Source organism: Diplotaxodon limnothrissa, linkage group LG15 (assembly GCF_057381915.1).
Source record: "Diplotaxodon limnothrissa isolate DT_005_m linkage group LG15, D_limnothrissa_male_GT1.1, whole genome shotgun sequence".
Classification (NCBI taxonomy): domain Eukaryota; kingdom Metazoa; phylum Chordata; class Actinopteri; order Cichliformes; family Cichlidae; genus Diplotaxodon; species Diplotaxodon limnothrissa.
In genome coordinates, this window is record NC_140610.1 from 35,901,340 (window position 1) to 36,035,718 (window position 134,379).

A 134,379-nucleotide genomic window follows, 5' to 3' on the forward strand; every position below is an offset into this window, starting at 1 on the left:
TGGGCGCCATCTGCTGGTCACATTTAACAGCACTTCATACAACAGCAGTGTTTTTGTTCATGAGCTCATTGCAGTGACCTCTTGCACTCCCTCCTGAGTTAAATCAGTACTTTGGCAGGCAGCCCCTCAAACTCAAGAGCCCTTCTCCGTCCTTACTTTAATGCCTCATTAAAATGGATGCAGAGGCAAAGAGACATTATGGCAGTGGGGATAATTGTGGCTGGATTTTCTGTGAAGGTATTAATCCCATTTAGATGCATTACGGTGCAGTCACAAAAACAGTAACTGTAGGTTTAAGTGTTACTCACATACTTTAACTCCAGCCCTCGTGGCACTGTAGCTTAAATAGCTCAAAGGTTTGCTGTCATAGTCATAGTCTCGTGTTTTTGTAATGAAACAGATGAAAAGAAAGAAAGAAAAACCCTTTCCACAAAACCCCAGAAACTAATAGTGTTGCATAAAGACTTTGTGGTTCCACTGTTTGATTGACAAGCAATCTGTGATGATTGCAGTGCAGAACCAGCACAGCACTGAACACTTTACATTTGAATGGAGAATCAAAAGTTTTGCTTAATTTGAACTGTTTAACTACTGGGTAAAGCTCCTAATAATGTTTGAGATTCTTCATGTGATTTGCAGTTCCCTTTTCTTGATCTGTTTTTTAATGTGTGGACTGTAAATCTAGAAAGACGTGTACTGATCAGTGATAAATATGGCAACGATCCCTGACTGCCTGAATGCGAACCTGTCATTTAGATGTTTAATAGATTGGGGCCGAGTATTAACTTAAGCACGACTAAAGCACATGCAGCATGTATTTACAGGATGCTCGTTATCGAGGGGAACATTTAGGCACAAGCAGTACAGTTCAGTTTTGTTTTGGGCAGCGGAGGGTTGGGTCACTGGCTGTCTGGGGGTCAGAGATGAAACTCGAGCTGATCTCTGTTTTTCCATCACCCCTCAGCCCCAGTGGGAAACGCTACTCAGTCAAGATACCAGTAAAAGTTTAAGTGACATTTCCAGGATTCTCGTTATCTTTTATCTCAAGCAGGCTCTGCTTTTAGACACAGTGTCGCCCCCACCCCCACCCACCCCCACTACCCCACTACAGCAACCATCATAGTGAAAATCTACCCAGACTGTGGCCTCTTGACACTGCACAGCTCTGGCATGTGTCTACACAGTCAGAGCTGTAATCACTGTCTAATATTTCTGTACTGATGAGTTGAGGAAGGAAGCCGACGTAAAACGGTTCACTCCTCTGTGAAGTGTGTGCAGGACGCAGCTAGTTCACCCGAGGTACGAGCTAACAACGTTATAATTCAGGCCTGGCCATATTTAGGCAGAGCTCAGTGCTATGTAAACAGAGCTTACTGCCGAGGGGAGGGCACACTCCTGCACTCGTGTCCACGTCCGTCAACAGGGCTTTTAGGTGGCTCCGTAGAGAAAAGCCATGAAGCCGTAGCGCAAAAGTGGCTGTGAAGCACTTAGAGCCAACTACGAGCGGCTCCGAATCTGAGCTGCATCATCACAAGACGCGCTTGAGAGCCGTTTACCTAATTCACTTGATAAATGCTGCTGTGCTGAGATGGATGACTTGGACTCCCTGTCAGGGGTTAGAAGGTCGCACCAGAGAGCAGCGTAAGAGGAACATTTTGTTAAACTCCTACACGACAGCATGAGTGAAGCCCTATTGGAAAGCTCAGGGGAGGCTGGCTCCTTCCCACTCAGCAGTCCTCAACCCATCAAGCTGAAGCCGCAGTCACCATCCGGCTCGCCTTATGAATCTCCCAGGATGTCCCCCGGTGACTCTCCTCAGAACTCCCCCCGTCACTCGCCGTTGCTGTTCCGCAAGCTCCTCATGAACCGTAACATTGCCCTGCAACGCCGCTTCACCTTGGCGTACACACCCAGGTAGAGTCAATGACATGGATCTAATTACTGTCGTTAGCTTATGTGGAAAGCTGTGTGTAAGGGGTGGCTCAGGAGGTAGAGTAGGTTGTCTACTAATCGATCGCCGCTTCAATCTGATACTGAAGCCCGGGTTGCTCCTGATGTGTTCATCGAAGTGTGGCTGTTAGGTAGAAAGCACTAAGACATAGTGGGGTGAATGGGTGAAGGAGTTCTTTATAGGTACAACTTTCAGCTGTACGTTGATAAGATAATCAGAAGGTTAGGATTCAGAGGTCATCTTCTCTGAACTCTGCTGAACTCTAATAAACTATAGGCCCAGTGTTTGTTCAGCAGCTCTGAGGTAACATTGCAGAGGCTGCTTTTTCACGTCATCACGGTATGTGTCATGGGTTGGCAGTAGCAAAAAAGCCTCATTGTCTGATAAGAAGGTAACTGTGGGAAATCACAGTTTTGTTGACGTCGGGACCGGTGTCATCTCAAAGGACCTTATTGTTAAGGCAATGAAAGAGAGGGTTTTGTTTTGTGCCCAAGGTGTTCAGCAATCCTGGCGGAGCCAGAGATGAGAAAGGTTTCCTATACCACCAGGGTTTCTGTGTAGCAGAGACAAAGCTAAAGTCTGGAGGGATTCGGGGTGGCTCACCACAGTAAACACAAAGATGACGCTTAATGCTGCATCGTCACTTTGTCAGTCCTTGTGACTGAAAACAGGCAACCTGTGTCCTGCTTTTTGTTTTTACGTCAGAAAAGATGGAGCTGAGTAAATCTTGTTCAGGCTATGACAGAGCCTAAATGTTCAAAGTTTGATGGATGAAGCTGTTTAAATAACAGAGTGATCTATGAAGGCATTTGCTGATTTTTTTTTTCCAAAGAGAACCTCACTATGGTAGTTTAAGAAAAAAATAGCAGCAGTGCCGGGTAGTGACGTATTTAGATTTTCCACGGACGTAATCGTGACCAGTAGGTCAATTGAGGAAACTCTGAGAAAGCTGTGAAAATTACCCTGGAGTCTAAAGCCCTCATTTTTCTCTGATGTATGTAAACACTCCAGGAAAAAACTATTTTCGGGTCACGGAGATGCAAGTTTACAAGCGTAGAAGTGTTTTTTAGCATTAAAATCAGTTATATGTAGTAAATAACTGATGTTTTTATCTCTTTTGTAGAGCAGTCACAGTGTTGGAAAATGAGCAGAGTTTTAACAGGGGAAGATCATTTTTATACGACTTTCTTAACAAGGTTGTCTCTGCTGTCACCACCCTCATGTGGCTGCAGGCTGTTTGCAGCAATATTGGTGGTTTCTTCTTGTGGTTTTCATTTTCACCCTTGTTATTGTCAATTTTGCACACAAACGGCATCAGAGCTGCCTGTACATGACCACAGATTCCATACACACCTTTCTTAATTAATTCAATGGTGATAAATGCTGTCTTATGCTTGAGTTTAAAACATAGCATCAAAAAAAGCTGCAATTCACACACAAATATTTAAATTTGTAAAACATGCCATTGTTAAAGATAAATTTGCCAAAGATAATATGTTGCGTAATGATCCCACGTTAGCGTTAAGATGCCAGATTATATAAAGCAACTAACCTTTGAGTTGTCATGGTACTAAAAATTATAATCGTGCTCTCAATAAATACACATTTTACCAATCAGTTTAATTATAGAGGCTGCAAACTGATGTCATACTGAAGAGAAAGCCCCCACACGCAGTCACGAACCATTTAGTCGAAAGTTAAACTGTCTTTATCAGATAAACATGAAACCTGGGTGCTTTTGCCCCCCCCCCCCCGCGGCAGCCCTTCCCGCTCTCCAAACCCCCTGACTGTTTGCCTCCCTGGCAGCCTGCCTGTGACTATGTAGAGGAAGCGGCCTGTAAACACGTGTACCTACGTCATCAGTCGTGACATTTTACTGATGTCATTTGATGCCTGCCCGTGTAATGTTTAAACATCCTATTGTTTTATACTGTGAGCCTCCCCGCCACCCCACCCTGTCAGGTGTGCGAGTCTCAGTGCCAGCATAAATAAAATATGAACCACACCGAGCAGAAACTAAAACCCAAACAAGACTGCAAAAGAAGGATGAGGACAAAAGTGCAGCTTTAAGCCATTTAAAATTCAGAGTATTTCAATCAATTCCTTCTAGTTAAAATGCTTTGGAGGAAGTGGTGAGTTTAATTATTTGTCTAACCTTTTCCTTATCATTTTTTTTTTTTTGACAGATTAAAGGAAGGGTAGTTACAAGAAATAAGGATAACAAGAGTCACAGCAGGGTGGTTGTAATGACAAAAATAAGCCCACAGGCAATCAGGAAGACGACCTTTATTGCTTATTTAAATGTTTAACAGCATTGAAAAATAGCATTAAGGACAGATATTCATTAGTATTATAAAGCCCATGCACTGTCAGGTACCTTTCAGTAGGATTTAAATGAGCCAGACCATTTTTACTGTTTCTTTGTCTTCATTACATCCTGTTTGGTTTATTTGATCTGTTTTAACTTATGAGCCTCTTTACATACATGGGCTAACAACAAGATAAATGATCTATCAGCACAATGCCCTATTTTAGTTTGCAGTTCATGTAGTGCTTAGGGAAGTGGTTGTGGTGTGTTTGGTTGTTGCCGTGCAACAAGTGTCCGTCAGTCTGAAAGTGAATTTGATAAGTTAGTCAGAAAACACACAACTGATGCTCAAAATTTTAGCCTGTTTCACAATGACTGCCAATGATGAAAAGGATCCTGCAGTCTGCATGCAAGATGTGCAACAAATTCCCCTGATCAATAACTTGAATTTTTTTATGTGACTCCATCAGTCTCTCAGATCATTGTGGAGGAACTGTGGTCTGCTCTTTTTTATACCTTTGCCTCAGGTATCTTTAAGGTCCTGCCACAGCATTTCAGTCAGCTTGCGTTCTGGACTTTGACCGGGCCATCGCATTACCTTCTTTTCTTTTTCAGCCATTCTGTTGTAAATTTGATGCTTTGCTTGGGATCATTGTCCATTACATGATGCAGGTTCGCCCAGCTTTAGCTGACAGATGGCCTCGTATTTGACTCTAGAAGACTTTTACTATACAGGAGAGTTCATCGTCAAGTCAATGACTGCAACATGTTCAGGTCCTGTGGCTACAAAAGCAGCCTAAATTGTCACCCCTCCACCACCATGCTTGACAGCTTTCTCCAAAGACTGCTCCAGAAGTCTTGTGGTTTGTTCAGAGGCAATTGTGAAAACCGAAACTGTGCTGCCTTGTTCTTTCTCCTGGCAACCTTTCCAAATAAGCCATACTTCATTTAGTCCACTTTTTTTCTAATGGTGCTAATATGCTACCTGAGACCTATAGAGTCTGAGATTGTACTAATCTTCTGTCTGATTGCATTGTGCAGTCTGACCTTGGGGTGAATTTAATGGGACATCCACTCCTGCAAAAACGTTTGCATTTATGACGTCTTGACCCAGCGGTTTCCACAGCACTGCAAAGACTGGATTTCTCTATTTTTTTCATTCCATAAATCAAACAACTGATTGATTGAGCAAAAGCAATAACCTACAGACTAATCTGTTAGGTGCGGCCCTTCTTTGATTGTCTTTGAATCTGAAACTTGCCGGTGATAAAAACTGCACAAGTTGAAACTCAGGGCTTTCTCCCTATGGTTAGTTTATCCACGTTTTTTTGCCGTAAATCCTAACATGTGTTTTGTCAGGCCCACCCAGCCCCCGTTGCCACCCTGCCCAGCACCAACTCTAACAATAACCTCTATAATTATGTAGCTGCAGGGCAACAAAAGGAGGGTATTGGGTCAGGCAGCATGTTGATCTCACGTGTCAACGAAGGCTGCGTCAAGCTAGCTCTGCCAGACACAAAAACACCCGCCAGCCACACAGTCGAGTCAGATCTCCCTTTAACAAGTTGGGACACACCGAAATGTTGTGCAGCCCTGTAACTCTCTAAATGTGGGAGCATTTTCTCTCTTTGAGGTTTTTCTTTGGAAAGCTGCAAGTGTGGCTCGAAACGCGACCAGTTTGTAACTTGAACATCTTGACATTGGATATCCTGTACTAGACAGATTGGAGCTCGTGGTGGTCTGTCCTCAGCTCCCACAGCGACCTCGGGGGATTCCTCCAGTGTTTGCACTGCCAAAGGAAGAGGTCAAACCCTCACTGACGCTACCCTGCAGTGTCACTGCTCTCAGAAGTGGCTCAACCCTTCCCCTTTCCTGCGAACAGTGAGTGAGTGCCTGACAGAGAAGTAGAGAAACACTACTTTCAAAATTTTCAGACTTCTCTACAGGTCGCCTGTTTTCTCTCTGTTTTGGAGTTGTACTACTGAAAACCCCTTCAGGAATGCTGTCAGTGTCATGTCTGGGATTAGTTTGGGTATTTACAACAACAAATCAATGAGAATGGACAGACAACTGTGGAAAATCCTTCAATTCAGTTGAGTCTACAGTTACAACAGCTGCATGTGTGCTTCTTGCTTGTGGAGACTAATTGAATATCACACTCCTGTCTGCCTTGTTGGGGCTTGCCTGAAACCTCGGCGCAGAAACTCTGCAGCATTCCACGATTTCTCTTCCCGCATCCCGAGGAACAGAAGATTGGGCAGATCTGCTCTCTATCTGATCCTTTCCATTTTCTTTTTGCCTCTCACCTGGAATCTTCATGTTTTTTGGTTTATCGGCGCGCAAAACTTCATGGAGCCGATCCAGATACCCCCGGAGGTTTACGGGAGAAAAATAACTAAACTGTGAAGAACTGTTGTAAGAGGCTCAGATCAGATGTGCAGTTTATTTTCATTACAGCCCAAAGTGTCTCATATGAGTCAGGCGCTCGAGGGACAATGAACAAAGACCTCCGATTGACAAGGAAAGGAGGGCTGACTGGTTTTGGACACGGTCGGAGACACTCGTGCTTGGGGTATGTTCCTAAACTCTGCATCCTGCATCTCCTTGGCACTCGTATTCATGAGAGGGAGTGTTCAGATAGGCTGCTCAGCGAGATTGGCTCAGAGATCTGCACTTGTAGTGTCACTGCGACAGTAAGAAACATGGAAAATAGACTGTAGATAATAATTTTTTAAACAAACACACATCCCAGAGAAGGCTGTTGCAGATAAAGTAGGCACTCTGGCATGAGATCTCACTTTTTTTTTTTTAAAAAAAACAGCAGCAGAGAGCTGGCGTGTAGCAGCTGATAAATATTCAAATGATTATAAAATTTTGGTAATTGGAACTTAGATTTCATAGTACCAACTTCTTTGACAATGCCAATGCATTGTTTTTAAAGTTGTGATTTGGTGTTTTTTAAAATGCAATTATTTTGTATTTGCTTGCATTAAAACCAGCAGCTTTCAAGAGGAAGCAAGTTACATTTGTGGTAAGTTCCAGCCAACAGACTTCCTGTTTCTGCTGCAAGTCACGCACATTTTATTGCACGATGAAGTTGCTCAAATAGTCGACTGATTGTGTGCCCTCCGCTTCATGAATAACAAACTTTTCTCACTGATGTTTCCGAGCAGGAGGCAGATGTTTTGGACAGATGTGACGTTAGTTATTCCTGACGTCACAATGAGGAGCTGACTCTAATGATAATCCCTCACTGGCTTCTGTGCGTCTGCACGTCTCTTAAGTTATAAGCAAGTTTTCTGCACAAGTTCTCACTGCACACACGCCTTCTGTAGATCTTATTGTGCTGTGTTTGTGTGTATTCAAACTCGACTGCTCATGCCTGTTTTTGCCCTCCCTGCTGGTAAACTGAGGTGAAATCTGAGGGCCAAAGGTTTCTTCTTTTCTGCCAGTTCAGCAGTTCACTCAGTTATGCACGCCACATCTCAGCAAAACCACACCTTTACCTCCGTGACCATGATCTGCGAACTAGGAGTATTAATCCAGTTAAATCCTCCTAAACGTCTTTATATTTAATATTACTCTTAGAATTACTTTTAGTGGATTTGTTGGGGCTCCTTATTTTTGAATTACGACTGTTGTCACATAACTCAGTTTTCTTAATTACAAAATAAGAGAAAATCTCTTTTTGGGAAATAGTTTCAGCTTCAAAGCTCTAAGTTGTGTGAAATGCTTTAATTTTTGTGTTTTAAGATGAGGGATATTGGAATATTTAGTACTTTGTGATTTGGCAGGTTGACAGAGAATATCAGTAACCAGTTACCCATTAGACCCAGTTTGTAACAAGTAAACTAATATTAGGACTGACTTTTGACCTAGTGCCGCCACAGTTGAGTCTAAGCAGGGCAGGGGAGATGTGGGGTGGGGGGTTGATACCACAATAACACACCAGACCCCCAAAATAAACCCCCCGAGCCTAAATTTGTTCCCCCAGCCCCACCAGAGGCTGGCAGCAAATAACACGTGAATGTGACACGTGTTTGTCGTTCCTTGCGTGCACACAGCCATAGCCGCCAGTCACAAAATCCATACTGATTGTTCCACCAAAGAGTGTGTGAGGTCATCTTGGGCTACAGGGTGTGCGTTAAATCAGTTCTTGAAGTAGAGATGTGATATTTTTTTATTGCTGGGTTATTACTGATGATAGGCTCTTGAGTTTTGTTTTGTTTTTTAATAATTCACTTTTCACATCACGTACTGTTGATGTTTACCTCGCTATCCATCAGTACAAGGAGACTGTGATGCTGACTCTTTAAAATTATTGCAATTTCTACTCTCATTTGTGCTAATGAGTGCAGAGATCTGTTGCATTGTTTATATATGTGTGTGTGTGTGTGCATGTGTGTGTGTGTCTGGCTTTCCTCCATTTAGTTTACTGGCAAACAGCAACCTCTGCTGGGCTGTCAGCTCAGCTTAGTCACAACTGTGGCTTTACAAAACTCCTGTTTGCACAATGTCCACATTTCATATTCATTCATCATCTTATTAACTTGCGTTGGACAAGTAAACATAAATGTTAAAAAACTAATGATAAGAGTTGGTATAGATAAGACTGTTGTGTGTGTTATAGGAGATACAGGACCTGAGTCCATCAAGAGGAGTGTGTGAACTCCTGAATAACCAAAGATGGTAGTAATAGGTCTAAAAGTATGTTAAGAATTCATTATAAATGATGTGGTATGAATGCATTTGGAAAATACTGAATTAGAAAATAGTATTTTAAAGTTTGTGCGTGCACTTCACTGTGTCACCACAGATTTCTGCACAAGGTGGCGCAAGAATATCTGTGCTGCTGTCTTACTGTTCGCGTCTTTAACTGTAGAATAGACTCTCCCTGCTTTCCGATGCAGAGCGCACTAAAAGATCCTTAAAGGAGGAGTTAAACAAAACTTCATTGTACTGAAAAGTTCCTCAAACACTTTCTCACACTTTCAGACACACACGCTCATGACACTCTGCCCTCACAGCTCATTCTCATTAGCAGAGGTAATGTCATAGGAGCCTGCAGCCAGCTGGGCCGTGGAAGTCATTTGGCCAGTTGGATTTGGTTACACAGCGGCCTCACAAACACCTCATTCTCAGCAAATCTCCACGCTGGCATCTGTTTAGAGGTCCAACACAGGAACATTTCACAAGGACAGATGCCAGCATTGGAGGGGAGAAACAACAGGAGTTTTCATTTAGTTTAACTACAAATATTTAAATATGATACCAGAAATCACAGCATGCGGAACAAAATAAGTTTATTCTGTCTTTCCAGATATTACAAATGGCCTTTAAGACAGCGCTGGAAAAATGCAGGAGTAGGGAGGAATGAATTGTACCTCTGTGCTTTAGTTTTTCACCTTTTTGAAAATATTCTGCATTCTAGTAATGCCACTTTAGCTCTGTGAGGCCTTCCTTTTCAATTTAATCAACTCAACAAAACTATAAACTGGGAATCTGCATTCCGAGATAAACTGGAATGTGGGAAAATGAACAAGAAGCAATTGTGAAAATAAGACTTCCCAGAAAACACCAGGCACTCGCTGACGTTGTGTCCCTGACCGAAAATGGTCTGATGCCAAAAAGTGTAACCAGACACCCAGAGGAGCTGCTGCTGTTCCAGGTAGACCGTCCTTTACAAACCAGGAAATATTTATCATATTATTGGTGCGGACTAAGCAGATGGATTAGTCTTTATTTTGCCAAACCCAACATCTGAACATCTGAATTTGTGTGTGTGTGTGTGTGTGTGTGTGTGTGTGTGTGTGTGTGTGTGTGTGTGTGTGTGTGTGTGTGTGTGTGTGTGTGTGTGTGTGTGTGTGTAGCGATCAGGCATAACATCATGACCATTGACAAGTGAACTGAAAAACACTGATTATCTCTTCAGCGTGGCACCTGTTATTGGGTGGGACATTTTAGGGAGCAGTGAGCAGTGAGTTGATCTGTTAGTAACAGGAAACATTGGCAGATGTAAGGCTAAACTGTCACGGTTAGACGACTGGATCAGAGCATCTCCAAAAACTGCAGCTCTTGTGGGGTGTTCCAAATCTGGAGTGGTCAGTATCTGTCAAAAATGGTCCAAGGAAGGAACAGCGATGAACCAGCAACAGGATCGTTGGAGGCCAAAGCCCAGTGTTTCATCTGGGGAGCGAAGGCTGGCCTTTGTGGCCCAATCCAACAGACGAGCTACTTTAGTTCAAATTGCAGAAAAATTTAATGCTGGTTCTGATAGAACGGTGTCAACAAGCACATTTCCTGTATCTCAATCCAGTCGAGCGTCTGTGAGATGTGCTGGACAAACAAGTCCGATCCATGGCCTCGCCTTGCAACGTACCGGATTTAAAGGATCTGCTGCTAATTTCTTGGTGCCAGATACCACGCCTGTAAGGCTCCGTGCTTTGATGGCTCAGTGCTGTTTTGGCAGCAAAATATTTGGCAGGTGGTCATATTGTTAAGCCTGATTGATGCATGGTTCTTGGGCTTCTTGGAAAACCTTATGCCAGATGGCTGGAAGGGAATTCAGTCTTAATGTGTTTTATGGGTTTGCAGGAGGTTTGCTTGTAGGGATGTTTTATGTCTTTATTGACAGTGACAGTTTAGAGTGCCCTACTCTGTCTGCATTTACAGGAGCAAACCAAATGTGCTCTTGATTGTTTGATTCCAATAAAACTGTTGCCAGTGATTCTGTTTGCAATTATAATTTCCACGATGAGTGACGGCTGACCAGTTTGATTTATTTATTTTTATTATGCTTTATTCACATGAATGGAGTCCCTGACTTAGGTGCAGGGAAAGTTTGCATCTGGCTATAACTGTGAGACAAATAAAGAGTGAAACTGTCAATTCCCCTTGCAGGAAAGTCACCAGAAGATGTGTAGGGTTCCCCATGGTCTTTTTTTATGAATGAGGGTAATGCAACAGATTAGTTTAACACTATTTTTATAAGTGTGTTGACGTCATTATTAGGCTGCTCTGGTTTAGAGGGACCAGCGTCTGACCCAGTTCTTTTGGGAGGCTAGAAGGAGGTCAGTTATGATTACAGTCACACAGGATACAGCATAACGGTATAATAAGCTGGTAAAAAGTGTGGTTCTTATGTGTCCACAGACATGTTCCTGATCACCTTGAATTATTATGTTTTTCATAGATTTGAGCAGCCCATCCAGCAGCAATGTCCCAGAGAGAGAGAGGTGGTGTTTGGAGGGTTTCTTAGACCCGTTACTTACACTGGAGTAGCACAGAAACTGCGAGCTTACCTGCCATGAATAATGAGCTTTCTTTTTGTTTTAATCTTCACTGATTAAAAAAAATTGTTGCTGAAGTTAAAGATGATTGCTATGCTATTAAAGTGTGGCTTTGTGGGAACACCAGCCATTGAGAAATAGCTCCGCACAGAAAGACTTCGTCACAACTAGCCACTTAAAAGTTCAGAGATTAGGGTGAAACATCTGCGTCCCCCCTTTGTGACTACGTCACAACATCTGGCTGCATCGTTAGCCAACCATTTTTTTAAAAAACGGGTTGACATTTAAATCCCCCTCTGCTCCACCTCCTCTCCCGTGTGCCTGCCAACACGTCTGACCCAGGCTCCGGCCCACTGTCTCAAAAGACAAATATTTGCCTGCAGTGTCGACAGCAGCGGGCCAGCCAGTTGGTGAGATCACCGAGTCCAGCAAGTCCACCGCTCTGTGTCGTGAGACTGACTGGTGCTGGTGTGCTAGAGCTGCTGCAGGCTGAAGTATTTCACAAAAAGGGGGAATATCTAATTAAACCTGCTAACACACTGCTGTTTGAATGTTGCTCCTCAGATGCACTAAGCGACTTTGCTCGCTTTTCTTTTGAAAATACTTTAAAAGTACTTGATACTTTCCCACACAAGTCTGGCCATCATGTCGTCAGAGTGTCAATGGTTCCTGTTGCACATAGATGTAGTTTTCTAAATTTGTCTCACATGATCACTTGGACTCGAGGAACTGACTAGATCCTCCTTAAAGGTCAAAGGTTATTGTGACCTCACAATGGCAATAATTGGAAAATTCATACAGTAAATAGGGTGAATTTTTTCATATTCATATGTAATGAATGAAGTGATGACATTTTTGAGGTGTGAGGCAGGAATGCTTCATGACTCATGTGTGTTTGTTGATTCTGCAAATAAGTAAGATGGGAGACACACCTCTTCTTTTACGCACACATACACTGCTTATACAATACACATACGTCTTTGTGCCAGCATTCATTTACATAATACTTTCCCTCCCTACTTAACAATCAAACTAAGCTCGCAATCCTGCCCTAAACCAAAACTGAATTCTTTAAAGGGATCTTAAAAGGCGAAGGCTGCCTCACAGTTCTCATTGAAACTCAAACTGGTCCTCGCTGAGATATATGGCAGAAGTATATCCACATGCACACAATGAAGCTACTCCAACTGAAAGCAAATACACCCATATCAGTCCCCTCTCTAACCCACACATACTGTACATGCACATGTACATAGTTCATGTCTTTTTTAAAGCCTCAGTAGTCCATGTGCCTGGAAGGAGGAGACAGAGTGAGACAGAGGGAGGGAGAAAGGAGCGTGTCTCCAGAGGGAGGGAGAGTTCAGCTCTGAACTCCTCAACGTGGATTAGAAAGAAGCCTCCTCACGCTCTGCTCTTGTTTAGCTTTTCTGTGTTCCACCGCATGAAACAGCAGCATGACGCTGAGGAAATGACTCTTTAAAACCCACACTGCTTTGATCCCTTTTCCTTTCTTCGCCCTCTCCAAACGCCGGACTGGAGTCATGTTGCCAAAACACACCGAGGAGGGCTTTCCTCCATCTGCCCGCGTGTCAGTGGAAACCCGGTGTGCCGTGAAGGGAGAGAAGAGAGCGCGTGGGAGCAGAGGAGCAGAGGAGCGCCCGGAGGAGGAGGAAAAGGATAATTAGTGGAGAACAAAAGCAGCTGAGAGACAAACTGTAGACATGAGTTTACCAACTAACTGTGTGTATCTGACGCCCTCGGTCCAGGATCGCTACTTCAAAATGCGGAACGGGAATATCTGCGGGTCGCCGTGCGCCGTCAACCGTCCCATCGACATCGTTCAAAAGCGCAGGCGGTAGGCCAGATGTGGTTTCAATCCAGATGTTGTTGTTGCACAACCCTGAGCGCACTGGTGTCTGAACTTTTTTGTTTTTCTTAAGAAAGCTTTTCAGTTCTTTCACACAAAGTAAAGTTCTTTTATATTAACTTAAAATAACTAAAGTTATGGGTTTAACTGTAACTTGGCCCCCGCAACATAATGAAGAACTAGAGCATTTTTTAACCTAAAATAGCATTAATGCATCATATTATTTTATGTGTATTTATGTCTATTTAGGTTAGAGAAATTAGAATGAAATTCAAAGCGGTGTATCCTCCAGTATGTGGCATTTACATCGTGTTTTCTTTTAGTGTTCATATCATCAAGCTGCACTCTCAGTACGTGTGTTAGTTTCCCTTTAAAGCAACATACAATGAATACTTTGATATTGTTATTTAACAAGCACAGTATCTTTACATCCAAACAAGCCCCTGATGTTCACACTGTGCAAAAATGTTCTTCATCTCCTGGATCCAAATCATTTTATTCCAGGACATTAACGGAATAGAGAGTGACATGTGCATATGAGTGGAAAATATGCAATCACACAGTGGCTTTTAGCTCACAATGACAAAGTCATCAGAGTTTGTCTGTGCGGTTTGCAATTCTAATGGTGAGTCAGATGGACTGATGAGATCTTTGGAATTTATGAATCAGTTTCTTGTAAATCTGTGTGTGTGCGTCTTATATAGTCGTCATTTATACATGAATTTCAGCTTAACCCGCTGCTTGACCACCTCAGCTCGTTTCCTCTGATACTTTAAATACTGACTGTTTAGAGTATGACCATTGTCCATATTTGTAGTGATTTTACAAAACAGAGAAGTTTTTTTTAAGATGATTGAAGAAGGAACAGCTGACGCCTGAATGTGCAGAATCTGGATGGATGGATGTAGAAGTTGTAGATACAGAAATATGTAACGACATCTCTATATGACATAAAAAACAACTCTGTATAGTTGACACATCCTCATGTGTTACAACACGTATGAGTATACCTGAAAGTGTCCGCTGCTTTAAGAGCACAGAAGGAAATATGACTAATTCTGCAGCTGACCTTCCAGAAAAGTAATGACGACATAAGCCGTGTTTGACAGGGAGGGGGATCAAAGTGATTTTATAATGTCAACCCACCAATAAAAACAAAAAACCTTCAAAGGCAGATACCTAATGAATGCTGAGCTGGACGTATTTATAGGCCTGATGGATGAACCGCATAAAGGAGAGCTCAACGTGGAGTGTAATCTGCCAAATCTGTTTAACAGGGAAACCTACTACTTTTAGTAGTACTTTTACAGAGAGTCTTCAGAGAGTGCAAATATTTAGCTTTTGCCTTTAGGGTTATGATTAAGGGGGAGTTTGCTGAGAGTGGAAAAGCGTCAGTGACGATGTATCACTCACCTCCCTTCTAATTATGTCCTGATTTTTTTTTTTTTCCCCACTGACACTGACGCTGCACGACGACTCATAGCACCGCGTTACGTCTTGTCTTTTCTTGTTCTGACCTGTACTGTACACATACTATTAGTACTGTATATAGTACTTGACTGTAAGTATTGTGGGAAATACTTGGACCCGGAACAACATTTTAGTTATTGATTAATATTTAATAAAATATTTGTCTGATTAATTGTTTAGTTTAAAAATTTTGTTTCTATAGACTAATGATGCGATAATTTTTCAGTTAAAAAATAGTCCACATGCAAGCGACTTTTTTATTATTATTATTTGTCGCCTCTTTTCAGTTTCTCCAGTGTAAAGATTTGCTGTTTTTGGCAGCCTGAATATCTTTTTGTTCTGGGCTTGAATATTTTCTCAGTGTCTGCTTCTGTTCTTCAACCATAGCATGTTCGCAAGGTTGTCTTTAAGAACTGAGCAGGCATAGTACAATTTTTTAAGTGTATCTTGTGGCAGTGGAAATTTTATTTATATAGCACATTTCATTACATGCAAACTAAATGAGGACCAGTAAAAACACATTTACAGTTCCTAAAAGGAAACAAAATATAATGAACAAAAGAAAAAGCTCCTATTTACTGTAGGACTGCGTAGATAAAAATAGATTTATTTAATGCTTTTGATGCACAATTTAATTGATCAGCTGGGAGCTTGTTCCAAAGAACAGCACCACAGTGACTAAAAGCACCTTCAGCTCACTTAGATCTGATTCTGGGAACAGTTCAAAGATCTGCAGCTGATGAACTGAGGGGGATGACCGGACTGTGAACAGTAAGCAAACAGGAGGTGTACTGAGGGGCCAAACCACTGAGAGCCTTAGGAACTGATAAAAGTATTTTAGTGGTAATTCTGCATTGTGACTTCAATACTAGAGTTCAATACCAAGCCCCCGTTTGTCACTGACAATTTAAATTCCAATAAAGTTTTTTTGTTTGTTTGTTTTTTAATGAAGGAGACTGTAAGGCCTGTGGTGGCAAAAAGTAAAATAGACATCATGACTTCTTTCTTACTTTTAGGTTGCAGCCTTGTCAAAGTAAGCATTTTGACCAATATGGTCATTTTCAGTCATTTATTTAAATTAAATAAAAAAAAAAAAGCTACATCTTACATTATGTTGTAGCTGTAATCAGAATATAATTAAAATAAAAAATCAAAATCTTGGAAATCTTGCTAGATGTTATATTGTCCTGATTTAATCATAAATGTATATTTTAACCCTTTAAAGCCAAGAATATCATATTTGGTACATGTGCTCTTGTGAGTTTTTGAGACTTGTACCTCATCAGCATTTTTACCCTTAAAAAATGATATGAATTGCATGACACATTTTTAATGACTAAATTGTGAAATTATGGCTAATGTTGCAAATGTTTGCACAAATTAAAACTGCACATTAAGCAGATTAAGATTTTTATATATATATATATATATATATATATATATATATATATATATATATATATAGATTTTTTACATGTAAACAGATGGAATTGTTTTTTTAGTTTTTCAGTGAATTTCAGTGCGATCTCTGTTGAAGGTGAGAGCAGACAGGTTTCAGTGGATGGGCTCGGAAGTGTTTGGTGTTTGCATGAAGATGACAGTGAAATGGTCTTTGCTGCTTGTAAAGCGACATACTTTATAGTGCTGCCTCACAAAGTCAGATCCATACTACAATGCCGACTGTTGCATTGCCCTGCAGACGGGTTCCCTTGTTGTTGTAAAATGCCAGACCACAGTGTTACCTGTAATGTTTCTAAATATGAGCATCTACTATCAGATTCACGTGTAGATGTTCCAGAAAATCAAATGCCAAACCACTGACCTCACAGGCAGTCATTTGTAAGTAGTAAAACTGAGCTGATATCTTTTTATTGTGTCCTAGCTGCAGGTGGTAAGAGTTGAAAAACGCAAGACGTCTCCAAAAGTACTCTTATTAGATTCACACGTAAAACATATTTATCGACTTAAACATGATGACCAGTTAGCTCATTTAAAAGAAACATTTTATCAACATCCGTCGTGTGATTTATTTATTTTTTTATTCACAAAGAAAAAAAATAATAATCAAAATCAGACGTGGAATCAAACAGCAGCATCGTCTCAGAAAAGGTGTCGTGTGACTTTTCGTGCTTTCTGCCTGTCCCCTCCCAGTAGTTCAGCAATGAGAGCTGGCCGGTTGCAGCAGCTTGGCCGGTGCCATGGGCCCCAGGCCATGTCAACACACGGAAAAGCGATGCACAGCTCGCTCCCCGTATGGTCACAGGTCACCGTGAGCTGCCAGTATGTATTCCCACATAATGTAAATAGAGAGTAATGTTAGCTGTTGCAGTTGTGGAGTTGTGCTCACAGTGAGAATGAGTCAGCAGTGAGTATCAGCTGACAGTATCAGTGCTCTCATTATGCCCCTGCAGCTGCTTAGGCTTTACTCACCTGCACCAGCTCCATCTGTATAACTCATGCTTGTCACAGGCATATCTCAGCCCGTGTTTGCCATATCACACTGATATGTATATCTGCTCTGTTGGCTCTATTTTTGCAGGGTTTCTTTAAACTGTATGGGTTTGGTGGGTTTTACAAATCTCAACAATAGTAACTACTCTTCCAAAAAGCGTAAAATGGCATATATTGTTCTGGTTAAGTATTTCCCCGAGGACCTGGATGTGCTACAAAGCAGAGAGGGTATTTCAGCCAGCTTTCCACTTAGACGGAGGTGGCAAGAAAATTGAATAATTTATTTTATTTTATTTTTAAAGTTACTTACTTTTCAAAGAGTTTTTACCTGAGCTTTCAGGCCTTTTTGAAGCTCTCTAGTTTATTGTAATTATGTAACTAAGTTAGATATTGTACTGGAACTTTGGTCTTGTGATAATAGTTGGTTGGCAAACATAGCCTATCTATATGTAAGGCTTTCAGTGGACCCTATAAATGTTTATCGGCACTGACATTTGACCCCCTCCCAGTTGGTGCTTTAGTCTTCTGATCTTGTGTCTGAATTCACTCAATCTGTCATCCAGATGTAGCTTTTCGTATGTGACACAACGATGATGCCATACATCTTTACAAGTTCTCCTCTCCAGTTGGTTCTTGTCTTACATAGAGGTTTATTTAGCACCTTCAAGACAAATATAACAGGCTCCATCATTAATCTCCCGTTTTGTGACAAAGGATGTGCCCTGATGTGAGGACAGGAAATATTGATGGCTGCTCCCTGGACATGATCCCAAATCATTTCCAGTTCACAGATGATGGCTCAGCTCGCTGAACCGCGGGACGCCTCGACTCAGAGTCCCCAGAGTCGCTCCTCTACGTTCCTACAACAAACACGTGTCGACAGAAATCCCACCGCGTCTGCAAGCTCGGGCCAGCTGGTTTCTCTTTAGCGTGTTTCATAGCATCCTTTGTGTTTGGTGGAAAACAAAGCTGCAGTGAGAGGAGCGTTGGGCTGGGAATAATTGCAGGCCTGCATGCTGGTCGATCGGCATTGCAGCGACAGCTATGAAACCACAACTGACGTCAGCAGTCAAGTGTGTGTGTGTGTGTGTGTGTGTGTGTGTGTGTGTGTGTGTGTGTGTGTGTGTGTGTGTGTGTGTGTGTGTGTGTGTGTACTCATGTTGAATATCACTACTAGAATAGTGGACTGAGTGTTATCCTGACATCTGTGTGATTCCAGGAATGATGATCAACTCAGAGCCAGGCAAACACTCAACAAAGCGGCGCTGTCCAATTGTTTTCTCGCAGTAGACAATAGTTTGGTTGACCGGACTTTTAACGAATGAGGAATTAAGGTGTCCACATGCAGCCTGCTTCTGCTCAGTTTGTCACAGGTGAACTCCATCACCTACATAGACTTGAGGGCTCCGCCTACACAGCGGGAGGCCAGGTAGGGAAAGCCCGGAGATCGCACTTCAGTTGGCTTGACAGGTAAAATTAAATAATAATCGAGCTATATGAAAAAAGATGATGCAACCTTTTTTGGGAAGTGGAGTTGCAAGACAACTGGAACAATAAGGTAAAGAAAGAAATACTAACATAGAGGAAAAGTGACTCAGAGTCTGCTTGTCTCTTGTTTTTTGCTTTGTGGAAGTTTAACAAAGACGTTGAATATGTAGGGGAACGGATATCATCTAGGACTGTATTTGTGCCAAAGATATGCATGCAAAATATAAGTAAAATATGGGAATATAAGACCTTCTGTCTAACAACACCAGTGCCTGAACTTAGGGTCCCTGTTAAGCCTAAGAAATAAACTAATCCATGTGTTTGAATGCACTGGGATCATTTAATGAAAAACTACAACAGGCCTGGATTGTGAGTCTGTAGCCCTCAGTGGTGGCAACAGACATGGCGTTAACATGAACAGGTAATGTTGTGACTGGCACCTCATACACTTGGAAAGGTCAGTATCTTGCCTGTTCCAATTGAGTATATTGCATGAGTGCATGTCTCATCAATAAATACATAGTAAGTAGATTTTGCTCTCTTTTTATTTGTCCTTTTAATGCATTACTACAGTATGTAGTATTCATAGCTGTTAAATTTACTAAGTGTGATTCTCCACCCTCACGGGAAACAAAGGGTTAGAAAAAACACTCTCTCTGTGCTGTCTCCATCTTGTTGTGTCCTGCTGATCAGAGATGTGATTGGCTGCTCCCGGGCTGCCCTTGGCTAATTAGAGGAGGAAGTTGCATGCTCCTGCCTCACCACTGGACTCAATCACTGTATACTGAAAGGCGCCAATTACTGGCGTATGAACTTGATTAAAGGGGCACCCAGCACGGCTTGTTGCTGGGCAAAGACGGATGCGTGTCTGTTCGTGCCCCAAACCAGCCTGTCCGGTTGCGCACCAGTGTGATTTAAGGCTGTTCGATTTTCAGGTCGATGCTGGAGCCAAATCTGGATCTCTACCGCTGGGGCTGTAATCACACACTGCCTTTGTGTGTGTGTGTGTGTGTGTGTGTGTGTGTGTGTGTGTGTGTGTGTGTGTGTGTGTGTGTGTGTGTAGCTCTGGGTCATTCTGGCCTAGTGTGTTACCCACCTAACCAGTTTCTAATGATGTTAATGCTGATCAGCCACTGTATGGATTTCAGCCTGGCTGGATGGACAGAGATAATCACTGCACATAGACCTCCATGATCAATACCCGTCCGGAGGAGCGAATCAACCTTTGAGGCACCCTGAACTCCAAAATTTTAACCTCTTCAGCTCCACACCAGTAAAAAGTCTGTAAAAAAAAAAAAAGCCAAATTTCTTACTGTTACGTTAGACGGCACACACTTTTACAAAATTATCTTTTATTAAAATGAGGTTCAAGCGTTCAGAGTTTCAGCTTTTCAAATGTGGATGAAAGGGTGTGATCCTAGGACAAAAAATGCTATTAGTTCTTATTCTGATGGTCTGATTGGAGTGTTTTATGTCAGTATGTGTGCATTAGGTTTATGTTATAAGATGATTCATGTGTGTGAGATGTGTTGCAGTAGTGGTTAATAGCTGCACCATTGTACTGGCTGCAAACAGATTTCACAAAACACTGTGTCACACTTTTTTCTTTTTTTTAAATTTATGCACACAGCCCCAGACACCAATTTTTCTCTCGCTTTCTTCCTTCCTTTGTTTCTCGTGACAGCAATTAAAACAGAGCTCTGCTGTTTTCAGAGACAAGAGTCCTTCCTCTGCCTGTAGGTCAGAGGTGACAGAAAAATAATAAATACAGCAGCTGGTTTGACTCTCAGCAACCTTCTCCTCCCCTTGGCTATATTTAGAGAGACACGAGCTGCTCTGAGATCAGATGTTGATGTTGGACGCAGAGTGCGTGCTCTGTTTGGACAGCGATCCGCAGTGGCTGGCTGGTCAGGTGAATGGAAAGAGCAACTGGCTCTTAAGGAAGGTGCGGCTCCAGTGCAGTTTTATAAAAGAGAGGAGCTGATAGATTTGTTAGGGTTGTTAGGGTTTCCACTGATGGTACAATATGCTTGCCGTAAAGTGTAAAGTGATATTTTACTGTACAGCGTGTGACCAGTATAAGTAGAGAAGAAATTCCACTCATTAAAATCACCTTTTCTGCTCTCTGGAAACTGTGAGCGGGCAGTGCTGTAACTGATTGCAGTTTGGGGTTTCAGTTTAGCTCCAGGATGCTTAATTGGAACGCCACATTTATTTATTCAGTGCATTTACTGTTAGAAACAACAGAAATTTGGGAGTTTGGAAAGCTTAATTTGATTTATACACCATTATTGATTTTAATACATTCTGTTTATGTCCTGTATGTAAGTTGTAAACACTGTGCATGCTGAGGCAAATCATATAGAGATCTAAGAGTGAAAAGTGTCCATTCAGCGACCACTCTAAACCTGCTGCTAGCTCCACACACTGATTAACTCTTTTGGACTGTTCCCCTGTGGGAGATGAGCCTGAAGCTGTTGTTTCTATTTCATTTGTTATTGTCAGAATAAATGGAGATCACTTCCAAGATCACCTTGTGCGATCCTGTGACTCTCACAGGATTGCTACGCCCTCGCAAGATAATGGAGGGCTAAGAAAAGCACCGGTGATATCACGAACAACTGGAAGATATCTAGCGTGTTTTGCTTGTTGCCCATGTGTGGGTAATGTATTTTTCTTTCAGGAAAAAAAAGCACATTTTTATCAGCACAGAAAATGATGTTCTGCTCCCTAATGTAGCGCAGCATGTTTATCATTAACTCACTAGAATTCACAGTTTGTGCGCGAGAAGAGTTTGAACACAGGGCCTCCTTTCTTTTTGCAATGCTCAAATCTGGGTTTGCACAAATACTTTCGCTGCTTGTTCTTCCCGTGCCCTGCCTTGCTGTCGTGATGACGTTCGCACACGCACAGAGCGTGCAAACTGCACAGAGTGACAGTGAGAGGAAAGATCTGTTTGGCAGGCTGCTGGACGAAGGGAAGCAGGCTGTTTTTCTGCTGTGTTCAGATCAAATATACAATAGGCTTGAGGTGTAAAGCAAACAAACCCTCTTTACTCCCTGGACTGTCACACAGACACGCTTCTCTGTCTTTCCTTTCTTAGTGACATAATGCAACGAGAAGACACACTGTACTCTAATGCTAACCTGAGCCTTGGAGAAAACTCACTATTTGCTAAGACTGAGCCTCAGTGGTATAAATTATTCCCTGGTCTGTTTTCCTCCTCTCCCCCTCACCTCTTGTCTCCTTCCTGGTGTGATGTTTGAGGCCCCTTGGCCAATTCCCACGCTACAAGGGAAGAAAACAGGAGGGAGGGTGTGTGTGCAAGTATGTGTTTTTACCTCCAACCCCCGGCTCTGTGTCATTCAGCCATCAAATAACATCTGGACTCTGGTCACTCTCACACACACAACAGAATGTTTTCTGAAATCCCTCAGCCTGGTTTCCCATGAGCACATCACAAGCAACAACAACAACAAACGAACAATAACTGGAATCAGTTCTGCATCTCATTTCATGGCATACGGACAGGTTTTAAACTTTTTGCTCAAGGTCCACTTATACAGGGTATATCTGTACTTAGACTCAAAAGTTGCTCCAAGATTAAGGACACAAATGCACTAAATTATTTTTTAAACAATTTAAAACCAAAATATTTAATTTAGAATTACAAAACTCAGCAAATCCTCACAATTGGGAAACATGAATCTGAAAATGCCTGACATAGCTTCACTTTTCTAGCAAAAGAATAACTGATCATAAAACCAGAAAAGCAGTTCTTTTTAATTTAGTTTACAGACAAAATATTTTTTCCCCCTTCTTTGATATAGTGATAAGGGGAAAAACTAAACATCCTGGGAACAAAAGCAGAGCTTAGGATGTGGGTGTCAAGGGATGTGTTTGTGTGTGAGAGAAAAGGGACCCATAATGTACGTCAGAGAAAGGAAGAACAATGCTCGAGTCGGGGGACAGACCAAGGTCAGCGTGTTATGTACGCTGTAACTGAACAAGACGCCAGTGTGCCTGGCTGAATGTTTGCCTGTCATTCTGTTTAAAGGGTGGATGCCCATTCACTTGTTAACAGTAGCTGTGGTGCAGTGAAAAAAGGGACGCTTTCTACATTTTCTGCATTTTTACAAATACGTCATTTATGTAATATTAACAAATTCTACTATTCACCTTAAAAAACTTAAAAAGCACTTCCAGGACTGAGCTGTTTAACTTAACTCTAACATCCATCCGTCCGCTTCCTCGGGAGTGCTGGTGACTATCACAACTGTCATAGGGTAAAGGTCACAAGTCTAACACAGCTCAGCGTAACAGCACATGTAAGTGCATTTAAGGTGTATCATGGTCAAATCTGGTGAATACCACTCTGCTTTACTGGTGATGGAAGGAAGTATAACCACACTGTATTAAAACTGTGTTACAGAAGACACAGAAACTGCCAGATTACTGGGAGTTGGGTCCATCTATCCATTTTCTTTCCTGCTTTTCCAATTCAGAGAAGCAAGAGATAGCTGGAGCCTGTTCCAGCTGTCATAGGGAGAGCAGTTCTGAACAGGTCGCCAGTCTCTTGCGTGGAGAGTGTTTTACAAAATTCAGATAGATCCAGATGCATTGTACCTGGATCAGGATGCAAGAGATGAGATATGAGTTGAGTATTAGGATTCTTTTATTTTAAACCATAACTTGTCTGCTGTGCATACCACAAAAACAATGGCCATTGCAGTACTTCTTGTTCCTCAGTAGGGGGAGTTGTCTCACTATCAGAAGCCTTCTGAAGTGAGCTGCTGCTGCTGAAAAACTTTGTATAGATTTTTTTGTATTTTGTTTTTATTTTATGCCACATCAAAATTCTCTTTCACACTTGATTTGTCATATTTTAGGTCTTGCTGTGCAGTTATCTTCATATAAATTCATCAAGTCCACTTTAAGGAGTGTTTGTTAAAAAAACATCTGTATCTAGCCTTTGTCATTTACCCCTAAACATTATGGAAAATTTGATGTGAACACAAATAAACTTGTCATTTTCTTGTACATTTCAACAAAAATATTGTATTGCATGAAATTCTAAATGTGGGATCCTCTGGTCTGGTTTAGAAAAGACTCTTGCTCATAATGAAATTTAGCAACAGTTTAAACGTATGCTACGAATTGCCGTGTCACCTGCACGATGTCCTTGAGAAATGTGCTTGAATGCCATCGTACTTGCTCACGCCGATATCTAAAAAGAAAACACAGACTGTACGATTGGAATGAAAAGAGCTGTATGGCTACTAGGATTCACCTAGTAGAATTTAAAATATCATCCTTCATAAATATATTCATGCGGACGGGTGAAATCATCTGCACCCTGCATTGGGATGGGGGGTGGGGGGGTGGGGGTGCATCTACGTAAGCACCATCACAAGTCTCCCAGTTCCCCTATTTCCTGTCAGCCAGGTCTATTTTTAGCTTCTGACGTCACCGGTCTCCTCTGATGGAGCCTCGTCACGGCCGATTACACCGAGCCGGGGGTGGAGGAGGTGTGTAGAGTGGGGCTGAACGAGGTGTAGTGGTGGGGTGGCATCATTGAGGTAAGCCCTGCTGCTGCATATCACCCCCACCAACCCACCCTCCGGGAAATTGCACCAATCAGATGCAAGGTGCTGAGCACATCACTGTGCTGGATACAGCCCTCCTCATCACCACCCCCACCTCCCCCAACCCCTCCTGATCTCGCTGTATCTCACTGTTTCTATGAACTGGGCCCATTTCATTCAGCATCGATTGCTTAATGGCCATCTTTCATTTATCACGCAATATTATTGCTGGAGCGCTGGAGGCAGGCTGCACTAAAAATAGACACAGGAGCAAGCTTCCATTGCTCGACTGGTGCTCTGTTTTCAGCTGTTATGAAAGGGGGAGTTTGCATGAATGAGAATGTATCTAATTGATAAAGACGGTCTGTTAATCATACCCATGCAGCGGCCGCATAATGGAGCTCCGAGGTCTCAGTCAGGTGAATTCCTTAGAAGGAAAGAGGTTTAGCCGAGAGGACGCTGGCTCACGGTGAGCTTCAAATAGTGCAGAGATCAGCAGAAAAAGATGAATTTCCGAGCTGATAAGCTTTGACCCCCCCAGACAACACTCAAAGTCGAGTTCTCCTCCACTTCCTCTCTGCCCACAATGGTTGCAGCGCCGTGCTGGCTCTTGCTTGGACAGCGTGTTACAAAAAAGTGTGGTTTGGTTCAAAGGCATTAGGAGGGAAAGCGAATTCACTGTCATAGTGAAACCTGCAATTGAGAAGAATTCAATCTGATCATTTGCAGCTGTGCTGCTGTTTGCTGACAGAGGCTTTTCTGGAATTGACATAATCCCACTTTTATCATACCAATAAAAAAATCAAAATTTTGCAAATATGGAAAAAAAAATACTGTGTGGTTATTTTCAGCAACTCTTTGTTGAACACTTGGGGGCATATTTCGATGTCGCTGCTATGACGGGCAAGAGCGCGAGCGGCGGGGTGGGTTATTGGCTGTCGTTGCACCGAGGCAACGTGCCAGTGTTGACGTCAAACAGAGATGGTGAAGGGGAAAGATGTGCGTGAGTGTGTGCTAGATTGTGAAAGCAGTAATCACAAGGTCACCTGTTTAAACTCAGAGGAGACACTCTATCTGAATACATTTTTTTTCCCATTGTGCTGCCAATAAAAGTGGCATCCTGTGCATTGTATTACTATAATTTTCAGGTAGTCCGCATGAACCCCGTTCTTGTGTCACTTTATAATTGTAGCTCCTTTGTGTCTGCTGTCAGAGATTCCATTATGATGATTTGGGGGCACTTTGGGAAATTGATTTGGATTTGCAGCCCTCTGCACTGTACTTTCAACTTTAGCTGTTCCATAGAGGTGCAATTGTACCCTGTCTCACCACGGTCTTATCCTTTCTGTCTCTACATGCAGATCAGCAGCTGCTGCAGAAACTGTTAGTGCTGTGCATCACAATATTTGTGTTTGTCTGAGATTTATATGTGAAATCTTTGCTGCCTGTCTCATGTTTTCATATATTTCTTGTGCTTTTTTCCTACAGTAGGAACTATGCATTTCTTTGTTATTCTGGCTAGGTTTTATGCTCAATATTATATTATAGTAAGTAGCCAACAATTATAGCAGTTAATAGCAGCTAATACTAATAGAGGTATTAACCTGACCTCTGAGTCACTGCATGCAATTTTAATCACGCCAAAAATGTAAATAAAATAAATGAAAGCAACAGAATTATTTCATTAAAAATCAGGCTGTGATGCTAGCTTGTGGGTAGGAACAACAGAATACTTATTAATTTTTTCTCTCTTCTCTTTCTTTTCTCTGTAGTTTTGATGTGGAGAATGGCCTGTCGGTGGGTCGCAGTCCACTGGACTCTCAGACTAGCCCGGGTTCTGGTCTGGTACTTCAGGCCAACTTTCCCCACAGTCAGCGCCGCGAGTCCTTCCTCTATCGCTCTGACTCAGACTTCGACCTTTCGCCCAAAACTATGTCCCGCAACTCGTCCACTGCCAGCGACCTGTAAGTATTCTCGGACGCTTTCTGTATTGTTTCAGCAACAATAAGCCGAGAGATTTTTGTTTTCTGTTCTTTTGTTGGTGGGGTTGCAGAGCTGGATTTGGAGGAATATATATAGTGTGCTTAAGAGCACAAAAACTTATCTCATCATTCCAGAGAAATCAAAATGTTTCAGAAAGAGGCTGAAGATATGAAGGCGGCGAATACCTACAGATCATCTAATCTCTGAGAAACTGCAGAGTAAAACAAACTATTTTCTGAATGAAAATGAAAACTTTAAAGTTAGTTTTAAATATGATTCCAGCAATATGTTTTAAAACTGTTAGTTAGCCATGTTATCCACTTTGTTAGGTACACCAGTTATCTAGTCAGCCAATCACATGGAAGCATGCAGACATGGTCAAGACAAGCTATTGAAGTTCAAACTGAGCATCACAGGAAGAATGGTGACTTATGTGACTCTTGACATCATGTGAGGCTGGTCTGAGTGTTTGAAAACTGCTGATCTGCTGCGATTTTCCTGCACAAACATCTCTAAGGTTTACAGAGAACGATCTGAAAACAGCAAAATCCAGGGAGCTGCTATTCTCGTTGATGCCATGTCTGGGGGAGAGCGTCCCAGTTTGCAGAAGAGCATCTCTGAACGCACATCAAACAGATGCTCTACAAGAGCAAAAGAGCACAGTGGACCCTACAAACAGCGAAAGTTTGGACAAGCTTAACAAAATAGAAATTTGGGGGAGAAAAAAAAGGTTTGAAAGGGAGAATTGTGTCTCTGGAACAGGAGATCCACATCATGGATCTACAGCTTACAAATATAGAGCTTCTGATGTGACGCTATCATGTCAAAAATGGATCAAAGTCTCGGAGGAATGATTCAAGCACACTGTGGAATCAAGGCATGAAGAATTAAAGAGACCTGAAGGCAAACAAGGGTCCAACCCTGTACCATAAAGGTGTACCTAATAAAGTGGCTAGTTGTGTATTTCGTTCAACATTTTTTAGCACAACAAAATAAATTTTTCATTTAAGTCAAGGTTTGAAATGATTTGCATTTCACGAGATCACATTGATTGTGTCAGTGTCATAAATACAATAAATTATAATAAATACATTTAAAACTATTTCTAGTAAGCTCACCTAAGGTCCTATTTACACTCGAAGAACTACATGCATTTGGCAGCAGGCTTTAAAGACACTTCAGGCAGCACAGCTAGAGTTTAAAAATGTAAACACGAGAGCAACCAGTTGTAGGTGTAAATGCAGTGAAGTCGCCAGCTAGCGGGAAACATGCTGGTAACGCTACGCTAGTTCAGCAACTAGTTTCTGTCTGTTTATACAGCTGAAGATTTCTCTTGTGCAGCTAGCAGTCTGTTTGAAGCCAGAGTGTTAATGGGGCCTCGACCACCAATAGCTGTCGCTCCTTTGTTTTGAAGGGAGGAGGGATTGAAGCATTGGGAAGTCAATTGGCTACCTCGGTGAGACAAAGTGTGAAGATTGCTGTGATTTTTCTGTCTATCTCTTTGGCCTGTGCCACACTCTCATGAGTCACATCTCCCACGCTTTTCCCAAACACGATCCGAACAACTTTACCTTGGATGCTCGGCTCCAAAAGCATCTCAAGCTCAAAAGTTTGAGAAACAGTCCCAGCAACCATTTGACAGATGCTGATGTGCTGCCACCCGTGTTTCAGTCACAAACCTGACGACTACAAAGGATTTTGATATTTTACTAAACAAGGTGGCGCTCACAGTCATGCATCAAACTGTTTGCTGGACAGTGAAGGCCAACTTAGTGTTTTTCATAGTTAGCATGATTTCACCCTGAGGTCTGGAGGTCTGTGTGCATGTTGTCACCCTAAAGCTTCCAGAAAGCTTTAGCTGATCTAAAACTGGTTTCCCAAGCATCCAAAGCATGAGCTCTGTTCCTCACCTGCATGTTGTTCTAGTTATACAAATAAGTCTTAGAGGCATTTTTTGTCCCTCATAGATAAACTTAATATCCCATCATTTCTAACCTTTAGTGGGATTGGTCTTTTTTAACATTTCCCTTGAGATACAGCTTACTCGTAGCTGGGTTTATTTGTGAGACGCAATCTTGTTGTTTAAATTTAAATTTAGAAGTCAATCAAAGTGAATACTAAAACATCACTAAATGCAAGTTTAACTAATTAACTTTAGTCCTTAGATACAATACGAATAGGGGTTTTTTGCCTAGCAACTAGTGCTAGCCTTTCTAACATTCATCCTGCTCCTCTATTCCTTATTGCCAACTCTTAATTACCACGTAGTCACAAAAACAATATATCTATGAGGTTTAGCACCTTTGCCTCTAAGAAGGATTTTGTGTAACTAATACAACGTGTTGTTCTCCTTTCTTTGTTCAGCGTGATATTCAGACCAGTCACGGTCTCATCCAACTGCGACGTTCCTGCTCAGTCAAATATCCCAGTAACAGCAACCTGACTGTTGTCATGATTTGTGTGTTTGTGGTGTGGAATCACACAATACATCATGAACTGCTCTTTCCCCTCTCACGTGGCCTTTTTTTTTAATTTGCAGGCATGGAGAAGACATGATAGTGACTCCATTTGCACAGGTTAGTTGCATATGCTTGTTGCTGGTCCTTTAAGAGCTTCCGTTGTTTGCTGTCATTGAATCAAAGCCAAACTCAGGATCGAGGGTGCCAGCACTGATATTATGACAGGCGGAAGCCGGCAACCTGTACGGCAACAGGCCAAACACAGCACAGGCTTTACAGTTTAACAGACATGGCATCAAAATGAATGTTTATACACGTATTACTTGAAACAGTTGTTTGAACTGTGTGAAGATCTGCTGATCAATGCATTAAGCCAGCAAGCAGCAAGTTACATGTAAGCAGTTCATAAAGAAACAGCCCACAGTGAAAGCATGGTGTAAACAGCTAAGCACTACACTATTCTCTGAACTCCTGAAAGCCCTGTTTTCACAGTGAATTTCATTAAAGCTACTATAGAGCCACTGATGATGTATTTAAAAAAATATTTGTTTACCGAAGTGTTTGTTATTTATGACAGACCGTCTGTCCCGTGAAGTGAGATGTGAAATATAATTGTTTCCATTCAAAGTAAATCCATCTAATTTGGGGCGTTGCGCTGTCCAGATGCTCTGCGTGGCTCCTTGCTCTTTGCTTACTCATCAGTTTGAGAAATAAGACATGGTTCATTTTTCACAGACAACACCCACACACATTCTCTTTGTGCTGAACAGCTTGTTCTTATGTGTGTGTGTGTGTGTGTGTGTGTGTGTGTGTGTGTGTGTGTGTGTGTGTGTGTGTGTGTGTGTGTGATCATCATCAGCGACCTACTAACATGATCTGTGTACATGTGATAATTCCAAACTAAAGTCCAATATTTACCCTATAAAAGTTTATCATCAGTAAACGTTAGATATGAGAGAGAGCAGTGCTTCAGCATGCTTCCTCTCTTACATCAGGCTTTTGGAAGTTAGCTGAGCTCAGATAGTACTATCAGCGACATGAAACCCTTGCATGCTGTGCCTGTAAAGTGTGATGTTTTTAAACCACTTAGCTTTTCTCTTCTTACTCAAAGTCCATTTTGCATTTTTATTTAAATGCTAAAAGTTCCTGATAGGGTCTTTAAAAAGGGTTAAAAGTTCCAAAACAAAAAAGTCACTATATTCACGGTAACAGGTAAAAAAGGTTCAACCATCTAAAAGAATGGTTCTTTATTTTGAACGAAAATTGGTTCACGTATTTTGTTTATTCATTTTTTTTAGGTTCTTGCCAGTCTACGAACGGTGAGAAGTAACTTTGCTGTTCTGACACATCTGCAAGATCGTGTGGGAAACAAGTAAGAGCACAAACACGATGTGGAGCGGATGACTAATTTGCTCTTTTGTTATTCTACCGACACATCATCTGTTTTGTGTTTCAGGCGGCCGTCAAGCAGCAACCAGCCGCCCATGTGTAATCCATGTCTCACAGGTCAGTGTTAATACCCCTGGGTGATGGGACACTGAGAGGTTCTAGTTCCTCTGTGACTAATGGTGCCTTTCTCATAGAAAATGAAAATGTTGTTGTCTTTTTAAATACATAGAAAAAGAATTAAGTGATTGTTGATTCAGGTAAATCTGAAAGATGCGCTTCTTACAGTTAAACGGATGCAAATATAACAGTGCTGGTAAATGAATGGTGAAGACATTAACAGTCAGGACAGGTGCAGCATGACAGGATCAAGTTTTCTCTTACCAAGATCAACAGCAGACCCATGCAACATGTTAAAGATGTGGATGTTTCCACAGCAGTCCCAGGTGTAAACTGCAACGTGTCTTTGTTTGACCTCTGACCTTTCAGAGGAGCCTTACCAGAAGCTGGCGATGGAGACCCTGGAGGAGCTGGACTGGTGTCTGGACCAGCTGGAGACCCTGCAGACGAGACACTCGGTCAGCGAGATGGCATCCAACAAGGTGAGGTGATTCAACTCAGCTGTGTCCATACCGATCATTAATGCTGTGAAGAAGTGCAGGTGGAAAACAAAAGCCTCTGATCTATGCCCATTTGTTTATGTATTTATGTATTTATTCAACTGAGTATCCAATCTGTGCTGTTTGACTGTCTGTTGGCAGTCTAGCATCCAGTTTTCAAGATATCATTTTTAAATTTTGTGTGATGGTAGATACCGATAACAGCTCCAGCTGAGATGATTTGGTGCAAATTGGGTCACACAAAAATATAAAAATCAATAAAAAACTAAATATTACTCGTTTTTTTCTGAAATACTAAGATAAGATAAGATAAGATAAGATAAGATAAGATAACCTTTATTAGTCCCACACGTGGGAAATTTGTTTTGTCACAGCAGGAAGTGGACAGTGCAAAAGTTATGACGCAAAAATTAGAATACAATAAGAATAAATACAGTACACAGCTGTACAGAATAGAATAAAATAATATACTATATACAGTAGAATAAAATAGAATAAAAATATACAATAAGATAAAAATAGAATACGAATGCTATATACAACTGAGTAAAAATACAACGATGCCAGAAAAGATTATTGCACTTAGTGTTATTGCACATGTGTGGATGTGTGTGTTTGTTCAGTTAAAGTCTTTGTTGTGGAGTCTGACAGCAGTGGGGAGGAAAGACCTGCGAAATCTCTCCGTCCCACACCGTGGGTGCCGCAGTCTCCCACTGAAGGAGCTGCTCAGTGCTGTCACAGTCTGCTGCATGGGGTGGGAGACGTTGTCCAACAGGGATGACAGCTTAGCCGCCATTCTCCTGTCACTCACCACCTCCACTGGGTCCAGAGGGCATCCTAGAACAGAGCTGGCCCTACATTGACTAAAATCTTTTAACTTTTTCTTTGTACTTTAGTTTGTAGAGAGAGTACACAGACTGGCTGTGACTGGGCTGTAATAAGGTAGATGGAGGGGGAAAAGTCAGTGTGTCCTAGGAGCTTTGCAATCTACTCTCATGCATCAACTACACACGAGATTTTCAGCTTTTTCATTGTAGTGCAAACTTGCTTTCACTGTTCACAAATTACCTTTGTACAGGAAGAAAATTAGATTTGAGGCGTGCGTAAATAACACTACTGTTCATGAATGGTGCCTCTCTCCACTCAGCGCACGTCCTTGCTGGCTCTTCCTGCTGTCTGGCTGCAAACCTCCTCCTTCCCTCACTCAGCCAATCATATCTCTTTCCTCCACTCAGCCCCTTAAGCTAGACTAACGTGATTGGTCGAAGAAGGGGGACCAGCATGCGGGGCAGGGGGGGCAGGGGATTCTCGCAGACTCTCCCTCACTCTAGCTCCTGCTCTCCCTCTTTATGTTTATCATTGACAGCGTGTGACAGTAGTTGAATGAGAGGCTGCAGTCACACCCTGATGGCAGAGCTCTTCTCCTGCCTCCTCTACCTCAGCTATACCCCACCCTATCCCTCCAGCACCACCCCCCCCCCTTCATCTTCAGGATTGCAGCTAGGAACTGTGGGAACTTTAATTTTTTAAATGGACTTTTTTTTCATGTCCAGACCATCTCTGCTGAGCATGGAGCAGAACTGAGTGGGGAAATTGCAGCCTATTACTAAGCAAGCAAACTTGGATTTTAGCCTCTACTAACATCAACATGCGTGAGCTGACATGCCTGCGTCGGCTCTCTGGGTTTATCTGTACTGGAGACTCAGACAGGTGAGCGATGGGGAGCCCTGCTGGCTTTCCTTGTTGACAATGGGATCTAGTGATCAGCAGTGCAGGCTTTGCAGTGGGATGAATGCTGAGTGAGCCCACCTGTCGGATCTGACTCAGGACAAGATCCACAAAGGGGCTGAACGTGAGTGTGTGTGTGTGTGTGTGTGTGTGTGTGTGTGTGTGTGTGGCACAGAAATGACAACAAAAAGGGCCAAAATAGCCATGCGTGTTAGAGGAAGCAGTTGTCATGATTGTCAAAAAACAAAACACGAAATCTTAAGAGGAATGATTCATAGGTGTAGAAATGGCTCGCATGTAAACAAGTGTGTGTGTGTGTGTGTGTGTGTGTGTGTGTGTGTGCGCACGCGTGCAGGAAGTACTGAAGCACAAAGGGGGAAGCCGTGATGAGAAGCTCCAGGAGAAATCAAACAGATGATAAACAGTTATGTAGGCTGATGCATGTGTTTGCGTTGGCCTGTATGTGTGCCACAAAATAGCCGTGCAGCCACTGCAGCATCACACTCTCACCCAGATCCCCTCCTTCCTCCCTCAGCCTCCACCTGCCGAGACTGTTACATAATCAGTGTGGAAACTACCGCCCATTACTGCCATTAAATTCAACAGCGAAACACTGAACTCTTTTAATTTATTAAAACTTCATGAAAATTTCACTTGTGTTTTTGTTTTCCTACAAACAGTGCACGTGTTTTTGTTTTTTGTTTTTTGTGCTTAGAGATATTATAGAGATATTGTAGCTTGTTTTGATTTTTGTATATATATATATATGTATATATATATGCATATACGGAGGTATATCAAAGGGTATTCATGGACTGTAGGCTGGGAGCATAATCCTATGAGTGCTGTACTGCTGGGGTTTCCCCACATTTTGTTTCACTCTTAATCGAAGGAAAAACAATGAAACATTTGATTTGGCTGTGAAGTTTTTGGGGCTTTAACAGTGAAAATGAATAAGGAAAATACAGATGTGGGTCGTGCCCATTAAGAACTTGCTAACTTTTCTCTACCAATGCAAACAGCTTACTGGACTGAATTATGGAAGTCTGAAAAAACGATGCGTACTGACAGTTTAACAAATGGAGGCCTCAGTAGCATGTGCGATCGTGGCTCAAGAGTTGGGAGTTCGCCTTGTAATCGGAAGGTTGCCGGTTCGAGCCCCGACTTGGACAGTCTCGGTCGTTGTGTCCTTGGGCAAGACACTTCACCCGTTGCCTACTGGTGGTGGTCAGAGGGCCCGGTGGCGCCAGTGTCCGGCAGCCTCGCCTCTGTCAGTGTGCCCCAGGGCGGCTGTGGCCACAATGTAGCTGCCATCACCAGTGTGTGAATGTGAATGTGTGAATGGGTGGATGACTGGATATGTAAAGCGCTTTGGGGTCCTTAGGGACTAGTAAAGCGCTATATAAATACAGGCCATTTACCATTTACCATGTGGAAGAACACTGCCACAACAGCCTGGCACTTCCTCCTCATGCTGGTCATCACCTTGGTCACACACTGCTGTTGGATGGCATCCCATTCTTCAACCAGCATTTCTCGCAAATGTGGTTGTGTTGGTCGCACAACCTGCATCTCTCTGCATTGAGATAACAAGCCTTATTTTTCAGTGAGGGAGATGCCGCCCCGCCCCATCACACTACCTCCACCAGAAGGTCCACCAGTCAGCACAGTGTTGTCCATGTCCTCTTAAAGCTTTGATCCTACAATCCAATAGTTGTAGGCAGAATCTGGACTCTTCACTGAACATAATGTACCTCCAAGTGTTCAGGTCCCAGTGCACATGTTGCCAATGCCAGCGTAATGGTGTAGTGTAATCTTCTTGGGACACCCACTTCATGGCCTGTCTCTGACATCCCAGACACCAGCTTGAAGTTGCCTTATGGCACGGGCCCTTTCCAGGTCAGTCAAACGTGGCACTTTTAGAGCAGACAGACACCACCTGACTACTGTAGCAGGGACCTTGCTCACAACTGCTGCTAATCAGGCACCCAATTGTTAGCATCTAGGCTACTGGAAGCTCAAAACAAGAGTCAAGAAGAGTTTTAATATTGTCAGAGAAGATTTGCCACATTTTTCATGGGCACAACTCACATACTGAACTATTCTGCTCGACCCACGAATGCATTTTCTTTACAAATGTGGCATCATTTCAGAGGAAACAGGCTCTCCAACAGTATAAGATTTATTCGCAGAAGCATTGTTGCAACAAAGAAGTAATCGACCAAACCCAGATTTCCTTCATTCATGTGCCAAGTTTAGTTCTTGGCACTTAAAAGAGGTTAAAAAAACAGAACCAAACCCAGTATAATAAAGTAGATACAAAGAGATTCAATCAGACCAATGTAGATACTCTGAGCAGGGTGAGGAACAAACACTTGTAAATTATCTAATAACAAAGAAAAAAATCTACAGTTTGCTTAGTAGTTAATTGAATCTATTGTAACAACGATCAAACCCCAAATTATTCAATATCTAACTCACAAAACTAAGATATATAAAGAACAAAGATAAATGACTCTAGCTATCTGCCCTATGGCGTCACAATACTTGGTTTGTTCCGATCAGCACCTCCTGTATTTAATAGCACCGCATGCTGGAGGAACAGCCCAGAGGCCTCAGCAGCCAAACAGACTTCTAAAAATGAGTCAAACCTATAAAAAATAATGATATGCATACACTACATATAAAACAATTTCAGTAAATGCAAATTAAATGAGTGTGGTGTATGAGATCACAGATTGTGTTTCCTCATTTAGGGTTATGTATATGAGCCATGTGTATCAGGTAACTCAAGGTAGCTCAAGTGTATTGTGTAAAGCGTGGATGCATGGAGGTTACCACCTTCATCACAGCACCTCGTCTTCTTCCCTCTATTTTGTTACACAAATAATGATTTGTTTTTTAGTTATGCGATCTTTCACCTGCCTCTTCACATTTCTCCCACGTTTTTGCAGTTACAAAAATCTAAGCAAATTAGTAATGTGCAATTTAAAAGCTAAAATGTGACATGCATCCATTAGGTTGTCTGTAGTAACATATTAGTCATTTTTTTCCGTTGACCTTTCATGCACTGTGGGTTTGTTTGTTTTTGTTTTTGTTTGTCCTTGGAAACCTTTTTGTTTACCGTTTTGTCTCCGTGTTTAGAACATGAAACAAATTTCATTCAAACGTTGGAAAGTGCTTCTGTGTTTGTTTTGTTTGGTCCTTCTGCTTGTTTGCACCCATATTTTGGTAACGTAGTTTGCTACACATTTCCTCTGTTGGTCTAAGAGTCAAATGAAGGGAAGGAGGCATGTTGTATTAGTGTTTATAGTTACAGAAAGGATTTTGAAATAAAATGCCTTGCTACACACATGCACACCCATATGCTTGGTGTGTGTTTGCAGACTAACCATGTGTTGTTTATGGTTTTGTCATGTCTACACAGTTTAAGAGGATGCTGAACCGCGAGCTGACACAGCTATCGGAAACAAGCCGCTCAGGGAATCAGGTGTCAGAGTACATCGCCAACACCTTCCTCGGTAAGTTAGAACTTTGAAATCTTGTGAATGCAACGACTGAAGAAGGATTTTCAAATTGATACCACAGGTGTATCTACTACGAGGCTGAGGGGAAACACTGCCAGTAAACTAATTTGCTTCTTTGCATCTCCTTTTTTTCTTTTTTGCTCTTCAACATATTTGAATGTTAGGAGGTCTTCTTGTATTTTGTTGGAGTGGATAAAAATGTGGTTTGAGGATGAATAGGGACAAAAAAAGAAGACAGAAAGAAGGGAAGGGAAGGAGAGGATGACTTTCCAAAGGAACAGGGAAAGGGAATTTTACTATATAGAAGAAGGGAGTCATTGTGAGGGAGAAAGGATGTGGGGGGGGGGTTTCTTGTACATGGAAATGAAAAGAGCGTGTTTCTGAAAGAAGGTGAGGACTGTGTTAACAGGACAGATGGAGAAGGTGAGGATTTTTCCTTTTTCTGAAAAAGAAGGAGGCGGGGCTGCAGACAGCATTCCCGGACACATTGTGTGGCGTTGTCACGGCAACAGGGTGCACATTATTCAACGGCGTGCCGTATGAATAGGAGGCTCAGTGTTCAACAGCCCTTCCGGCAGGATGGTCCGGCTGAACGAGGATGGCGCTGTCAGTCGGACGCCGTTTTGATATGAGTGCCTCTTCTTCAAGTCTGGCTGCGTTTGGAAATGAGCACCATGGTTTTGGGTGTGAGGAAGAGAAGGCACTGTGAGAGAGGTGAGAAAGGCCAGACAGCGCCTCGTGTGACGCTGCCACTCAGATCGCTGTGCATCCTTAGGTGCCGTGTGCTCGTATCTGGATTTCGTGCCTCTGTGCTAATGAAACACAATGAATGGAAAATACCGAAGAGGATGTGTGGACGTGAGGTAAAGCTGGCTGTCCGTGATGTCACAATGGTATCATTATTCCCTTGGTTTGTACCCCCCAAAAAATGGATGAGTCGTCTTCAACACAGCCATGTCTGCTGGGGCAGTACCTCTGAGTCAACAAATCATGTTGAGATGATGCTGATACCGTCAAAGGAAACCTTTTGGTGTTTTTGTGTTTTTGCCTCAAGGACTACGCTCTCTAATTTGGGTTGAAAAACAAAATCTTCTGCCTTTGATCTTAATCAAGTGTGCTTTGTCATCAAACTGCTGGGAAACAGATGGTTTTTAACCATCATCGTTACGTTTTTGCTGCTAGTGTTCTTCACCTGCTGCCGTAAAATCTGTTTTCATGGTGTTTTTGTGCAATACTTACATTAATTGTGTTTAGTTGGCCAGATCTCTCAGCAAGCACTGCAAAACCAGCAATGTTGTTGCTCCTTTTAGCCTTGTTTTATTATCTCAGCTACGAACAAATAGATTTCGGGTTTCTGATCAGGTGGTGTGAACTGAGTCTCATTGTCATTATAATGATAATGTGTCATTATACTGCTGATGAAGATGGGTTTACACATGTTTTCCATATGTTTAAGTTCCTTTGTGCAGGAATTCATGTGTTTAGGAAAATGTCAGGTTGCACAGTGACGGTTTCCTGAATTTTAGCTCTGTGCACCACTACAGTGGGTTTGAAATGAAGAAAATGATGCAACTGACATGCATACTTTAACCATTTAGGATTTGCCACTATTTTTATACAGTCTTTGTAAGTGGAAAACAATATCACAAATATAAATTAATTGCTTAAATTCATGGATATCACCAAAATGTGGATTTCTGCCTTTATGATTATTTACTGCAGGCTTTCTGTTTATTCAGTAGTCTTAGCTTAGTTTAGCTTAGTTTGTAACATACTTTACTTCTACATTGCTTTTACACTGATGAACCCTCAGTATTTTCTCTTGATAACTTGTCTATACAGTAGCCCTGGGAGTGGAGTGTTTTGCATCCTGCTGCACGCTGTGAAAAAGATCTTCTTTACCATGGACAGGATCCTTTGAAAATCCTCTGTAGTCTTTCATGGATGTCCAGGCTTTTCTTTTTTTTTTTCTCAGGTTTTCCATAAACTGTTGGTTGTTGAGGTGGACTTGTATTATCTATGTTAATAGCAGTTGTAGTAACAGCTACTGTTCACAATGTGTCAACTAAAGTCCTAGTAAGTCTATAAAGTACACCTAGTGGATGTGACTGCAGCAACAATTGAAGAATCACAAGTTCCAGCTGCAGTATTGAGAATTTGCGTGAGCTGTTGCAGTCACACTATCATCTAATACTTACAGAGTTAAGTGTTTCTAGTAGTGCAATGATTACTAAAATATTGACAGTATTAGTAGTAATTGTAGCAGTAGCTAAAAGTATGCAGACACATCATCATATACTTCCCACTGTCTAGGGCAGATCTACAATAGTTCTACAGTGATAGGAGGCCACAGCAAAAGCAAAATCATTGTGATTTTGTGCAATAAACTTGGAATGTCATCATCTCTGAAATGGTTGTTGCAAAAACAGGGACCAGGTCTGCAGCCACTTAGAGTCAGTTCCTGTCTTGAAAGTAACTTTGGGCTGTTAAGGCGGAGCATTGTGATCGAATGGCAATAAGATGGAGTCAGCCTCCTATGGGTTTGCTTAAAATGGGTCAAATTAGAAATTACATCCAATATGTAAAATGTTTGTGGCAATATGATTAACTATGACAAACTGGCAAAAAAAATTGCAAGTCAGTTGCAAATCCGTCCACCAATAGTGATGTAGTAGCTGCGCAGTAACACTAGCATTCAGCAGCCAAGCTTTTACTAGGAGTACAACCACTTTGCGATCAATTGAGTTCCCAATTCCAAAGAAGCGCATCACAAATGAGGTACGCTCATCGGTGCATGCTTACTCAGACTGATTGCACCGTGTCGGCTGCGTCTGTCTGCATGTTTAAATCCGAACGTACCTTTTTTAAGAACTTTGCCAATCTCTCTGCGAGTGATTGCAGTGAGGAGGTTGTCGTCCTGTTTTTAGGTTCATGAACAGCTGCTAACAGCAGTGTGTCTAAATGACAGTCAGACCCGCATTATGTGGAAACAGGGCTGCTTCATAGAAATGGCTACATTGTGGACAGTTTGGTGAGTCAGTTTAACAGATCTGAGAGAACTTGTGATTTTTTTGCGTTTGTCAGAGTAAAAAGCTTTGCAAAGATAAGAAAACCAGCGTGATTATCTCCCTCTAAATGTAAGGCAGGTAGAACTGAATAATCAAGTGGCTGTGTATTTTAAATTGGTTGAAGACACAAGTGGATGCAGTGAGCACTCTGTCACGGTTTTTCTAACACCTACAGATCTAATGGATCACATCTGGCCATAACATTACGTGTCTGTTCATGTTGCAGAGAAACAACATGACGTGGAAATCCTTTCTCCTCCTCCGAAGGAGAAGGAGAAGAAAAAGAGGCCGATGTCACAGATCAGCGGTGTGAAAAAGGTCACACAAAGCCCGGGTTTGGCGCCTGCCTCCATCCCTCGCTTTGGAGTCAACACACCACACGAGAACCTGCTAGCCAAGGTGGGTTCGCGCATACGCTGCAAAGACAGAAAGACACAAACACACCTACAAATGCGCTGTGTCATTACATGCTCTCTTTTATTTCTGCAGCAATTTGAGGATATCGATCGTTGGGGTATGGATATATTCAAAGTAGCAGAATATTCTGGAAACCGTCCTCTGACAGTGACCATGTACACCATTTTCCAGGTAGAAATCTGTTCGCTCCACCAAAGACCAGAATCGACCCAATTTGTGTCTCATGTTTATCTTGAATGCTCCTCATCAATGTGACAGGAGCGAGACCTTCTGAAAACCTTCGATATCCCAGTTGACACCTTCATCACCTTCATGATGACCTTAGAGGACCACTACCATGCAGACATAGCTTATCACAACAGCATCCACGCAGCTGATGTGGTGCAGTCCACCCACGTCCTCCTCTCCACCCCAGCTTTAGAGGTGAGCAAATAAGGCATTATCTAACCCTACCAGCTCCAGGGCTCTGATCTCTCAGTGGACCGAGCAAAGCTCCACCTACTTTTTCTTCTGAATAAATTAATTTTCTCTTCCTCGTTCACCTCAGGTGGTTTTCACAGACCTGGAGATCATCGCCGCTCTGTTTGCCAGTGCTATCCACGATGTTGACCACCCAGGAGTCACCAACCAGTTCCTCATAAACACCAGTAGGCTTCTGTCTTTCTATTTAAACAGCACACAGCTTGGGGTAAATAAGGACAGTTTAAAAGTTGACTGTTAAGAAACTGTAGCTAAAAGCTTAGGATTAAAGCCGCCTTTCAAAGAGGTATTCCACCAAAATGTCACTAAGGATCAAAAGGTGGCATTTTTGTATCAAATACCAGATATGAACACTATTTTCTAAGTATAGTGAGAAAATAGGGTCAAGAAGATACAGTAGTACATATATCAGATCGGAACGCCATATTCCCCGAGACCTCAGGATGATATATCAAATGGTGGAGGCAGACTGATCTGAGTTAACTCACAGACCCGAAACAAAATGCATACCTCTGTGTCACTATTCCACTTTCTCATACAAATACACGCCACAGGTTTTCTATTGATTTTTATTGATTTCTGTTATTTTTGTTCCTTTAACCCTTTGATGCATGAATTATGACAACCTCAATCAGTATTTTTATTCATCTTTAGACATGAAAAAAAGATTTTTGAACTTCATTTTTTTTAAAACATGTACTGTTCAAAGAGTTTTTTTTACATGTCCACTTAGGTGGACAACATCAGAATCAGAATCAGAATACTTTATTGATCCCTGGGGGAAATTATTTTTTGTTACAGTGCTCCATTATAAACCAACATAAACCAACATTAAGACAAGACAGACAATACGCTAACTAAGAATAGTACAATATATACATATATATACATACATAAGTCACTCATAAATAAATAGCTGGAAAAGAAACATGTGTAGTTGTAGCAGTAACCAGTGTGTTAAGTGGATGCGTTGTACAGGGAGATAACCACAGGCAGGAAAGATTTCCTGTGTCGTTCAGTGGTGCTTTTCGGTAATCTCAGTCTCTCACTGAACGTGCTCCTGTGACTGACCAGCATGTCATGGAGTGGGTGGGAGGTGTTATCCAACATTGTCTTTATCTTGGACAGCATCCGCCTCTCCGACACCACCTTGAGGGAGTCCAGCTCCATCCCCACAACATTACTGGGCTTACGGATTAGTTTATTAAGTCTGTTGGCATCTGCGATCCTCAGCCTGCTCCCCCAGCATGCAACAGCATAGAGGATCGCACTGGCCACAACAGACTCATAGAAAATCCCGAGCATTTTCTGGCAGATGTTGAAGGACCTCAGTCGCCTCAAAAAATAGAGACGACTCTGGCCCTTCATAAGTCATACGTTTTGACTTATGAATTTGGTATGGAGTGACACATCAGTGTCTACTGTAGTGGTTTATGTGCAAGTGTACCATCAACACTGACACAAATACAAGAACACAGCCTTTGACTAGCTGTCCACTGTAGTGACCACTATGCATTAAAGGGTTATTTCCTTTATTTTAATATGTCTATTTTAATCTATATGGATCTCTGTAATCTGCACATTTATTTTAGCAGCTTTGTTCAGTCGTTATCATTAATAATAGTTTAGATGCAGCTCAGAAATGTAAAAACAAGAGTCTGAATTGACGATGTAAATACATTAAAGTTGAAAATTAGCTAAAAAAAAAAAGAAAAAAAGACGTACAGATTAAAATCAATAATAATTACAGCCAAAATATTTTAACATGTTTCCTTAACTTTTCCAGTCTTTAAAATACATAGTAATACATAGAAATGATGCCAGGTCAGGTTCTTTATTATATTTGCACACTGTGGCACATGATTTAATTCCCAGTGGGTTGCTGTGAGCTCCGATTTACATCAAGCTAAATAAAGTAGAATTATCTTCAAGGTGTTCTGTTTTTTGTTTTTATGGATTTCTACCTCCGTTTCTCCAGGTTCAGAGCTGGCGCTGATGTATAATGACGCGTCAGTTTTGGAAAACCACCATCTCGCTGTGGGCTTCAAACTGCTGCAGGAGGAAAACTGTGACATCTTCCAGAACCTCAGCAAGAAACAGAGAGACTCTCTCCGCAAGATGGTGATTGACATGGTGAGAGCGCTGCCCTTTTTATGCGATTTATATTATAACATTAGTTATACTGTCCCTTTGAAATGTGATCGTTTCAGTTCAGTTTTTTGTTTGTCTTGTGAATGCTTGCTGACACACTGAAAAGTCTTGTTGGTAATATATTTTTCCTGAGAACAAAATTGCAGCTTCCTTTTTTTCGCATCTACAACTGGACGGAACAAAGAAAACCAGAAGGTTGTGAGCTGAACTCAGAAACATAATTTTTGCTGTCGCACATCACATTGACATAATGCAATCCGTAGCCGCTCACCCTAACCCCCACAAACATAGTAACATTCAAATTTCTGGTCCCCACAAAGATATGTAAACATGGTACACACACACACACACACACACACAGAGATCAGGTGTTGCTCAGGACTGCTGCAGTGAATCTGATAGATGATAAAACAGCCTGTGTGCATTTGCTTTGTCAGCATTACATTTTGTAACCCAGGCACTGTAAGACAACACTTCACTTCCTGCATCTATCCTTCCTTTTCCTTGTAATCACAAGGAAGTCATCTTTAGGTTGAGCATGAGACCTTTACAATTGTAATGCATTGTGTGTATTTGTGTGGTTGCTGTCCTCTGTAGGTGCTGGCCACAGATATGTCCAAACACATGAACTTTTTGGCAGACATGAAGACAATGGTGGAGACCAAGAAAGTCACAAGTTTGGGAGTCCTTCTACTAGACAATTACTCTGACCGTATCCAGGTTAGAGCAACTCCTGCTGGCATAACACTTTAATAGTATATGTTTAAAAATAATTATTATACGTTGTATTTTTTCAATTATATACATGTGCAAACCATTTGTCCATTCAGTGCAATGAGCAGAAGAGAGTTGTTTCTGTACATTTCACCATTAGGTCTTTAATAAAAAGGATTTTGGTACTAAAATTGCTCAATGTGACAGATGAAAACTATGCAGTGGCTCGAAGACACTGGTGTCAGCGTGTTTCCATTTTGACCTGTGCACAGCTGTACAGCGTGCACTTAAACCAGGCAGTCTGTGTGAAGGTGCTGCCATCTACTGGACAGATTAGTCATAACATCTGTACAGTTTTGCTGAGTATTGAGGTTCTGATGGAAGTAAAAGGTTTTGATCATAGTAATAAAGAATAAAGTTGGGTATTTAACCTCTCAGTACAATGAAAATCTGTATTGTTTTGTTCTGTGTTCATCTTGTTTCTAAGTAATAAATTGTGTAATTTCTTTAAAAAAAAAAAAAAAAGAGGTAATAAATACCCCACCTCCTTGACAGCACTTACAAAATGCAGTTTGTTTGAATAAACAGTAGTTTTTACTGTCAGCAGTGACTGCTGCTCTGAATGGACAGATTTAACACCCCCCAAAAAAAAATGACAGTAACATTAACTAACTTTCTTAGCTTTATGAGTGACTGTTGCCAAAGCTCAAAATGTTTTTCAAACTGAATTTTTTTCTGGATTATTTTTACAGTTGAGATTGCATTGCATCTCTAACATTGCCCAGCATGACACGCCACATCTGACTGCGTTTTTCTCTTCCAGGTTCTGCAGAACATGGTCCATTGTGCAGATTTGAGCAATCCAACCAAACCGCTGGAGCTTTACCGCCAGTGGACGGACCGCATCATGAAGGAGCGTTTCACCCAGGGAGACAGGGAGCGGGATAGAGGCATGGAGATCAGCCCCATGTGTGACAAACACAACGCCTCCATAGAAAAGAGTCAGGTGCTGACAGATGGCAAAGTTAACAGATGTTTTAGTCTCATAATAACCTGTCTACATAATGCTTCCATACATAATTGCAATACAATAAGCAATGAGCTAATATATACGCCTTCATAGGTTGAATCTAAAAGTACAGTGCTGTGCATATCTTTAGCCACCCCTCATTTCCTTGTGTTATGTTTCCAAGGAGGCAAACTTTATTATAATACTTTTAAAGTGCTCTTGAGCAAAAGTTCTCCAGGATTTCTGAAAGTCTTTCAAAATTTTTCTTTAGACATTTGGATGCTTTTTCACTCACTTTCAGTTCAGGCCCTGAACCTGACCTTTTCAAATGGATGTGCTGTGCAATGCATCTGGCTCTAGAGCTGATGCAGTGGAAGAGTGGCTGTCAAGAAGCCATTCTTAAGGAAGGGAAACACAGAGAACAGCTGAGGTATGCCAAACTACATAAGAACAGGACTGAAAATGAGAGAAAGTGCCACAGTGAATATCTGTAAAACACAATGGAGGCTCTTGTCAGCATTGATGGAATTATGACCACAGAAAAGTAAAGTTAGATTTTGATCCATCATGCAGCACCATCTGGAAAGTGTCTAAATGGCACCGGTTTTCTTTTTGAGCATGACAAAGATCCCAAACACACTGCCAATGCAGTAAAAGCACACCTGGATAAAAAAAAACACATAATCGAACACTATCAGTCATGGATTAGCCTCCAACATTACTGAAACAGCAAGCAATCCTCACTGATTGTTCAGCTGTTTCTGCCTCATATACTTCATTTCTATGTATATTTATATTTCTATAAATTGCTGCACATATTTCCCATTTTTCTGGGAAAAATATTTAAAAAATGAGGAGTGGCTCAAGACTTTTGCACAGTTTGTTATTTTTCCTACGTGTCCTGAAACCACCTCTCCAGTATTTACTCTGCAAATGTGATCCTGTTTGTCCTTTATGTATCGTACTCCTGTCACGTTTGCTGTTGTAATATTGTTAACATTACTATCATAACCAGGTGAGCTTCATTGACTTCATTGTGCACCCGCTGTGGGAGACCTGGGCCGACTTAGTGCACCCCGACGCTCAGGACATCCTGGACACGCTGGAGGACAACAGGGAGTGGTACCAGAGCATGATCCCCCGCAGCCCCTCGCCTTCCACCCCAGAAGAGCACCAGGCTGAGGTGGGACCAGCAGCTTTGGGAGCAGGCGCACCCATTCCTTCTGGAGGAGGAGGAGGGGACAAGTTCCAGTTTGAATTAACTCTGGAGGAAGAGGAGGAAGAAGAGGAGGAGGCAGATTCTGACCTTGAGAGCCCCATAGAGAATGAGTCTCAGTCTGCTGCGGAGAGGCACCGAGACTCCTCCTCCCCATCTCTTTCCCCAGACCCCCGCAGCAGCAGCAGCAGCGGCAGGTACCGTCCCCCTTCGCCTCACCCATCTCGGACCTTGAACCTGGCTGCCATGTCGGTGCGGAGCCCCAGCCCTCAAAGAGCGCCAGTCTCCCCAGGGCGGGAAGGTGCTGACACGGACAGAGAACTGAGCCAGGAGGGCGACGGAGTGGCCTGCCTGCGTTTGGGCACATAATGACCAGCACAACCTGCCCTGCCTGAGAGACACGGGTGCTGGATGTATGTCGATGGAGGCAGGGCAAGCCTTTACCAATAATGTCTGTAAAATCACCACAGTCCCTTTACACTGGAGACACCCACTCTGGAGAACAGAGGAATGTTCCCCCTCTGTTTTAGGTTTCGTTTTTCAGCAGGGAGAATAGTTTTTGCCTATCTTTGGGTGCCTGATAGGCCATCCTGGTTTGTTATAGCTTCAGTTTGGAGAGTCCCAGACAGAAACAAAGAAAACGAAACTGCTGCGTTTATTCTGGGAAGAAGAACGAAGCTGAGGCCTGTTCTCTAACAAGAGGTAACAAGGTAAAGGAAATGTCTTCCTTCAAAATAACTGTGACATTTGAACGCGAGCAGCGAATGAGGACCGCAGTGGTGTGACAGGGTCTTGGAAATTATTTTGCACCATAATTTCAGTTTAAGGTATAAAATTATTGAGTCCTCGTTGGATTAAGTGAGTCTGATTTCTTTAAGAATGATGTGAGAGATGAATCATTTTACCAAATACGGGATGTAAATGAGAAAAATCGGTGGACCTTAACCTCAGGGTATGAAGAGAAACATAAATCTAATGTAGCACAGATGTACTGGGTACCCCCTAACCTGACCACCACCCCAAACAGTCTTTCCAGTTTGATTTACCTCCAAGCTGGACAAATGAGACTTTAACCCATGGTGTGTCTCTACATTTAATCAAAACCCTTTAATATACAATTTGGCAACTTACATACTTAAACCAGCTTGTAGCACCACAGAAACTGAACACTGAAGAAGACTTTACCCCAGTCTCACCTGTTGATACTATAAGACACCACCTGTATAATTAGTTTAAGCTTTATTTTATTTTGTACCTGTAGTGACTTTTAATGATGTCATTGTTCTGTTTTGATTTTCAACCTGTTCCTTGTTGTACATTAGCTGATCTCGTCTGTGGTTAAGTGCTTAAAAAGCATTTGTTTTGTTCGGTTTTTTAAATCAGGGTGCCTCCAGTCCGCAGTAGCACTTTACTGTCTCGGCCATTTCAGCTCTTCTGTTCAGTCACAAAAAAAGGGCTTCACCCACTGTAGGCCTGCTGATCACAAAAACACAGTACAAAGCATTTGACTAAAGGTACCAGAAGGCAGGGCGGGAAACTAACCAGCTTTCACAAACTAGCGTCTCAACAAAGGATTTGATGGCGTGCAACAATAATAAAGTTCCTATTCATCTACCGGTCAGATAATATTGGAATTCTAGGACTGCATCTGTTTGTTTTGAGACAGTCCAAAGGTGTGCAAACTCCAACAACTGTAGGTGAAATATAAAACTCAGCCTCCCACCTCAGACCCAAACTGAATCCGATTCTGAATATTTGTTCTTATAAAAGAATAATGCTGGCAAAAACCTTCTTTTTTTAAATAATCAGCAAACAATGAACCACTGCTATAACAAAGTATTGTGTGGCATCTGTTCTATAGATGTTCCATAGATGCACATGCTCCCTAATTATAATTTAGTCCGTTTTCATTCAATCTTATTTCTACCATCCTGATGAAAATGTGTCCAACAAAGAAACTGTTGATTTTTTAAAGGCTCCCACATGTTTGTTGGGAAACACTATTCATGTAGTCACATTATTTCTGTCTGTACTGCTACAATTAAAATCAGCAGCTCCAGCTACTACTGTTTTGAAGCTCTGTGAACTTCTATGCTCATTCAAATGTTTTGTTTTGTTTTTAAAACCAACATTTGTGTAGTTGTTTTTGTGGTTATATTTTATTAAAGTGCTTATAAGAGATTAGAGAGATTATTGAGGAGATCTGTGCTTATGTCCAGGGAAATTTAAGATTTACTGCTTGTTTCTTGTAAAAGTAACAAGTAATCTACTATATTACTTCTGTAACACGTGTATTCATCATGTCTTTCAGATCAGATAGAATTCCCAAAACTCTGCGAGCATCCTGTTAACTTCCCTCCAAGGAAGCCACTTGGATGTTTGACATACTATCAGTGTGTGCATTTATAATGGCTGATAGATGGAAATTTAAAAGCTTCAGCCATGCTATAAGTCTAGATGTTGAGGGCACCTGAGCCATCAACCATCTGATCTGAACAGAGCGGGGAAGACAAACCAGCAGCATAGTTCATCACAGGCTTTGACACCTGTTTGATTAAATCATACTTGAGCTCAGAGCACTTTATAAAAGAGGCCCTTGCTGTTGATTTTGTTTTTGTAGGTATTTTAGAAAATGTAAAAAATGCCAGCCTTATCCTTTAATGGTAAAATGTTGTTTTGACACACAAACCTTCAAACCTCAGTCAACAGTAAAACATGTTTACACATCTGAACTAAAGATGCTGCTTCTAAATTGTTTTATTTTCCATAAAAAACCCAACGAGGATCTTTGAATTCTAAAATCCCAGCGGTGTGTTTTCCTACCCTGCCGACAGATACCGATGTAGAGATCAGAGAGAGCTCAGGTGGCAGAAACAAGTCACCTGTAGTTCATCCTAAACAGACTGTGCTCCATCAGCTCTTATTTGGTAGATAGTGCTCGACTGGGATAAATGTGTGCCACAAGTGTTGACAACACACAAACACCTGCCAGCCTACAATGCTGTACATTTTTACACTAGAGATTTTAACCTGATGATTGTATCAAAGTCATTAACTTTATAGTGTTAGTTTTTACAAATGATACATGTTAACAGTATTTAAGGCAAACAATTCAATAGATTTTGTGCAGCTTTGGATCCGTCTGTTCAGTTCTTTCCTAATCAGATAGCTGAGACTCGAGGATGTGTGTATTTTCATGTGTTTCATGACTTTGTCTTTCTGTACCAAGTACACATTCAGCCTAGAACAGTGTTTGTCGCCGTCACTGAGGTAGAAAGACCGGGAAGTAAGCAAGCACTACGCAACATACGATGCACTTCCCAGTCAGGCAGTAGTAGAAAACACTAGTCCAACAGTATTTCATTATTTCAGCTAGTAAGCTTTATTGATCAGCCTTACGTGGTTTATAAACGTTTTGAGCCTTGTGCTAAAGGACCACTGTGATGATTTCGAAATGCTGATCCTCAGACTGTTGTTCCGTTCACTTTTCCGTGGAGAAAGAGGAAAGTGGGAAAACTGTTGCCAGACTTACATTTTTTTGAGAACGTTTACAAAGTGTGCAAAAGAAGATTTTTTTCAAAGGCTCCAGATTTAAAGACAGTTTAGAGGTCTAATAAAATAATTGTGAGTAGATATGTCATATTAAAAGTGTCTCCTATTAAACCGTTCACATTGCAATCAGAGCAGTTCAGTTTTTACAGTAATTTTTACTCATTAGCATATTTAGATATCAGTATCCAGCTGACCACAGATGCCTTCGTATGACAAAAGTGTCTGCATTTGGCTAGTTTTATAATTATCTAGAGTGTAACAGGCTGAATGTAAGCCAGTGAACCTCAAAGCCTTTGAGCATCACCCGGAAGAGTAAACATTTTCAAAACACTGCATTTAAACGTCTGTTTTTTTTGTTACATCATCAAAAAACATGTATCGTGTCAAAAGTTGGTTTGTCAGCCATTCGTCAAGATCCTTTGGTTTTGATCCAGTCAAACAGCTTTCTATGAGGAGAAAACCTATTTTAATTACATTTTTGCATAGTGTAGCAATGTTCACATGGCTACATTATCAAAGAGCACAAACAAAGAGCAAAAACAATGGTTTTACCCCCAAAAGAAGTTTATTATATTTGTACTACATTTAATTAAGGAATAATCGTCCAAAAATGTAAAAATACATTCAAAAATTTGGCTTCTGAGATCAAACTGATTTTTCTCAGATGTGGCACAACAAATAATGTGTTTCCAGTTAGTCATCATTTTCTCTTATTGTAACACAAAAATGAACAAATTAAAAGCTCATATTTTTATCCTGTGTGATAGTTTTAGTAGATATACAGCAACAGTTTTCTGACAGCAGGTGTAATTTGCTCAGCACTGAACAGTCTGAGGAGTTACAGCAGGTTAAACTCAGCACCGTGGCTCTTTGCAGGAAGACGTCAGTGCCATACAGCGCCATCTGTGTCGGTGAGCGGGAGCGTTCCCGCTTCTACACAGAGACAGTGTTGCACTGACACCGCCTCCACCCACGTCCATGCAGTCTTGTTCTTTCAGCCTCTGTGTCGTGCAAACTTCTATAGAGATATTTATTCTTCAGATGTGTCTGTCGATACAAAGTACTGTAACGTAGGATGTCTGATTTTATGTTCTGGAGCCTAAAAATCAAGTATACTTCACAAGTATGTATCCACCTGCCACTCCGATGTTTTTGTCAGAGAAATTAAATCTATTTTTGTTTCGCATTTTAAGCCAAAAGAGTCTCGGGAGTTCAGGGTGTTTTAAGTGGAAAATGCCAATAAATTATATGGAAATTTTTATCCTGTGTTTGGCTGCATTTGTTATTATAAACCATATTTGAATTAAAAGACAACTTAGTTATCTGCTCTGTTACACAAGAAAGTTATAATACTCTATATGCTTACGTTTTCATAGTATTAACGACAACACTGAAACAAACTAAACATTAGTATGGCTAATTTAACGTGTCACATTTGGCTGTTTGCCTGTAGCACTGACATATAACTTTATTTTTCATGTTCAGCAGAAGCTTCTGTCGAGCCGGACCGGAGCTCCAGCGCAGGCTGGAGGTTTCACCCCCTGTAGAAGCAGAAACATGCACAAAAAGTCAGACGCTAGAGTTGTGTTTGAATCAAAGCACTTCATTCACAAATACATCTACTCACCTTGTAGAGATGACAAACCAGTTGGAAAAGGGACGACATTGCTTTGTCTTCATTCTCTTCTGTGTATTCCTGTAATAAGGACAGCACTTAGTCCCAGCATTTCCTTCTGTAAACCCCACCAAAGGTATTAAATTCGCTTGGAATATTTGATTATCTAAGTTTTCCTTTTTAAACTTTGAACCCAAATTATGAATTTTAAACTTACAACTCTGTCCACAGTAATAATTTCAGCCTTGTCATATCAGTTATGAGTTTAAGCAGCTGATAGGGACTACATGATTTTTATACTTTTAAAAGAAAAAAAAAATTAAGATCTTTTCACTTCAGCTCTTACAGATTTGGTGTATTCTGAACAACTGTAGAAACTAGAAGTGCAGAAAGATGCACAAGCCTTGTCTGAAAACATGAGTTAGTTCATATTCTCTGCAGCTCAGAATTAATTTCAAATTCTAGCTTTTTAAAATGAGAAGCAGATAGACCTCTCAGTATGTTAAACAAATCTCAGCTTGCGTTTTACCCCATTGAAGGTGATCCAGGGCACATGTGTGTGTGCAGGGTTCAGGGCTCTGGTCATAAGAGCGTTGGCACGCATCAGCTGGTATCCCAGATCTCCTTTGACACACGAGTCAACTCTGGACCAGGGCACAGAGGGAGCATACAGCCAGAGACACTGAGAAAAGAAAAAGAAAAACAGAAAAAGCAGAAGGGCAATGACATAGCGAATGTGATGTCCCCTATCGGTCCGTTCAGAATTTGAGCCGAGCATTTGTGATTGCCATTTCTGCTTTTTGATGTCAGGAGCTGTTACAATCCTCAGTTACAGAGTAGGCCGTCCTTTTCTCCTTTCATTTGTTGTTTTTATTTAATCAGCATCAGAGTAAACATCACACTGTATACAATTAGACTTGAAACCAGGGATTGAGACCATAAACTCATCAAGAAACAAGTTTTCCCGAGGACGTGAATCAGGTTAGCAGGGGGTTATTTTCTTGATGGCCTGTGCTGGCTCCTCAGGACCATGAGCTCAGCTATCACAGTAACAGTTGTGATCACTGGAAATGAAAACGACCCTTATATCAAATAAACATTTTTTTCTGAAGTTACTCACAGACTGTGCAGCGCTCAGAACATCTGCAGATGACTCCATGCAGTAGATGATGTGAAATGCAAGAGAGTGTTCGGTTAAATGGAGGATGCAGGCCTGAGGAAGAGATCAATCAGTCTAGAAGACCCAGCAGAAAAAAAACAAAACAAAAAACACATGCAAAGTTTAAGCTGTTCAAACCTCGATCATGTTTCCTCTGCATTCAGGCTCTCCGTGCTGACAGGTGAAGGGAGAGTTTGCTGAGCGACGCTCCTACAAGAGAAACAAAGCCTAGGTTTATTCAGGTGAAACATTTGTTTTTGTATGCTGCATGCATCAACAGAGGAAGGACTGATGGACCTTAGCATTCCCATAGGGCACCAGTGTGACAGCCATGATGTCCTGCAGCATTGTCCAGGTAGGGAAAAGCTGCTGAGTGATAAATTCTCTGCAGTCTGGACACAGACTCTCATAGTACAGTGTGACAGATACTCCAGGGACAGCCTGGTTTGGCCTGGTAGCATTAACCTCCATACACTGTTTCTCCACCTACAAAACAGAGTTGATGTCATCCCATTTCAGTAAGAAGACAAATAAAAAGTGTTTTTCATAACTTACATGATTTACATTTACAGAAAACACTTTTCTGAAGCTCATCAAACACACTCACATACAAGTTCAGTGCTGAAGAACATTTCCATGACATGCACAAGGATTAATTTTTAAAAAGTAACAAATGTGACTTGAACCATTTTGCAAAGTTTAAAACACAATCATTGGAAAACTGAAAAGAATAGCTCTTCGGTGCTCTGAGCATTTTCTACATTATTGAAATAATAAAGAGGAAGGACAATGATTAAAATTAATAAAAGACACAAAGCTCAAAATGGTCTAAGGAAGCGACACTGCACATTCATCTCCTCCAGACTCTGTTTTCTCTAAACTGATTAGGTGTTTGCATGATTTGACCTCAAGCTGCTCTGTCAGTCACATGAACAACCTCTGGTGTTGAATTTCTGAGGCATGACTCTTATTAATGTCCAGACCAAGGAAACTTTCAACTCCACAAAAACTGTCCTCTATACGACAGTGATGAATGATACCATTTGGGTGCACAATAGCAATATTAAACTTTTCCTCTTGTTTTCCTGCTAGTCCTTTGCTTTAAAGTGTTTACATTAAGAAGACGCTTTCATACTGAGAGGACCATTTTACATTCTACTGAGTAAAAGCACACGAATAACGTATAAAAATGGAATAAACTTCTTAAATCTCGTTCAGCTGTGCTTACTTGTGCCTAGCCTATACTAAACAAAATTACTAGTAGGAGCATAGATGACCCCCAGTGTGGTCAGACTTACCCTGCACTCTATCGCTATTTCCAGGGACCTACACCACTGGGAGGGAGGGTAGCGACAGGCCGGTTTTGGATGACACATCCCAAAACCGCTCCGTTCAGTATAGACGAGCAAAAGCACAGCCAGGATTCCCGAGAGCTTCATGTTGGCATCTGCAAAGGAATCCACACAAATCTGAGAAAGTAGGACGGAGAATATCGAAGATGCTCCTCACTGGAACCGCCCAATCAGCTGATTGACTACAGGTGTGAATGCTGCCTTCAGTAATCCTCGGACATCACCGTTTCTGGCTCCGGAGTATAAGGGAGTAACAAAATAATGATCTGAAAATGCTGACAGTTTGATAGGATTTAATATATATTAGTATTTACTTTAAAAAAATCCAGCTTTAACTAGTTAGCCACTAAACTAAAATTTAAAAAAGAAACGCAGAGCAAGCGTTGACGTTTTTTTTTTCTTCTTTTCTTTGCAGAAACAGCTAATGAAAGATGAAAGGCGGCATCTTGCGCCATCTTCGATTTTGGCCTTGGATTTTGATGTTATTAATTGGTAATGTGTAAAATTCTATGAACTGTTTATGGGCAGATCCACTGTTTGCCTTTTTAAATTCTCACCAATTGCACGAACACAATTTTGAAGCTAACCGTTAGCATCTCTGTGGCTATAAACGAGAAAGTCTGCTATTTTTGCTCTTACTGAGATCAAAGGGTGGCTAACGTTTGCGTTGAAGAGTAAGGCACACCACTGAATTTGTACTGCATTGGAACTTACTAAGAAGCTAAAAGGTGAAGAGAGTTCAAGAGCAGATAAGTAAGACGGTTGCTCATTGTCTCTGTCAATAATTGGCGTTCATGGTGTGACTCATTGACACATGATTATGTAATTCACAGGGACCAAAAGCTTTTGTATGCATAATGTCATACGTGCAGTGCCTTGCAAACCCCTTTCACATTTAAAAATCTTAATTCAAATGATAACAGTGTTGAAACTGAATATGGGCTGCTGCTGGATGTTGACACGTACTGTAACATGCTTTTGACGTGCTCTCACTGGATCTGTACTGTTAACAAAAACAAACAACAAAAAATAAACAAATATAATAATAAAGTCCACTTTGACCAGAATATAAATAAGATAAAATGATAAAGTACTCTAGCTTGTATGACAGCAGTCTAATGGCTAATAATCTGTAAGCCGTTACAGATCGGTGACCTAGCCTACATTAGCTGCTGTTTTGTGACGCCATTTAGAGAGATCCAACAAGGTGCTGAAATGATGGCATTAAATAATACTCCAAACAACCCGTGAAGCTATAATCTTTTATTTGGGATCTGAAAGTGCATACATGAACAGTATAGTTCTGAAGTTGGTAAAATTGGGGTTTACATTAAAAAAAAAAAAAAAAAAGGAGAAGAAGTTTAATACCACTTTTCTTCTATAACTCCTCAAAGGACGCACAAGCTGATTCTGATTCAAGACAACAAGCTGAATGTTATTGCATAATCAATACAGTAAATAAACAGTTACAATAACAGTATTTTCTCACAGCAGTAGTCGTACAACTAATGCAGCTAAATCCTTTAGATCAGATACAAAAAAAGAACAAGTGTATACAGACACAATGAAAAGATAAAAATGAAAGATACAGAAACATAATTTTAACAAATACGATAATGCATGTGAGCCAGAGACAGAGGCATCGGATCAAATGCACAGCTCATCGTGAGAAAGAAAACAGATATATATTCTATACTAAGTAGTTCCACATCACGTGACCTGCTAGATCTCATCAGGTTACGGCATGAAAGAAAGGGCAACAGCCAAGAGATTGGGTGAATACAAATATCTCACCAGCCTCCTTCCACCTAATCCATCCCCACATTCCACCTCCAACTGACATACTTACTAACCTCCATCATAATACTGTACCTGAACACATGCCACACCATCTTTCTTGCCCTACATAACTAATACCTCAACATAACTGTTTCTGCTGTTACTTTCCCATAAACTAATTACGGTAGACCGATTTTCACTTTCATGCCACAAATCTGTGGTATCTAGCATAAATGCCAACAAACATTTGGAGGTTCCTGAAGGGAAAAAACAAATATTACTGGTACTAAACCTCCTTAATATGATTCGCACATACAAATTCAAGGACTACACAGTTCTAAAGGTCAAACGCTAAATGGCAATCATTTGTTTCTTTTATTTAGTTATAAACCTCAGCAGGCTGGTTAAAGAGCCTATCTTTGATAATTAACATCTGTGTATTTGTAACATATGTGAATATTTGTTAAATTTCTGTAGCCACTGTGTATATTTCTATTCATATACAGCAGCAGATACAACATGGTAATGGTTGTATCATTAGGTAGCAGATCATGATGACACTTCATGATCCCCTGCAGGGATCATTTCACCATCTCTATTTTGTTTTTGTTTGCACAGTGATAAAACATTAAGATACACGAAGAGACAGAAAAAGACCGAATTGTGCAAATGCTAATTAGAAAGAGGCATGACTTTGCTGAAGTACAAATCCTATTAAGTGGTCAGCTCAATGAAGATGCCACCAACTGAAGATAAATATATATATATATATTAAAAATCAGTGCTACTATGCATCAATCTCATGAGCAACTTGACCATATTTACAAATCCCACATGTCCACCTGCCTTAGTAACAGGGTGAAGACAGTCACAGCATCTCCACCTCAAATGTGGAGTTACGTGTGTGCAAATGCTATGCTTTAAACCTAAACTCCACAGAGCAGTGGTCTTTGTGCACATATAACCTGTGTAAATTGATTTCATATTTTAAATTCTTGCTACAAAATTTACCAATATAGCTAACACTTCATTTTTAGAAGAGATATATATATATATATATATATATATATATATATATATATATATATATATATATATATATATATATATATATATATATATAGCAGTTATAGACTCTATTCAGTGTGCAAAAAATACAAAAAAGACGACAACGAGATAACGTGGCGGAGGACGGGCGCCTACATTTTGCTTTCACTCCTCCTCGCGCTGTCATGTGACGATTGTGGCGCACTCCGTCCGCGACCTGTGCAATGCAGCGATGGACAGTTTACTACTGTGCAACACTATTTCACAGACTGATGTGGTTACGAGCACGACAGACCACGGCCAACACGAAAACATTTCCATTTGCTTTGATAAAGAACTCGTCACAGTTTGACTAATACTGACAGGTGATCGAAAGAGACGCATTAAAGGAAAACTATAGCAATAAGTGCCTAGCACCATTAATGGAGGCTAAACAAAATTGATTTCATAGCTGCTGGTGTCATTCTAATACCAGAACTGGTATCAAAACAGTTTCCAGCCATAATATTCTGATTTAGTAATATGCATTATACCTTTTAAAACCTGTTACACAATAATAGCATGCAAAAATCAAACATATACACCTTTTCACTGCCACAAAGTAGGAACTTGACAGTTTCTCTCCCTTCGTGGCAATAAACAGTCTGACATTTAACTTCAAGTGTACATACGCAATGACAATCAAGAACGTGTGACCATAAAGAGAGAAGTGCATTTTAATGTGACCCGATGACACAAGAAAAAATATATACAGGTCACGATATGTAAAATTAACTCTTCATATCTTTATATATGTTTAATTGTTTCTTAATTCATGGGCAGACCAAGGTTTATTCACTGCTGTGTTCTCCTCTATAAAAATAGTTTAATCGATGATATCCACAAGCACCACTTCATCTCTGCTCAAAAATTGCACAATCAAAGAAGTCCCTGGGTTACAAACCTGCTACTTATCCAGGGATACACATACCTGGATAGATCTGAAATGTAAACAGTTTTAATTTTAAATGATACTTTTATCAATATAGACACAATTTTCTACCGTGTATATATCTCATTTACACTTAAGAGGAAAAAAAAACTTCTCAGGTATGGTCTGCTGGTGTGGTTCAAAAAACTAAAAATCATTACCTATCTAATTTAATTGTAACATACAGTTTTTGGTCCCCATAGTTGGAATCTTTACATTATTAGTTAATACCTAGCTAGCGAATATGCCTGCAAAATTCTAGCAGTAATGATAAAAATTGTTACAGCTGTTTGGTCAGTTGTAAGTCTCTATGTTATGTGCTAGGGGTGTTGATATAACCGAAATTTGTTAGTGGGTACCAATCCCCCTTATTTTTTTTTTTATCATTCTCAATCCAAAAAAGTAGAAAATTTAAAATCTAAACTCAATATAAAGCCTTTAAAAAACGCCACAACACACACACTGCTTTCACAAACCAATCATACCTGCTTCTTTTTCCTTGTGTCTTTTGTTGACAGTTTGTAGCCACCAGGGTCATGGCTAAAATCATTAAAATCATTAACCTTTGTTTTGATAATCAGACGCCATGCATTTGGGGAAGTAGCAACTACCTTGTTATAAGATATTCAACTAGAGATTGGTTTGTCTATCTGTTTGGTTCATCAGACTGTTGTTGTCTGTTGGTTGGAAAGAAGCACTTAAAGGCACTATTCTACAGTTTGCTATGAACCTGGAAGTCCTGTAGTATAACCTTGTAAGGGCACCTCACATCAGACTTCTTAACTTTGTTTTTTATCCCATCTTCCTTCACTCTCCCCAACCAGTCACAGCAGATGGCCCCGCCCCTCCCTGAGCCTGGTTCTGCCGCTCGGTTTCTTCCTGTTAAAAGGGAGTTTTTCCTTCCCACTGTCACCAAAGTGCTTGCTCATAGGGAGTCATATGATTCTTGGGTTTTTCTCTGTATGTATTATTGTAGGATCTACCTTACAATATAAAGCGCCTTGAGGCGACTGTTGTTGTAATAAATAAAATAGAACTGAATTGAATTAACAAATCTCCTGGACTCCAACCAAAATCACTTCAAACCAAATGACTGTTAAATTTAGATTTCTCACTGAGCAGGTCCAAATCCTGTCAAATTCCTTACTGACCCTTATTAAGGTTAGTTTTCATAACTACAACTTAATGTAGTTTTGTAATGTCATGTTTGTGCCTAAGAAGCCTCAAATGTGACCAGATCAGTCACCATTAAAGCAGTTAGACTAGCCTTTCAACCTCTTGCTCCATTAGTTCTAACACCCCACACACTTACACCCAACACCTGGTATTTCAAAAACTTTTTGATCCAAATGTGCTGCTCCTTATAAGAAAATGAAAATATCAATATCATCTAAATGTGAAGTTGAACTGGAGAAGTCTTAAAATACAGGAATCCAATCCTCTGTGTGTATTCAGGCTATCTTATTTTGAAAGTGTTTGTGTGTTTGCTCTGGCCTTAAAATAACCATAGCCAGCAATGCAGGGTGGTTCTGTCCCATACTGGGCTTTTTTTCTGTTCATATTGTTGTTGCTTCACTGTTTCTATGCATTTGTTAGATGATTACGAAGCTTAAGAAATCAATTTAAGAAATGCACACTGGTTTGTTTTTGTTCAAAGAAGTTAAAACAAGTGTGGTAGAGGTCAGGAGTGGCCAACTATAAATACAAAAACTTGATAGCGGTGAAGCTATTTTATATTTGGCTTCTTCATTAAAATAGTGCTTGTGCTTGCGTCTAGAAAAAAATACAGAAACTTGTGCTGGATTGTTTTAGCTTCAGGACTAAAGAATAATTGAAATCAACATTGCAATGACAAATTTTGTTATTTGTGTTTTCCTAAATATTTTGTGCCTTTGCTTTAGTTACTCTTTTAATGGAAGTGTTGTATTCAGAATCCAATTCACTGCACAGCTTTTTGCAACACTTTGGGGAAACTAGTGAGGCTGAATTCTGTACTAGGACAGTTTAGTTGAATATTTACTGCTGACTTCTGCAAAAGCTTCTGGCAAACTTTAGCTGGTGATGAAAAGTAAATTGGCTTTTTAAACACAGAAATTATAATAATAACAAAAGAGTAATAAAATGACTTTTGTTTGGCATAAAAGCAATGTTTAGATTATTATCCAATTTTAGCACTGAATATTTTAGTGCGGTGATGACACTAACCGGTATGCTGTTTTGAGCCTGGTAATAGTGTCTGTTCGGGTGTGTCCACAGTACTGTTACTGGGTGTGTGCTGGTGTGTCTCAGCTGGGCTGCTGGCTGAGAGCGGGCCAGGCCAGGGTTACATTCAGCTGCTGGTTGTGCTGGATCAAGGATGTGTGACGGTAGTGAAGGACGAGCTCTCTCAGTGATGAGTACAGGTTGTAGGGCTCAGCGAAGCCGTATCCCGTGGACGTCCTGTAAATTACACAGTGTTTCACTTCCCCGTCCACACTGTATGAGAGAGGAAACTGATTATTTGGTATCTACAGGATTTATCTACAGAGCATCCAAACATTAAGTACCTAAAACACTCACACGACAGAGCAGGCAAAGGAGCCTCTCCGAGTCTGGCTGTCTCTGATTAAGAATGTCCCATCTCTCTTCCCTCTCAGCAGCTCCTCCGCCTCCTTTCGTCTCATAGCACCAACGTACCAGCTCCTCTCCTCCTGGTGGGTATCATCTGCTAGGGTGTATGGGCTAGCCGGTGGAGAGGGAGCGGTATGATGATTTGAAGCAGTTGTGCTCAGTTTTGTTGAGTGTTGGTGTTAGTATCGATCATATGAACCAAAAATAGCAACATGGGTGGCATGATGAGCCACATATACAGTATGTGTGTTGTCAGTGAACATGCCTTTGTGACATTTTACTCCAAAAGATTTGACTAATGTGGCCACAGGCCAAGAGAAAAAGGATACTTACTCTTCTTCTTCACTCCTAATACCGAGCCAGTCATTTATCTGGCTCTGCCTGGTGCCTTGTTGAGTTAGCCAACTGAAACATGGACAAAAAACAGTTGGAGTGCTGTTACATGTATATCAGGGTAATTTCCAGGATTTTTTTTTTTTTTTTTTTAAAGGAACACCAATGAGTAATCAGGCTATTTGATCAGAAAATCCAAATCAATACAGAGCAGTAAATTGGTGTAGAAAACATTAGCTATGATTTTCAGACTCACTGGCATCACTTTCGCCTAATACGGATGGTATTCATAAAAAGTGCCGCTGTAGAACATTGACTTTACTCTTTAAGTGTTCAGTCCCTTTACTTAAAGAAGGATTGCGACCACTGGTTAAGTAATAGTGCAAATCTTTAAGCATCAAAATATACTTAAAGTGCTAAAAGTATAAGCACTTATTACAAAGAAGCACACACTTTGTATTAGTGGATGATTATTGATTCACTAATGTCACTTTAAAGTTTAAAAAGGAGATTATTTCACCTATATGCTAGAAATCCAATCCAGATCAATGACATCGATCAAAGGGTTACACAGTAAAAAGAGAGATACAGTATTTACATGTTTGTTTGTTTTTTGTACTGCCCAGTAAATTAAGTACATTTACAGTTGTGCTTTAGGCTAACTATATTGATACTTGTTCAGGTTTACTTCGTGTGAAAGGGCAACAGTTGGCTAGAAAGACACGCACTACCAATCAGGCTTATGATAAAGCTCCATACCAAGCATAGTCGAGCTGCACAGCTGTGACAACATGGAGAATTTATTTTCTATGTTTATAACGCAGCTGTGTTATTGGTATGTGATGAAATGTAAGAATCAGATTGAGATACTCGTTTGACTGTGAAGTCACAACACGCATCTTCCAGTAGCTGTGACGCTGTGCAGGACACACTGTGTTTTGTCTTTCAGTCCTTGCTTCACTGACACACTGATTGTAAAATCCAGCCCTGACACCAATGTTTAAAGTCATAGTTTGGCCCATGCTGATACCGATCTCTTGTTATTTTGGAAATTTTGGGACCTAAATTGGAACCACTGTACAACAACCCTAAACATGGGACAGTGAAGGGTTGAACTTACACCAGGTATTGATCTCTGAGCTTCCGGAGCTCCACAAGGTCAGGCTTCAGTTTGTTCATTTTCCTGTCGACCTCCATGTGAACCAGTGCCTTGTTCCTCAGTTCCTCCTCTAACTTCTTCTTGCTGCTGTGGATCTCTTCCACCCTCGACTGTAGTTCATCTGAATTGTTTTGAATTCTGAAAGTAAAAATGAAGGAATTACTCAACTAATCTAGCAACTATTATTAATTCAACTTGTTTTTAAACAAAAAGTGGAAAACCAGGTGCTTTGTGAACGTACTTCTCGGATTCTGTACTGCTGTCTAATGTGAGGAACATGTCGATGTATTCCTTGCTGTAGCGCTCTTGGGTTTCACATTCCTCCTCAAAGATCCGAATGATTTCGCTGAAAGCTTCAATGGCAGTTCGCTTGCTCTGCAGTTCCTAGGAAGAAGAGAAAACAAACCGTTTGTTTTTAAGTCTTTAAAGGAAAGGGCTCTGAAAAGAAAGGATTAAGATCATGTACCTGGGAGGTCAGATTCAGCTCCTCGAAAAGGCGGTCATACTCTTTGCTTTTTTCTTTGTATTGATCCTGAAATATCCTTAGCTGTTCTCCAGCTGCATCAATGTCAGCTTCCATCACAACCTGCTGCTATATGCACAAAACGGTAAAAAAGGATTTAGTCTGGACATTAGCACGGCGGTTTTGTTCCAATACCAGTAACAGACCATGTGGTAAAAGTCTTCAGTTGATTACGTCTTGTTGCGATGTTGTTGTAATGTAAGAAAACAAAAGTTCACAGTTAAATTGCCCCAAAAAGTTTACCTGCTGGTTTCTGGATATTGGATAGAGTAACCGTGTATCCAGTTTAGAGTTGTACTGGGCCAGTGACTTCTTCTGGTAATACTGGATCAGATCCGCTACAGAGGAAAAAGCCAGTGGCTCAGAGAAGCCGTACTTGCCGCCATTATGGAAGATTTTAATTAGTCTGTTTGAAGCGTCTTTTCTGCAAAAGTCAAAGGATAGTTGTCCCATAAATAACATGGTACTTCTTGTCATTTTAGGCTAGCAAGTAGGGAGCTTTGTTCCCCATTGGAGCCTCTCCTGGTTCTGTTTAGTCACTCTCGCTTTTCCTGACAGGAGACTTTTAGATCTCTAAAATGTGTGTGTGTGTGTGTGTGTGTGTGTGTGTGTGTGTGTGTGTGTGTGTGTGTGTGTGTGTGTGTGTGTGTGTTCTTTCATCCAAATGTAAGATGGATGACTGGAAAAACACTCGTGAAACACATCTTGTGGGGACAGGGTGTTATGTTGCTGAACATTGGAGTCTACGCCAAACTCTAATCAACAAAGCTTTATATCTGAAACCTGGTCTGTCCCAATTCCGCTAAAATTAGAGCGAAACCACAAAACGTATAAAGTTACACTTTAAAACCAGTAAAACTAAACTTAGACTCCGAGACCAGGAAATAATAACTAACCTTTGACTACAATATATATATTTAATTTGGGGTTAACTTTGTTTTCACATACAGACTACTGATGACTGGTTGCAATGCAGCAATAAAACTTATAAAACCTAGTACAGTCTTTAACTAGTTGTGTTTGATACACTTTATGAAAGTGTAGCCATATGCATACTTGTCACTAATCTTCTAGTAGTTACCTTAATGTCAGCGTGTATTCTCCTTTAATCCTACTGGAAGCATCTCGAACCAGGAATGTACCATCAGGAGTGTTTCTCATCATCTCGTTTACTTCCTCTCTGAACAAATCAAATGGACATGAAGGTTTCTGTTAATTATAACGGTCGGAGGAAGACAACGTCAATAAAATTAGATATGCTGTAACAGTGGTGTTGGCTGAAAGAAAGAAAAAGTGATAGAAATATAAAGTACCTTGAGATGTTGCCCCAGTACCACTCTGCTTCAAAAAGCTGGTGGTCATCAGCGCCGCAGTCACATTCTGCCATAGCTTTGTATATTTTGTTCTCTGGATATATTTCTGAATAGAAAAAAATGCAGTTACATTTTTAAGTAGGATAAAACATTTTACCTTAATTTGAAACAAAACTGCTAAGGAGTAAACAGTCAGTTGCAAATATATTGGAGCGCACCTCCTTCCTTGCTGCTGTTGGTTTTTCCTGGAAGAGACGTACCATCATTATGATCATGAGAGGAAAGGTCCTGCAAGAACGCTGCCAGGGTGTCGGACTGCGCCTCACTTTCACTTTGGCCCATTTCACTTTCCAAGAACTCTGAAACATCAACCGTAAAACAACCCAGCGTTACCCTCCCTGCCTGTTCACATCAGTCTGTATCTGGCGATCTGCGCTCTGCGGCCGTTCTGCACACACTGCCGTCCTCCTGACTAGCTGCTGAGAGGTTGATATCGTTGTGTAGCTTATTCTCGCACCACGTGGGAGACCGTGTCTAGACTAGTTCGCTGACAGGTGACAGTGTCTGACTGCCTAAAATACCAGAACTGGCACTCCTCGCTCAGGCACACTCGGCTAGACTCGTCGCTGCTTAGTGCCCGACCTCGCCTTGCCTCGCCTAACAAACAACAGCTGTCTACAGCGAGATGCAATGTTGGCCTGAAGATCCAGAGCTGATGCTCCACTGTGGCTGCTTGTGATTTTTACCCCGCCGTGTGTGGTTGTGTCAGTGTTACATTAGGATAGCAGGGAAACGTGAGACCCCGTCTGTCAGGCATATTCGGCAATCATTACATTTATGTGGGAATTCTTTGTGTTTCCCAGCATGTAAACACACACACACATGCAACACGAGCACTGAGTGCAATAAGAGGTGTGCTCTAAGCAGTTGACATAAATCGTCCCCTCACCACTTGTGAAGGCATGCCTGGAGATGCTTGAAATCGTTGCTCCAGAAAGAGCTGTGTGTTGGGGGAATCATACTTATACTGTTGTAAAATTAGAAAGGGTGTCAACTCATTAACCCAGGGTCTACACACAGTGAAGCTCTGTCAAAACTTGCCTTGTATAAAAACCTAATAAAAGCTGTTCAACTAAAAAAAAGCTGGATAGTAGATGGTAGATTCATTAACTTTAGGTTTCTTTGCTTTATTTTCCTCCTCAACGTGGTGTAGCTTGTAATGTTTAAAAAAAACTATAGCAATGGTGTTGTGTCATAGCGTGAAAAACTAAGCCCACCTTTACTGCTGCCATAGGAATTAAGAGGGTAATTGGCAGCTAGGTGCTACTAATCAGATGCACTTGATTAAGTGATCATCAATGAGTGCGAGCGCCTCTATAAAAGCAGACGTTTTGATAGCTTGCTGGTTTGGCGCGTTCGAGTGTGTTGACGCAGTACCACAATCTTCTTAGGAGGAGACATCCCAGCAAATTCGCCCAAGGTCAGACTGCTCAGTGCTCGCAGAAAAGGCAAAAACACAAGTTTGTTTGGAAGGATTGCCAGGAGAATGCTTCTTCTCTTTACCTGATTCCAGTTAAAAGTCAACTGGTCTTCTGGGCTAAAAGTGCTGCTGGCTTTTTTACACTTCTGAAATGCATGTTTTGTTTTTTAAATAAAGGCACTGTAGCATTTCTGCACCTTTGAAGGTCCACTGACCTGGGTGTGCCAACTTCCCTAAACAACTGTGTGTAGAACTTGAAATACTATTTGTAGTATTTTTGGAGTTCAGCAGAAGCAAAACAGAGCACCATGTCACTCGGTCTTAGCGCATCGAAGGGTAAATTCTGCCATCTGCTGGTTCCTTTTTAAACCATTCCCTCATGTTTATAAGATTGGGGAAATCTGCAGTCAGCTGGGACTGAATAAGCGATTTGTATGAGTGATGAAACGTTTCTCCTACTGAAAACGCTATATCCAGATGAACAGAATCAACCTTTGGAGACATGCCCCACATGTTGCAAACTAATCTTAACATTTGGTTTGATAGTGTTTCAACAGCCTCCAAGCTTCCTTAAGATGAAAGTGTTTCAGCCTCTGTCCACTGGCTCCTAATGATTATCTTTTATTGTGTAATGTACCCATGAAAATATTTACAAGCTAATAAAAGTCCATATGTTTGGGTCAAACATAAGCACTTTTTAATCCCCAACTTTTTTCAGCATCTTTGAGCCCTCATAGCGTCAACATTAGCTAACCGCATGAAAGCCTCAGACCTGACAAAAATATTTAACCTGTCTGTCTTTGTTTGGTTGGTTTTTAAACTTTACATTTGTGTCATAGTTTCATTAGCGAAACTTAGCCAGTATAACCTATCACATAGAGTGATGGTTATACACATTGATACTCCGGTTGTTTAAGCTGTTTTCTGGACGTCTTCAAGCAACCTAAAGAAGTCCAGACGCTTTTCTTTGCAAGCTCCTTTGACTACGAGAAAACTTAATGTTGAAGATTTACCTTAAATGCACTTTTTTCACATAACAAAGTGGCCGGTCAACAGAAATGACAGTCCTCGTCTTCTATCCTTCGAGCCTCCTGATTCCTTCTGTGCCAAAATATTTTTTTAATTTGGTCATTTTCACAGAAGTGGTTTTGTTTGTTACCCCAAAAAGAAGAGAACCCAGCATGTCTGTTCTTTTTTGTTGTTGTCGTTTCTTGATCATTCTGTCATCTTTTTTGTATAATTGCTACATTCATAAAAAATTATATTACTGTCAAATTGATTTTTGACATTATAAAACATTTTTATGTTTTATGTTTTAATCTTACCTTGATCTGCTGGGTGAGACTCAGGCATGATAGCCATGGATATGTCTCCCTGCTGTCGTGATTGGTTAAACATTGATGACATCACCACAGGACATACTGAACCGGTCTCAGGATTATCCCCGATTTGGTTGGTGTTCTCATTTGTGACGACAGCCTCATCCCTGAGATGTAGCGATGCTAGTGATGACGTTGGGTAATCAGCTGGCTGAAGGTTGTCGTCCTCTGTGCTGTGCTGTAAATTCTGATCTGCCATTTTGAAAGCGCTAACTTAGTATTGTTGTTGTGCAGCTAGGATTTATTGAGAAGGTGAAGCAGCAGGATGTCGGCCCCACAGTGTGGTTGATCACATACTATCAGCTTACAGTTATACTCATGGCTGAGAAGAGAGAGGGTGGCAGTGCAGAGTTCATGGCTGCCCAGTGTTGTGGAGGTAGAGCATGTTCCTCACCTTGAGTCTTGGTTTTAAGCATATCATATAGTAGATTGATGGCACTGCCAATAGATCCAGTTTTCACTTCCTTATAATCAGTGGAGTTTTCCTTATTCAGGTGCTCTTGTGCTCCGTCGCTGTTTGCTCAAAGGGGTTCATATCTGGGCGCAATGGAGAACAATCACACTCTACCGATATGAGTGCTTCTTATATACCTCAACACTAGTAGCTAAGCTGTAAACTGCTAAAGAACAGCAGGCTGAGGAAAAACTGCCCAATTTGTGCTTCGAGGACCCGTGCATCATCTCATCTCAGGAAACCTAAATTAGAAAAGGCACAAATTTTCAGTTATTCTGACCAAAATCCTTATACACATTACTTCATAACTATCCTGTAAGCTATACACCTGTATAGCTTACATTTTTTCTATGGATCGGTAAGAGGGAAACTTTCCAGATTTCCTGGGCCAGTGTGCATTAAACTAAGAACTTGTTTCTGCAACCAACAGCAGTGCAACAACAAGTAATTTGTACTGTGCATGGCAGGGAAAGGAGACTTATTTAACTTTTTGTGAATGATCAAATTCAGATTTATTAACTGGATCTGGGACATCACCTCCCAGGTCACTGGGAGTCACTATGGCAGTGACACAGTGAATATCAAACAGACAGCCTTAGATGTTCATTGGAAGGTTTGCAGTTTTCAAATTTTGAGATTTGTACACATTTGCAGAAGATGCTTCAGTCAAAATCGTTGCTATCTTAAATTTGCTGCAGTATTTAGTTTTTGTGGGGTTTGTTTGCAGCCTTATATCTTTTTTTGTTTGTTTGTTTGTTTTTTGCTTGGTTTGTTTTCAAGAAATTCGTAAGAAGAAGGAATACTGTGACTAATTTTGCTCCGTCTCACACTTTCGTTGTCGCTTGCTCCGCTCTGCTCAGGTCGGGACAGCAAGCATCAAGGCTTTGGTGAGAGTAGCATTGCTTCAAATGTGGTGTGAGCAGGTAAAAAAATAAGCGTCGTCAATTATTTTACTGGTAAATGCAGTCAAAAGTGTGGCATTTACTGCAACTATTGGCAAAGCCAGTGGTTTTTGGACCTGTTATTAATACAACTGGCTGAATTTCACTGGCATGAAATGATATTTGGTAGCCTTTTGTCACTGCTAGACCTCTCAGTGTAAACACGTCCTGCACATCGTTGAGAGAAATTTGAGCTGTGTTTGGCAGTACTGCGAAACTGTGCTCTTAAAAAATGCCACTAATTCTTTTAACGTTTGGAAAAACCCATTACTTACATATGAAGTGTTCAGTGCGTCATCTGATGAGTCAGATGTACACATATCAGCTGTGAGGGCTTGAAATGTGATGCAGCATGTGAAAACCAGGCTAAATGTTCATCTCTAACATTTTTATGTGCAGATTTATCGTTTATTTTTTAACTCGCAGATGTTAACTTACAACATCTGTCCCTTGAATTATTGTATGTTAGAAACAATGTAAGTAGAAATACTCAATCTTAACACATTCATCAATAATGAAACTTCTGATTTAAAAAAATCCTCTAGGTTTACAAGAAAATGGTAAATTGACCACGAATCGCATAACATTATTTCCACAGACAAATCCTGAAAAGCTGCCTACATTACTGAGGGCAAATTCCCCAGGTTGACGTTTGGGGCTGTACTTGTTAGGACTTGGGTAAAAACGATGCGTTATTTGCAGATTTTTGCTACGCATTCATTGAATGAAATGAATGCAAATGTAATGTATCAGTCAACACTAGTGTGTTTCTCTCATGCACAGAGACACATACACAGACCAGTGGAATCGAGAAAAGTAAGTCAAATCATAAATAACCATAAAATAAGGGGCAGAGGTCCCGTGGGGTTATAAAGTATATCTAGCATTTTTTAAAATTTATTAATTTTTTTCATTGTGATGAAGTATTTTGACTTGAAAAGCTCGTTAGACAATTGCAACAATTTCTGACACACTCGTTTTTACAGACGTACTATCATATAAAAACACCAGCGTGTATTTTAAAAAATAGTTTTTAAAAAAATTTTATTGCTAAAATACAAGGCAGCGTGAAATCCTCAGCACTAAATGGTATCACCCTGAATTATTCAAGAGATACCTGGTGAGATTTAAAAATACATCCAATTAAAAAACATTAATATTATATCAAATATTCAACCATTTATGTAACAGATCTTCATATGTAAAAGTAGAACATTTCTGAAAATACTGATAAGGCTGCCTACAGTGTTCTTTTACAAGACCTTATCTAAGGGAACTGATGTGACAATACCACATAGTTGACCTCTTGTGTTTATCTTTGAATTAAGAATTGAATTTGTTTGCAAATGTGGCACATCGTGTTGTGATGAATAACGTCTTTGACAATGAAGAGATTGCAGTTGCTGTCATTGTACGCTGCAACTGAAAAACAAATCAGCTTCATTTAATTTATTATACTAACAAAACCTTAGTAGTTATGAATGTGGTAAAATGAGAAGAGTGATACTTCTCATTTGACCAGATTTTAAATATATATACAGATTTTTTGTTATGTCAAATTTAGTTTTTGAGATTACTTAGAACAGGGGAAAAAAGCATATGTAGTTACTAAATTGTCAAATGTAATGTGTCCAAGTTATGCAACATTACAGACATTACAGATTTTCAGACCATTGAAAATGGCGTTTTACGCGGTACGCAACCATCATGGATTGATGTTCACCGTACATTTTGTCGATTTCCAGTTGAGATGAGATACTAAACATGATTTTGCCCAAACTTACAAAAGTGTCATTATTGCATCCAGCCAGTTTTGTCATGTTTTAATACTTTCCGGACCCAATCCATCTGGGATGGCACAGCTGTACCATAACCATTTTTTTGGTTTGCAAGTCAGAAAAATGTCCTATCTGAAAAACTAGCAATCTTTCAGTCGTGACCTTATCATTTACGCCACTTGAAACGCCACTGACAGTGGCCAGTTTGGTCTCACAAATATGTTGCATTACACAACGTCTCATACTTTCACGTAGTCTGCGACAGTTGGTAATCAGTCCAACGTCTCTCAGATAGTACTGGAGAAACTGATCATATGTTACCGGTTTGGTTTTGGTAGTTTTTTGGTTTTATTTTAATTTGGGGGAGGGGTCATTTTGCAGCTTAGCTTGTGTTTTTAGTGTCTTATCAATGAATGTTGAACCCCACAACAAAAACGAAACAGCTAATATACGCCATTTTTTTCTTCAACGCCTTCAAGCTTCTCATCCTGTACCAGAGCTTCGACAACGAAGAGACGTGAAGGCTAAACGTTAACAGAACTTTCAAAATGGCAGCTTCTGGTAGAACTAACGTCCAGAGAACCTGAAAAAATGAAAGATCATTATCAAACTTGGATGTACAGGAGAGTACGCACCTACCTGGGCTCAGACAGAAGGGACCGGGCGACATGGGAAACCAGCGTTTCATCGGTATCCACGAAGCAGCGAAGAGACGTGGCTGGACGCACACGTGGCTCAGATCAAACCAACCACTGTCCTCGGTCCTCACGCCATTCTCTGTCCCTCCATCCCCCTCCAACTCATCCTATCCCGTACAGCTTCTCCTCCTATGTCCTCCATCTTTTAAAGATCCTCTCCATTTGGTAGTTAATGGTCCCCTCTGAGTGCCATCTTTTTCCCACGCTGTCATTCCTCTGCGTTTTTCCTCTCCTCTTCACTAAAACATGTCCTCTTAAAAAATGAAGCCTTCTTGAGACATTCCCCCAGTTTGATTTTACTTTCACGTGCAGAGCGCAGGAAAAACTCCACTGATCAGTGGGGTGCAGTGAGGAAAGAGAGGGGGGGGAAAGTGTCTATAAAAATATAAACAAATATGAAAAGCCTAAATGTACAATGTACATTTCAGAGCTTATGCTGCTAACAGAAAAAGCAAAACTAAAAGAGCAGCACTGTAACTCTTTTGCACAGTTTGACAGCGCGGTGTGGCTGCACACTGGGGGGACAGAAGCATGAGAATGAGTCGGTGGGAGAAAAAACTCATATATAAATAAATAAGGGAAGGATGCCACTGTTGCTACACAGAGCGAGGGGCTTAGTATTCTCCTGAAATCCAATTGGTCGGCTTGTTGCCATGTGCTCAGCAGACAACAGAGATGCTGCTAACAAATCAAGGAAATGTTCTAATATTAGACTGTATGTATCTAGGCAGCAGGAGTCCCTGACCTCTCAACTCCGCCAGCGTTACTTTCCACTTCACGGATCAGCATAATGAAAGAAGTGGTGTGGAAGTAACTGGTTATAAAAAAAAAAAATGTTACGGCACTATAGACAAAACAACCCCCCTCCCCTCACCTCCACCACCCAAGCGCCCTCGTGATGTCCCAGCCAGCACAGTTACAGTAATGGGGAAAACAGATTCATGTTCTCTCTAGAATTTTTGTATTTGCCTTTTAAAGCATTTTGCTTCTACCTACAGTTTGCACATGGTGTTGATGAAACTTATATATAAGCAGCAATGCAGAAAATCAGGTCCATGCATTAAAAATTAAACAAATTGAGTGCTGAGGGGGGAAAAAAAATAAAGATCATCTGCAATTGTGCCCTATTTACATTTGTGGTATGACTGATGCTCAGTCATCTCTCTAATATGTCTTAAATTACACTACTACTGCATTTCTAGCACATTCAACAGAGTTGGGACAGTTCCTTGTTCTAGATGAATTTGTGCTCATTATTAAAAGCAGGAAACAGAAATATTCATATCATAAATATTATTATTTAGACTTCATAAACTCAAACATTGTTTGGTAGTTAGAAAGGGGTGTGATGTATTTGCCTTTTTTCTGTTTATTTGGAAAATATGATTTCCTTAATAATATCAACCATTTTTAAAGATGCATTTATCTAATATGTTCATTATTTATCTTGCTTATCGCCCTTTTATGCAGTCAGTAATAGGCATCAGATTCGATGCATGCAAAAGGTCTGAAAAGCATTTTCCTCTTTACACATGGCAGGTATTATTTACTGTGATGTGCTCTGGTCTGCCTGTGCAGGGTTGTATTCATTTCAGTTGTGAATTCTTATCCAACTTTAAAAGTGGGATGAGGACAGATAAAAAAGAAAGACAGACAGAAGAGTAATCTGAAGAAGTAAAAGGAAGTTGAAGAAAGAGGTAATAAAGAGGGGTAAGGGGAGTGAAGGACATGCAAGGCTGAGAAAGAGGGAGCAAGCATAAAAGGGGGATGAGCAGCACTGGACTGAAGTTTGAAGGGTGAGGGGGAAGGTTATTAAGGCTTGCTGTTTTTAGTTGTGACAGGCGATTGCTTACACAGCTGGCTATCTAGCTGAGAGGGAAAATGAGGCATTTGTTAGAAAAAGGAAAACATTGGAAAATAGGCAGTGAAATAACCCGGTGTTTAGATGGAAAGAGTTAACAGGTTTTCATGAATATTTATCTGCAGCCTCCGGCAGCTCCAGTGACCTGGTTAGACTCAACGTCTGGCCACAGCCCTCATGGCGCCTACATGGAAAGTGAGAGAGCGGTCTGAAATGAAAGACGATTAAACACAAGACTAAACCTCACTCAGCTGACTGCCTTGTGCTGCGGAAGAGGCGTAACTGCTGATTGTCCGGGTATGTAGACTCAATCTTACAAATCAATGAGCAAGACTGCTTAAGAGTGAAATATACAGTCTTTATCTCCTCAGGTGCTTGTATTGCTAGGCCTCATTATTAAATAATGCTGATCACAACATTTTAATACAGAGACTAGAATACACCTTTGACATAATCATCACACTATAATGATCTTAGCTTATGTATGTTCCCCCATCTTCTCCTACACAATTGGAGCAATCGTGATGAAACATTGCTTAGGGCACTGTGAATGCCATCATCTATACTGTGTATACAAATACTTTATACAGATCCCACAAAAAGTTCAGTTGAGCACTGAACCAACATGTGTGCATACTGCACGAGTTTGCTAGTTAAAGGAAATACACTGAATGAATTTGAATCATCGTCTATCTCATAGATTCCAATTTTTCCATATAAATGAGAAATCTCACACAGAAGTTAGTCATGGAGTTCCACAGGGTTCTGCACTAGGACCAAGACTTTTTAGGCTATGCGTGCTTCCCTTTGGTAATGTTATCAGAAAGCACTGTATGTTTTTATCTATGAAGTCAGATGAGACAATCAGGAGTACTAACAAGGATTACAGAGAGAGACCCTAATCCTCAAATATCATCTTCTCTTTATTGGGTCTATATTATACCAAGAATTGAAATTAAAATCCTTCTCCTTGCATACAGAACTATTGTGTTCCATCATATCTTAAATACCTCAAAGTACCACATTATCACAGTGGAACGCGTCACACTCAGACTGGAGGGTAACTTGTGGTTCCCAGAATTTCTAAATGTAGAATGGGAGGCAGGGTTATCAGTTACCAGACCCCTTTCCCAAGCTCCCAGTTTGGATTCCTTGACCTCAAGGTCCAGGTCAGAAGTCAAGTTTTTCCAAAAAAAAATCTTGCAAACTCAACTCAAAAAGGATGTCACCTAGAATTTTTAAATTGATACCATCTAATATCAGCTTTTTAAAAAACTGTTCAAACGGATTAGTCCTGTTTATCCCCACTCGAATGTAACCGTGTAGCTCCATAGTTCAGTGGTTTACCTGTTTGTCTAATTAGCAAAAGAGCTCTCATTCAGTTCTTCTGGTATTAAAAACAAAAAGATTATAGCTGCCAACTCAAACATGTGGCACTCCTTGCTTTGAAACACCAACACCCACAAACTTTTATGTAAATATGTTTATTTTAGACAATAATATATATATATATTTTTTTTTTTATAACAACATAATGCACAGCCAGTTAGTGCAGACTATGACAGTTAAGGTTTACACATCAGTTAGCCAGGAAAGGAAGACCACAGAGCAACATTCATTCAGTTCAGTCACGCTGGACGATGTGACATCCATGTGATGATTTTTGATGACATTGGGGTATAACTGTACACTACGCCACTGTGTGTGCGCATGTGTATGGAAAACCAATAGATGTATTTTTTGGATGTACATTATGTGGTAATGATGTGTTGCCCTTAATAGTAAAATATTAGTGGTGTGCAAATGATAAATGTAACATCTCAAGGCATGTCATAGAGAAAATAAACATATCTTAGAGACCTAAAGTAAATAATAACCATTGAAGAATCTTATGGAAATATAATATTCTCTTAACAATATTTTGTACACTGATCAGCAACAGCATTAGTATCCCGGCTCTGACTCGTCGGAGCCTGAAAAGGGATTTCTGGCAACAGGTTTTTTTGGTTCTGTGGGTTTGTGGAGGCTGACTCCACATGTTCTTGAGCTGTGCCTCAGCAGTTTTTGTGGTGTGAGAGTCTAAATTTTGTCTATCAAGTGACATAAGCCAAATCAAAGCTGACCAGCTAAACAAAGTATATTAACTAAATAATCGAATTATTTTTCACTTCACCTGTCGGGTGTTTATGTTGTGGCTGATCAGTGTAAATGGAGGACATGGCAAACTATAAATATGCGTTTAAGTAAATTCCAGTGGAGCTTTTCACAGCTCATATCCAGTTATGTTTGCTGGTGTGTCTGCCCCAGTTAGCGGCTTTGATCGTGTCAGTCTGCAGGCCAGCACTTGTGTGGGCTCGTGGGGCTCCGTGGCTGGGCCTTTGGACTCCCCTGAAAGACAACATAAAGGACAGGGCTACATTTTAAAGGCTTGATGGTAACGATTGTATGCATTCACTTCATCGCCTTCCCAAGAAGACCATAGCTTGCATGACTGTGGTGACACCTAAAGGGGGCAGCGGTGCACCTTCATTTAGTGCAGCCCACACCCTAACTATAGCTTGGAGCACTGCAGCGGAACTGATCCTACCACCTTTAAATACAAGAGGCATCATTCACTCCAAGTTGTTTATAAGTGTGACCTAACTTTAACTAACTCGCACGCTTTATTTATTAGATTCAAAGGTGATTTTACAACCCTAATTTTAAACTTGGCCAGCTACAATGTGAAATCTTGCAATATGTGCATTAGGGACACTGTAGGTTGCATAATATAAAAATAGCTGGGAGATGGGAGCTGATAACCAAAAAGTCTCAAAGTTATAAGGCGAACACGGGGGATTGGGGTCGGCTTTGTTTTGTAAAGGAACCGCCTGGCTTCTCTTTGAAGTGCTGAATCGGTTCTGCTGACGTTGGATGACTTAATCGAATTGTACTGTACTTTACAATCAGATTTGGCAAAAGGGAAATTCTCATGATGTTTGGCCCAAATCACTGTATTATAGCGCTCCAAACATTTTGAAGAGACTTTCTTTGAAGCGGGCCCGCTCAGAAGAAATAAACATGTTGATTTGGTTAAAAATGATAGCTTTTGTCATCAGATGTAGCCGTGATGTCGCATAGCCTCATTCAAAGTGTGTAAAGTTGAATTTTCTGTTTACTGCTGGTGTGATTATTAGAAAAGTGAAGCTCAGTGTTTCCCTGATGGAAAAAGAGAAACTGTTTTAAAAACTATTATAATTTTGATTCTTGAAAGTGGTCCTTCTTAGCTGATAAACTTAAGCAACAATGCGAGCATCACAACTAATTCTAGCCACCCTGTTCATATATGATGGGCCAGACTTTGTGAAGAAGGCTTGTGGCATTTTATTAGATTTTTATGCAGAAGGGCATTATTCTTGTCACAGGGTGGCATGTGACCTTTATACAAAACACACAGTGCTTGTAAATATGCTGTGTTTCTTGTGTATTGTTGCCAAGTCATTCATGAAATCGTTAAGATTTGTGAGTGAATCCTGACTTTGAAACTGCTAGTTTGGATACCTCTCCTCTAGACTAAACTTGGCCTCTGTCTGGTTTGATCCCAGGAATTGCCAAACCAGTTCAGTCCAGGCCCTTTTGGGCTCCTTTTATGGTGAACGTCCTAGGGAAATGTGTCAAATGTGGTATTAAGGAGGGGAAGTTTGGTCTGATGTTTGAAATATCTTTCCATTTTAAGTAGTTAGAGAGCAGGTACATTCTCTTAATAGAACAACATTTGTTTTTCCACTGCTAACCTATTACAGCTTTCTGCCCTATTAAAATTAGGTATAGAGCACAAGAGTGACCAAACTTTTTTTTTTTCTACTCATGTTCTCCAGTGAAGTCTGAGAAAGTCCTTCAGTAATGAATTTTACGCCTTGAATCGAGCCAACCAGCTACAAGGTGAATTGTGACCAAAAAAAAAAAGATTTGATTTGGATAAAAAGAGTCAAAGATACTAAGACTGTGCACCTAATTAACATTGGAGGGACTACTCATCCCATAAAAATTAAAAATCCCAGTTTTCCACAGCAAATTACTTCCAACAATCCATCCATACTCTTTCACCTACCCTTATCAAGGTTGGGGGGGGGCTGGAGCCTATTCCAGCTACCATAGGGCAAGAGGCAAGGTACAAGGTCTGACGCAGGGCTAACACAGAGACCGACCATTCACACTCACATTCACACCTTTGGACCAATTTAGAATCATCAATTAACCTAACCCTACTAACGGCATGTCTTTGGACTGTGGGAGAGTACCCAGGAAGAAACCACAGGGAAAACATGCGAACAGTGTTGTATGTGTGGTGAGTTTTATGGCTCATAATACTTATGGAGAATATGAATGGGACTTTTACTTCCTGATCATCACTGTTACACTCTATAGCAGTGTGCAGAAGTGTTTCCTTAACTGTTACATTTACTTTGGATGTTGAGCGAGCCTTGCTTTTTGTTCTCCATTATTTTTCTTCGTTTGCGTTCGACTTTAGTTTGGCCATGAACATACGGTGCACTAATCTACTGCTGTGAAGGAGGCAAAAAAAGAAATAAAAATATTGTTCAACTGTTTAAACGCCTTTGAGTTCTGCCTCCAATACTCAGCTGTCCCTAACAATTCTTACCAGTTTAATTATTCACACAGTGTGACAAGATTATATGGCGATTATGCGGATTTTCCCCTTTAGCCTAAAATAAATCGTCTGTATTTGAGAAAGTGGAGAAGAAGGAGTCGGGAATAAACCAAAGTCCATCTTTGATAATATGAACTCACCGCAGCAGTCTGGGTCTTGGCATAGTTCATATGAGCGTAGAGTAGCACAGCTGTGTCGTTGTGGGATGCCTCCAGTGCGATGGACAGAGCATTGCTTCCATCCTGCAGACAGACAGCAAAGATGGAGAGAGACACATGAGTATCCAGGAGAGCTTTTCAACTAGAGCAGAAAGCTTTACAGTGTGAGAGCAACCATGTGATACACGTTACGCACAGTTGCTCTGTTTTCCAGTTGTTTGGACAGTTTTGTTATTTCTTTTACCATCATGCACCTTTGCTTAACCAGTTAACTATGGGACTTTTATTGCTTTATGATACGTTTGACTGTTTATAATACAGGAAGACAAAATGGTCAGTTTGGAGTTATTTGTTGGCCAAAGAATTTAAAGTACAGTGTCTTGCTACCTTCAGTCAGTGTCTGTTTGGTTTTATGATCCTTTTTAAAAACCAGTCACACTGCTGTCAGTATACTTATCCTTATTTGTGATTGGTCAGATGCTGGCAGCGCCACCGTTTTCTTTTGAACAAAGAGGGGAAAGTTGATAACTAGCTTCATGTGACCATTTATCCTGACTGCTGATTTTGGGGTAAGTGAATCCAGATTTCGGAAGTTACCCTGGGTATGTTGAACTCGCTTCATCTCCTCAGTTCCCAGACATGTGCAGTCTGGGGGATGCTGCACAGCGGTCAACGTGGCCAGGTCCCAGCTTTCATAAAATGTGCCAAGAAATTCAAAGTGAGCCAAAATATTTTCTCATTTTAGACATTTGATAGGTTTTCTAATATGAGCTTGTTAGATTTGCAAATCGTTGCTTTCCCTTTACATTTTAAACATGGTCCCAACATTTGAAAATGGGGTTTGTAGTAACAATACTGCTTAATATAACAAGTGAACTGAAAGTAAAAATGGTTCTGCAGTCGTTACTGTATCCACTCAGCCTTGCAGTCAAACTTTGTCACGCAGTTTTGTGTTTTCAGCGGAGAGGGGAGGTGGGGGCTTTTCCTTCCACCCCCTCAGTCCAGCTGTGCTGTACTGAAACACAAACCAGGAGCTGCTTGCACCAAATGGCCAACTCATTCTGGCACAGATGTTAATGCTCAAATATCTGTCTGTCTGGCTTCTCTTCAAGCATCTACAGAAATCCACTGTAAAATCACTTTAAAACATACAAGTGGGGAGAAAAGCAGGAGTGTTGAGCAGACCTTTGCTAGCGTTAGCATTTAATGCTGCCAGATTTTTGTATTTCTTTATGGGTTAAGTGGTGAAAAATGCAGAGGACCAGTGTAATGCCTGCAGGACATTGTGTCTGAAATCTGCAAGTGTGTTTTAGATTTTTTCCTCTGGGGTCCAGTCACTGCGTTTCCTCTGTACAGCATCCGTTTTAGTCTAATCTGATTGTAACACCTCAGCTTTCTAAGAAGAAATAGAGAAAAAAGGAAACTACACAGACGAGCAGTTTCCTGAGAAGAGATTAAGCCAAATCCCAGAGAAGAAAGCTCCTGGATGTTTTTTGGCAGCCATCAAACAGCTGGCTTCAGTGTTAGGCTCATGTTTCTGTCATTGCATGAGCTAGTTCAAATGCTTAAATTGTAGAAGTCTTACGTTATCCACAATGGATATGTCGCACCCGGGCTGTTCCAGGAGCAGTTTGACAATCTCAGTTCGGCCGTGCTCACTGGCACACATCAGAGCCGTCGATCCCTCATCGTCCTGCACGTTGACATCGGCTCCACACTCGAGCAGCGCCCGCACCATCTCCTGACGCCCGTGGCTGACTGCTAACATTAATGCCGTCTGGCCTGCCTGCAGAGGTAAAGAATTTTAAATGATTTGGATTAACGAGGAAGCTTCTGCCATTTAAAGCTTGAGTGTTCAGAAGACTTCAGACTGCTTTATTTTTGGATAAATGGCATTCCTGCATGGTGCACTGTTTCCTTTTACTGCTACTGCCCAAAAACAACGCTCACATTTGAGCACCGTGCACTTTTGGTCATTCACTCATTTACTACTCCTCATATAACAGACAGCTGTTTACTCAGTAGCAGGCAGTAAATTAAATTCTAGACACATAATTTGATTTTGCATCGTCACTTGCAGGTGCAGTCACACAATGCTAATTTTTGCCATCTATGAGCTGATTTTTTTTTTTTTAAAGGGAGGATGTCTCCCTAAAGTCCAGCTACAAGGAAAGCTGGCACAACTCAATACACACCGTACTTGAGAATCAAGACGGCAGCTTTACAATAAGTATACAAGAAAAGTCTTCTGGCTGTCTGATTAAGCACAAAACTGATCCAAAATGTAAATATAGAAAAACTGCATTGCGTGACTCGTGCTTAATTACCCACAGCAACAATAACAAGCAGCAGTAATTGGTTTTATAGACAGTGATGCTATAAATTCGGTCCTATGACTTGGCAGCGGAAAAACCCATCAGGCGCTGTGTCAAAACACATACACTACTCAGCCTGATTAGATCAGCCGGGGAATGAAGAAGACTTCAAGTCAACGGGTTCTCGTGAGTGGCTTCTGTGTCATGTTAGGCTCCACATTTGCTAAATCTAATCTGAGATATGCCCAATCACACCTCAGGTTTCCAGATTTAAATGCAGTATAGTAGTTTATTACAATAAAACAGCTCCACCTCGAAATAAACAGGGAATAAAGAAATTACAGTAGTCTAAAAACAAATTCACTCATAACATTATTTTTTATTTATTAAATGTTAATAAGCTTTATAAATCCAATTTGGCTGCTTCACGTTTGCCCTTTTTTGTATGGTTTTTTTTTATTATTATTCCAGTTTCTTGTGTTCAAATCCATCTAAACTCATTAAAACAAGCCCACAGAGCCAAGACTGCCACATTTAAATGATAACACGCTTCTGGCTGATGGAGCCGACTACACATTCACAGAAGCTCTTTGTGTGCATTTCTAGACATGTTGCGCATTCGCATTTCTCCAGGGCTGAGGTTGTTTTTATTATAAAAATAACTAGTATTGGCATGTTAAAGTCACATGAGTACTAAAACTTTCTTCCACAAATTGTTCCCATCAAATCTTGTGGAATTTCAAAATAAAACGAACAAAATAAATGAGAAATACAGGATATAAGCTACTAGCATACGAAAGAAATGGCTGCTTCCAAATATCTGCACATTCATGTGGCATGTTTGTCCACTTTAAGAGCTGGATGATGAACTGCTGATGACTTGCCTGGCTGGCCTTGGCGTTGACATTACCCTGACTGAAGAGCTTCTTGACCACAACCATGTCCTCCTCCTTCTTCACAGTTGACAGAGCAGCCAACATGATGGCTGTGTAGCCCGCCTTGTTCTGCTTATCCACAGAGCACACACCTGTAGGAGATATGCTTATCACTTATTGAAGCGTAAGGACAGGACCGTCAGCAGGTATTAGGTTAGTTGACCAGTGAATAACACTGAAATGCCAATGAAAATGCTGTCACTATGTAAATAGTGTATAAAAAGTAACAATATATTCCAAAGATGGCGCTTTAAATACATTTGTTGCTCATGACTGAGTAAAAACGAGTTTTGCTGTGGTGGTATTCTGATTATCGTTTCTTTAAAAAGATATCATCAGATTAGGAAAAGCATAATATGTTCAACTTATATTTCGATCATGTATATCAGCACTTTGGCTGAGACTTTATGTCTTTTAAATGTGCTATATAAATAAAGATGACTTGACTTGACTATATACACATGGTGAAAGTCTTTAAAAAAAATTAGGTGTGTGCAAGTAACCAACTTTGTGATCACAATAACTCAGAACAAGAACGAGACAACATAGGATTTTCAAATTGATACCACAGGTCCATCTATTAGGAGGCTGTCAACTGTCAGTATTATTTATTTATTGATACTCTTGGCTCTGCATGATTATGTAGAGATGGTATATTCTTAAGAGGGTCAACTCTGGCTGCGCGCACAGCAAACCCACCCTCTTGCTGTTTAATTCAGTTCTGTTTTATTTATACAGCGCCAAATCACAACAACAGTCAACTCAAGGCGCTTTATATTGTAAGGTAGACCCTACAATAATACATACAGAGAAAACCCAACAATCATATGACCCCCTATGAGCAAGCACTTTGGCGACAGTTGGAAAAACTCCCTTTTAACAGGAAGAAACCTCCGGCAGAACCAGGCTCAGGGAGGGGCCAGTTGGAGTCGCAGCAGATGGCTGCCCCTCCCTGAGCCTGGGAGGCCGTCACTCCCAGGCTCAGGGTCGGCCAGATGGCTACAGCCAGATGGCTCCAGATGTTCAAGGTTGCTCCAGATGATTGGCTGGTCCTTGCAAACAGAAGGTTTGCAAGGACCAGCCAATCATAAGCAAGCGCGTTGTAAAGGAAGCTCGCCTTCAAGCGAGAAGAGTTGAACACTTGCAGTGCACACGCCATCAGTTTGAGTTATACATTGGATGATCTGAAGGGCTGTCCCTAAGGTTCAGTATAACATTTACAACTATTTTGAGATATGAATCATGCAAAGCTACTCTAGCGCAATAAACACAAGGAGCTAGAAATGAGCGTTACCGTCCATTTTAAATTCCCCTTTATATCTGCCTCAAACATTCATTATTTTAAATGTATACACAGCCCCACAGTGCAAACAAGAAAGTTCTCCTTGACTGTTAGTTAATTAAACAAAAGGATAGTGCTACACTCACTGAAAAAGCAGGTTTCAGTTCATTGTTTACTTCCTGTGGCTGCACATTAAGTGTGTGCTGTTTTTTGTTTTTCTTCCCATGAGGCATGGTGATAAGGTCGACAGGAATTATAAACTCCAAAAACCAAAAACGGCTGATCCTGCCTAGCATAAAGTGGACACAGAACCACATGTTGCCTGATCTTATCAAACCTCAAATCAAGATAGTAACAGTGCGCAAACATTAAATTCAAGTCAGGATTATCCTTCTCTGAAAGCTACTGCTAACCTGTGTCCAGCAGCAGCTCCACCACACCAAAGTTAGAGTGAGAGACGCTGTAGTGAAGAGCTGTATTCCCATTGCCATCTGTCATGTTGACTACGTGCTCCAGCAGCATTGATGACACCTCGGAGAACGCCATCAGGTAGTCAGAGACCCGCGGCGGCTGAGCCATCTTCGCGCTGGAGATACGAAACCACTCAAGTTGGACAGTGTGTGTGCTGGAGAGCTGGAGGTGAGGACGGGAAGTGATATATACTTATAAACTGCAGACAAGTGCCTGAAGTAGATCGGCATACAGCATAGACACAAGTAAAACTGCTTTTGTCTCAAGTTTTTAGTAGCCAGTTAGACCCAGTGAATGAGTTTTTCTTTACATGATGGCTGTTTTTCTACAAGGCACACTTTAGCAGTGATGAGGTTAACAGTTTACCCCCCAGAGTTCCTACCAGGCAGTCATGAATCACTAATTCAAGAGACATTTGGCACTTTCTCAGAATATTTTTGCTATATAATCAAGAGAAGGAGCAAAAAGTTTGATTTTAAACACTTTTGCATGATTAAATATTGCCTCACTGCAGGCGAAAGCGTTACGTGTGTCCCCTGGAGGTAAAATTGAAAAAGAGGAAAGCAGGGACGCACCACTTCCTTACTCTTCAGTGTTTTGAGGTCATCGTTTAGGTGGTTCTTCAGAATGAGACAGGCTTCTCGCATTTTTGAGCTCAACTCAAATCTGTGACAAAGCAGACAAATGTGTGAAGTTGAAACACAGAAATAAAATCGCATTTAGAGGATAAGGCCTTTTGTTCCCTCCATAGATTACACTCTAAGTCAACAAAACTACATTTACTTTCATTTTCATAACAACCCACTTTTCTTTCACACCATCAGATGAATAATTTGCAGCTCTCAGCGTTTCCTCATCAGTGTCACTCTCATCCAGGTTAACGTTTCTCTCCTCCTCTGACGTTTCTTCCTCCAAAGCTGCCTCATCTTCTTCAGTGCTGTCCAAGCACTCGCCTTCGACACTTTCTCCAGAAGAACTCCCATCTTCCTCCTCTTCTTCCTCCTCTTCTTCACTGGATGTTGATTCATACCTGGAAGAGCCAAATATCTCAAAAATCTCATCTCTGGCTCTTTATTTCTCATTTGTTAAGCCTGTCACCTGGTCAAAGTGTCATTTCCCTCCTCGAGACTACTTGTCGCCACTTATTTTACTTTTGCAGAGGTAAAAATAAAAATTTGGTTTCACATTACAGTAACTCACCCTCCATTTAGAATACCAACAAACTGCAGGCTCTTCTTGCTGCTGCTGCGATTCTCCCCTGCGTTATTCCCGTCTTTCCTCTTCATGATTGATTTCAGCAAACCTGTTGCCATAAAAGAGGGGGGAAAAATAGTGAAAATGCTTGTGCATGAGCAGAACGTGTCTCACACACAAGCAGAAGGTTCAATGAGAGATGCAGGCAGCACAGTTAGGCTGCAGTCAATCAGCATTAGTGATGACAACCAATCCACAGATGAGCCATTCAGTTCAGTACTACATCTCCCACTAGCAGCACACTCGCTAAGCTAACATAGCCTGAAAGAGGCTAGCAGAAAAGCAACAAGTGCTTGAAGCCAACTGACTCAAGCCATCCAAACAACCTTTATTTGTATGTTTGCAGGAGTTTTTAAATTTAACTGCAAATTGTGATCAAGTGAGCTGAAAAACTGAGCACTGACAACAGAGCGCCTTCTCTCGCTCTCACTATCGGTATGTTGCATGTAGCAAGTGTGTCCTATGATCTTGTGTCGACTTTCAACTAAAAGAATTTAGATGCCTAAATTATGACTTAAACTAAAATCAAAATTAATACTGCTAATGGGAATTTATTATTTTTGTTACTTATTATCTTATTAAATAATTCGTAATGCTGAGCCTGACATTGCCTTGCACATAAATGATTCAGCCTCGTTCTAACAGTGATAATTACAGGTCATTACTGCATCACTGGGTTTAAGTTAGGATGTCTGGATCGAATCAGAACTGGGCAAAGTTGGATCCATGCATCCTTAATGTTAACTGCAAGCCAATATTTGACCCCAGCTCATAAAATCAGCAGCAAAGCCAAACAGTACTTACCTGTCTTGGTGCTGCTGGCTGCAGTCTTCTCTTTTTCATCTCCTCCTTCATTCTTAACCTTTCCAACTACTTCTTCTTCTTCTGGTGAGACCTTGTATTCAGCAATAGTCAGCTGTCTCCTCTTTGGTACAGTAACTTTTTGCTCTTCAGTCTTTTCCTCGCTTAAGTTCTCCCATTGACACCCGGTGCTAACGAGTACAACCGGAGCAGCCGGAGCTCGTTCTTCTAGTGTCTCTAATGCATCGGTCTGAGTGCTTTGTTCACTTTGATCTGACTCTGCGTCTTCACCTACACATGCATCGGCCACCTCCGGATGACAAGAAACTGCAGTGTGCTTTAATGCAGAAGTTAGCGTTTCTACTTGGGCATTTGTCATGACAGGTTTGGCAAGAACCCCCTTCTCAAATGTGATTTTGGAGATGTTTTCCTCCATCTTTGCTCTAAGAACTCCAAGGTCTTTATCTGCAACACTCAACCGATCCTCTAGAGCCACAATGGACTCCTGTTGGAATTTAATGGTGTCCTGTAAGGTGTCTATCTCCCGCTGTGCTTCTGTGGTCAGGCCAAGTAGTGACTCCATGACCCAAACCTCAGCCTCTTCTGTCTCCACTCTGGTTTGTATTCCCTCCTCCTGAACCAGGGGGGGTTCTGTTTCTGTGCATTTCTCACAAACATTCACTCTGGTGCCCTCACATGCATCTTTTACACCATCTCTGTAGTATAAAACAACTGAGGCCATCGGCATGTCGTCCCCTACAGCCACTGACTTCTTCTGAATGACTGTTTTTTCAGGGGCGTTTACTAAAGTCTTACTTGACAGTTTCAGGGGTTTGTCCTCTTTCCCTTCAAACTTTTCTGTCAGCCTTTTCAGCTCACCAGATTTTACAAAGCCTTTGTGTCCAGTCGAGGTCGGTGAAGTCAATCGACTGTGTTCAGTTTGGAGGATCTCTACGGTTTGGGTGGATGTCTCTGTAAACTGTTGCTTCTGTTGGGCCAAGTCCATGGCTGCCTTCTTCTCCTGCAGGGCTAACAAGAGCATATCTTTCTCTGCACGAAGCTTGGCCACTTCTTTCTCAAGTGCAGGAACACCTTTTACCCTTTCTTCCATCTCCTTCAGCTGCTTCAAGGCTGTTGCCATTTGCTCTCTAACTGTTTGCAGTTGGCTGGGTGGGATTGGGGTCACAGTGGTGCCAGCAGCTGGAGTGCTGCGCCCAGAGGTCTGAGGACTGGGTTTGGTCCAACTACTTTGCAGAGACTGCATGGCTGGAGAGGGTAAGAGCAGTTTGGGAGGATCTGCAAGCTGGAAGCGGGCGCCATTTTGGTTCTGGTGGGTTTGTTCCTGCTGTAGCCTCCGGCTGGTTTCCAGGAGAGTCCGCTCAACTCTGGGGTTACGTTGTGGTGGAGGCGGTGGCACTTTTGCCCCAGCAGATAGCGGAGGAACGTTGAGAAAAGTTACAGGGGAAAGGGAGACTGTCTCGCAGGGAGCTGACCCAAGTCGGTTACGAGGCGGTGGTGGCGGTGGAGCTCTGCCATCTTCGCTGACCGGGGATGAGAGCGACTCAGTGGACGTCCAGCCACTGGTACGCCCCCCCACACCCGGACTCCTCTGGGAGAGTTTTAGCCCCCGACCAGAGCGTCGAGAACTGATGGGTGCACGACGGAGGTTGTGCCCACTTTCTATCTCTTCTACATATTTAAGAAAGTCTAGATCCAGCTGAAATCCATACGGAGTCTGGACAGAGTAAGAAGCTTGCTGATCTGCTTCCTCTTGACTGGGGTAATGGAAAGGCGAGCCTAGATCTGAAAGGGGAAAGACATGTTATGGACAACACGTGATCGGTACTTAAGAAATTCCAGAGGGCATCTCTATAAACAGAAGTTACATTTGATTTCAGTGAGACCTGGCAATGAGTTGAATTGCGTTTCCTTTTTAAACATGTGCATGTGTTTATTTCCTTTGTCTATATCCGTCTTTGCCAGCTGCTTCCTCACCGACTTCCTTATCATCCTGGTATGCATGATCAACAGTTATATAAACAAACCAGGAGTGTGATTGTAAAGCACTGTGTCATCATATAACTAACAGATTTAAAACCCCTCAGGCTATCATCAAAATATTACACCTTTACAGGAAACAAAAGGCACTCCTGTTGTATTTGCCAAAAAGAAAAAAAAAAGAAAGAAAAGGAGAAAAAAAAGCCATGTCTAATTTTTTGGCTTCAGCATTGGCAAAGGTTAACACTTTCAGCGTTATTTCATTATCAACTGTAGTTGATTTAGGTGTCTTAAAGATGGATCAAACTCAGATACTCTGATATCATCTTAATTATCTAAAAGTGGTTAGTTCATCACCGTCCTGTCAGGTCAAAACAAATTACTTGATACATTTCTAAAACTACATGTTGCAAACCCCAAACCTCATCTCTAGGCGTAACGAACAGAAATATTCAGGACACACAATTACATTTGACAGTAAGCTTTAATTTCAATAACAGAGACTTCTTTATGGAGTTTCTTACCAGGCAGCTTTGGGTTAACTTGCACAGACTGAGTCATTTTTCAGGACGAGGACCTTTCAGCACGCACACAGCTTTGAATCAACACCTGGCTTAAAGAAAAAACAGATCAACATGAATGCATTTGTTATAGATGACCTTGAACCAAGACCAGTGGAAATAAAGGAAGCTATAAAGTATTGCAGAAGTAAGTTTCTGCAAGTAGAATTTAGACTTTCCCATGTTTTGTTTTTTTTCTTAATTGGTAAAATTTTTAGACCAAGCGCAGAGGATCGTCTTTTATGAGTTGTAAGAACGTGTAACAACCTGTGACTGAATTCAAAAGATTGCGAATCCCCGTCTTTCACTTTAACTAATTCAGTTAAACCCATCTCGTAGTTAGTTGCGGTTAGTCAGCCTTTTTAAGAGAGGTTTCTTTGTTTAGCCACAGTAGCTGTCTCTGCTGTTACTAACTGATTCTTCCTCGGGAAATATAAAATGCTTCCTGTGCTGCAGAAAAGCTCCTAGGTCCAAACAGCATGTGGAAAACTCTGAATTTTGGACACCAATTACAAAGGAAAAACGAAAAAGTGAAGCTTAAAACAGTGTGTTAAAGAGGTTAATCTCTGTCAGCCACTCACTGATTAATTCATGCAGCTGGAGCTCAGGTCGTTCGTCCTCCCTGCTTCACACAGCCCTGTGAGACAGACATCAATTATCATCATAAACAACTTCTGTCACAACAGAGGAGAACTGAATAAACTGATGAGTCAACATTTCTGTATCAGTTTGCTGAAGATGAAAATGATGTGAATCATCACATCTGGCTTTTACAGTGACCAAATGCCACACACAACCTTCAGTGAGAGCATACTGGGAAAAATGGTGGGTCAATACCGAGGAAGCTGTTCTACAGCTTTGTCTTTTTTCCTGTTAATCTACCACACAAACACTGCTATGATACAGATCAGAATGCACTCTCTCGCAGGTATTTTCTTTTTGGTTTGTTTTTGGGCATTTCAACCTTTCTTGCTGAATAGGACAGTGAAGCAGACAGGAAAGGAGACAGAAAGAGCAGGAATGCCATACAGGAAGTGGATTTTTTGTTTTCAAGCCTCGAGTTGTTTGGCTCACTCTGTCACTACAATGCTACAGGATGTTGCTACTTCCCACCAATAAATAGTCAAGGCAAAAAGAAAAACGTTCATTTCAAACAAAGAGATAATTAGTGATGCAATAAGAATTTGCATTGCAGAAAGAGTTCGCTTTTAGACTAGAAACCGGCTAAGCTCACCACCAACTGATGCGCACAGAAATGAGAGATTTTACACAAAACAATAAACTATTATAAAATTCAAAAGTTGTTCTGTGGAGAAAGCCAACTCTGATTACAGTCTGATGAGTTAATGTCAAACAGTTGAGGCCGGCATTGAGTCCATGTCTACGATTGTTTTTTAATACACCAACATGTCCCCTCACTTCCTTCACTTGCATCTCTTTGTTCGTTTATGAATTTTATTTATCCATCCATTTAGTTGTTTGTTTGTTTTTTTAATTGTTGATCAGTTAGCAGTGTTTCTGCCATATAAATGAAATGAAATCAAAGCTGGGAGCCTTCACACTGGTATGAAAATGTCAAAGTTTGTTGCCCATCATTCATACATAGATGGATTACAATCACTAATAGCCTGGTGAAAGTTTTACATATAACGCTGTTAGATTAGTAAGTTAATAATTACCAATGGCTGTATTACTGTTATTACTTTTAATATTTACTTTTTTTTTTTTTTAAACCTAATGCATCGGTGTATACGTTGCTTCTCAGACCATTTACCTACTTGCATCGTTATTACCTACAACATGTTGCACTAAATTGGCCTGCCCAATCTACAGTGTTAAATTTACACCAATCAGATGATCCATTATATTGCATCTCACTGTGCTACTGCATGAATAAACTATGACATGTTGAGGTAGGGACATGGAATGTCACCTCTCTGGTGGGGAAGGAGCCTGAGTTAGTGCGTGAGGTTGAGAGGTACCGGCTAGATATAGTCGGGCTCACCTCTACACATGGCTTGGGCTCTGGAACCAGTCTCCTGGAGAGGGGCTGGACTCTGTCTCAGTCTGGAGTTGCCCTTGGTGAGAGGCGGCGGGCTGGGGTGGGTATCCTAATATCCCCTCGGCTTGCTGCCGGTACGTTGGGGTTTTTCCCGGTGGACGAGAGGGTTTGTTCCCTGCGCCTTAGGGTCGGGGAACGGGCCCTGACTGTCATCTGCGCTTATGCGCCGAGTGGCAGTTCAGAGTACCCAGCCTTCTTAGAGGGGGGGTGCTGGAGGGTGCTCCACCTGGAGACTCTGTTGTCCTGCTGGGAGACTTCAATGCTCACGTGGGTAACGACAGCGAGACCTGGAGGGGCGTGATTGGGAGGAACGGCCTCCCTGATCTGAACCCGAGCGGTGCTCTGTTATTGGACTTCTGTGCTAATCACAGTTTGGCCATAACGAACACCCTGTTCGAACATAAGAGTGTCCATAAGTGCACGTGGCACCAGGACGCTCTAGGCCGTAGGTCGATGATTGATTTTGTAATCGTATCAGCAGACCTGCGACCATATGTTCTGGACACTCGGGTAAAGAGAGGGGCTGAGCTATCAACTGATCACCACCTGGTGGTGAGTTGGATCAGGTGGCGGGGGAAGACGCTGGACAGACCTGGTGCACCTAAACGCGTAGTGAGGGTGTGCTGGGAACGTCTAGCAGAGGCCCCAGTCCGCGAGATCTTCAACGCACACCTCCGGCAGAGCTTCAACAGCATTCCGAGGGAGACTGGGGACATTGAGTCCGAATGGACCATGTTCAGCGTCTCCATTGCCGAAGCTGCTGCATTGAGCTGCAGCCGCAAGGTGGTTGGTGCCTGCCGTGGTGGTAATCCCCGAACCAAATGGTGGACACCAGAGGTGAAGGGAGCCACTAGGCTGAAGAAGGAGTCCTATCGGGCTTGGTTAGCCTGTGGGACTCCGGAGGCAGCCGACAGGTATCGACAGGCCAAGAGGAATGCGGCTCGGGCAGTGGCTGAAGCAAAAGCTCGGGTGTGGGAGGAGTTCGGAGAGGCCATGGAAAAAGACTTTCGGACTGCCTCGAAGAGATTCTGGCAAACCGTCAGACGTCTCAGGAGGGGAAAGCGGTGTTCTACCTGCACTGTGTATAGTGCTGGCGGAGCGCTGCTGACGTCGACTGAGAAAATTGTCAGGCGGTGGAAGGAATACTTCGAGGACCTCCTTAATCCCACTGACACGTCTTCCAAGGAGGAAGCAGAGTCTGGGGATGAGGGGAATGACCCGCCAATTTCCGGGGGCGAGGTCACTGAGGCAGTTAAACAACTCCTTGGTGGCAGAGCCCCTGGTGTTGATGAGGTCCGCCCCGAGTTCCTGAAGGCTCTGGACGTTGTAGGGCTGTCCTGGTTGACACGCCTCTGCAATGTTGCGTGGAGATCAGGGGCAGTACCTGTGGACTGGCAGACCGGGGTGGTGGTCCCCATCTTTAAGAAAGGGGACCGGAGGGTGTGTTCCAACTACAGGGGGATCACACTCCTCAGCCTCCCTGGGAAAGTCTATGCCAGGGTGCTGGAAAGGAGAGTTCGTCCGTTAGTCGAACCTCGGATACAGGAGGAACAATGCGGTTTTCGTCCTGGTCGCGGAACACTGGACCAGCTCTTTATCCTCTCCAGGATACTTGAGGGTGCATGGGAGTTTGCCCAACCAGTCTACATGTGTTTTGTGGACTTGGAGAAGGCATTCGACCGTGTCCCTCGGGGTGTCCTGTGGGAGGTGTTGCGGGAATATGGGGAGTCTGGCCCATTGCTACGGGCCATTCGATCCCTATACAACCGTTGCAAGAGCTTGGTTCGCATTGCCGGCAATAAGTCGGACTCGTTCCCGGTGGGTGATGGGCTCCGCCAGGGCTGCCCTTTGTCTCCGGTTCTGTTCATAATTTTTATGGACAGGATTTCTAGGCGCAGCCAAGTGGCGGAGGGCTTTCGCTTTGGTGGCCTCAGAATCTCATCTCTGATTTTTGCAGATGATGTGGTTCTGTTGGCTTCATCGGGTGAGGGCCTCCAGCTCGCACTGGAACGGTTCGCAGCCGAGTGTGAAGCAGCAGGAATGAGGATCAGCACCTCCAAATCTGAGGCCATGGTTCTCAGCCGGAAAAGGGTGGAGTGCCCACTCCGGGTCGGGGATGAGTTCCTGCCCCAAGTGGAGGAGTTCAAGTATCTCGGGGTCTTGTTCGCGAGTGATGGGAGAAGGGAGCCGGAGATCGACAGACGGATTGGGGCTGCAGCTGCAGTAATGCGGACGCTGCACCGGTCCGTCGTGGTGAAGAGGGAGCTGAGTGTAAAAGCGAAGCTCTCAATTTACCGGTCGATCTACGTCCCTACCCTCACCTATGGCCACGAGCTGTGGGTAGTGACCGAAAGAACGAGATCGCGGATACAAGCGGCAGAAATGAGCTTCCTCCGAAGGGTGGCTGGCCTCTCCCTTAGAGATAGGGTGAGAAGTTCGGCCATCCGGGAGGGGCTCAGAGTAGAGCAGCTGCTGCTCCACATCGAAAGGAGCCAGCTGAGGTGGTACGGGCATCTGACAAGGATGCCCCCTGGGCGCCTCCTGGGTGAGGTGTTCCAGGCATGTCCCACCGGGAGGAGGCCCCGGGGCAGACCCAGGACACGCTGGAGAGATTATATCTCTCGGCTGGCCTGGGAACGCCTTGGTATTCCCCCGGATAAGCTGGAGGAGGTGGCTGGGGAGAGGGAGGTCTGGGCCTCTTTGCTTAGGCTGCTGCCCCCGCGACCCGGCCCCGGACAAAGCGGATGAGGATGGATGGATGGATGGATGTTGAGGCGCAGCATATACATAAAAACACATCAAAAGACGTGCACATTGGATACACCTTTGCTTCCTCGCTCTTAGAGAAGTGAGAAGTAAGTCATGTAATCCCACTTTGTCACAGTGTTTATGTCTAACGGCACTGACGCACATGCCACTATCACAGGTGATAGTGGCTGGCGTCTGAGATGGTCAGTGTTACTGGCACAAACCTTGTTTTGGTGTGTTTCAGATTTAAAGCAAAGACTGGATACAGGAAGTTGAATACAGCAACCTGACCCACACACACAATCAAAACTTTAGAATACACGTAGTCATTCATTTAGTTTACAACACACACTGTTGTAGCCATGCACAAACACACACACACAGACGTTTTTCAGTAGCCTCAAGCACATTCCTAACACACGCTGTTGAAGCACGCCAGTCGTCCTTCTAGCTGGCAGACTGCTGATAACCTATAAACACACACACACACACACATCATCTGACAGCTCAGACTATAACACATACACGCACACACACACATACACCTTTTACTGTCAAAGAAAAGCCCGTAAACATTCACACAGGCTGCTGACTAACTATTCCAAATCTTGTCAGAGGTTGTTGTCTCGGACTTGATAGTAAGAACCTTCAGTGCAAAGAGAAGAAAGAATGCAGTACTGATAAACGTTTCATATCACCCACTGCTTTGGGTCCTGTACTACAAAGCAAGTTCAACATACCCGGGATATCTTTTTTTTTTTCCTTATCAGGCTTCACTTTCCCCAACATCCACAATCAGGCTAAGCGGTCACACGAAAGCGGTTATCAATAGTTAACCCAGGGTTTGTTAATCTAGCTGCAAGCTCATTGCCATGAAAGAAATTTGGCATTGGCATCTGACCAGTCACAAACATGGACAGGTCTACCAGCAGCACGTCAGCATTGGCTCAACGCAGCCCGCCACTCCTGTAATTGGCCTGTTCAGCACCACCAATTCCTCCTGGGAATTCCTGGAAACCCGCAGTTTTTGAATCTGTCAGTGAGATCATTTATCAGCAAACATCGCCTCAGTGTAAGGCATATAATGCATTTAAACTAACCGCATGGTTATGAACATGTACAATATACGTGGGCAATGACGCTGGTCACTTACGAAGGTTAGTTCATAGACTGTACAGAGGTTACAGACCCGCCGTAGACAAGTATGAACAAATTTCCTGTTTGAGGTTCATAAATACAACAGAGTACATATTGACAATAAACACCACTGCACTCTACACTCTGTTTTCTGAAGCAGCTGACGTCTTAACATCTGTCAGACAATGTTCAAGATTCTCTGAGAGTCTGTTGTGGCAGGTTGAGGGTCGCAGATGCCAACAGACTCAAACTGTGGCGATGGAGCTGGACTCTCTTGAGATGATGTCAGAGAGGTGGATGTTGTCAAAAATAAGGACAATGCTGGACAACACCTCCCACCCACTCCATGACGTGCTGGCCAATCACAGGAGCGCGTTCAGTGAGAGACCGAGATTACCCAAATGCATCACTGAACGACACAGGAAATTATTCCTGCCCGTAGAATTCCTCCATATAATGCACAAGTATACACATCCTCTACGGAAAAAAAGTACCACATGATAAGAGGGGCACCTCAGTGTTAACCACATATATATCCAATTTGTGCAATATACTGGGATATTTAGAAGCAGAGCCATTTGTATCTATTAGAGCTATTTTGTTATACATTATTAACTAACTCTGTAATATGTTATAATATTTAGTCTAGAAAGAAAAAAGTTAGGAAAAAACAAAAGACTTTAATGTATGAACTTCTTAAGTTACCTGGCTAAGTAGTACGGGCTTCAGGTTCCCCTCAGTGTTTCAGCCACATTTGACTCCCAGACCACAGCAAACACAACGCTGCAGTATCTGTGCCAATCGGACAAAAGCCACACAAAAGCTTTTTAAAGATGTGGCCTCGACCAAAGCAGAGAGCAGTACTTTGAGTTTTTGTATTGGCTTTGTTTAAAACCAAACACAAGCTAAGCAGAGCTCAAAAACAAGTCACAGAAATCTCGATTCAGCGGTCACTTTTAGTAACATGTAATCCTACCTACAGTTTTTGTCTGAGCACTTGTCTGCAGTTCACAAATTGAGTCTCAGTGTTGTTTGCTTTAGTAAGGTTCAGTTAGCCTGTTGTTATTGAATCCAGTTAGGTATGAGTCGCAGTGCTGTGTGTTGTATATTTTCCTCCTCCTTGCAGACTGTGGTATTATGTCCATATTTACTAATGTGAAGCTGTTGGATTACATGTTCAGTAGGGCTGTTTTAACTTGCTGAATAGAAGAAAGGACACTCCTTGAAAATAGTGCGTTTTCCATGCTTAAATTGTTGGCTTAACAGTTCAAGGCTGACACTAGTGACGCAACCAAGTTAATACAATTCCTTCAGAAATGCTTCCACTTCAGATAATTTGTTTACCATACGGAGCAACACAGAAAACAAACTGAAGAAAATACTGTAAACAAGCAGCTGCTGTAAGAGGCGCCATTCAGAAAGTAAAAAACAAAAAAAGGAGACTTTTACTCCCGAAAATCAACACCACATTGAATGCTGAGACATGCTGAGGCATTACTCATTAAAGAGAGTCACCCATTGCGCTGCAAGTTCATTAGATTGTTAAAACAAGAGTCAACGGGCAAGTCTCCTCTTTCTCACTTCTTCCTCCACGGCTCCCTTCATTTCCTCCCTGCTCCTCTTCGTTTCCCAGCTCTTGTCTTCCTCATCTTAACCCTTCTCACATGACTTTTCCCTTCTTCTCACCCCCAGCTATCCACAAGACACACACACACACACACACACACACACACACACACACACACACACACACACCTCGGCTCCTCTCATGTGTTGCTGTTTTTCTCTCTGATTTGATGACAGCAAATTACAGACTGCAGAAAGAAGCTGCATTCCTTCCCTCTACACCCCGAGCCCTAACCAGCTGAGAGCCCCGCTGTCAAGTCTTTCACACTCTCAAACACACACGCAGAGTCTGAGGCTGGCACAAAACACACCGTATACACAAAGATATACAGCTGTGACACCGTTTTAAACAGCTCAAAAGTGATTGTTTTCACACCACTGATAACTTTTAGGGTGTTTTTGTTGTTGTTGTTTTAACTGTGCAGTTTAGTGCATTGCTTTTGTTCTTTTGTCTTCTTCGAATTTCACATCTGCCAATGAAATTGGTGCCCACTGCTCTGAAACCGGAGTCTGAGAACGTGGCCAGCTGGTCACGAGCACGGCAGACAAGAATGTGTTTCAGTGCAGGAAATTCAGCAGTATTTTGTTTATGACATGGTTTTGTTTTAACAATGCAGGTCAACCTAGAGAGGACCTTCCTGTTTAAATAAGGCATTACTTAAACAAGTGATCAAATTAGCTGTTAATTACTCCAAAATAATTAAATCCATTTTCACAGGGGATTATTAATCTAATCTATTCAATTCAATTTTATTTATACAGCGCCAAATCACAACAAATATCGCCTCAAGGTGCTTTATATTGTAAGGTAGACCCTACAATAATACATACAGAGAAAAACCCAACAATTGTATGAGCAAGCACTTTGGCGACAGTGGGAAGGAAAAACTCCCTTTTAACAGGAAGAAACCTCCCACAGAACCAGGCTCAGGGAGGGGCGGCAGTCTGCTGCAACAGGTTGTGATGTGAGAAGGAAGACAAGATAAAGACAGGCTGTGGAAATTATCTATTAGCTTATCTAAAGTAAGCTATTACTTTCCAAAAGTAACCTTCTCAACACATGCAATGCAGCATCCTAGGTCCTACCATTAATTTATTTTAGATAAATGTTTTTTGTTGTTGTTGGTTTGGCTAATTTTTGATTATTGCTTGTCTGAATGTAAAAGTTTTAAAACAATACAACACATCTCAAATGTCACACTACAAGTTTCAGTGAACAAACTTGTCAATTTATTCACAAAACATCACAAACTGAGGGTCACATCCTTCAATCTCTGAATTCAGGTTTATAAAATCAAGCACCACACAATCTGCTTTTAGACACATTCCTGAAACAATGAGTCATTCTAGAAAATTCACTGAATTAAAGCATGGTACTGTAATGACATGCCTTGCAACAAAGTCAGCTTTGTTGCAAGGCATAAGGAGTATTACTACAAAATGGAATTGTTTAGGATTTACAGCAACTCAGCCGCAAAATGTCAGACTACATCAAGTAACAGCACATCGCCAAGAGCTGAGGCACATACTTTGTCACCAACACTCTGAAAACTCAATAACTGCAGCGCTCCAAACCTCCTCTGGTATTAACATCAGCACAGAAACTGCACACTGGGAGCTTCAGTGGAATGGGCTTCTGTGGCTGAGCAGCTCCAGTACTTCCCATGTCAACAAACTGTGTTTTTAACAAATTCTTAAAATTTGGTGCTGAACTGCAGTCATAGCTACTGGAGCTCTATTCTGGTGCACAGAAACTAAACGCTTAAAAAATAAACACCTGTAAGCGGAAATTAATTAAATGCTCCAACTGCCTGTATTTGTGGGTGCTTTTGACAAATTTTGACTCGTGTATCTTTAACCAAAGCGTCTAATACTTTTGATAAGTACGAACATTGTGTGCTGTAATTTGGAAGAGGCTGGCTCAGGTAATGGCAGCATCGGTGGGTACACTAGCAGTGCAGTTCATGAGCTTTTGATTTCAGGATTGTGTTTTGTCTCCTGGTTTGAATCCAGATCAGCACTAGTAAACTACAGGGTTTTTTGGCCAGCTTTGTGCAACAGCTACAGAACACAGTCATGTAATGTGTCCAAGTAGCCACCAGCTGGTGCTACAATATATGTATTATGTTACTTTTACTGAATATATTTGAAACATAAAGACCTGTTCAGCTGCTGTTGTCTGCTGGCACAAGCTACACTTTGGTATCATTACAGCTTGTTGTGCATTTCTTGATTTTTGTAAGCTGACATGACTGAGTGGAAAACACCAGCATCATGCCACTTGATTGATATAGGAGTACAGGCTCCAAGAGATGGAGATGGTCCACTCTCTTGGACCACTCAGACAAAACCTCTACATCACCACCTGTATTTTCTGAGTGGGGACGGCCATTATCCAGAACACTACTGCAGCGAGTTTGGGACACTCTCAGAGCCAGCCAGCGTAAACGATGAAAGACTTAAAATCATCAGAATATCCACTGTACATCATAGAATGTGGTACAAAATATGTCTATATGTTAGAACAACAACAGCTTGATTCTAAGACATTCAAAAGTAAAACTAAACATCCATCATGCAGTCATACCACTAAACACACCTGAAATCTATCACCTGCAAAAATTTATGCACAAAGTTGCAAGCATAAGCATATACCCCCAAACAGTCATGACAGATGGTTGCCCCTCCCCGAGTTTGGTTTGATTGTTTCCTCCTGCTAAAAAGGAGGTTTTCCTTCCCACTGTTGTCAACTACTTGCTCATAGGGAGTTGTTTGATTTTAGGGGTTTCCTCTGTGTTACAAATCTTTTCGACTACAATATAAAACACATATTTGGAGCTATATAAATCAAATGTAATTGAATTTAACTGAATGAAAAAACTAGCACTCAAGTTGTAACCACTTAGCAAAGTAATGAATAAAATCTTATACTTTCCCAAAATTGCTTCATTGCATCAGTCAGAGCTTCTTTGCACTGGATACACAACCCAGCATGTTAGTTACCTTTAAGCTACAACAAAAATGGAAAATACAGAATAATATTGCTGCATTTTTTCCCCGTCAAAAAACATGGAACATGAGAGGAGAGGTATCCTGTAATCCCAGCACACACTCATAGATGTGTTATTAACGAGGACTGGAACACTGGTCAGTCCAGATCATGGAGGAGGAAACATGTTGGTTGGAGAATCGGAGCCATGTTTTGAAAGAATGACCTCATCCCCAACGCCACCCTTTTCCCGAGAAGGGAGGCCTGTGAGAGAAAAAGGGAGAGAGACGAGGAGACACGACTAGACTGATGATGAGGGGGAGAGGGACGAAAGCCAACATCCTCTCCCTGACAGTAGCTTGTACAGTCTGACTGATTTGCACAAGAGAAAAAATAAACTCATTCAGAAATGTGAACACGTACAGACTAATAGAAGCAAAGATAAAAACCAGACACACACTCATCCACCCCAGAATGAATACCATACACTTATCATTATATAATTTAACTTTCATGATGTTTGGATCAAGTTTTGATCCATTAATCTGTGCATTTTTACACTGCATTACAGGCATTTGTAGATTCAAAAGAACTTGCATTTCCAGACACACAGCTAGAATAGTCTAGAGTAAAAGAGCTGCTTAGAATTTATTTACCTTCTTGTTTGAAGGTAACTAATACACTTTCTGTACATCCATGAATATAATAATTGAATCATCCTGCCTGATTTTGTCAGCAATCTTCATTAGTCTATTTTTAGCACCAAATAACAACAACAGTCACCTCACGCTGCTTTATATTGTAAGGTACAGGCTCTACAATAAGAAAGAGAAAACCCCAACAAACAGACAAGTGCCTAAGAGCCAACACTTGGCGACAGTGGGAAGCAAAATATCCCTTTTAACAGGTAGAAACCTCCAGCAGACCAGGCTCGAGGAGGGGCAGCCATCTTCCAGGGGTTCATTATTTTTCCCTCCTCCTCCACCCTCATCAACACCTCATCCTTTTTCTCCTCACTTTAAGCCTTATCTCATGAACTGAAGTCAGGGCTTTAAAACGTGAGAAACGTGCAGAAATTACTTGACAAATTGTTATCAGATTAGACATCACTGGACAGCTGACAACAAGCCAGTTAAACAACAATAGCTGGTTTTAAGCTAACATTAGCTTAAAACCTGCTAATGTTTGAATATCCTATAATCACACTTTCTCTCTGAAAAACATTTTGATTACATTCTCACATCATGTAATTTATTTACTAAGCATCTAACAATGTTAGAGCCATTTCAAAAAAACAAAAACAAAACAATCACTAACAGCAGCTAACAGTGGCTAACAGCAGCAAAAATAGATTATTCTAAAAATTATGCACTTGAATTGGAACAAGTAAGAAAACAGAGCTCAGTTGACTACGACTTCCAATCTACTGACATCTAGCGATGAGATTTTACACACTATGTCTTTAAACAAAGCTCAATGGACATTAATAAAAACTTGAGCTTCTGAAATAGAGGTGAGAGTTTCTGTAATTACCATTTAAGAATCAACTCTGCATTTAGAGAGTTTACAGGTCCGTTTTCAGAATCTTTACTTCCAATCTGATAATCTGAAACTTAAAGCCAGTTGCTAATCCTGAGCTTAATCTCTTTCACAGGAGTCCTCATCCTCATGAGGACATTTAGGCTGAACAGAAACTAAAATGAAGCTCAACACATCCACACACAAGAGGCCTCTCTGCTGCTTGGATAGGTCTAAAGTTTCCTGAAGGGAAGCCCACTACTCCCCCAATAAATTCCCACCACCACACACCTCCATGCCCTGTGAGACCTCCTATTGTCTCCCAGTAGGAACTGGGAGGGGGGTAGAGGGTCCTGCCAGGAAACCCATCAGGCCGTCCTGAAAGCTGCTTCCTGAAGGCAGCAGGAAAGCATGAAGCATACGACAAGCAAAAGCTGAGAGCTGAACAAACACATACACACAAAGAGGTATCCTGCCGCCAACACCAGCACTGAATCCGCCATCACATGATGCATCACACTAAGGTTAGGTAACATGTTATCACATTTGGCAAGAACACGAGCATTTAAGTGTTTGTGCGCGCTCTCACTCACGGTGACACACAGTCACCTCTGTGCAGGGTTTTTGCCGCCAGATGCCATTTCCTGTGTCCTAAATAACAAAATTCACCTCAATCGCATCTTGTTGTGTACAAAAAAAAAAGTTTTATTTTTTTGAAAATTCACAATCAGGTTGAATTCAAACATCACATGTGTCCCGCCTCCCCCTCCCTCTTCCTTCCAGATTCTCCAGCAAACACACACAATCATGCACATTCAGCCTCCACAATGAGGCATTATGCCTCTTTGGTTGTGACGCTGTTTTCCAAAAGTTTTCTGAGGCCTGGTTGTTTTCTTCAAACCATCCCAACCCCTCACCCTCCACTCCCTTTCGTGCTCCTTGCCTTTTTTTTTTCCTCCCCCATTTCCAGGTTCAAAAAGCCACAAAGTGAATTTAGCAAAGTCGTGGGGGAACTGCGGCACTTGAGTTTTGAACATGGAGAGCCGAAGCCGCTCCAAAGGTGGATCTGAAGCTGAAGAGATCCTGCTGAATAAAGGAGAGAGGGCGGACACTGTCCACAGATGGTGGCATCAAATAATGACTTCTTCTTCCCACTGACTCCACTTCTGTCAGATCTCATCCATCTGTGATCTCTTAAATACCTCACCGTGTCCTGCTTCCTTAGGTTTCCTTAAAAGCGTTAACATTATGGTTTGTTGGACGTTGTCACTCCAAATGCAAGGTCAAAATACCGACTGTTTACCGACTCTCAAACCCGTCAGGACTATTACTTCATGAAGTTTCTACAAGATGACTTGATAATGACTTTGTACAGGTTCTTATTACACGCCCTCAACTTCTCATCTCCTTCGGCCAAACCCAGTTACCTCAGAAGCTGAGATTGAACACAGGGAATCTGTGTCCGTATAACTTATATTCACCAAAGGACTGGGCCACCTGCAGGAGCTGCATCGCTGTGTGCTTCCAGTTTCTGTGCTGATGTTAATAGCAGAGGTGGTTTGGAGCGCTGCAGTTCCCGAGTCTGCAGAGTGTTGGAAACTGTTACACACCCCACTCTGTAACTTTATGTAGTTGCTGAGAATTCCTGAACACATCCACTTTGCAGTAGTACTACTTACTGTCGATCACTGAATATGTAGGATGGAAGAAATTTCACCAACTGGCTTACTGCAGCATCCTGAAAAAAAATTATGATACTTTTCGCATCCGCAAGTCCACTAGGGCGTGCTCAGGTCCAAGTGATGTACATTTCTGTTGGTACAATACACCAACTATGTATATGCCGCAAATGGTGGATTTTAAGCAGAGTTCAGATAAGTAAGAGGAATGACTACTCTGTCATCGTGCCTGCAGCCCTTTGGGATGATCCATTCTTTCCGAAATGTTTGTAAAGGCAGAGTGCATATTAATAGGGACTTTTTCTTCAGTAACAAAGGGCACGAGTACTGATTTTTCTCTCTTGGCAAAAGTTGCACAAGGGTTTCTTGATTTTGGATTTCTTTGAAATTCCAATATAATTGAAGTGAAAAAGCAAATAGATTACTTTATTAGCTTAGGGGGTGTTTCTGACTGCGAAACAACTACACAGTGGTCCCAGCACTTCATGAGACCTGCAAGAGTGATGGAAGGGTCAGCTCCAGTAGGGCACCTACAGAAACCCTGTTAAGACTTTCACTTCTTTTAGATGCATCCTGTTGACCAAAGGCTCTCCTTCCGTCATGTCGGCTACAACTAAACCAATCTGTGAGAGAGTCTGGGCCGTTTGGACGGACCTACCACAGATTGCTATCGTTGTTTTATGTTGGTCATCCTGCTGATTTCCTCTTCCAAAGATTTAAGACCCCATCTCTTATTAATAAATGTTGCATGTTTATTTCTGAAACAATGATGGTATTGGCACAACTAGATACACTTCCTGCACCGCACCCATTTTGTATCCCAGCAGCAGCAGCAGCATCCAGTCAGTCCCTCTTTAAAACAAAGCAGCGTTCATAAGTCAAGTTTCCCCTCAATAAGTCAGTTTCCAGCTCTGACGTCACGTTGCCTTTCAGACCGAACACGCCTTGTTCTCCCTCTGTGGTGACACAAACTCTTCCCATCATAACAGACCGAATCCTTGTAGAATCTTGTATCTGGGTCAATAATCAGCCATATTATTTCCATGTAAACTGCAGGTCTGTCGCTCTCTCATTTCCCTTTTTTGTAATCCATTCAGCTCTTTGCTATTCTAGCCAAGTGAACAGTGAAAGTAAAGCAGCTCTTGACATCTCTAAAAGCCTTTTTGCAGTTGACCCAGATATCTGGTCCACAGATTTGAGTTTAAGAGGAGACTGTGACCCATTTGTCTCCTTCACAACAGTAGCTACTGGAGCCTCCAGATGTTTGATTGTCGTAACTACAGAACAAGACCAGATGTCAAGTGTTTGTTGCTTCATGCCCAGAATCTACTAAAACACACTCCATACTGTTATCATTTCCTTCACCGGATGAAATTATGATAGTTCTGCATATCGTTGATGGAGCTGGTCGGTATAATGACAAGGCAGAGGATGCACCGCCTATGAGATGTCTCTCTACACACACCTTCATCTGCTTTGGGCTGCTCCTCTGGAAAATACATGTTTGTGGGCTCTAATTCAGTTTTCCGTAATGCAGTGATTCAGTTAGCTCCTTCTTTATGGCTGTAGTCACACTAAGATGCAATTGGACATCGTGCAGGGATCATGACTGCACCGAACATATTGATGGCCTGCGGCTGACCCTGAGGCAATCTGCCAGGTGATTTTAGGCAAGGAAAGTCTGTTTTTTACTTACTGAATTTATGCCATCCTTTTGGTACAAGACCTGATTATTAAAACTCTATAAATTGGCTATAAACCACTTATGACAACATGAGAAAACCACCAAACCACCATTTTTGCATCCAAAAGTATTAAAACCTCTAGACTGACAAAGATAGATCATTGAAATCTGTTTATGTTCTATGAATTTTTCACTTGAAGACATCAAACTGTGTCCGCCCTTTGAATTATTGTGGTTTAGTAACAATGCAATTTTTTAAAAGAGCCACCAAAAAGGCATATTCATAAGTGATGAAGATTCTGATAAAAATGCTGCAACATTTACTAGAAATCATCAATCAATCCCAATCCCTACAATGTTTTTACCACAGGCTAAAGACGGAAATGTCACCAGCATCACATCACTCGTTGGTTGTGTAGCCAGGTTGCACGGATTGAGGTTTTGCAGACACATGACCATTAACCACATGATTTTAACTTGGATGTGTAACAATGATGCCGACAGTGTAGGTTGAAGTGAATAAGACTCCAGACACACAGGTCTAGAAAATGGTTCACAACCATCTGGCAACCATTGGCTGTGAAGGCAAAACTAGGCTGGTGGAGGTTGATGGCAGTCACTAAGAAAATGACTGCTGAAGATCCAGTCACACAGACATACAGACCAGTGAGTGCCCAGATGGCAATCATCTGTCATTAGAGAAAAATGTGCATTCCAATCCTTTGGCTCAATCCTCCTTGTGATTGCTTTGATCGTTAGCTTATTGCTGCGATCATAGGTTGAATGAAAGTGACAGACTTGTCTACAAACAGTGACCAGCTGTTCCCTGAGCTATAGTGAAACTGTGAAAAGTGCAACACAAACCTAAAATGGAGATTTGCCTCCAAAGTAAAAGTTATGTCTTAGTGCTACAGCCAAAAGGAAGAACTTTACTTTGAAGGCGAACCTTCTCCATATCACTTTTTCAAGTTTTGCCACTGCTCAGCTAATAGCTAGCGAGCATTTGCAGACACACATGAAAAACTTCCGGCAACCATGAAAATCTAGACATAACCATTTAAATCAGGTGAGGTTTTAGGTGCGGTACCTTCTTCCAGCAGGGGCCAGCAGCCTCCAGGAACCCCTTCCAACCGCTCGGAGAATACGCATTTCCCGTGCAACAACTGGTTGTATCACATCCAATATGATGGACAACTCCTAAGCAATGTGTGAGTGACATCACGTGAGAAATCTCAATAAACGTGTGTGATTGAATGTGAGGATTGTGTGTTTATTTCCAGCGTATGCTTCAGAAACTGTCCAATTAAGCTACATTTTCAAACATAGCTTTGTGAGATATTTGCAGACAGTGAAGCTAAAATACGATATGTTGAAAATATTGGAAAATGCTCTTGTTCTTGATTGCTTGGCTGTTTCTGTGCACAGCTAGAATTGTTGATCTGCATCTTTGGCCAGTTTTTCCCATCCAGATGTGAGTTGCATTCACATCTGGAGACCCATTTGTCACCAAGCAACATAAAACTTGGGATTAAGTCTTTAAGTGTTTCCAGCAAGTTTAAAGTTGGCAGAATGTTTCCACCACGTGTCTTCTTTTCTTGTCACAGTTTTGTTCAAGAAAACAACATTTTGTTTTGTCATCTATATGAAAGAATTTCTACAAAGTGCAGTCTGGGGATGACTCACTGAGTGCCATATTACCACAATCCTGCTGAGTCCAGCAAGATATGGTTTGCTTATATTGCCCTCCTTGTTTACTCCATATTTGCCGTTTGCCTCGTCATTGTAAAAAAAAAAAAAAAAAAATGCTAAAGAGTAGTTTCCACAATGCACTAGCAAGAAAGGGTTTCAGATTTCCACACCTCACCAGAAAACAGATTTTCTCCATCTAACAATATTCTTCTGCTTCTCAACTTCAGGTTCACAGGGGGAGGGGGCACTGGAGCTTATCCAGTGGGGTACATGCCCTAGACAGGTCATCAGTTCTATCACACAGTTAACAAAGCAACTACTCATGCTCTCAATCATACCTGTGGCCAGTTTAGAATCAGTAATTAACCTAACCCCAAGCATGACACTGTGTTTAACCTTGGGAGGAAGCCAGAGTACCTGCAGAGAACCCATGCAAGCACAGGGAGAACATGTAAACTCCACAAAGAGATTTTCTGGGGGAGAAAAATGCTACAATACCTGGGACAAAAGCCAGATCAGAAGAGTAAAAGATGGTTTTATCCACCTTAGTGCAGGGATGTTGGGTTTGTCAGGAAGGTGAAGTTATGGATGGTCAGACTGTAGAGGTGGATGATAGCTTAGGGTGCCCACACTAGTGTAATTTTTAGGGTTTTGGGATAAATCTTGCTGCTGGATATGGCCAGATCAGCTTCCAGGAAGCGAACAAGCATTAAAAAGATCAAAATAAAGAAGACTAATCTGTAAATAGTTGAATACATCGATCAGTTATAACCTGTAAATTATTTTAAAGAACAAAGTGGCACTGGTATTATTAGACGTCATTTTATAAGTCTTTTTTATTTTAACGATGGGACATACAATACTTGGCAGCAAGAGTGAGTTTGTCTCAGTAATGAAATGTATTAAGGGATTAAATAGACCATAAAGTCCAGTTATATCTCTTGTAACAGCATGAGGAAGGGAACATTGAGTGTTGGAGCCTTGTTAAATCTTTTTATATGATTTAGTGGCTTCACAGGGCAGGGGTACATTTTCACAGTCACCTTAATACCAAACACAACTTTTGTTCCACTATGGACCACTGAACAGAGGTGACCTCGCTCCCACTTCACACTTAGAGACGCTTGTCAGGCAGAATTGGGGAGATGGCGTCAGAGAAAGTACCAACATATTTTTTCCTGTCGAACAGGGCGTTTATTGTTCGGTCAAAAAATTGAAAGTTGTGTCTAAATTTCCAAAAGCAGTTGTGGTTTGGTTCTTTGAGAGATCTGATATTTTAGATGTTCAGTCCACAAGCATTAAATCCATTCTCACTCTACCAACCAGTTAAGTGAAAAAACCCCTGAATGATGGCCAGTGCGTGGCTGAGTAAAGACTTTACAAATTTGCAGCCAGTCTTCAGTAAATTTGGAGTTTTCCCACCCTGGTGTTAGTGGACAGAGTCTGATGACTTTCCCAGTGCTGCCCTGCTAGTACTTGAGCTGATGTTGGTATTTTTAGCCTGTTTTTCATTGAGTGTTTCTCAGACTGCAGAGATAGCAGAGGGAGGAGCGTCTGATTGGACCACAGTGGTAGACCTCACTGGCATTTCTATGACACGACTTTCGAATCAGATCTTTGCAGGCAAACATTACCTTAATTGTGAACAAGTGGATGGATTATAAGGACTATATCTATATATACATATTAGCTGAGGTTTTTTATAGTACATAGATTTACCTCATACTTGACCTTTTTTTAAGATTTCTTTTATGGAAACCGACAGGCCTGAGGATCAGAGGCCTATCAGAGCCACATATAAGCTGGAAGGTCAGAAAGCAACATTCATTTTATCTTTATATCCATTTTTCTAAATAAGAGAGGACATACATTACATTGTCTGATACTCCGGGCATTTACCCTCACTACAGACACAATCTGTTATCTTGAGATTTTCTTCTGATCCATACCTAGCTCAATTATCTTGTCTTCATTATGTACAAATGATTATTACAAGATGTCCTGAATTATCAAACCGCCTTCCCTTGTGATCAGAACTTCATCATTTTTTCAAGATAATTGAGTTTTAGTGGTTACATCATATCATTCATGAGCCTGTGCGTACCTAATAGCTAGGCAGCATTATACAGTATCAAAAGGAAAGATCACAAATGTTTGATTTCATTTAACAAGGAATGAAGATAATGAAAATATGCAGACATGGACTGTCGACAAGTTTCAACATGATTAAGTTAAGCTGATCAAGTTAAATTTCTGCAAAGCCATGATTTTAAAACTGTCTGACATCTCGAGATAACAATATAATGCAAACTCAATCTCAGTACAATTAGCTCAAAAACTGGACATGAGCTTCCGAAATTGTTTTAAGTAAATGACTCATGATCACGAGACTATTGAGGCAAATACAATTATGAGAAACAGAGCTGCTCTTGATTCCTGTAAATATCTGAGAGTCACAGAAAGACGCTTCAGACTTCCTCAATAACACCATTACTATTACGATATGCGTTTTTACCTTTTAAAATCTAGATCTGAATGCAGAAATCCAATGTTCTTTAAAGACCTACCATTTCCTTTAGCATAAAGTGTTCATTTCCATTTTAAAAGCCTGGATGCATGCTAATTGTTATGGGAATTCCATGCAGGTCTCGCACTTAAAGCTAATTGCTCCAGAGGAAAAAATGCTTCAGCTTTTAAACTTTCAGAAACCTTTGAAATGTTTCTTACGACTGCACTTGATGGAAACAAATAAAAACAGAAACTCTTCACTCACTTCCATTTTTCCTCTAACAACGTACCACCTACCAAGGAGAAAATATGAGTAAGGGTAAGACTACCAAATATTTCCAAGTACATCTTTGATATGCACTCACTGAACACTTCATTAGATGTTAAACTGCTTGTTAATGCTAACCAGTCAATCACATGACAGCAAATCAATGCATCTAGGCATATAGACATGTTTAAGATGACTGGCTGAAGTTTAAACTGAGGATCAGAATGTCGAGGAAAAGTGATTTAAGTGACTTTGAACATGGCATGGTTGCTAGTGCCAGGTAAGCTGGTCGAAGTATTTTTCTAAAACTTCTGCTTTTCTGGGATTTTCACACACAACATCTCTATGGTTTATTGAGAACAGTCTGAAAAAGAGATCAGGTGAAAAAGTTTTGTTGATGCCAGAGGTAAGAGGCAACAGTGACTCAAATAACTACTTGTTACAACCAGATGAGCTACAACAGCAGAAGACAACACTGGGTGCCACTCCTGCCAGTACGGTCAGGAAACAGAGACTTCAATTCTCCAAAATTGGACAACAGGACATTGGAAAAATGTTGCCTGGTCTGCTGAGAATTGCTGTGACAGTCAGGATCAGAATTTGGTGTAAACAAATTAAAATTGAGGCTCAATCCCTCCTTGTATTGTTCAGTGCCTCAGGCAGGTGGTGCTGGTGTAACGGTGTAAGGAATATATTTTTTTGGCACACTTTGGGCCCCTTAGTACTACATTAGCAGTTCTATGGTCTGATGAAACAAAGATTGAACTCTTTGGCCTGAACGCCAAGCATCACGCCTAGAGGTAAACAGACACTGCTCATCACCTGGCCTATAAAACATGTTGAAGGCACGGTGGTGGCAGCATCATGCTATGGGGATGTTTTTTTTACCAGCAGGAACTGGGAAAATGGCTCTGGGACCACTCTGTGAGGAGCCCAGACTTAAACCATACTGAACATCTATGGAGAGATCTGGGAATGGCTGTGCACCAATGCTCTCCATCCAACCTGATGGTGCTTCAGAGATTCTGCACTGAAGAAAGGGAGAAACTGCCCAAAAGCAGGCGTGCCTAGCTTGTAGCATCATACTCAGGAAGACTTGAGACAGCAAGGGGTGTTGTGTGTAGAATTTTAATGGGAAAATAAATTTAATCCATTTTGGAATAAGGCTGTAACAGGACTAAAAATGGAACAAGTGAAGCGCTTTGAATACTTTCCGGACACACTGTAGCTCTACTGCTGGAGCACTCCCAGTCCCTCACAAGCAGCCAATCTTTTTTTTTTGTTTTTGCTCTTTATGGGCATTGTTCTGGATCTTTTCTATCAAAAACGTTAAGCAGCAATACTCCCAAAAACCTGCAGAGAGACTCTGATGATGACCGAATTTCCCTTTAACTCAATCAATACTACTTAAAAAATGGATGCAAGAGGAAACTACTTAAATAGGCCTACATAAAAATTAGGGGTGCAACGATACTTGTATCGATATTGAACCGTTCGATACAGTGCTTTCGGTTCGGTACGCATATGTATCGAACAATACAAAATTTGTCATTTATTTTATCAACTTTCCTTCTGACGATGCTGTCTGTGTTGAGTGCAGAGTGAATCTGCGCTCGACTACTCCGCCTAGGCTACACTGTCGAGCACAGATCCACTGAGCGCTCAACACAGACAGCATCGTCAGAAGGAAGAGCGCAGGGCAAGCTAGCGAGACAGAAGTTAAGCTCTCCTTGCAACATAGCAAATTGAACCTCCCCCACCCTCATTCAGATCTGGCGTTTGGAATTATTTTGGTTTTCATGTGACGTATGACCCTGAAGGTAAGCACGTCATGGACTAAAGTAAAACAGTGTATTGGATGTGCCACGCAATGCTCAATTACATGGGTGGGAGCTAGTGTGTTAGCGCAATTAGCTCGTTAACGTGTTGGCCGTCTAGCCCCATGCACGGGGCGATCAGGGGTAGCTCGTTAACGGAGATTTGCTGTGTTGTGGCGTTATCGTCATTTCAACGAGATTAACGCTGACAGCACTAGTGGGAACACAATGAATATGACTGCACATTTACTCAGATATCATCCTAGTGCAAAGACAAATGGAAGCAGACAAAAACAACAAGCATGCTACTAACTTTAGCAGAGTCATTTAGACAGCTGTTAGCACATGATTCTCCTTATATGTTTAATATGCTGCTGAGAATATAGCCCAGAAGAAGCGTATAGTATAGCTTTTATTTTGGAAAGAGACATTTCTCTGTAATAAACACTCTTTTCCAAAGATGAGTGATTCCTCAATCAGATACAGGGCTCGCAAAATCGCTAGCCCGACATCCCGGGGCTAGCGATTTTTCCAGTCGGGCTACCAAAATCTATCTCTGCCCTGCCCTGCCCGTCGGGCTATTGTAGGAAGGAAAAATATGTCAATGCTTTTGCATTCTTTCGGAAATGTAGCTGGGTAATTATGTCATTGGCATCGATGAGCCACTGTCAATATGTGACATATTGAAATCGCATTTGAATTTGCGCTTGTTTTTTGCTTTCACTTTGCAATCGCGTGAACTGTGTATAGAGAGCGACAGCACTGATCTGTGAGTGATGATAATTTGTGCACCAATTCCTCTGACATCGTCTTATTAATAGTTAGCTTACTATGCAAACATGACAGGTGAAATCTCCCGCAGCTTAAACATGTGAGAGGTTGATCACGCAGAGAATCGCTGACCGTTATGTGTGTGTGTGTGTGTGTGTGTGTGTGTGTGTGTGTGTGTGTGTGTGTGTGTGTGTGTAAAAGCAGCAGGATATATATTTTAGTTCTGCTGAGCCAAATAAGACAGGTCAGGGTGAAGAAGTGACAGCCAAAGAAAAGCTTACCACAAAACGGAAAAGTAATGACAAATCAGACTATAAGGCAAAAAGAAAGTGCAGCTTTATGGTTTCATGGACAAAAGAATTTCTGTGGCTGCAATATGACGAGCTAAATAACCGGGGCTGCACATAAGTGGTCCGCAGGTACGCATTCGCTGTCAAAATAAAAAACACACACAAGATAAGAAGTTGCAACGCGTGTTTGCGTACATAAGATTTTCTGGAGGAGGACAGACATTTGTTTAGAACTCTTAAAGATGTCGAAGAAGCTCCTTTAAGCAATTACTTTGGTGTTCTTCCACCTCCAAAGAAATGTCAGAAGGAGTCCGAACCACAAAAGAAGCGCGTATTCTCGGAAAAGTAGTTGCAAGAGGTGAGCTGGCTTCAAACAAATGATGAACACACAGAGATGTGGTGCAGAATGTGCCGTGAAAATCCCACTCTAGCAGACAAAAACAGTGCTTTTTATATGGACGCAAACGCGCGTTGCAACTTCTTATCTGGTGCGCGTCTTTTATTTTGACAGCGAATGCGCACATGCAGACCACTTATGTGCACCCGTGTAAATAACATACAGGGAGTGCAGAATTATTAGGCAAATGAGTATTTTGTCCACATCATCCTCTTCATGCATGTTGTCTTACTCCAAGCTGTATAGGCTCGAAAGCCTACTACCAATTAAGCATATTAGGTGATGTGCATCTCTGTAATGAGAAGGGGTGTGGTCTAATGACATCAACACCCTATATCAGGTGTGCATAATTATTAGGCAACTTCCTTTCCTTTGGCAAAATGGGTCAAAAGGACTTGACAGGCTCAGAAAAGTCAAAAATAGTGAGATATCTTGCAGAGGGATGCAGCAGTCTCAAAATTGCAAAGCTTCTGAAGCGTGATCATCGAACAATCAAGCGTTTCATTCAAAATAGTCAACAGGGTCGCAAGAAGCGTGTGGAAAAACCAAGGCGCAAAATAACTGCCCATGAACTGAGAAAAGTCAAGCGTGCAGCTGCCAAGATGCCACTTGCCACCAGTTTGGCCATATTTCAGAGCTGCAACATCACTGGAGTGCCCAAAAGCACAAGGTGTGCAATACTCAGAGACATGGCCAAGGTAAGAAAGGCTGAAAGACGACCACCACTGAACAAGACACACAAGCTGAAACGTCAAGACTGGGCCAAGAAATATCTCAAGACTGATTTTTCTAAGGTTTTATGGACTGATGAAATGAGAGTGAGTCTTGATGGGCCAGATGGATGGGCCCGTGGCTGGATTGGTAAAGGGCAGAGAGCTCCAGTCCGACTCAGACGCCAGCAAGGTGGAGGTGGAGTACTGGTTTGGGCTGGTATCATCAAAGATGAGCTTGTGGGGCCTTTTCGGGTTGAGGATGGAGTCAAGCTCAACTCCCAGTCCTACTGCCAGTTTCTGGAAGACACCTTCTTCAAGCAGTGGTACAGGAAGAAGTCTGCATCCTTCAAGAAAAACATGATTTTCATGCAGGACAATGCTCCATCACACGCGTCCAAGTACTCCACAGCGTGGCTGGCAAGAAAGGGTATAAAAGAAGAAAAACTAATGACATGGCCACCTTGTTCACCTGATCTGAACCCCATTGAGAACCTGTGGTCCATCATCAAATGTGAGATTTACAAGGAGGGAAAACAGTACACCTCTCTGAACAGTGTCTGGGAGGCTGTGGTTGCTGCTGCACGCAATGTTGATGGTGAACAGATCAAAACACTGACAGAATCCATGGATGGCAGGCTTTTGAGTGTCCTTGCAAAGAAAGGTGGCTATATTGGTCGCTGATTTGTTTTTGTTTTGTTTTTGAATGTCAGAAATGTATAAAGTGGGGCAAAAAAGTATTTAGTCAGCCACCGATTGTGCAATTTCTCCCACTTAAAATGATGACAGAGGTCAGTAATTTGCACCAGAGGTACACTTCAACTGTGAGAGACAGAATGTGAAAAAAAAAAATCCATGAATCCACATGGTAGGATTTGTAAAGAATTTATTCGTAAATTAGGGTGGAAAATAAGTATTTGGTCACCTCAAACAAGGAAAATCTCTGGCTCTCACAGACCTGTAACGTCTTCTGTAAGAAGCTTTTCTGTCCCCCACTCTTTACCTGTATGAATGGCACCTGTTTGAACTCGTCATCTGTATAAAAGACACCTGTCCACAGCCTCAAACAGTCAGACTCCAAACTCCGCCATGGCCAAGACCAAAGAGCTTTCGAAGGACACCAGGAAAAGTATTGTAGACCTGCACCAGACTGGGAAGAGTGAATCTACAATAGGCAAGCAGCTTGGTGTGAAAAAATCAACTGTGGGAGCAATCATCAGAAAATGGAAGACATACAAGACCACTGATAATCTCCCTCGATCTGGGGCTCCACGCAAGATCTCATCCTGTGGGGTCAAAATGATCATGAGAACGGTGAGCAAAGATCCCAGAACCACACGGGGGGACCTGGTGAATGACCTGCAGAGAGCTGGGACCAAAGTAACAAAGGTCACCATCAGTAACACACTACAACGGCAGGGAATCCAATCCCGCAGTGCCAGACGTGTTCCGCTGCTGAAGCCAGTGCATGTCCAGGCCCGTCTGAAGTTTGCCAGAGAGCACATGGATGATACAGCAGAGGATTGGGGGAATGTCATGTGGTCAGATGAAACCAAAGTAGAACTTTTTGGTATAAACTCAACTCGTCGTGTTTGGAGGAAGAAGAATACTGAGTTGCATCCCAAGAACACCATACCTACTGTGAAGCATGGGGGTGGAAACATCATGCTATGGGGCTGTTTTTCTGCCAAGGGGACAGGACGACTGATCCGTGTTAAGGACAGAATGAATGGGGCCATGTATCATGAGATTGTGAGCCAAAACCTCCTTCCATCAGTGAGAACTTTGAAGATGAAACGAGGCTGGGTCTTCCAACATGACAATGATCCAAAACACACCGCCCGGGCAACAAAGGAGTGGCTCCGTAAGAAGCATTTGAAAGTCCTGGAGTGGCCTAGCCAGTCTCCAGACCTCAACCCCATAGAAAATCTGTGGCGGGAGTTGAAAGTCCGTGTTGCTCGGCGACAGCCCCAAAACATCACTGCTCTCGAGAAGATCTGCATGGAGGAATGGGCCAAAATACCAGCTACTGTGTGTGCAAACCTGGTAAAGACCTATAGTAAACGTTTGACCTCTGTTATTGCCAACAAAGGTTATGTTACAAAGTATTGAGTTGTATTTTTGTTATTGACCAAATACTTATTTTCCACCCTGATTTACGAATAAATTCTTTACAAATCCTACCATGTGGATTCATGGATTTTTTTTTCACATTCTGTCTCTCACAGTTGAAGTGTACCTCTGGTGCAAATTACTGACCTCTGTCATCATTTTAGGTGGGGGAACTTGCACAATCGGTGGCTGACTAAATACTTTTTTGCCCCACTGTATTTGTGAATGTGGAGATGTTATATTGGTTTCACTGGTAAAAATAAATAATTGAAATGGATATATATTTGTTTTTTGTTGAGTTGCTTAATAATTATGCACAGTAATAGTCACCTGCACACACAGATATCCCCCTAAAATAGCTAAAACTAAAAACAAACTAAAAACTACTTCCAAAAACATTCAGCTTTGATATTAATGAGTTTTTTGGGTTCATTGAGAACATGGTTGTTGTTCAATAATAACATTATTCCTCAAAAATACAACTTGCCTAATAATTCTGCACTCCCTGTAATGTTCTGCCGGGTGTGTTGTTGGGTTTCCCTCGATTTCTGGGTCGACAAGCGCCTTTGTTACTGGGACCAGTCATTTTAAGAAAGGCCCCCATTAGAACCCATGAGAAATGCAAGAAATGCATTATTGCTCAGTCTGCAATAGCTTTCCCAGAACAAACACCAATTGCAAATAACATACTAAAAATAAACCTGAAAATCTGTTTAGAACAGCGTACTATGTTGCAAAGAGTGAACTACCACTGGCAAAATTTAGCAGTCTTTGCAAACTTCAAAAAGCAAATGGCCTCGATCTTGGTTCCACTTGTCTCTTACTCGTGACTTCAGTGGAAATTTCAAATACAGGATCTGACACAGACTGATTCATGTCCTACACAGTTCTTACAAGTTCATAGAAATTTCTCTTCAATTAGAACCAAGTATTTGAGTTGATGATTGTAATTTTTATACAATGTTGTAATTTGTTTTTCAACAATTTTTTAATTAATGTTTTGTTTCCTTTACAATATTATACTTTAATGTATAATTTTATAAAGGAAACAAAACAGGAAACAAAACATCAATCAAAAAATTGCTCTCTTTTTTATTCGGGCTACTTAAATTTATTTTGGGCTACCAAAAACTGAAGAGTCCCTGCCCGAAGGGCTACCAGGGATTTTGAAATTTTACGAGCCCTGAGATATTTTTTTTTTTTATTACTTTTTTGTTTCAGCAACATTAAATTTAAAAACTGTACTTTTGAGTTAAAATATATATTTATAATTTTAATAAATGACAAATTAAAAAGGCATGAACATTTTTTTTGTATCGAAAAAATATCGAACCGTGACACCAAAGTATCGAACCGAACCGAACCGTGAATTTTGTGTATCGTTGCACCTCTAATAAAAATCAGAAATTCAATACCAAGTTCAGCGAGGCACACAGCGGTCTCTTGTTTACTAACCTGGTTTGTTTAGAGCTCTGTGATCTGGGCAGACCAATACAAAAATTTAATTCTTCACATAAGGGTGATGGGGTCAGTCTATTCATAGAAGAAAACGTATTTCGTTGAGTTGTGCGATTACAGTTTCTGGAGCTTAAAAATACCACACTGATGAAACTATCTCAGCACCAAGTTGGGTATATATAAACAAAGATGTCAGAAAAGTCTGTGTTTCCCAGTCATAATTATTACTTTAGAAGTCTAGATCTCATAATTACCATTACCAAAATCTGACCTGAATGTGGCACAAAATGCGAAGGAAAACAACAGCGAATGAAGTATTGATTTATAGCCCGGTCTCGCTGCGGCGGTTGTATCTCAGTACGTGGCCCGGTCAGAATATGTCAGTTTTATTTTTTACTTCTCCTGACACTGCTGCGTCCAGCTTTCTTTTTCCTGCCTGCATCATGTCACCGCAGTGCACTGGCCTGCTAAAATTAAAGCCACTTGTAATAAAGCTAAAAATACGACCACATGTACTTTATCAAGCAGGACTCATGAGCACACACTCAAATGCAATTTAGTTCTAATTTAATAAACTGTTCTCCATCAGCTCCGAGGTGTAAATCAGGCAGGAATGCATTAATTAGGAAGGCAGTGTTTATTAAAATTATATATATATATATATATATATATATATATATATATATATATATATATATATATATATATATATATATATATATATATATATATATATATAATCCTGTCACTGAGTATCAAGAGTGTTACAGTGACCTCTTGACTCCTCCAAGTAGACTTACTGCCAAGCTATTTTTGAGGTGGCAGCAGTAAGTCAAACCCCAGGGTCCTGTTGCAGAAAGGCAGCTTCCCCTGAGAGAGCGCCACAAAGTTATTAAGAGCTTAACACAAATTCTGAAGAGCTTCTCCTCATCGCCCCCATCAATTTCTCACTCTTACCCTTCATCCAGAGACTTAAGGATGTATTTACTGCAACTGCCTCTTTGATTTCAGTTTTCTGGAGCCCTGATATTTAGTCTGTTAATCCATACGGCTGCTATATTTCACTCCCGAACCAATAAATGAGCTCACTTTTTTTTCTTCCTACTCCCACATTAGTTAATTAAGGAAGAGCTGATGGGTGGACAAGAAATCCAAAAAGGTTACATTATGCAGAATTGCTGACAATAGCGAGGTAACGACGAGCCACCGAGCACCAGCCACTACACTGCTTCACCTACTTATCTCATGATTCCTGTTCTGCTGAGCTCATCGTTCCCAGACAGGCAACAAATTGTTTTATCCCATGACGCGCAACATAACGACAACATCCTGACCGAAAGAACGTCCATGACATTCATGAGGGGTGTGTGTGTGTGTGTGTGTGTGTGTGTGTGTGTGTGTGTGTGTGTGTGTGTGTGTGTGTGTGTTGGCAGCACAAAGCACTCTTCACTGCAAAACAACAGGCCAGAAAATCAAAACATGTCTCTTGGGTTTGAGCCACAGATGGATCTGCAGAGGTTTCTTATTTAATATACAAACAAAGGTCACAACACAATGGCCGCACATTAGAGCTCTGAAACTTTAAACTGGATCCATTTAAACATCAAGGTTACCGTCCCACAGCCTAATAAAGGAGACCTGGAGATCACTTTAGTTTGTCGGCAAATCAAAGTGAAATTAATTTTACTGACCGAACAGCTATTCTCGGTGTGTGTTCTGTCTTCTAGTAGCTGCACATCCGGCAGTGCAAAAGAGACTTAGCAGAGTAGAACTAGGTTATGTGTTCGGCATAAGTTGCATGGTGATTCAGCCAGGTAAGGGTGGACACTTTGATGAAACAGAAAACTCGGACTTCAAGCTCACATAGCTCGAAAACTTCCAATCTTGCTTTATAGTACTTATACACATCTAATTATAGATTCAGTTGAAAAACAACTGATCAGATTTTAAAGACAGAGCATTAATACCACAGTCAGCACTTTATTAATATAGCAGAACCACTGAGCTAAGATCTCTTTTACAACAGAGACTTTGTCAAGATAGCAACCATATAAACTCAAAACATCTCAAAAGTATCAAAAATCCAACATTACATACAGGACCTACAACATAATATGCAGCATTGCCACACTGACTGCCAGTGTTAGGGTAAATGAAGCTGTGGGTATGCAGACCTTGTTTTTTAATAGTAGTGGCGTTAATCACTTTAACCAAAAGCTTAAATACGCACTTCCTGTTTCATTAATACAGGTGAGACAGCAACACAATTCTTTAGCCGCTGAATAACTTCATAACATAAAGTGCACTTCTTCTGTTTGGATGAAGGATCAAAGTCGAGTTGTAAAAACTTGTGTCTTTGTATCGAAAAGAAATGCAGCAAAAGTTTTTATTGTCTTATAAACCTTCAAATTCATGGATGTGTGAATAAAAAAGGAAAAAAGAGCCTCTGAGGGTAATATCTCATCACCTCACTGGTATTTAATGTAACACGCCCCCAACAGCGCTGCCACTTAGGATTTTTTTTAAAGCAGTGCTGTTTTCAAGCTAAACATCCGGAGCTGTGGCTGCAGGCCGTCCATCATCCCAAGTGATTCATAGTGAGAGGCTGATGAAGCCAGCAAAGCTACAGGGCAAACCAGACACTGGAATCACAGCACTTTATTATAAGACAGGAAAGCAGCCAGGGGGACAGATATTGGGGGTGCTGACTTGGGATGGAGGGGGATTTCCGTCCTATAAAGCAGCCTCACCCCTCCCACAACAATGTCTGGCACAGAAAGATGTTCCCTTCTTTACTGAAGCTACATTTAGTTTGCTTCACATGTGAAGAAGCTGCAGTGTGTCCTGCAGGAAGAGGTGTAAAAGGAGATGCGCACTGAAGTGGCTCGTCTGAGGTTTGACAAGTCAAAGCAACAGCAATAACAACAACAACAACACAACAAGAAAACCACAAAAGATATCACGAACACTGACCTAAATCCTGTCATTTCTAATGTGAGACAGCCGCAGGCAATAAAACACAGCTTTAAAGTGAATGGTTCTCATAGCAAATGCAGTGGTGGGAGAAAAGCCCTGTTTGGGAAACAAAAACTATTTTCAGTTTGCCAAATTAGTGGCGAGGGAGCCAGTACAAACCACATCCACTCAGACAGTTCAGTAAAACCTAAATAGAGTCTGAGTAGACTCTAAATTTAAAAAAGGGAGCATTTAAAATAATTTAAAAATGTATATATTATATATAAGGTTCCAGAGGCAAACACAAAATCAGACATTATCAATAATCCACTGGAACAGTTTGCAGCAGCCTCTGTTTAATAAGACACAACTACTTTGGCCAGAGGCTCGATTAGTAATAATCAGCTAATCAATACAGCCATGGACCCCCTCGGGCACTGCTGTCTTACCTTGTGGCTGCCCTCCGTCCAGTCACACTGAGGCTTGTCATAACTTCAGGAGAGGTAAGAAAAGTTTGGGAGGAGAAGGAGGGAGGGGGAAAAAAAACTCCTACCCCCTGACTTCAGCCTTTGGGTCAAGTTACCGAAAAAGTTTAAAATGTGTTTCCGATTTAGAATTTCAAAATAAAACGACCACGTTGCACTGAAGGGGTTTGTTTTATCTCTTGTATACATTTACATCTCTAATCTCGTTTTCTTAAATCACGTTCTATCACAGCTCCTGTGTATACGCTGATGACAGACCTGTCAGCTTCAGTTATCTAATGTTTTGTCTGATATTATAAATACATTTAGAGCATTGAACTTTTAATTTATTTATTTATTTATTCATTCATGCTTTTGTATTGTAAAATTGATTTTCTAAAACATGCATTTTATTATTTTATTTCTCAGTAGTGATACAGTAATAATACAGTAGGTTTAACATTTGCATGATTTTTAGTAAAGATCATTGTCTGATCAGTAAATAAGTCCAACAAACAGGTTTTCTTTCAACACGGCAGAGCATACACAAACATAATTCAAACTCACGACTGCTTATATCATGACTGATGCGTTGCTTTCTACCACTCTACTTGTGTGTTTGTCGGATGCACAGAGTGATGAGGATTTGGAAAAGCATCATTGGTGTTTATACATATTCCTTGTCTTACGGGGTTTTGTTTTGTTTTTTAACCTATGAAAATCATCTTCTGTGAGCATACTGTGTATCTATTAGTGTGAGTGAATATCAAGGGTGGGGGGGGGGGGGGGGGTAATGTCAGCTGAAGCTTGAAAACAATTGAGGCGCTGATTTGTTTATGTTGTAGCAGGTTATCGGCTGCAAATCTTTTAACTGTTCCCAAAGCAGATCTCAGAAAATTAGTGCTCAGGATGCATTCAGGTACTTTTAAAACAAGCCACCTGCTGACCTCAGAGCAATTACAACTATGCTTACATTCAAAAGCAGACTTAAAAGTGTATATTTAACTTTTATATATTATTTATAAGAATTTGTAACTTTTTATTTTGTCTTTAATTGCTTTTTATGTTTTTATATTTTATTATAAGTATGTTGGTTTAACGTCTAATGAAATGTTGCTTTAACTGGCTTTTATTTTGAATGCAGAGGCCTTCTTTTCCGTCATTTCCTGTTTAGCTGCAACGACAGATTATATTTTGACGTAGGTTTTGGAGAGTTTGCCGCTAATTCCATCTTGAAGGAACACTGACAAACAGCTGAATGCTCCAATCAGGAACCCTGTGTGGAGCCCCCAGGGACCGACGACACATAGGCGGGACTTGTTTGTCAGTTTGGTCAAATGGCGCCAAATCTGGCATGTAATCATAAATCATTTTTAAATATTTCTTTTGTTTCTTGCATGTAAGGTCATTTGTGCCATTGTAAAAAAAAAAAAAAAAAAAGCCCAACACAAGTTAAAATTTCTGGGTTTGAGATCAAAGTTTTTCCTTAACTCAAAGGGTTTGGTTGGTAAATTAACAGGAAGAAACCTCCAACAGATGCAGGGTCAAGGAGGGTTGGCCATCTACTGTGACTGGTTAGGGGCTACGGGAGGAAGACAGACAAAAGATACGCTGTGGAAGAGAACCAGAGATGAATAATAACTAATGATTAAGGAGGCCAGTGAAGAAGAAGCACTCAGTGCATCATGGGAAGCTCCTTGCAGCCTGGGCTTATTGCAGGGTAACAATGGGAAGATTCAGGGTCACCTGATCCAACCCTAACTATGGGCTTTGTCAAAAAGGAAAGTTTAAAGCCTCATCTTTAAAGAAGAGAGGGTGTCTGTCTCTTGAGTCCAAACTGGGAGCTGAGAGGTTAAAAATAAAGTTTCTTGAGACGCCTTTGTGGCCGATTTATTCTAGACTGTCTGCCTGAGGGATGAAAAACCATGATTCCAAGAGATTTTCCCACATTTGGTGCTTTGACAGTTGTAGTGAAGGATTAATGACAAATAACAGCGTCACCAACCACAGGGCAGGGGACGCTGTTATTGGTCAAGTCTAACTGAACTCCTACTGGGTATTTTGGGTCCTACTTTGAGGTATTTACTCAGAATTTTGAGTTAATAAGTTGAGCTTTTGACATGCCTAATTCGAAATTTCAAGATCTGAAATTGACAAAACCGTCCAAGTATTGTGTGTCTCTTCCTGGCCTCAAAAAGGGGATGATTGACTTATTACCTGAAGTGGGAGCCCACCATCACCTCCGTCATTAAGAAAGCCCAGCAGAGGATGTACTTCCTGAGGCAGCTGAAGAAATTCAACCTGCCAACACGGACGATGATGCAGTTCTACACTGCAATCATCGAGTCCATCCTCACCTCCTCCATCACCGTGTGGTACGCTGGAGCCACTATCAGGGAACAACAGAGACTGCAGCGTGTTGTGCGCTCTGCTGAGAAGGTGATTGGCTGCAGACTCCCATCTCTGCAGGACCTGTACACCTCCAGGACACTGGGGAGTGCAGCTCGGATCTCAGCTGACCCTTCTCACCCTGGACACAGTCTGTTTGACCTGCTTCCCTCAGGCAGGAGGCTCCGGTCCATTCGCACCAGAACCTCTCGCCATAAGAACAGTTTCTTCCCCTCTGCTGTTGGACACATGAACAATAACCTTATGACTGTTCCCACCACTAACACATGACCCTACGTTGTGTTCACTGCATCATTCCATGTTTGGCACTGATCACCACCTGCACTCATGTATATATCATGTATATATCTATCTATCTACTTAGCACTTTTAATTCTTATTCTCATTTTTATTTTCATGTCCATTTAAGCTTAATTTATAACAGTATTTATAACAGTATGTTTGCACTGAAGCACCGCAGCAATTTCCTAATGTTGTAAACCCGCTCAACATTTGGCAATAAAACCCTTTCTGATTCTGATTGTGATTATTCGAAAGTACCTTCATAAAGCACTGTAAACTGCATCACCTGCCATCCAACAGCTGAGGGCGCTGTAGTCTTTCCAGTATGAAGGTACTCACAGGGATTCTCTACATACAACAAACAGGACGCCTGAAAACAAAAAGATTCCTAAAGTGGCTGTGACAAAGAAGCTTCCAAATGTTTTATACTGAATTAAAAATTTAAAAGAAACCTTACTGAGCCAAAATATTTGAAACCAAACAAAGAAACTGTAAAGGGTCATTTCAGTGAAATAAAGAATGAAAATATTGGCTTTAATACAATAAAAAGACATCAGCCACACACAAAGATACCAGTCTGAATGAAGTGTAACAAAGACTAACTAGGGAGAAGAGCCCTGCACCATAACAAAATGTTAAAATATCTCAAATTGATTCCCAAAATTCTTTTTCTGCTGTACGTTTTGGTTATTTCTCACCATTTTGATCACCGTCAAAGCAAAGACTCTATAAAAAAAACTAAAAACTTAAGGATTATCATGTTGCATCATTCTCCTGACATGCTTGTTGAGTTCATCCAGTATTTTGGGGTGTGCACAGCTGCATTTAGCTCTTGTGTATCTTCAGTCATTTCTAATTCATCGCCTTGCTCCATGTTCATTACTGCAGTGATCCTCTGGTCTGAGCTATGAAGCAAGTTCAACATAAAGAGCATTTTGTTTTTGCTGTTTGCATGAAATTTAACAGCAGGAATAGGAGTATTCATGCATGAGTCAAACATAAGCGTGCAATTAGGACTAAGTTTGGGTCCAAACCTAAGAGCTCTTTCATGCTGGTAATCAAACTGATGGCCCCAAAGATGAAACTACTGCTGTCAGTGGTTATGGGAGGGTTTAATCCAAGAACTTTTATGGATGACTGGTCTGTCCACAGGGATTTTCTTCCCACAGAAATGACCTCAAATGAACGCTACATTACTCTGTACTTTCAGCTCTCAAATGTGTCTCTGAGGATTCACGGGTTTTTTAAAAACCTTGTTAATGGTGAATTGTAACCATTGTTAAGCTTACACGGCAATTAATTGTGAAATCTGTTTTTATGGCCTTGAGGCTCAAAGTTTGGGCCTGCATTTTTGTTGGAGTCTACTCAACCTGTTTCTTATTTGTGCATCAGCTCAAACAATCAACATATTAAAATTCAAATAATACACTCATTCTCAACCATTTATTATCTTTTTCATATCACACAGAGCTGTTGTTTGCTTTCTCAAAAAGTGTAATATAAATTTTTATTACTGGGTTTAGCATTCATCCATCCATTGTTTTAGGTCACTGAGCAGCAGTCTAAGCAATGATACCCAGACCCTCATCTGCTACCTCCTCCAGCTCTTCTGGGGGTGGATGCTGAGGCGTTCCCATATCAGCCAAAAGATATAATGCCCTGGGTTGGCTCCCAGTCAGGCCTGCCCGAAACATCTCACCTTATCCAGGAGAAATTTGCCCCAGATAGTGTCTTCCAAGACAAACTGGTCCTTGGTGTCAGGCCAGACCAAGACCAAGATAGAAGATCAGTGGTCCATATTACCTTGTACAGATCGTTACTAGGGCCCCACCCTGGACCCACGACTAAGCAAGAAATTGCCATCCTTCATCCAAATCTATAAACAATAGGGGAACAATGCCACTCCTTCTCTGCTGCTGGGAAGCCAGACCATCCAGCATCTGGTTTGTTTTTGCTGCCATAACAAACCATAAACTATGAGAGAAAAAGGAACATTTGACTTAGTTACAGTTCACCTCTCCCTCTCCCGAAGCAGTTTCCTTTTTGCTTATAAGCCTGTTTTATGGGGAACTTACACAGTTCACAGTGATGACATGACCATTTCTTCACCTCACACAGTCTTTATGGGATGAGGGTGAGAGAACAGAGCTATAACAATGAAAGAAAAAAACTTCTTCTTTTTTTCTTTTTAGGAAGAGCTTTGAGAGAACGCACGAGAGTCACAATCATCAAAATCTCAGCTCATGGTTTTCTTATAGAATATTGTATCACTTATTACTGACTGACACACAAAAATATGATTTAAAAAAGTGTTTAAACAACCTGGAAACAGAGAGAAATGTTTGAGATTATAATGTCAAACTGCCTTTAAATGTGGTTATAATGAAACCTGTTATCATTAGTTCTGAGAAGCACATGAGATGTTTTAAGCCTGGGGAAAGCTGGCAAGATAGTTTGTTTGATTTTGGGTTAGAGGCAAGCAGTTTGTGAACTGTAACACTGCAGAGGTGACACATTGTTGAACCTTGGTTTGGATTTGACTGATATAAGATGGAGTGTGAGCTGCTGGACAGGAAGGCTGAAGCAACAATGCTTTCAGGTCAGTGTGACCCAGCAGGGTCGACATGACACTGTGTCAATACATTAATGAGCAACACGACACTGAAAACACAGCAGGCTCTGGACGGGAAGAGCAGTGCAGTTCAACAGTTCATATCTCTGGAGCCAAACTATCCCACCCTGGAGGAACAGATACTTAGAAGTAGCAAAGCTGCTGCTTCTGTGATCTTGGTAGAAAGACCTGTGACCTGGTCCACTTCTTAAGAAACACTCATACACAGATAACCCTTTCCCCCACTTGGATCAAAACATAAAACCTTTGGTCTCTACAATGAAACAAGGCAAAAACAAACAATGACTTCAACTGAATACATTCATTTAAAAAAGAAGTTACACCTTGTCAGTGTTGAACTCCCTTTTGCCTTTAAAACTGCATTTTCTTTCAAAGTACAGATTCAACAAGCTGCTGGAAAAACTCTCAGAGATTCGGGTCTGTATTGACATGATATTTTCCATCCCAAAGAAACCAGGAGTGTTAGCTTGGTGGAACCAGCAGGTAGAAGATGGGTACACTGTGGTTATAAAGGGATAGAGATAGTCAGCAACAATACTCGGGCAGGCTGTGGCATTTAAATAATGCTCAGTTGGTACTAAGGGGCTCAAAGTGTGATAAGAAAACAGTACAGTATTACTACAGTATTACTTCACACTACAAGTCTGCACCATTAATACGAGTCAGGATAGATCCATGTTGTTTATGCCAAATATTGACCCTACAGCAGAAATTAAGACTCATCACAACAAACATTTTAAATTTTTCCAATCTTACATGTTACACAAGGTTACATTTTTCCCAACCGGTCACGGCAGATGGCCCCGCCCCTCGCTGAGCCTGGTTCTGCAGGAGGTTTCTTCCTGTTAAAAGGGAGTTTTTCCTTCCCACTGTCACCAAAGTGCTTGCTCATAAGGGGTCATATGATGGTTGGGTTTTCTCTGTATGTATTATGTATTATTATTAGGGTCTACCTTACAATATAAAGCGCCTTGAGGTGACTGTTGTTGTGATTAGTATAAATATGGTATATTTATATATGGTAAGTATAAATAAAATTGAATTGAATTGTTCAGTTTTGGGGAGCCTGTGCAAATTGTAGCCTCAGTTTATTAGCTGACAGGGAATGAAGCTGGTGTGCTCTGCGGTAGCCCGTCAGCTTAAATGTTTAATATGTTGTGCATTCAGAGATGCTCTTCTGAGGCACCAGTACATCTCGCCTGGTTGAGCAAGAGATGTGCTGCGAGACACAATTCCAACCCAGGGCCCTTTGTCTTTCCTCATTCACTCCTTTTTTTTTTAAAGAAACACTCTTCTCCTTAACTGGGTTTTATCAATTGGTTATTTGAGTTACTCTTGCCTTCCTATCTGCAAAGCAGTTTTGGCCACTCTCCTCTTACATCAACATGTTCACCCAGAGAAACCCAGAGCTGTATATTTTTCTCTTTTTCTGACCATTTTCTGTAAACCTGGTTATGTGGGAAAATCCCAGCACACCAGCAGTTTCTGAATTACTCAAACCAGCCTGTCTGGCACCATAGTCACTTACTTAGTCACTCATTCACTTATTTCTTTGTTGTGTGTGGTCATGACCCACCCAGCTGTAACCTCTGTAAACTGTAGAAATGGTCTGAAATTTATAAATCTATTTCAGTATACCAGTGCATTTTCCTGCTAATGGTTCTGCACGTCTCCTACAAGTTGCTGCTGTTTTTCTTCTTACAGCCACAGTCACGTGCAGGAGTTCGCATGAGGAGATGTTCTGATGGATCCTACAGATGGAGGAAGCTGCAGCAATTTGGAAGCACTGAAAGGTTTTATGGCTTCTTTTTCCTCCAGGTAAGCACGACTTCTGGTTCAGAAGGTCACCCTCACAGTGACTTGGATCATGCCTAAAAAAGATGGACACACCCTCATCCTCCTAAAAGAAGAGGAGACTGCAATCAGCTAAAGTCAACCTTTTAACCTTTCATTTTTTTTAAACACAGATGTGTGGGAGAAAAAAATCTGGAGTTCCATTATGCCCAAGAAAGAGCTTTGATTTTAGTGGGCAAAGTCTCTCTCTTTCCATGTCTCTCTCAAGGTCCTTTTGAAGCTTTTAAGCTGTTCACAGGACATGTGGTAATATATCATAACGTTTTTGTTTGCTAATATTGCCACAAATCAAAGGTTTTCTGTTATCACGGATGGCGTCAACACCCAGTTCATCCCACCAGAAACATAGGGCGGTTGCTGGTTGTTTGTGTGTTGGCAAGGTTTCTCTCAGTGAGTCATTACTTCCATCAGTGCGATGGTTTGTCTTCAAGAACGAACGTGCAATGTGCATTAAACACGACAAAGCCAGGAAGTTATCATTCGGATCAGTCTGAGCTTTAGCTCCACGCCTGCTCTGTGCAACACCAGAGGAGACTCTCCTGGTAGATTTTCACTGATCTTACTAAAACAGAAGTTCATCAGGAAATTATTTGTAATTTTTGAGTAAAACACCCGAACGATCTGTTCATGGATGATGGATGAAAAAAAAAATGTGGCCACTTGGGGCCAGAGAAACCACCTGTAAACACAAACCTGAGATCACAGCACGTTCCAATCGTTCCCAACTGAGAAATGATTAAAATGCTGACAAACACTGCAATAAAAACTGCTGCACATTCTGTACCATCAGTGGTACCACTCCTCTCTGCTGTTTCTCGCACTGCCGCATTTCATGGTAACATTGTAGAAACCTTTGTACGCTATTACCGGCCAGGGAGGAAAAACAAAGCTGGAGGCCAAGCAGCAGCGGCTCTTTATCAGAACAATAACCTGTAAAATAATTTCCCTGCTGAGCAGTTAGTTGTACGTACAGGATGGAGGTAGGAGTATACCTGTCTATCAGCTCAGAGTATGCATCAAAGTCCAAGAAAAGGCTGGCAGCAAAATGTGTTTTCTCAAGTAGAGTCAGAATGAGGCCACACAGGAAGGAGTCATAAACACATTGGTCTCAAGGCCTCTGCGCACATAAATGCTCAGAATTTCCAAGAAAAACAAGCTTACAAATAAATAACTGATGCAGTCTTCTAGTTTAAGTGGCTATAGATTCCTATTTCTACATCATAGTAATGATTATTTTGTCATTGACCATTTTTCCTTTAAAACTCGATCAGAGAAGAGTCGGAATCACAGGAGACCTTTATATCAAGAATTACATCATTTTAGCTTCTTGAAGTTTGTTAATCTTCCCTAAAAAAAACATCAGATTCATTAAATGCCTCACCTGTCGAGGCTCTCTGAGCCACTGGCTTAAGGTGTTGAGGGTGCTCAGGAGGCAGAATGGGTCATCTGCTAATATGAAGGTTGGTGGTTCAATCCCTGGCTGCTCCAGTCAAAAGATCACTGGGCATAATGCTGAACCTCAAGTTGCTCTGCAGTGTGTTCAATAGCGTGTGAATCTTGAATCTCAGAATAAAGCGTGTGTGAATGAGGCATGTTATATAAACCAGAGCAGAAAAGTGTCACATAAGAACGAGCCTGTTTAAAAGAATGACTGATTTCTACTTTATTTATAAGTTATTATCTTTCAAATGTTTCAGCATTTTACTGACAAGAAAATTCACATTTAACAGAAAAAGGAACTCCCATAACCGAAAGAGTTTCCGTCACTCTCGGCCTCGTTACGTGTTTTCTTGTTAAATTGGGGTTAAAAATAAATTTAGGAAACGCTCCATCACCCTCTTGCTTTATGAAGATGAGTCATTTAAAGTTGCCTCACAACAGATTCCCTCTTTTATTGTGAAAATACACTTTAGCAGCTCTGGATGCTGCAATGGAAAAAAGTCCTGTTCAAACAAGTACTGGAGCTCTCTGATATGATAGTTGTGTTACAAGAACAGCCTGGAGCTCTCCTGAGTCAGTACAAGTCATCTTGATGGGAACATTACTATCCATAGATTTCACAGAAATGCTTCAAACAGTTGGATCTGAAGACAGAAACATCCGAGACTGTGCAGTTTGTGAATATTTGCAGGAAAAGTAGGAAAACTACAGCCTCAACAAAGTCAGGTGAATTCATCCTCTGGTTGGTGATGACTCCTGGATCAACATTACAAAAAGAAATATTAACAGTTACAAAAACTAGAACAATTAAGGTATTTGAGGTCAAACTCACAAATTAACTCATAGTTTCAGGAAACAAACTGTTGTTTCACAGTAATCACTCACAAAATATTACATAATCAAATTAAAATGATAAAAGTTACATAAATTAAATAAATTTTATTAGCAGTTTTAATGTTAGTGTTTTACTAAACTTATCCATTACTAACATTTCAGTCATTTTTTCTGGATTAGAAACCACTAAGATTACATTTTTAAAAACTGAAAAACTTTATTGATTTCTTCTGAGCTGCTCACAAACAGAGCTTTGTAGGATATCATATGAATCCCATGAAATTTGAATATTCAGACAAAATGCAAACACTCACCAGAGGGCTGATTTTGCCCATGCCCCTAATCTCTACAAATGCGGTAACCAACACTTATTATTTGTTTTCTGTTCATTTTCACACATGTGAGGGCTTTCCTCCCAGTTTCTGGGTAAAAGGTGAGCTGTGTAAAAACAGCAGCTTGGCCTGCCAGGAGCAGTCACGACCAATCAGAGTGCAGAGTAACGGGATGGAGGGTGAAGTGAACCCATGATCAGAGCTTAATACCTGGTTAATAACAAAAATATACCTGCTTCTTTTTATTGAGTGTGAGTATGCTGAAACATGTGCGATCAGTATCAGACTATTAAACAAGGTGGAGAACTCAAACTTGTGGGTTTTAGTAATCTGGCAACCACAAATCAGAGTGGAAAGTCCCACAGAGTTTTGGTAAAGGGAATCTTTTTAATGGGAATGTGGTCCTATCGCTTACAGAAGAACAACAAGCACACTGTGCACCACACCCACAGCAGATTACTTTAGTGATGAAATTCAGATGAAAACAGCCTAAGATGCATTTGTTTTAGGTGAAAGGGTGTAACTGCTACACCAAACAATGACTGAAGTGTGCCTCATGTCAATTATTCATGTTTTTCACAAACTTATAAAACGTTCACTTCTCCACTGAGTCTCATTAAGCCTTAAATGAGTCATTAGGATCTAGAAGGCGGGCCGTGGCCTGTGCTGATTAATGACATTTTCAGACTGACTGAAAACTCATGGAAATGATGCTAAATGAAGCTTAGACAAATGTTTGATAAAGAACATCTGTCCCTCATTCCTTTTGTTTCTCCGTCACTTCTCCTGCCCACATTTTTTTTAAGCTCAGTGCTTTAAACCACTTATTTTTTCCCACTGTGCCACTTCCTCCTCCTCCTCCTCCTCTTCTTGGATGTCCAGTGACTTTCAAAATTTCCATCAGCTATTCCAAAACAACCTTCACCACCACCAGCACCACCAGCATATGGACTACACACATGGTCCTATTCTGTGTTTTGCCTTCATCTGATGTGACCTTTCCCCCCTCTTGTCATTTTAGTGTTTACTGGTTGGACTGCTGAATGCAACGCAGGTCGAGACACAGCATTGTGCGATTTTCCTTTCTTATAAAAACAAAGTGGGAGTCAAAACAACATATCAAAGAACATTTTCAGATCGTATCTGTGATCTCATCCACAATTATGCAAAAGTAACATCTGCACTGGGAAGTTTGTTTGGGTTGGTAATGTTGTTTTGCACACAGATGCAGGTTTATACTTGCAACACAATGCCAACAAATCCTGGATGCAAATGTCTAAAGAAGATATTTGCTTTTACACCAGGACAAGGATCCAAGTGAACTTCAAAATCTGCATGAATACAAGCAGAAGCTTTTGAAGAGGCGCCTGGAAACCAGTGGGGGGGATCTTAAATATCCTGAAAGGGGTAAAAATGAAGTACTACTTTGATAATTCAAGGAATAAAAACTAATCATAATACTATTTAAAAACATCTGTTTGCTTTAACTTAAAAAAATAAAATAATGGTTCCAGTAAAGTGTCAAACTTCTCTCTTGTCCCTTCCTAAGAGTGTGGATGCTTGGAAAGTGTTTAAATTTACACATTGATGCTTTTACACAGAGTTAGGAAAACTGGGTAATAGTCAAAGTGCTACTTTACTATGCTCGGGCATTTACAGCAGCCATAAAATTCAATTAACACACTCACATCAACACGAAAAGTCAGCATGTTTTTGCAGTCAACACAAATCTAACCTCTGACTTACATGTCTTTGGCTCTGCTCCTCTGTTTGATCAGAGGGAGGACGCCCTGAGGAAACGGTGCTGCATTCTGGGTTAAAGTGCATTCAGAAAGTGTAAAAGAAAAAACACCACCAGTCCCAAAGTGAGTCGTAAAGCAGGGATGCTGCGAGCGTGTGGAAACTAGGTAAAAGGTCAGTGGGAAGAAAGTCAGCGAATGGAGCAGCAGCCTTGCATTTGTGAATAACAGCTGTTTTTAATGAATCCCACATGACATCAACACATGAAGCTGTGCGCGAGCTGCGTACGAGCTGTGCACGAGCATTACCTTTCACCCACTTTTCTTCTCTGCCAAAAGTTGACATGAAAAACAGGAGCCAGACTAACATGAATCAATAATATAATGAAAATAAACAAAAAGTGAAATCAGACTTGATTTTTATGATGGAGATTTATCTTCTTCAGAAACAAATCGACGTTTTAATAAAGAGAGGTGCAGGTGAATAGACTGTTCTTGTACGTCTCGGTTTAACGGCATTATCTACGTCTCCTCATCTGCCACTCTGTCCTATGGTGTACCTCAAGGTTCTGGTTTGGCGCCCATACTGTTTGAACTGTATTTATTATCTTCTGCACCTTTCATATCAACGTTAAGTGGATGATATCTAATTGTAAATGTCTTTTCTAAATATATCTATCCTTAAGAACTGGATGGCTGCTAATTATCTTTTACTTAACACTGGGAAACTGACTGGTCCAACTCATTGTTGAACTATTGTAATTCACTGTATCTGGGCGTCAGGATTTCATTGTTGGATCGGTTACAAAATCCAGCTGCGAAGGTACCTACCAAGTCCTCCGAGTGGTCCCAGGTGACACCTAATTTGTCGTTTTTGCGCTGGCTCCCCATAAAGTTCAGACTTCACTTTAAGATCTTGGTGATCCCTGTTCAAATGTCTGCAGACTCCTATGAAAATGCAGGCAACTGATGCCTTCTTACAGAAACCTGTATGCGTTTTGTATTATTTGTATAGGCTTGGCTTTAACTAGTGGATGTTGGCATCAGTTTAACTCCCTGCATATATATCAAATTTCAAGCTATTTCAGTAAAGTAAATTCATTGTGTAGGTCAGCATCAAGGTAAGGATAATAAATCTGGGGGGACTTCTGGTTACAGCCAAGTAAGAAAGAGCTCTTAACACATTTGACATGAAAATGGAAGAAACAGACCATATCCCAGGAGTGGAGGAGAATACCTTGAAATCTCTGAGCTTCATGGGATGATGGCAGCCATAGCACAATATGATAAAGAAAATAAAGGACTGGGTTTACCAAGCTGCAAATGGACAGCGCTTATTTAGGCTTCTTGTCTCATCTTTATGCCACTTACCTGACACCTGACCAGTATTTTAGTATTTAGTATTTATTTATTTATTGTCATTGTCAAGAACAATGAAATTGCGTTTGGGGCTTCCATACAACCCAAAAAAAAGAAGAAAATAATAAATACCCCTTAAAACCCAAGTGTACATATTTAACCCAGTGTGACTCCAATGCAATAAGACAATCCTTAGCAATAATGTTCGTAGAAATTCAGACAAAGACCTGAGAAACATGACAAAATACAACAATGCAACCCATTCAATATTATTGTACTGTGAGATATGATATCAGATATGATAGTTATCTATTTAAGAAAGAGGGGGGGGGGGGGGGGCAGGAGGGGGAAGAGAATAAAGATATGATGCACCAATGCAGACCAGTTCATTGCTATTAAGAAGTTGGATATGGTTATTGTCCGTGAGAGGGGGGCAGAGAGTTCAGGAGCCTCACAGCCTGTGGATACAGGCTGTTGGCCAGTCTGGATGTTCTGGCCTGTATAGACCTGTACCTTCTCCCTGAGGGCAGCAGATGGAAAAGGTGGCGCGCAGGGTGATGTTGGTCCCGCAGGATACTGTGCACCCTCCTCAGACAGCGAGTGGGGAAGATATTACTGATCTCTGGCAGACTTGTTCCAATAATTCTGCCAGCTTCTTTCACCACCCGCTGGAGTGCTTGCTGATCGGCCTTGGTGCAGCTGGGGAACCACACTAGAAATCCATACGTCAGAACGCTGCTGATGGCACAGTTGTAGAAGTTCAACATCAGAGATCTGGGAATGTGTGCGCTCCGCAGTCTCCTCAGGTAGTAGAGGCGCTGTTGGGCCTTCCGTACAACTGAGGTGATATGGTTGCCCCAGGACAGGTCCTCGGTCACAGTTACCCCCAAGAATTTAAAACTGCTCACCCTCTCCACCGCCTCACTGCCAATGAAGAGAGGCAGATGGTTGTTATGACCCTTCCTCCGGAAATCTACAATGATCTCCTTGGTCTTTTTGGTGTTTAAGACCAAGTTATTGTCGTGGCACCATGACTCTAGTTGTTGCACCTCTGTCCTATAGTTTGTCTCATCATTGTTGGATATAAGTCCGAGCACTGTAGTGTCATCTGCAAACTTAACAATGAGATTGGACGCGCAGGAGGAAATACAGTCATGGGTGAAGAGAGTGTATAGCAGAGGGCTCAGAACACACCCCTGAGGGGCACCGGTGTTGACCACAAGGGTGGAAGAGGTGTTCTTACCCACTCTGACACTCTGTCTACGGTTAGTGAGGAAGTCCACAATCCAGTTGCACAGAGAGGAGTTAAGTCCCAGTTGGTGGAGTTTGGGACGGAGTTTGTATGGCCAGATGGTATTAAAAGCCGAGCTGTAGTCTACAAAGAGGAGCCGTGCATAGGTGTTCCTGTGTTCCAAGTGCTTCAGTAATGTGTGCAGCACTGTGGCGATCGCATCCTCGGTTGACCGGTTCTCCCTGTATGCAAACTGGTGCGAGTCCAGGGATGGTGGAAAAGCAGCTCTGATGTGTTTAATGACCAGTCTCTCCAGGCATTTGGCGGGAATGGGGGTGAGTGCCACAGGTCTGAAATCGTTCAGACATGGGATTAAGACCCTTGTAATTGGCCACCACCATCAGATTATTTTAAAGTCTGAAAGCTTCCTTTCAGAGTTCTATGAATAACACTTTGCTGAGGTTGGTTGTTCGAGAATTTCCTTGTTTGAGTTTCCTGATAATTACTAAACAAGATAATGGTTACATGCTGATCCAGCTGCTGTGCCTCTGCCTGTTTTTAGAGGCTTTGGTTCAGAGTCCCGGCTCTTCCTCTGGGTCTCCCGCTGTGCATGTCTGGGCTCAAACAGAGCTCAGGGGGAATAGTATGGGAATAGTTCATGCCCGCTAGAGGCTGATGCAACATACCAGACATGTAGCAACATCCTGACCTTTCACACACTAACCCACTGGTGCCTGAGGACACCGTCTTCCTGCGATCCCCCGCTCTGGAAACTCATGCACTGTACATGTGCAGATCTGACGGGACATGCTGTGTGGCTGTAATCTGCACAGTTACCGTGCCCTCGTGGGTAATAAACAAAGGAAGGAGGTTTCAGGGCTTATTTTAGACAACAGAAGCTGTTTTGACTTCCTACAAGTTTGAGATTTTAAAACGACAGATGAACAGAGCCTGATGTTTGTGTTTTTTTGTAATCAGACAGACAGCGCTATCCAACCCTGTGATGATGGAGGTCCTTTCAAAGATAGACAGTAAATTACACATCATGTAACACTTTTATCTTTACACAGCATTGATTTTTATGGGGGTGTCGTCATATAAAAGCCTAAAAAGAAATACGCAGGGAGGCGATTACACTCTAGATTTGAACTCTGCCACAGTACCAAATTAAATACATGACGAAAGTGAAGTGTGCTATATTTAGTAATGATTGTAGCATTAAAATGTAAGATTTTAACCAAATATCTGTGCTAAACTTACAAGCTCATAAACAAGATGCAATCATTTTTAATTAAATAGAAGTGAAATATAAAAAAATCAAAGGTTTATTTATTTAAATTATTATTCATTAAGGAAAAAATGTTTGGTATAAACTGAATATAAAGCAATCAAGAAAATTTAATTTCACCAGAGTCCATTAAATTTAACATTTTACATTCTACTTATGTAAATTTAAAAAGAATTACATCAAATTCGAGCATTTTTCACATAAATATGTTTTTGAGTCTAGATTGTGATTGTCCTTCAAAACAAATAACCTGGTAACTTTGACCCAAAGTAGTCTGTGATCAGCAGTGTGCTGTGTTTCATCTCATCATTTCTTGGTCACAATAATTTCTAGAACTCACACTTAAGCTCAGATCAAAAAAACCTACAAATGAAAAATAAATAACAAATCAAAGTCAAAAAGTTTAGTCAAGAATTTCATTTTATTTTGAAAAATCAAACTTGAGAAGTAGTGATACTATATGTCTAATTACAGTTTTTCTTATGAATGGTGATTTTTGAACATAAAAACAAAACTGTTTGACATGAAAGGAACACCACATGCGGCTTAAATCGAGGTGCAGCCTTTGAACTGCATTTCAAAGCGAGTCATCTCCCGTGTTGAAACATTAAATGTAACAGCACTAAAAAGCACATTTACCTCCTGGTACAAAACACAGTTTTGGTCTCTGTGGTTATACCTATTATTTTATAACTCATCCACCTGGAAAACAAAGTCAGGGGCGTAACCATGATGACTGTCAGGTGTCTGCTACTGGAGCCTTCTGGAGCGTTTGAATGGATTATCTGACTGATATCAGGAGTCGCTGTGTGGTACAGAAGCTTGTTCTTGAGTTTGGGTGAGTGAGTAGCTTATTAGTCCGTTACTTGTAACTTCTGGCTTCAAGAAACTAACGTGGTGGTGGCCAAAATACAAATGTGCGAGGCTTCAAGTACTTTCATTTTTACAGATGATTGCCTGCTAACTAACAGAAGTCGGAAAGCTTGGCCTCTTTTGTATACAGTCTGTTTTAGTTCCCAAAACGCTGAGTGAGTCATTCCAAAGTGAAGCACAGACTGACTGGAAAAACTGGTTCCCAGTTTACGCAGGTCCTCCTCCTGTGTCTGCTGGCTGTGCTGACCCTCCTGCAGCTCCCTGCATCACGCAGGGTCACATTTATCTCCTCACGGGACATGAGCTACATGCAAGCAGCACAGCCTCATGTTTAATGCGAACATAGTGTTCGGATAGAGCTGAGTAAGGACGGAGACCCGCCTGTGCATCCGACTGAGGACAATGGTCTGGTTCACGTAAGCTGAGTGCAGCGGGTTCGGAGGATACGTGCAGAACAGCAGCCTGCAGCGGGAGGGAGGCCTACGTGCACTGGGTGTCCAGCATCCAGGAAGTACCCTGCTCCCTGCAGAGGTTCATCATGTAAAAACTCAAATCCTGCTGGTACGAGAAGTGCACCTCTGCATAATGACACATGTGGATAAACAACAATTTTAAGGGTTTAAAAGAGGCTAAAGGAGAAACGCGTCTTTTTTATGATTGGACAGAATGTACAGTGGAAATGCAAGTTTGCTCTTCTGAGTCAGAGCGAGGGTTTCTTTCACTTTTACTTGCAAGTAATTTTTTTCAGTATTAATTTTCCACCATAACAACATATTGTTACTTAGTGACTCCAGTCAAACATTAACCACACTGACCTTTTAGTTGAACGTGTAGTTGTTTGTTGTTGGCTGACTCTCTTATCCCTCTACAATCCTCGCTGTCATTACATTTTCCAGCCTTTCTCTTCCCCGCAGCATGAAACCTCCCAAGTTTACTCTAATCCAGTGATACCTTAACATACAGTGAGTGTAGAAACATTTGGACATGTGCATTTCATCATATTTCTCGGATGGCTGCTTAGCGCTTTGAGAGAAGTACAGTATCTGAGCCTAATGTGTGATTAAATGTGAAACAGGAGCCGTGAGCCGCTGACACGTGCGTGTGTGAGTCTGAGCGCCTGGCAGGACATCAGCATCACGTTCCTCATGTCTGCGTGAGCGGGGTTTCTGTTGTCGGGAACGAGTGTGTAAAAGGGCCCGAAGGCTTGAACTTTCCCCTACTTCTCACAGTGACTCCTCAGCCTCTGTTGTTCACCAGCATTCCTGATTCAGCAACTGGCTGTCTTCACCCACTGAGGTCATTAAGTTCAGCTATCAGGGCTTTAGTCTTAAACGTGAAAAAATCCTAAAGGAATCATTGGTTTTTGGGTGAAACTGTTTTAGGGACGGCTTAAAAGCCAATCAGATGTGAAAATAGGGACTTTAAAGGACTTTTAAGATCTAATAAAACAGCCATCAAAAGAAAAAGAAATAACTGCTTTTAATGGCACATGCATCTGTGGGTCATTTCAAGGGAACATTTTATAGCCCTGAGCTGTTGGAAATTATCTGCATTTATTCAGATGTTACAGAAATAATAAAACAAATAGTTGATTTGTAAACGAATCAGCAGTGAGAACAGCGGGGAGTC

At 41.4% G+C, this 134,379-nt stretch overlaps 4 protein-coding genes across 11 annotated transcripts; 1 reads left to right on the plus strand and 3 right to left on the minus strand.

The window, feature by feature from the left end:
• The first annotated feature begins 1,450 nt into the window (after positions 1–1,450).
• LOC146617886 (3',5'-cyclic-AMP phosphodiesterase 4C-like) lies at positions 1,451–49,961 on the plus strand. Of its 4 annotated transcripts, none has more exons than XM_085372637.1 (16): positions 1,451–1,914; positions 26,182–26,373; positions 27,807–27,848; positions 28,932–28,968; positions 30,150–30,223; positions 30,308–30,357; positions 30,727–30,839; positions 36,013–36,106; positions 39,407–39,579; positions 39,670–39,768; positions 39,856–40,020; positions 40,145–40,244; positions 42,056–42,210; positions 42,826–42,948; positions 43,766–43,948; positions 44,967–49,961. In XM_085372637.1, the coding sequence occupies exons 1-16, from the start codon at positions 1,679–1,681 to the stop codon at positions 45,534–45,536; spliced, it is 2,406 nt and encodes an 801-aa protein (XP_085228763.1). In that variant the 5' UTR covers positions 1,451–1,678; the 3' UTR covers positions 45,537–49,961. The 4 variants fall into 4 exon arrangements, with proteins under 4 accessions (XP_085228763.1, XP_085228762.1, XP_085228764.1 ...); XM_085372639.1 differs by lacking the exon at positions 1,451–1,914 and adding an exon at positions 12,479–13,403; XM_085372636.1 differs by having other exon boundaries at positions 39,407–39,768.
• Positions 49,962–50,200: 239 nt separating this feature from the next.
• On the minus strand, positions 50,201–52,932 carry ifi30b (IFI30 lysosomal thiol reductase b). The gene is made up of 7 exons (XM_085373672.1): positions 52,792–52,932; positions 51,791–51,979; positions 51,632–51,703; positions 51,455–51,547; positions 50,864–51,016; positions 50,347–50,415; positions 50,201–50,260 (listed from the first exon to the last, which is right to left on the minus strand). The coding sequence occupies exons 1-7, from the start codon at positions 52,930–52,932 to the stop codon at positions 50,201–50,203; spliced, it is 777 nt and encodes a 258-aa protein (XP_085229798.1).
• A 2,835-nt stretch (positions 52,933–55,767) lies between these two features.
• LOC146617888 (phosphatidylinositol 3-kinase regulatory subunit gamma-like) lies at positions 55,768–69,815 on the minus strand. Of its 2 annotated transcripts, none has more exons than XM_085373671.1 (12): positions 69,251–69,815; positions 65,385–66,134; positions 62,798–62,938; positions 62,580–62,685; positions 62,348–62,446; positions 61,510–61,690; positions 61,210–61,332; positions 60,985–61,127; positions 60,705–60,881; positions 59,585–59,656; positions 59,201–59,362; positions 55,768–59,116 (listed from the first exon to the last, which is right to left on the minus strand). In XM_085373671.1, exons 2-12 carry the CDS (start codon positions 65,635–65,637, stop codon positions 58,927–58,929), a joined length of 1,647 nt encoding a protein of 548 aa, XP_085229797.1. In that variant the 5' UTR covers positions 65,638–66,134; positions 69,251–69,815; the 3' UTR covers positions 55,768–58,926. The 2 variants fall into 2 exon arrangements, with proteins under 2 accessions (XP_085229797.1, XP_085229796.1); XM_085373670.1 differs by having other exon boundaries at positions 61,210–61,335.
• A 2,838-nt stretch (positions 69,816–72,653) lies between these two features.
• kank3 (KN motif and ankyrin repeat domains 3) lies at positions 72,654–116,526 on the minus strand. Of its 4 annotated transcripts, none has more exons than XM_085372217.1 (12): positions 116,463–116,526; positions 86,177–86,232; positions 85,560–85,644; positions 83,041–84,840; positions 82,183–82,285; positions 81,788–82,012; positions 81,558–81,648; positions 80,925–81,144; positions 79,175–79,321; positions 77,565–77,761; positions 75,962–76,063; positions 72,654–73,558 (listed from the first exon to the last, which is right to left on the minus strand). In XM_085372217.1, the coding sequence occupies exons 3-12, from the start codon at positions 85,594–85,596 to the stop codon at positions 73,496–73,498; spliced, it is 2,985 nt and encodes a 994-aa protein (XP_085228343.1). In that variant the 5' UTR covers positions 85,597–85,644; positions 86,177–86,232; positions 116,463–116,526; the 3' UTR covers positions 72,654–73,495. The 4 variants fall into 4 exon arrangements, with proteins under 4 accessions (XP_085228343.1, XP_085228342.1, XP_085228344.1 ...); XM_085372216.1 differs by having other exon boundaries at positions 85,560–85,648; XM_085372218.1 differs by lacking the exon at positions 86,177–86,232 and having other exon boundaries at positions 85,560–85,648; positions 116,463–116,517.
• Positions 116,527–134,379: the final 17,853 nt, after the last annotated feature.

Excerpts from the sequence above, each read along its gene's own strand:
- LOC146617886 (XM_085372636.1), top strand. The coding sequence starts at position 1,679 with ATGAGTGAAGCCCTATTGGAAAGCTCAGGGGAGGCTGGCTCCTTCCCA. Across the intron at positions 1,915-26,181 it reads ACCTTGGCGTACACACCCAG|TTTTGATGTGGAGAATGGCC; the intron begins GTAGAGTCAATG and ends TTTTCTCTGTAG. Across the intron at positions 30,840-36,012 it reads GCGAGATGGCATCCAACAAG|TTTAAGAGGATGCTGAACCG; the intron begins GTGAGGTGATTC and ends ATGTCTACACAG.
- ifi30b (XM_085373672.1), bottom strand. The coding sequence starts at position 52,932 with ATGAAGCTCTCGGGAATCCTGGCTGTGCTTTTGCTCGTCTATACTGAA. Across the intron at positions 51,980-52,791 it reads AAATAGCGATAGAGTGCAGG|GTGGAGAAACAGTGTATGGA; the intron begins GTAAGTCTGACC and ends TCTGTTTTGTAG. Across the intron at positions 51,704-51,790 it reads TGCCCTATGGGAATGCTAAG|GAGCGTCGCTCAGCAAACTC; the intron begins GTCCATCAGTCC and ends TTTCTCTTGTAG.
- LOC146617888 (XM_085373670.1), bottom strand. The coding sequence starts at position 65,637 with ATGGCAGATCAGAATTTACAGCACAGCACAGAGGACGACAACCTTCAG. Across the intron at positions 61,691-62,347 it reads GAATACACGCTGACATTAAG|AAAAGACGCTTCAAACAGAC; the intron begins GTAACTACTAGA and ends TGACTTTTGCAG. Across the intron at positions 61,336-61,509 it reads CAATATCCAGAAACCAGCAG|CAGCAGGTTGTGATGGAAGC; the intron begins GTAAACTTTTTG and ends TTGTGCATATAG.
- kank3 (XM_085372217.1), bottom strand. The coding sequence starts at position 85,596 with ATGACTCAGTCTGTGCAAGTTAACCCAAAGCTGCCTG. Across the intron at positions 82,286-83,040 it reads AGCCAGCAGCACCAAGACAG|GTTTGCTGAAATCAATCATG; the intron begins GTAAGTACTGTT and ends TTATGGCAACAG. Across the intron at positions 81,145-81,557 it reads CACTGAAGAGTAAGGAAGTG|CTCTCCAGCACACACACTGT; the intron begins GTGCGTCCCTGC and ends CCTCACCTCCAG.